This window comes from Motacilla alba, chromosome 1, assembly GCF_015832195.1.
Source record: "Motacilla alba alba isolate MOTALB_02 chromosome 1, Motacilla_alba_V1.0_pri, whole genome shotgun sequence".
NCBI lineage: Eukaryota > Metazoa > Chordata > Aves > Passeriformes > Motacillidae > Motacilla > Motacilla alba.
Window position 1 is genome coordinate 31,914,180 of NC_052016.1, and position 144,179 is coordinate 32,058,358.

The window sequence follows — 144,179 nt, forward strand, 5'->3', positions numbered from 1 at the left end:
CAAGGTCTGTGGCTTCCTATAGTAGATTAGGGTCAATTTCTGTATTGTCATTAGTGGCCATGTGCTTTGGTTTAGGTATTTTTGTGGTAGCTGAAGGCTGGTTGGCAGAAAACCACTGCTTCACACTTCCAATGGGATTATAACTTAAAAAAGGGACAAAACACTGCAGGGCATGGGAGTTTCCCATGAGTACTTCAGTGCTGCTTACAATACACCTGCTCTATCTATAGCTGTCATAGCCAGGGCTACCACACTTCCATCCTCAAACCCTCTGAGACACTCCTAAAATGGTGATCCTGTGTCCATCCTGTTCTTTGCCTACATCCCTCCACTCCAGTTGCCTGTGATCCCAGTTGGTCTTGGGTCAGCAGTCTTTTTATTTGGAGCTGTGTGACCTTGTGCTGATACAGGCAGTCAGACAACGTTCTCAAAGCAATGTATGGTTAATCAAAGCAGTATCATAGGTCATTAAAGGAAAATCTTTCTTTTAGTTCCCTCTGGTAGTAGGACAGCTGCTTTTGCTTTTCCTTCAGTGGATCAGGTTTTTTTGTGAGTTTGGGCTCCACATAAGTATTTCCTTTCTCCTGTCTCCGAGGAAATTTTCTTAAAGCCATATTGATGCTTTGGTCCAAATTCTTAGGCAAAATTCCCTTCATGATGAAAGAATAACATTTTTCCAGGAATTATAGTAAGTTGCTCTTTGTTAGGGACCCTAGTTGTGTTTAGTTAAGGCGCTTATTTAGAGGTAAGACAATACTCTGAAGCTGGTTTTCTGGTACTTTTTTTTAATAACTCTTTCCTCTGCAGTTTTTCTTTAAAGCCTCCTCAATGGAGGTAATAAAAACTCTTTCAGTCCAACAAGACCCTGTGAAAAAATTCTTGTTTACCTGCTCTATAATATCACTGATCAACCCCAGATCCTTCATTACATTTTCATTTTAATATTTCGTTCTGTTATGAGGTAATCTGGACAAATCAAATGAGGGTATGAAATTTAATTTTGCAGAGGTCCCCCCAAAATTGCCAGCCAATTACTCTGGGTCTGAATCAATAGCATGCAAGAGAAATGCACTGTGTTACATCCTCACATTCTCACTGTTGGCAATCTCCATTGTGTAGAGAAGCTCGCAGAGGCAGACGTTCATTTTAATATTCCCATTAGAACAATCCTGCTAATACAAGTGATTTAAGAACAGACTTTTGTTGTAGAAATAATAGCTTAAGTGGAGGTGGAACCTCCTCTATACATCTTTCTTTTTTTTCTTTTGAAATCTCAGGGCCTACAGCATATTATATGTCACAGGAAATATCGGTGTAACTGCATATTGTAATTTGCTTGCAGCGCGTATTGTGGAATGTATCAATGAAGTGTTTGACGATAGCAATACAGGAAAAATCTTTTTTATGATCTAGCAGATTTTTTTATCAAGCTGTTTAAGTCTCTTACTATTTGTTGGTGGTGTAATATAACAAGAAGCACTATGCAACTAATGCTGCATCCAAACTGAAAACATTGCTTATAATGTCTCCTGGCTTGTAAAATAAAATCTTGCCAGAAAAGGCCTCTTTACCTAAGAGACAGGCGTTTACGTGATCAAGGACTTCCTTCCACGTCCTCCCATCTCTGCAATCAATTGTGTAGTTGTGAATGATGGAGTCTACAAATGGAAATGTCAGGCAGAAAGTGTTTATGCAACAATTTTGAAAATAGTGTAGATACTGTAGTTGAATCTCAGAAGATAAGATTACACTGTATGTGTCTGTTTTCGTGTCTATGTGTATGAAAGAGCAAGAGGGAGATTACATTGTGTTAGAAAAAAGGAATGACAGTGTGTATAAGAGAGAGATAAAATTGTGTTTCAGGGCCTCTGTGTCAGAAAGATTTCATTGTGCAGGTGTGTGTGTAGCTGTCCTTATGCTAAAGAGAAGGTCTGTGTGTGTTTAGAGGGAGAGATGATGGTGTATTTGCATTGTAGGCATGCAGTATGTTAGAGAATGTATGCATGTGTATGCATGCATGTGAGTAAGAGAGCCTGTACTCTGCATTAAACATTTCGGAAAGTCATACCACGTAACTCTGTTGCAATTTTGTTTACAAAGGAAACCACTGTCAGAGTTTGAGAAACATTTTTCCAAAATTCTGAATTTCCTAGGGCGTCTTATACTTTTTCACTCAAAGCAAATTTAGTAGATCCTAATAAAGTATTTGTTGAAGAGGCAAAACTGTATCTAGGGAAATATGAATTATAAAATTATGCCTGAAAAAAGGTCAGTTGGAATAAATGTTCATTTCATTGATGAACAGCACTTGGAGTAAACAGAAAAAGCCAAAATTATCAGAACTTGCATTTTGCCCAAAGCAAATTTTAATGTCACTTGTTGGGTATTTCATGATAAATTCATTTAAAACAGTAAGTTCTCAAAAAAAACCAAAACACAACTTTCCTTCCAGGAAACATGAACATGTAGTGGTGATTCAGAAGCTGGGAGTTGTGATATAGAAATGCATTTTTAAACAGAATGCATTATGTCCTTTTTCTCAAGTAATTTGTGACTCTAAACTCCCTGAAAAAGCATTCTTCCTTTTTTTTTTAAATACAAAAAGTAGTCATGAGAATGGTGTATTTATCTTGGTTGAGAAGAATTAACATTTTGGATATGCTAAAAAAAAAAAGTATGGCTGAGACATATGATGGAGAAATTAAGATGTGCTGAAAAGAGGAAGTGGACTTTTATTGTCTTCTCCTTCACTTGGAATTACCCTGCATCTTGACAACAATGCCTCTGGTTCCCTATATCTGAGTTATGGCCAGCTCTCAGCACCAGACACCCTCTGTCTGTACAGCTCTGCTGGGGGCATGTGGCCCCTTTGGATGTGGCCACACTGTGTTCTGCTTCCATGGACATGGGCTGAATCTGTGAGGCACTGTGGCATTGGAATACACAAAGCTGAGCCCACTTTCTGTGTCCTGCAGTTTAGGCACTTTAGCTATTTTCACCTTACTCAGGAATAAAGTGCAAGTGGACCACTGATAAATGCTTAAAATGTTTTAATCTGACCGTGGTTTCATCATTAGGTGACACAGACTCTTGTGTTCCTGTGGTTTTATACTGAGTGCATACATGTAAGAGGAGGTCTCCGCGTCCTCTCCTGCTTACAATCCCCAAGGGGACTGGATACTCCAAAGTACCTCACACAGTAAGTAGGGGAGAGCTGAGTGGTCAGGACTTGCTTCTGCTCATCTGAATGCAGCATCTGCACGTAGGCTGGTGTTCTCCACAGTTGTGATTCATGTGCCCATCACTTCCATGTCATGGCAACCTTAGAAAAAGCTGTTGGACTGCCAGGACAGTCACCACACAGGTTTTTAGAGAAGCACTTGGGATCCTTTGCATCTTCTTCTAAGAAGGGGAAGAAAATCTGCTTTGAAGTGTGTAGAGACCTTTCAGTCCAGCAAAGATCTCTACAAGAGGCAGGAAGGAGGTGGTAGGGGGCACAAAGGGATATTTGTGTTCGGTCAGCAATGGTTCTTATCTCCCTGGGATGGAGTCCAAACCTTACTGCTAGCAGCCTTTTACTATCAACAGCCATAAATCCATAAACTCTGTTATTATATGACATCCCTCCGTGTCACTCTGTAGGACCCTTGTTGTAATTCAGTAATGGTTGACTTCTGTCTACAGGTTTTCCTTCTGGCTGCAAGTTTGATGAAAGGCTCAAGGAATGAAGAAGGGTGAGACTGGATATTGAAGAGAAGTACGTAAAGACAGAGCTCTTTCATCTGTTTCAGCACTGACCCAAATTGAAGCCTTCCTGCAGCCATGCAGAGTAGCCATTAAACATCTGCACCACTTTGTGCTATCCCAGGATGAAACTTTCCCTATCTCTCACGCTCAAGTAAGATGATATGCAGATGCTATCTACTCAAACAGTTAACCCTCTCTGTGCTCATTCTCCAAGAGAACTAGGCTGTCTAACTTGAGACCTTGCAGCTTTCAGTGGTCGAGGAGTGTGGCTCTGCTATGCTTAGAGAACACCTGCATGTCTTGTCTTGGTGGCTGTGTGTCTCTGCACAGTAACACCCAACACATCCTCCTGTTCGTACTGTCATACACTTTGCTGGTTCTCTTGTGTGTGCTTATGTTTATGTGCACTGCCAGGTTTGTCACCTGTCAGCACCTTCTTGTGATTCTTCTTACATTTTCTCCTTTTCTGCAAAGCCACAGCTCCTAGAGTCGGGTGGTTGCATGAAAATTCTGGCTGTCATTTAAAAAGAGGTGTAGCTTTTTTGTTGTGGAAAAAGCTTGTAAATGTAGTGCTAAAATGGATTAAAAGAAACAAAATGAAAAGACACACTCTTTCTTGTTTAGTTGCTTGATTTCTATGTCAACTTGATTTTTGGGAGGTGCACAGCTCAGAGTTTTATTTATGCAATGTAGATTTTGGTACATCTTTGTATGCACATGCACCTTCTCAGCTGTATGTATAAAAATACACATGCATTTGGTGTAGATATACATGTGTAGACCCACACCTGCCAACTGCACATATTCCCTTCTTACAAAAACCTTCTCTCCTATTCTGCCTTTCTTCCACACATTTCCCTTTCTGCAGCTTCTGTCCACCACCTTCCTCTGAGTTATGGAATCTCCACTCCTGCTTGTACTGAGTAACCTTCTCCCCTGCTCTCCCTCCCTCCTCTCCTTCACTCCAGGAAAGCTCTTTCTGATTCTCTTTACACTGGTGTCTGGCATTCGTACCTCTGTAGACAGAGAATGGCAAGAAGACAGTGACGTGAGCAGACAGAATAACCAGGGAATAAAAAGGAGTTGGTTGAGAATCTGTAATTAGAAGCCCAATTTCCATTTCCTTCTCAGGCACTTTAGAATCCCTTTCAGGGGTTTCTTGACTGTCTCAAAATTGAATGTCATTGAGATTTTTTTTTCTTTTCTTTTTTTTTTTTCTTTTTAAATTTTGCATCCTCTTGTTTCCTTGGCAACAAGTTGGTGATGCAGGAGCTAGAAATGTGCTATGTCTCCGTGGAGATGTTGGCGTGGGTGTGCCATAGTGACATCCACGATGGACGCACAGCTCTGCCAATCCTACTCCACCCCTTGTAATAAGCACCATGGGCCCAACCTCAGAGGTGACGTTTTTATTTTTAGCTTCATAGGTGTTAATCTGCTCTCTTTTCATGACGATGGGTCCAGACGTCTCATTAGTTACATCAGCACAAATTGACTGACTTGAAGAGGGCTGTTAAGGCCAAGGCTTTAGGTTTCTATTCAGGGACTTAGAAGAAATTACACTCTTGTCATGGATTGTACCTGTTGCAATGATTTGAATCCTTCTCATTCTCTTGGGGAAGAAAGTTACCAGTTAGTAATGAATAGGACTGTGAATCAGAGCTCCCACTTTTTATTTTATACTAAATTTTGTTGTTTCACTCTTCTATACCTCAAGGGCTGCTCATTTGGAATGCAAGAAAGCTGCTGTCACTCTTGGCCTGGGACACAGGAGATTAAATTTCACTGAGGTGTTTAGGAAGGTTCCAAGGTAACTTACTGGTATACTTCCATAAGACAAAACTGTCTCATCCAAAGAGTCCGTTGTTCAGATGGCTTAGCCCTTGTCTGGGTCTGCCCAAATGGCTCACTATAATGTTCTTTCCCCCTCTGGTCCAGCACACTCAACATCTTTACAGATGTTTTTTATAGGTGCTTATAGCCTGTTCAACCTTCTTATTCTGTGTTTTGTCTTCATCAATGTTCTGGCTGAAAGCCATGACCCAAACTCTCCTTTGACATAACTCTTGATACCTACAATAGCAGAGTAAGGGCTAGTAGCCTCAACCTCATCAAATATCCAGAGGTTCTACTTCTTTTTTTGTCTTGTTTCATTTTCGAAGAGGCTTTATGACATCACACAGAGACTGTGATGTCAACAAGAAATCCTTTGGGTAGGCTTTTGAGAGGTTGCTGTGGATCTTCTTACTGCCAAATGACTGTAACTTTATCCCAATGGGATTTGCAATAGGGTTTATCCAAGCAGCAATAAAGCCAAGTATTGGATTCTTCTTGCCAGAAAGACCAATTAAAGGATTAAGTGGGAAAAGCTAAAACCCATAACAACCATAGTGACAGGGTTTTCTTTTCCTTTTTAGACTATAATCATCTTTGCAGCATATTGTTCTGGGGTCAGCATCCTCAGGGATACATTGGTGCAGCAAATGATGGAAAGAAGCTGGAGAGGAAAACCAAAGTGAATCCAGCCAAGGCAAGATAAGCTTCTCTTCCAGCCATGCTGGCAGATTTCTTTTGCCTTCTTTCCTACACTTCTTAAATGTTTCGAGCACAGACTTAATTTATTCAGCTTCCAAGACAAGTGTTCTTGTTCAAAAGGTGTTTTATTGTGTGGAGCCAGAGGAAACATGAGGAACAACCAGGCACCAACAGCACATTAAGAAGATGTGTAATTGACACAGCATGTCAATGAGAAGCAAATCCAGATTCTGTTTTTAAGGACATTATGTTCCAAGAGAGGTACATAAATCTGACTAAAATGCCTTGCTCATTGGATCTGAATCTAGCATTTAGTCCCAACTGCCACTAAAATCCAGGTCAGATTTGTCTTTTTATTTGCAGTTGTGTTAACAGATGACAGGAGCTGACACATCTGTCTCACACCAGCATTGTATCTAGTGCTGTCTAAAGGAGGTCTCCTGCCTCAAGGAACCAGCAGCCCTTAGGTGTGATCTGATAAGATGCAGAACACTGTAATGGAGACATTTCCACTAAGTTTGATGGGGAAAAAGGCTGCATGTTTAGCTGCATGTTTGCAAGGAATGGAAATGATACAGCAGTGCTCACAGCCTAAAATCTATTATCTGATGAATTACCTGGAATAAAAGTAAAGGTAGTGGAAGCTGTTAGAACACTTGGTAGAGGGACTGTGTCTAAATAATGTGACTAAAACTGAATAGAGTGAAAGATAAGCTCAAAAATCTCAGCAGAACTGTCCTATGGGACTTTCTTTTTTATTTAGTCTCTTTTTTTCCTAAATGCACTAGCAGAAAATGTCTGCAGAAAATTTTAAATAAAACAGTGCACTATTTATATTTCCAGCCCAATAACTGTTACTAATTTTGCAAGAAGAATGAGGTTTTTCCACAAAGTAAAAACCCTGTTCTTCCTCCCCATCTCCCATCTCTGGATCTATGGAAATGAACTCTACACTTACCAGTAACAACACTGCAAGGAAGATCCTGCCAGCTCAGATTTTTCTCCATTTTGAGTAGTTACAGGGAAATCTCAGAGCAGTTTTACCCATACCAAAACGCAAGAGATTCCCCATGTCTTTTGAAAAGAGGGTATAACATGAAATAAACTACAATCCAGATTCTTCTAGCACCTTTTCCTGCTGTGTCCTTCTTGCACTTGTTACTACCCCTTAGTACTAGAGACTGTGTGCACAGAATACATGAGAGACCTCACCCTATCTCTTGTCCCACAGAGATTAGACAAGTATGCACCAAGTATGAGATTGCTTTTGATTTCTATTCTCTTCCCCTTCTTCCCCTGACTTGAGATTCAGCAGCTTCTGCAATGTGACAAGTTCCTGTCAGCTGTCAGGGCACTAAAATAAAGCTTTATCTTGCTTCCACAGCCCTGAATGACAGGACTGGCAATAGGTGCACTTCAGCCAGGCAGCCACTTCTGCCATATGCTCTTCTAACCTCACTGCATGCTCACACAGCAATCTGTAGCCTGGCAGATCTGCTGTTTTTCCTTGCAAGACCTACAAAAGGAAGCAACCCCGGTTCCTATCTCTTCCTATTGCAGTATCTTATGCTGGATTGCAATCCTATTTTTTTACCTTCTTCCTCCACCATTGGGTGAGAGTCTGACTACCAGTCTAACACTGGAGAATGAAAATCCTGCTAATTCTTTTAACCTAGAATTGACTGAAAAAATGGCCTTGGGGCCAAACATCATAAATTGAGTTGAAGCCATGCACCATGAAGTTGGAGGGCAGAAATACCCACAACCTATCTTCCTTTAGGGAAAGAGGACATTAGGTATTCACACCTCAAGCATGCCAGCAAATCCTCCTTATAGCACAAGGCTAATTTCAAAATAACATTTATATGGTGTGGTTTGCTGCTGGAGAGGGCACTGATGAATCAGTAAGCTGCCCTTTATAATAAGCACAACTGCTTCCTAGACTGCTCTTTTCTACTGCCTTGTCTGCCAGTCATCTCTGTGCCACATGCTCCTTATTCAAAGGGCACTTGTTGAATAACCATGAAGCAAAGTGACAGAGCAGGGGCAATAAAAAAAGGTGAAGCACAAATGCACAGTGCAGTTTTAACCACTATATTTCTATAGTTTTGCTGTAGGGACATGGGGATTCTGCTGAATGACTGTGCTGATGCTTGAATGAGGAATGATTAGCCTGTAATTTACTTGCATGGCTCTGTGACTGCTTCCTGCTGAGTGGGAAAGCCTAGATGGGTGTTTTGAGCCCTAACAGTGCTACAGCTCAGAGCAGTTCTTTGCTACCACAGGCATCACACACATCCTTGTCTTAATGCGCCCTGCACCACAGGTTTAGGTTAAATATTGCTGCCCAGTAACAGCTGGGAAGTCCAGAAATTGCAGAAGGAATATGTTTGCAGACAGCTGCTGTGGGAGTAGCTTCTGATGGGTCTGAAATGCTATTCATTGATTTGGAAACCCATCCATGGAGTAACTTATATTAAAAGTGCACTACCTTAGCAAAAAAACCTACCCAACATACTGGTGATTTTGCTGACTCAGAATGTCCGTCTGTCCCTGTCATGAGGAACTCACTATCTCATCCCACCTATGTCTGACAACAAGACAGCAGTCACAAAGATAGCTCACCCTCCAAGAGTTTCATAAATATCATCTCTGGGTAGATGGCAGAGAAAGATTCAAATTAGTAAAGGAGAGGCAGGGAAAATCAAGTATTACTTGCTCTCTTTAGCAGCTTGAGGATTACCATCTTTGAGTAGACCAAAGGTCTGTCTAGTTCACTTTATTCAGGAGCCAAAACTAGAGACGGAGAGAAGCAATGAAAGAAACAGCAAAGATGCTTCTCCCAGACACTCTTCCAGCCTGTAAGTGTTTTCAGCTCTGATACTTTCTGAAGTAAAGAATGTTTGAAAGAGCCATAACAAGTTCTGTTTCTTCCCTTATGGATAGGCCAAAAGAAGTTACTCAGGGTCATGGAAGTCAAATGAGGGAGCCATACAGGTTTAAGGAGATGGCTGTGTGAGGGAGAGTTTATGAAAAGTACAGTAGAGGAGAAATATTAAGAATATGGGGTAGATTGGGGGATGCTGTGTACCATAGGGTCAGAGAATAAGAGTTTTTCCACATGTGACTTCAAAAGAATCAGATTTGAGATATTGCAAAAAGTGTCTTCATCACATGCCGTAATGTTAATTACCTTACCCATGGATGTGTTTGGCAGACTAATAACAAAGATGAGCTATGATGTATTTCAAAGGGACTTAAAGATCAGTGAGGATTTTGTTTTTTTCCTTTAGGAATGTGGTAATTGAGAAACTGAAGTAAATTTATCAAGGTCCCAAAGCATGTTAGGAGAAGTAAATACATCGCTGCTCTGAAAAGCAGATATGGAACTATTTGAAATTGTAAAAGAAAGGAGTGAGTGCTTTCTAAACACTGAGGTGAAAGTATATAGATTTTAAATAATATGAACTCTGGGCTAAGCCTTAGAAAAATAGATAGTGATGTTGCCAGGGCATAAATGTGAATCAATTGAGAAAACATTGTTGTTGCTCAGCTTTATGCATGTTCCTGTTAAAGAATTGTTCCCTGAAGTCTGTGAAAATGTCTATTTTTTTTCAGAAGATAATGCTGATTTACTCTAAGCTTTACTTAAGAGCAATTGAACACCAGGACCAGGAGAAAGCAGCAGAGTCTATTACGTCTTTGACTGGGGGTGACTGAAGAGAGAACAAAGTGTGACTGAAGTCAGCAATAGTGTAACTGAATTGGGTTCATTCAGATGTTGCAAAGAAATTTGAAAAACTGAAAGCAAGTGGTTCTGCATCCAAATTTTAAATCCACTTATAAACTAATATTTATCAAGGCATATTTTGGACAGTCTGAGGACTTCTACCTTTGATACTTCGATGGATTTACCTCCTAGGAAGAAGAAAGAAGGATCTTAGAAAGACAGAATCCACAGCAGATCCAAAAATTTCCAATGAATCAAAACAAGCAAACAAAAAGACCCAAACCTAAGCAAGCAAAAAAAAAACCTACAATAAAAGAAAGCAAACAAAACCCCCATGGGTTTGTGATTGGAATGCTTGAATAGATTTTACAGAAATGCATGATTGCATTGGATATAATGAAAGAATTTTAAATCTTCAGTATCATTAATGAATTTTGCTTTTGAGGGTTGAAAAGCAGAGTGTGACTACCAAGTAGAATTTCTGTCCACCTAATAGCATTTCAGGAGAGGGTAAACAGATTTATCATCTCTTATGCCTTTTAATAATGTCTGTAGAAACTGTGGTGAAATTTTCAGTATATAGGTGAAATTACATGTCCAGCACAAACAACTTTGATATGTAGATTATCTCACTGCTACAAGAAAGACAGAAAGTATTGTACAATAGAATGTTGGAGGAGTGACAATAAATAGGATTTAAGATTTAAGTCAATGAAGATAAAAGAAATGCTTTCTAAATTTTTTGTATGTAGAGGAGTAGGGCTTTAATGCTGAGCATGACATAATTTTTCAAAGTACAATATCATCCTTTAGTTTTCCTGGGCTGTGACACCTGTGTACTTACACAGACAGGATCTGTTGATGTCCTGGGAAATAATGAGACAAATTTTGGGCCAGTGAGGTTGCACTGCGTGTGAAGAAGGTCTAATAGGAGCCTGCGGGAGTTTGACAAAATGGTAAAATGGAGATCCAGGAAAGTCCTGTTTTCATTGGACACAGTATGATCAAAATTAAGTCAGACAGAGTAGCTCAGCATCCTTTGGGAGGCCATTTTGACTTCTTGGATGACTATACATACAAAGGATGCAGGTTTTGCCAAAGATCTAAGAATTAATAACCTTCACTGGCTTCCAAGCAACAATACTAAATGAGCTCTGTGTTCCAGCAGCTTTCCTCTCTCTGTTGGGCTGTTTTAGCCTATTAGTTCCCAAGGGTTACAGGAAATGCTGGAAGACCTTGAGAGCATCACCATGCCTCAAGCCATGGCTTGGTAACTACTGAGCTTAATGCAAGAATGAAAATGGCCATGCTGCCATTTTAACATTTTAACATTCCTTGTTAATGGCTGACAGCTAAGCAGGGAAGGGCCTGGCCTGTGTCATGTGCAACATGGCGATTATCTGACACTGTCAGGTTGTTACATTTTTGTGCATCATGTTGCCTGAGGACTGAGTGTTTTGTTTTCTCTGATTTATTTTGCTTTTAAGCTTTTAGCCTTAAGAAGGAAATTAATGACATTTAAAGTTTTAGGCAGAACTCAGTGCTGTTCTTGAACAGAATCATAGAATGGTTTGGATTGGAAGGGATCATAAAGGTCATCTAGTTCCAAATCCCAGATACAGGCAGAGACACCTTCTACTAGACCAGGTTGCTCCAAGCCCCATCCAACCTGGCGCTTCCAGGGATGGGGCATCCACCAGTTCTTTGGCCAATGTCTTCCAGTGCCTCATGACCCACACAATAAAGAATTTCTTCCTAGTACCTAATGTAAACCTACTCTCAGTTTGAAGCTGTTCCCACTTGTCCTGTCATTACATGCCTTTGTTAAAACTCCCTCTCCATCTTTGTTGCAGGCTCCCTCCTGGTACTGGAAGGCCACAGTTATGTCACCATGAAGCCTCTTCTCCTGGCCGAACAATCCAAACTCTCTCAGCCTGCCTTTTAGGAGAGGTGTTCCATCCCTCCAACCATCTTGGTGACCCTCTCTGGGCTCATTCCAACAGGTCAATGTCCCTCCTGTGCTGAGGATCTCAGAGCTGGGTGCAGTACTGCAAGTGGGATTTCACAGAGCAGAGTAGAGGGGCAGAATCCCCTTCCTTGCCCTCCTGGCCACGCTGCTTTTGATGTAGCCAAGGCAATGGCAGTGTTATTTTTGAACTGTGACTAATTTTAAGAAAGTTGGACATATATAATTTGCTTTTCTAACTTTATAAAGACCTAACACAGATCCTTGACTTGAAAAAAATTCTAAAATGAGAAAGCTCAGAATTACACTTCCCAAAGCAGATAAAATTGTATTCTCTTGTAGGTATTCTTAACAATAGAACCTTTCAATATATGATGATATGATACAGATAAGATTGTCAAACTCTCCATCATTTACTATGGAACATTGTTCATATTTGAGCTTAGCTTTCATAACAAACAGAGAATGAACTTCTTTTTCCTCCTCTCTAGCTGAATAAATTAGGGCAACATGGAAGTATTACCCTTCAGATTTTATAGCATATGTTATTAAAATAAGTTTAAACTTGACCCCACTGAAACAAATACGCATGAGAAGACCATCTCGGTCAGCATGCTTGTCCTCTCTGATGTAGGTGGTAAACTAATGCTTTTTTCCTCCTTTCTCCCTCAAGCTGAAGGAGACCTTTCCCCCTCCACAGAGCCCTGCATCTGCTGTGTCATTACCAGAGCAGGCATAAAGGTCTCTGTGTGCTTGACTGTGGGTCCTCATCACCTCCCTTGCTGCTTCCTGCTGCTTTCTCCAGGCTCAGAAACCTTCTCTGGCCTCTACTTGTGTCAGGTTGTGCCTCAGCTACTGGACAGAGGGGACGGACAGCTCTGGGTGGCAGCTACACCAGGGAAAACCTGAGTGAATTGTGCATGCAGGTTGTAGGGCAAAGAAAGGAGTGCAGCAGGTGGGAACCAAGAATGGCAGCATGTCACATGCTTCTCTAGCATGCAGTGCCAGGCATGCAGCGGATACGGCACTTTGTTGTATAGAACAGTTATGTCAGATAGTGAGTAGGACTGCTTTGAGAAATTAGGCTGCCCCTCTCCAGGAAGTTTCGTTTTCTCCTTGCCACCAGAATTGCTTGGGGAGGGAGCTAATCCCTTAGACCTACACAGAAAATTCACCATTGTGCTTGGAGCAATTCCTAAACCTCCAGAAGATCCCAGTCCAGAAACATAGCTCAGTATCCTGTTGAGCTGAGCTAAAATAGGGCCCTTTGCTGTAATGCAGTTTCCATGCACGGGACAGCAGATTTGGATTCCTGCCTGCACAGACCTGGACTCTTAATAAAATTCCATCTGTGTTTCCTGCCCTCTGGGGTGAATTCCTTTGGCTAACAGTGAGGTCTTGGAAAAGAAATAAAAATTGCTGTACCAGGGCACTCTTAAGAAGGTTGGGTATGGTGTGGATCTGATAATGTATAACTCTTTTAATTGTAACAAAATTTTAGCTGTGGTGAGAATGAACTATGACCCATTCTCTGTCCAAGCCCTGTGCTCTGTGTTTTGGACTGGGGAGCTCTTCCACTTCAATCAGATGCAGTGAGTTTTGTGTTGAGGATCCTACTGCAAGGGAACAATCCTCTGCATATACCATGTCTGCCGGCAGACTGAGGGATCTGGACTTTCCTCTTTTCTCTCAGTGGGTATCTTGTGGCTAAAGTAAATGAAGTCAATTTAAGTAGACAGCCTTTTTAGGTCCTTAAAGGCAAGTGAATGTTTACAGTTTTCCTGGTCTTTTAATTCTTGGTAGATCTTTGCTGTTATAACTCCCCCATGTACAGCTGTGGGTAAGTGAAAAGGTCCTGTCAGCTCACTCCACTACTTCTCCAATACAAATACTTCCTACATCCATTAACAGTCTGTGTTTTGGAGTTTGCTTCTATTTTATCATCGATCCTGATCAATGGCCTGGTCACCATGGTTAGAAATTTTTAATCCCTTTCCTGAAAGGCAGATTTGGCCTGTTGGGTGTCCTTCATCTCTGGAAACTTCACTCCACAGCTGCCATTGAAGTACCAGTTAAGGCCATAGGAAGGTCTTCAGTTCCTTTCCCTCTCATTCATTTCCTGTCTGTGTTCAGGGTACCCCATGTACCTTCCCTCTTGCAGGCTGCTTCAGCTCAAGTCATCTCTTAGGCTGGAGAGAAGAAGGAGTCTGGTCAGCTGAGGAGACAGCACAGAAGGAGGATGTACCTGTCTCTGCCCATTCTTCCTCCCAGTGCTGAAGCATCCAGGTCATCGTCCTCACCCTGGCATCAATGAGGGGCCTTGTGAGCATGAGCAGAGCAGGACCAGGTGGTCCAAAGCAGGCTCAGGAAATTGTGCCTCAAACCTGTCATGTCATCGTACTGTTATCACTGGGCAGCTCCCCTATTCAGCACTGCAGTGCCAGGGGAATGGCAATATATCACCAGAGGAAGCCAGGAGGGGAGTAAAACAGACCTGAGGGTGGACTTTCCTTCTCCAATCATGTGTGCAGTGTGTGGGACTCACACCTCAGCGTTTGTCTCCACCTCAGCCCCACCATGCCCCGCAGCACAGAACAGCACAGCCATTCCCACTGGCACGGTGAGGTGTGAGCCTGGATACTGACAGCAACTTGTCATGGCACTGCAGGGCTTAGAGTGAAGGGTGGGGCCAGCCTGAGAAGCAGGGTAAATTGGCCCATGCTGAGCTCCTGGTTGACACTGATTCTCATTCAAAGCTTGCTTTGCTGAGCCTGTGCTACAGAAGGAGGGACTGTGTACAACAGCACATATTGAAGGGTACCAGGAGAAGAAGAAAGGGACTTCCTGGATCATCCTGTCTCACATTTGGTTTGGCTTGTAAAGTATCACATTCCTCCATGGCAAGCTACAACTACACTGAAAATAATAGATGATAGGTTGACTGCTTTCTGTGATGATATTTTTCTTTCTGACAGACAAGCAGATGAGATTTCATTTTATTGAGGAGTTACAGTTTTAACGCTAAGCTGTGCTGGGATTTAACTGTTATGTTTGAATTTTTGATGATTCTGAAGCTCAATAATAATTGACATTGACCCAGGGCTTGTTCAGATCATTCTTTATGCATGTTGAAATTATTCTCCCCTTGCTTTTACCCAGGTATTTGAGTTTGTATACACCACACAATTTACAGAAAACATTTTTTTTCTAAAATGCTGAAAACAGGGAAATTATTGAGGCCATTTCTTATTATGTGTGGTATTGTAAAGTCAGGCGTCTTCAGTGCTGTGAGCCCAGCTGTGCAGGCATGGGAAAAAAAATGGAAATCACAGGGAATAAAGGCAGGACACCTGTGCACATCCCTGTGACTAGCTTGATGGCAACAGGTGCTAGTGTCACGTGAGTTCAGTATCATCCAGGATAAGTAACCCAGCAGTCATTAAAGAAACAAAATGAATTAGAGCATTCCTGGACTGGCATTTTCTGAAGCCTTCTCTGCAAGAGTAAGTGGCATTGTGGCTTTGAAAGTCATGCCTTTAAAGCCTCTTATTTCGGTCTTAGGTCAAAATAAACTAGGCTCTCCTTTTCTAATAATAATAATAATTCAGGATTAAGTAAAATCCAAGGTAAATGGACATAAGTGATACTTATACTGAAAAATGGGTAGTCCTCCAAGGAGATTCATGACTATGTCTAAATCATTTAGAAAAGGAGTTTGGTTGTAGTGTTGCACTGCACTGTTTTTTGTCACTAAGACATAGATGACTGAAAGTGAGGCCAAATGAGACCAGAGCTGCAAAGCTACTGAGGAGACTGAAAAAGTGGTCCCACAGTGGGATTTTCAGGAATGCCTATTCAAATGAGGATACCAAAAAAATCTTTATAAAATTGGCTTTTTTCCTGCCAGCATGAAAGTTGGCTAACAAAAGGCAAGGCTACCACTGTATGTGGAACATATGAATACAGAGAAAACCCAGTCTATGTCCCAATGAAAGCAAGTCGCTCACTTCATAGCTGTTTTTACTGAAGCTTTAAATATCCCTAGTAACAGGACTTTCACAGTACTTCTCTCAAAGAGACGCCTCTTCAGTTTAGTATGGCTACCACTGGGACAGCTCTTACAGGCAAACTGTTTTCTTCTTGGTTTCATTTAGTCTTGTTTGGTCAGGGGATTAACCTGATTACAGTCCCAGGAGCAGGTCAGAACTATGTGCTTCTTAAAAATGAAACTGAATCTGATGTCTTGCTATTGAACTGAAATTAGCAGCTGGACTGAAGATACTTTTTCTCTCAATCTATAGGGACCTGAAGCTGCTGGGGTAACCTTGCAGAAGAACTGAACAGGCTTTAAGAGCACAGTTTTGTGTCTCTTACTCCACCCACCTTATTTTGTAATAACCACTAATATGAACCACACCCCCCCCTTCATGGTAAAGCAACATGCAGCATACACCAAACAGTGGACTATATATCACTCCAAATTACTCCCTTCTAGAGGCTTGTAGCTTTTGAAAATATCACACTTCTCCACCTCCTTAGCTGTCATTCAGTCAAGTCTCACAGATTGATCTTTTAAAATCTATGGTCATTGTTCACCCCCTTCTTCTAGCTGACTTCCCTGGTCCCCCCATTCATGTTATTCTTTGGAACTGCTCTTCCTTTTAGTTGTCTAGATTCAAAAGCCAAGGTCAAAGGGGCCTTTCAGGGCACATCTACACCGTGTGATGCAGTGTTATCCTGCGACTCCGAAGGAGTGCTGAATGAGCCAGAGCTGGCCGTGCCCTGAAGAAACAAAGGTGTCATTTTGATGAAAGCATCCCATCTTCAATTGGGCACTTAAAGAGATGGAGATTCACCTGTTCTTCTTCCCTTAATTTTTACTTCTGATTTTCATTAACTGCTGGGCTGAAGTCTGTACTTTTATTTCCCTCTCATTCTCTTTGGCCTTTTCATTGCTGTGGACTTGTCCTCTCTTCCTGCTGTGTTATGAGATAATTTACTTTACAGTTTGAAGTGAAAACAGCCAAAATGGATACGATTGGGATACGATGGGATACGATTTTCAGAACCATATAATTTGCTGAAGAATTTCAGGTCCAACTGTTAAATCTACTCAAAGGGTCCTGATCTGAAAGACACTGGTGTTAGGAACGGACATGCCCCGAAAATTCGGGTTTCAATGTATGGCTCTTCTCTGTAATGAGATTAATTCAGAGGAAACATGGATGTGAGCCTACAGAGGACTGGCTACTCACCACTAAGTCTGTATGTCTGGGGAACACAATTGTCTGTGTGCCAAAAGTTACTTGTGATAAACCAGACCGTTCAGTGCTCGTGGGGCTGGGCATGAAGAGAGCTGGTTCCGCCTTTGGCTGTGACTTATAGGGGTGAGCAATCACCCTGGGTGAGCACAGAAAAATGGCCTTACCCTCCCTGACTACACTAGCACAGTTCTGCCGCCAGCCTGCTCCCCCTCGAGTTGGGTGTCTGAGAAAGGTGGGGGCTGGGAAGGCTTTCCTTGTCAGGGCTTCCTAGCACAGGGAGGTTCCCTAAAAAGACCTTGTCAGTGGGAAGAAAATGAAGCTTCTAAAACACTTCTGAAGAGTGATTTGTCTGACCTAGTTTAAGCTCCTGCTTTAGGATAGTCTGAGTCACACCCTCAAAGTTCCCGTTTCTCTTCATTGTCACCAAAGGGAGACCCGGTTGAAGCTCTCAGACGTGTTTAACCAGGGGATTCCCATCTCCCAAGGGCATGGGGAACAGCCATGTGGGTTGACAAGTGCCCACAAGCACATGCCACCCTCTCTTTGTCATGGAGATGCGTCCCCAGCAACTCTCGAGGCCAAGGCAGAGGCTCCTAAGTCCCACAGGTGTAATTCAAAATGCCATTGCACTGCTCCTCAGTGCTTTGGCATGGTGTCGTCAGCAGCGATGTACAGAGATCACAGAGGTCTCTTCTTCAAATGTGATGTCCACTGCTTTATACTACTCCACTTCTTACCACTCTTCTTTTATGATTGCACAGTTTGCCTTCTTTTTCTCTGAATGCATTTTCTGAAGCTGAGTCTGATTTTTGTTACTTAATCCTTTGGTCTACTTCTGTGTCAGCTGGTACTTGCAACTCTTCCCAGTTTAGTATCTTCTCTGAATGTCATTACCATATCATTATTTTATTTTTCTAGTCTGGAACCCAGGACTAATGCTGATACCTTCTTGACCCCAAAATACACTTTCTTAAATTGCATACAGATGTAGATAGCTAGCTAGATTTTCTTTGAAATGCTGTTTGCTTTTCTTAAAATAAATGGTGTACTGGGAGCTGCAATGATATCATAGCAACAGGATATGATTATGTAGGAGTCTGTACTGAGGGGTATTCCAGAAACTATATCTATATATGTATGCATTTATTTGTATAAGTGTGCACACATGCATGAATATTTGTATTAATAATGTATTTAGATGTAATTAGAAAGCAAAGACCTTAGTAATAACCTAAGACAATTTTCTTCTCTTTTGTGGGCAGTTTTATATCAAAAATAAATTAGAAGTAACTCCATGGTGTGGCAGAGGAGCTGATGTAGTGACATTAGTGCTAAATAGAGAACAGCATCTGACTGTGCCTCCCAGACTAAGTAAGTGAAATAAGCAAAATTTGAATTTTGGTCGATGAAATCCTAAAAATCCAGCAATTAAAAAAATGTATTTTAACATGCCCAACATTGTCACACTTTGGTTTAACTGTTGTCTGGGATATTTTTTCCCAATGACAGATACAGCTATCCAGCTCATGTACATTCTGAGAAAACACGGCACTATAACTTTCCAGACGTGTGCTTGGGAGCGAGTGCACGTGCGCATTAATGTTTGCTGGGGCTCCTGCATCGCCATGATCTCCTGTGCATGCAGACCCATGCACTCCTGCTGCCACACGTGCATGGGGGGTGCCTCCGTATGTGAACACGCACATCTGCCTTGCAATAGTTCGCGCAATTTGCAGGCAGAGATCAATAGGTGTAGAAATTACTTCGGCATGGAAATTAATTGAGATCTATATGGAAGGAAAAGGGATGATTTCTGTGGGTTTGGAAGCTATTTTGTTTGGGGGGGAAAAAAAATGTATTGCAGGCGTATCGTTTTCTGTGCCTGTGGAAGGTCTGTGGGATGGAGTGAGGGAACAAGGGAGAAAGTTGTCCCGTTCAGTGGTGCAGGACATCACTATTCAGGGTTTCTGCCTGCACGTACAGAGAAGGCAGCGCGTGCATATATGTTTGCGAGTGTGCTGGGAGAGGGATTTTTAACAGCCATTTTAACATATTTACCAGTTCCCGTTTAGCTCGCAGCTCCCACCTACGGTACATCACCTGTGCACGGCATATACTGCTTGCCGTGGCAGTACCTCCATTCCCTCTTCTCCCCTCCATGACCACCCCACCCCACCCAAGCAAAGATTTATGGTTTCTTCACTCATAAATCCTTGCCGTGGCCATGGGGCTTTGGCTGCTGCGGTGGGAGTAGGGCTGGGGGCTCCCCGGCCGCCCGGTACCCTGCTCGCCCGGTGCCTCCCAGACACACCCCAGCCCACCCCACCCCTGCACAGCCCGCAGTGTCCCCTCTCCCCTGTCGCCTCTGTACAGTGGGAAAGTCGTTGGGTAATTGGGTCCAGATTGAAGATTTTAATTATTCATGAGGCTGGCGAGGGACTTGGGGGGGTGGGGGTGGCTGCCGGGGTGGGGGTGGGGTGGGGAGGTGACGAGTCAGGGAGAGCTGGCGAACAATTCTGGGAAGGGTAGGGAGGGAGGCAGGGAGAGGCAGCGTGTGCATGTGTGATGAGCAATAGCTGAGGACCTTCCAGTTGCTGCTAACTGCCCTGGTGTGTGTGTGCGCGCGTGTGCTCGTGTGTGTATGTGTGTGTGAGCGAGAGAGAGAGGAGAGAGAGAGGGAGGGAGGGAGGGAGTGGAGAGGGTGGGGGGGAGAGATAAGAGAGAGAAGAGGAAAAGGAGAGAGGAGAAGGAAGGAAGAAGAAGGAAGGAAGGGGACAATACGATCATGCTGTGCTGTATGAGAAGAACAAAACAGGTAGAGCTTAAGATTTTTATATTTCTTTCTGTTGAGAAACCTTCCAGGCTACTGGATGTCCGTGGGGTGCGTGTGTGCCTGAGTGTGTGAGGGGCTGGGGTAGGGGTTGGGGTAAGGGGGGAGGAAATTTCAGCTGCTTTCAGCAGACATCTATTTTGCAATTCTTTAGCATCTTGCGACTGAAGGTTCTTTTCACACCCTGCAACGTGACTGTTTTGCCTTTCTGGGGCTGGTGATGTGGGGAAGGGGGGTGGCCTACATCCACATTTGGGGGAGCTACAAGAATCCCCCCTCTATTCTTTTTTTTTTTTTTTTTCTTTAATAGGGGCAGTTATATTGCCTAGGGTTTTCTGTCTGTGGTTCTGAGGGTGTGGATGGGGCGGGGGGTGGGGGGGGAAGTGGAGGGGAGTGTTGCGGCTGGCAGGAAACGTGATGAGATCTGGCTCTACCTTGGAGATAAAGGAAGCAATTCTTCATCTTATGCCAAAAAGGAACGGATGCCCAGTGAGCCTTGATCCCTGGTCAGAACACTCTCAATTGCTCCTGTTTCTGATGAATGGGAGATGCTTTATGTGCCTGTGCTGTGAGGTGGCACGGAGGACAGGTGTAATAATTTTTTTTTTTTTTTTTTTGTGTTGCAACAATTTGAGCAAGAATTAACCTGAAGGAATTTTTTTTAACCTATGCTATAGTGAAAAATCCAATTAAATAATAACAAAAGCATTAGCCTAAGGAGAGGGAGAGTCACCCTCTTTGCAATACCCTTCATAGTACAACCAGTTAGACAACTGTGCACCAGCTGGGAAAGAGACAGAGGACCACGCCTCTGTTAGCTACGAACTCAGGTGGGATAAGAGAAGCTCATGGTATGAACCTGTTGGAAACCCACTCATTTTCTGTCTTAGTACTGTCTGGCTTTTGCTATAAGGGAATTGAGAAGATGAGAAGGTTTGGGTGGGGGCTTGTTTCAGTGTCAAAATTGTTGCGTTAATATAATAATGTTGTGTTAATAATAATGAAATTAGGGAAAAAAAGCTGCTTAGATAATTTCCCCCTTACTCTTCCCCCTTTTATTTTGTGTGAAAGCCCAAACCTGCTCCTGATTAAGAAAGCCTTTTTGGCTGAACCTCTTGGACTTTCTTGGGAGGATGCTGGATTTATGCAGTTGGAACTTTGAGGCAGGAACTGACCCTAGATATCTTTGCAAGGCATTTTAGAAACTTCCAAGAATTATGGATTTGTAGGTAGCAACAAGGAGCTTTGGTCCTTGTTCTGAGCACAAAACTCATCTCAGGCACAGCACCATACTGCTTACTTTCTTTATGTATGCATAAATGTCAGTGTCTTTTTACAGCATATCACTGCAGTATTCTGTTCACACGCTGATGTGAGTAACTATAGTTCCTGTGAACAGCAGTGTTGAAAGAAGATTCAGGTTAAAGTGTGTTTCTGAATGGAGATGTGTGTTAGCAAACGAAGGAGAAATTTGTAGAATAACGGGGAGGGGCAAGTGATTGGGATAGAAAGAGACCCTGCGTCATCCTGTGTTTTTTCCTCATGCAGGTTTTTCAATGCTCTGAAATTATATGCTCACTAAAATCTGGGAGGAGGGGGTGAAGGCTGAGGAGGAGGGGAACACGTTGCAGTCAGCCAGCAGAGCACGTTCTGATGGCAAATATGGGATGAAAAGAGTAGAGGAGAAGAAGGAAGGCAGACAGGGAGGCAAAGTGACAGAGCAGTGGGTGGAGGTGCACGGCGGATTTTAAAGTAGGAGCTCTGGGGTTCTTTGGAGTCAAAAAAGAGCTACGGGGGAATAGGGATCATTCTGCCCGTACCATCGCAGGTTGGGCATTAAAGCTCCCGAATGATATTCTGATGTATCTGTTCTTTACACCTCTCTGGGCTTATTCGTGTCTTTTTGTGTTCCGTGGCACTTAGGAATGCGTGGCATGCAGGTGCCTCGCTCGCCCACAGCCCTCTCCCGCACGATTCCCCCGCACGGCACACACCCCTCTCTCTGCGCGTGCCCGGGCAGCGCACGGCCCCGCGCTGCGAGCGCTCCCCCGCTACTACGGGGATACGCGCGGGCACACCGCGCGCTCCTTCCGCATGCTTCCCGAGCCGCCCGCAGCCACGCCAGCCCACCGCGCCTGCCTGAGCGTATTCGTGGCTAGTGGTGGGCTCGGAGCCCAGCTGCTGCTCCTCTACCTGAATACGCACTTCAATTGCCAAACTGGCGATACAGCAGCTCGCTCGGGAAAGCTGATGATACACAAGAGAAAGCTCTGATTGGGAGAAGAAAAAGACCTCGGTTTTCAGCATGTGCTCTTCCTCTGTCCCCACCCAGACCTTTCACTGAGAGAAAAAGATGGAATGGGTTCTTCAGCACTGGCAGGAGTTCCCTTCCCAAAATAAAGGCATCTCTCCTCAAAATGTTTTTCAGGGGAAGTCCCTGGTGTCCCGCCTTTTTGGCAGCTAAGGAGGCAAATGTTGAAATTACAGGCTTGGGTGTGGAAGAAATCTCTTCACATTTGTGTCTAGGTGTGCCTGTGTGTGTCTGTCCTCCCACCCCTCAGAGACAAATATATTCACATGCTCATACCTTGCAGATTATTCTTTCTTATGGGTGCGATGCCAGTGTGAAGAGTGAAGTATTTGACTGACTGACTGACTGTGCCCGCCCATGAGAGATGTAGATATCTAAGTGTTGTCATTTCTGCCTACGGTTGACTGCACCTCTGAATCTGAGACCACAAAATAATCAGCTGAGAGGTAGCATAACTGAAAAGCTGGGTTGAGCTATGTCTGAAAACCTGAACTCAGCCTTTCCTGCCAGCGAGAGATGCAGTCAGTAACACACAGGGCTGGGCAGTGAGATAGGTGGCTAGAAATGCAAGTGTTGCATGCACTGCATACTAGAACAGATGGACATTATGGGGGTATGTGCTCACTATTGCATTGCATGAGTGATTAAACAATAACCGCAAGCAGGTTTCCCACTTGTGGGTGAGATGAGTCCCATTCATCACCAGCCATAGACGATGGCTTCCCTCTTGTTCCATCCTCTCCTCCTCACCCCCGTGCCGGAGAGCCGGTGGCTTCGAAGGTTTAAACCTGCCACACCCATCAAATCAAAGGAGGGAGAGGGGAGAAGAGGCAGTCTGCATTTCTCCCCCCTTCCACATGAGCAGCATGAATAAGCAGGGCTGTATCTCTAAAGATGCAGTTTAATGCAATTGGAGAAGGGAAAAGCATTAGGGAACAGTTCCAGCAATTACAGCCAGCCGGTGAGGTGGCTTGTCGTTCCAGGAACTGCAGAGGTGTACAAGAAGGAGGAAATTGAGAAAAAGAGAGAGAGGAAGATGCCTGCAGAGTGAAGGTTTTCTTGCTTCAGGGTATTGAAATGTCTCAGGTTTCATTTAGGGTAACTTAATTATACTGCACGATCCAGATGCTTCAATACTTGCAAGGTGTGGTCTTACCTTTAAACACCACTGTGGACAGTGGAAAAGGCATATTTTAAAGGAAAGGTGTCTATCCACAGCCCTCCTCCCACCACTTGTGTGTAAATCACCACAGGATTCTGACTTCAGGACAGAGGCACTTCATCTGCACCTAGGGAGAGTCTAGCCACTGCCTCTGCCTTTCTGAGAGACACTGAGCAGCTTCTGTGCTTCTTCCAGTAAACAATTGTTCCATGGAAGTTTAATTACTGTCCTCACTATTTCTTTTCCTGGGCCAATACCCCTGGGATTTCTACTGAGAAGGGTGTCTCCAGAGAAACAGCCCTCCCATCACCCTCTCCTACACTGCCTTTGCTGACTATTAGAGACATTGATTTCTCCTAGATCATATAATGTAACTGTTCTTAATGGCACAGACAAGCCCACTCCTAGGGTACTAATTGCAGGCAGAGATTCCAGTGGGAGAAGGACAGCGATAGTGCTTGGTGGGAAAGAAATCAGTCTGTGGATCCAAATTCTCTTTGGCCACTTGCTCCTGAATCAAAGGCCCAGCTGTACTGGACCCTGAGATTAGTTCAGTTGGTTAGAGCACTGGTGCTATTAAAACCAAGGTTGTGGGATCAGTCCCTGAGTGGGACATTCACTTAAGTGCTGGGCTTGATCCTTGTGGATCCCTTTGAACTCAGAATATTATCTAATTTGGATTTTGTGATGCCATCACAAGATCGTCGTGCATAGACATTATATTTCCCTCTCTCCATTTCCCAGAGAGCAGGAATTTTTCACTGCTGGGAGCTGCCAAGTTTCAATGTCTTTTGTGCTAGTGGGAAGGAGAAAAAGGCCCATTGGCCCTTGAAAGATGAAGGCAGGCTGATAGTCTTGCATGATGCAGATGAAAGATGTGTATTCCTGCTTGGATTTGCTGTGCTTGTGCTGTGAGGTATGTGCTCCTCATAGTCACTCGTGTGCTCCATGTGCTGTCCATGGCAGAGGACATGAGGCAGAGGTGGGTTCTGCATAATCTCTACCAAGCAGACAGGTATCTGCTGAGGGATTGGTGTATTACCAGGTAAAACAGCAGCTATAGCCTGAAGGTTGCTTCTACTTTTAGCTGAGATAATTTGAAGCAAAAGCACCAGAATCACAGAATATTCTGAGTTGGAAGGGACCCACAAAGATCACTGAGTTCAGCTTTTAAGTGAATGGTCCCTATGGGATGAAGCGCACAGCCTTGGTGTTATTAGCACTATGCTCTATAAGCTGAGGCCTCTGCATGGTTGTGGAAGGCTAGTGGTGCATTGCTGACTGCCATTTGCTCAGTGCATGCACTGCTGGTCCATGCATCCTTCCTTCTGTACAATCCTCCCGTTGTCCTCTTCCTGAATGTAAACAACTTGTGATTCCTTTGTTGCTTTGAGCTTCCTCCTTACACTGGGAGGGTTCTTTTTGGATTTGAGAATGAACAAAAGCTCTGATGACAGTGCTCTAAAGACACCTGAAGATGAGAAACCTTTTGATGGCAGCTCTCTGTTTTGATGCCTTCTGGAAGTCACTGTGTTATTCCCCGGTTTGCTGTGAGTCTGACAGGTCCCAGGGGTAGATTTGGAAGCAGTCCTTACCTGTCTGCATCTAAGTCCAGTGTTCAGTGTTGCAAAGAAACAACCATAGCCAAGTAGCCCTACACAGAGGAATGTTGGGCTGATAAGAGGAGGCTGGTCATACAGAAAGGCATGGTAGAGGGTACAAATGTTTGCTGGTAGAGTATCTTACTGTGGAAGTACCAGAGCAGGTACCCCAATGAAACACTTTTCAACATCTGAAGTCCAAAATCAAAGTCAGGAATCCATCCACACTCATTTAATCTATAATTCCAAGGTCCTCCTGAGCACACCAGGAGGTGACATGTAACCTCAGAGCTCTGATGGCCTCAAGTGGAGAAGGTGTTTATATTTCCTTTGGGCTCTTTCTATCACCTGCTGAGTGCATGTGTAAACTCTATGGCTTTTCATGGTTGTGAGCGCCACAGGGCAGTATAAAGGAATTGGTTTAAGGAGAGCTGGTTTCTCTTTCTGGCAGTGCTATTAACCTGCTTTCTGACTGATCTAAGCACACATTCTCTGACTGTTATGGCCATCTCTGCAAGATGCTTCTTTAATTTGGAAACTAAACAATTAGAATGGGGAAAAAAAAAAAAAAAAAAAGAAAGGGGATTCAGAAGCCCTGAAGTGGGAGATGCTTTAGACATGCAAAGCTCTGCTTTATCCATCCTCAGTCACTCCTGCAGTGCTAGGATGTTTATTAGACCCTTGAGTTCCTTTAACACAAACCATTGATTTTTCTTCTCAGACCAAGGCTTTATTACAATGGACCAGAGCCTGAGAGCAGGGCTACAACTTAGTTTTCTCCCTGCAATTCACCAGAGTGGTAGTTCCTCCCGAACCACCACAGTGATCCAACCTACAATATGTGTATGAGGTGAAGGAATAGTGTAATGAAAATAGTGATTTGTTTTAATACAGCAAAAGGAATTTGCACTTTTGGAGATACACTGCTCCTGCTGTCTCCACCTGTTACTCATTCTGTCTCCTCTCCCCATCTGTTCTGCTCCTTGCCTTCCCCCTGCTCCCTTGACCATGCAGTACTCCTGCTGGCAGCATCACCCACTACCACCAGAGTCTGGCTCCCTTCACCTTTCCTGGCACTGGTATTTGAAGGAGAACTGGGTTCCTTCAGAGACTTGCAGAGTTGCAGCTGACACAAATGAGCATCCCTAGACAGAGATAGCAAGTGGTGCATCTTTGCTTCTCACCTTCCTGTTGGATTAGGTAAAAGGTTGCCCAGCCACAGCAGCAGCTGGGAAGGGTATGGCTGCAACAGGAGCAATGCATGCAGTACAAACTAGTGTCAGCATTCCTGCTTTCCTGATGGCTCATGCTCCTTCCAGGCTTGTCCCTTGGTTTCTAATGCTGCTGTTGGGTGGCAGGCTGTGCTACAGCTGTCTTACTGGCCCAAGGCAGGATGTCCTGAACTTGCCAACCAGGGATGGCTGGCATTTATGTCTCAAAAGGGAAGCCAGGATTACTTACCGTCTCTTAAATTATGACCAATAAATGTCAGTCCCGTTCATTACTCATCTTGCAGCTGAAGTTTCTTGAATTAATTGCAGCCATAATAACAGTATATCGCTATTTATAGAAGCTGGGACATCTCAGAATATTTAGGCATTCTCTCTGGATCATACACCTTTCTGTAAGAGCTGGTAATTAGTAAAGCTAAAGGGCTCCAAAAGAATTTCACTTACTTGGTTTGAATGCCCCTAAAAGTCAGGGGTGCAGGGGAGTGTGTTTTGATCTGAACCCCACTCTGAAGCTAGTTTTATCCCACCCTTCCCATAATTGCCTAGAAGCGCTACTGTGCTTTCAGGAATTTCAGGGTTTTTTTTAATTAATTGGGATGATTGCTAATAATTGGTAATATACAGAATAATTTACAGTTCCAATTATTCTTATAACTGTTATCAGTTAGCATTCAGTTCATCAGACTATTGAGTGGAGTCTAATCCATTTATTTTATTAACAGCATCCAATGACCTTATAAATCTGCAATGTTAAGTACTCAGGGTGTGCAGGTTGGGCACCATGGTACTATGCTATGCTCTTTTGCAGAAGAGGCCAGTCATTTATATTAATTCAGATTGAAACCAGCAGGATGTAAACCACAATGGTTTTGAGCTGACCATTGTTAGCCTTGTGTCATTTCACCTTCTGTCTGCCCACAGCTTTAAGAGTAAGGCATTCAGTGGTGGATTTATAAATAATTTAACAAAAAGTCATCTAGGTTTGGAAGGGTAGACATAAAGAAACATGTGTCGGTTGCTGATTTGCTGACAGTAAAATTGCAGCCTTTTGGTTTCATGTAAGAGTGAAATCTACTGCAGGAAATCACCTACTGAGCAAATGCAAGGAGAGTATCACCTGCTCAGCTGTGCCTGAGAGGAGTGGTGAAGCTGGGAGGCAGTACTGGCATGATGGGGAACTGAGACAGAGGGGCTTTTAGAAGCTGGACCAAAAGTTTACCCCCTGCAGGGACACTTCACTGTGTTCCTTAGAACTGTGAACTTTCACTTCACCAAGTGTTAACATTTTAATTCTTACCTTGTTATGTTGGAGAAGTCAGACTGGCAGTTTGCAACAACCTGGATTGCACAGGCTGAGATGATTCTGTCAGAATGGAGATTTTGCCTGATGAAAGATGAAATGCTGTGGTGGAGATTTTGCCTGATGAAAGATGAAATGCTGTGGTTTTAACCTTCCTATTTACATTTCCTGTGGAAAACCCAAGAAAATTTCAAGTCCTCCATAGAGTTCTGAGGACTGACAACTGCAACAGAAATGACTGTTAAAATTGATAGGTATGCAACCAGTCCTGCCTAAAGCACAGCACTGGCAAATGGCCTTTCCCTTGTATCCTAAATTCCACTCAGAATACCAGCTAGAAGAGATGAAACCCTAAGGAAAGGACAAATGGAGCAATGAAAGAAAATATTTCCCTCCAAAATAACAGAAGAACTGAAGCCAGCTGAAATCTCCATGAAGTAAACAGAAGTTGGATAAGTTCCAGAGAAAAGTTAGCAAAGTTAGATGTGAAACAATACTTGAAGCTCACTATTATATGTTAAAACTGGATATGCTGCAAAAAGAACCTTCCATTATGATGCCAGTGTACAAGATTTTGTGGAAGATCAAGCAAAAAAAAAACCAAAAAAGACAAATTAGTGAAAAATTATACAAATGGCTCATAGGAACTCTTACAGCTAATTCTTACTTATATTCATTGTCTTCTTGCTTTGAGTGGTATGATCCCACAAACCCGGAAGAGATACCATGAGACCATGCCTTATCTTGTAGAATTTAATTACTTTTTAATCAGGGTGTGACTGTCAAGAGGAGTCTGAAATGCCTCACAGTATTTTACCATTGTTCTGAACTGAGAAATACGGGATTGTTCTAAACTGAACTATGTTTTTAGATTCACAGGCTCTAGAACATTAGAACTTCCTTCCTTTCTAAGTGTGGAGGTGTCTAAAGCCCTCACGCAATTATACATAAAATGATAAAGTCCCCATAACATTCATAGGCTGTTTACTGGCATACCTAGATGATCTTTTTATAACTCATAATCAACTCAATACACAGACAAAATTATAAATGAGCCAGAGCAAGAGAGTGAAATAATATCGTTTTGACACTCTGTTTATGGTGCTCATGGAGAGGAGGGAGAGCTGTGATTGAAGCTTTACATCCAGCATTGTCAATAAGGCCAAAGCATTTTATGCTCATTTTGCATATCTTCAGTAATGTGATCAGCTGCAAGTTGATGGCCAAAAGAGGTAACAGGAGCCACAAAGGAGGAAGATCAGGATCTAGAGAAAGGGCAGAACAAATCAGGATGTACTGATGTAAGATGGTTCTTTCAAGTCATCCTAGCTTATTTACAAAGGTGAGGGAAGCAATCTCTGAACCATAAGCTTTGAATGCTTTGAAGACTTATGAGGCCTGGATGAGGTGTCAGAAGGCTGAAAACAAGCAGAAGATAAGAAATTGCAGACTACCCAGTTTAACTTCATTCCTGGAGAAAAAAAATGGTGGAAATAATCAAATAAAGGAGATTATTAGGAGCCAGCACAGATCTGTCAAGAACAGATCATGTCAAACTAATTTAGCTTTCTTCTGTAACAAGCCTTGTGGATACAGAGGAAGTAGTTGTCATACCTTGTCATTTGTAAGGATTTTGACATTATCTCACAGTCTTTTATCATAAATGAAGCAAAGAAACATGATCCAAAGGAAGGCATTACAGCAGGGATGCAGAACTGGTGTAGATAATTTTACTCAATGAGCAATTCCCACTGATTTCCTGTTGAAACAGAAGACTATTGAGCAGGTTGCCACAAGCTTGTGCTGTGGCCTGCTAGTGCTTCATATTTTCATTAATGAACATTGTACTTCATATTATAATTTTAACCTGGATAACTGCCTAGAGGAAGTGTTTTATAAAATCTGCAGATGGCATAAACCAGCTGTGGTGAGCAGGGGAAACTGCTGTAATTCAAGAAACGAATCAGACCAGGGACCTGGTTTGAACAGCATCAGAGTGAATATGAAGTGCTCTCCATGGAAATTATTGATAAATTGCAGCCAGTTCTACATGGGAGACTACAGGATGTCCTACAGGAAAGGGAGACAGGGTCTCTATAGGACCACAAGTTCAGTGTTAGGCTAGAACATCGTCCTGTTGCCAGGAAGGGGAACACCATCTTACCAGGCTGTGTAAGTGGGAGTACAGGCCATCAGACACATCTCATAAGCCTTCAGCTCTGATGTGCACATGTAGGACTCAGCTGAAATGTCTTGCCTTAGATTTGTACTGCACTCTGAGGAAGTGTGGTCCAGTGAGAAGATGTAGACTGGGATAGTGAGAATTGCTTGAGGTAAAAGGAGAAAAGACTGAAATAATTAGGGTTGTTTAACCGAAAAGGAATAAGGCCAAGAGTGGTCCAGATGCTAGTCTGGCAATTGTAAGAAAACAGGAGTAATCTGTTCCCACTGCCTGTGATGTATAAAAATAGGAGTAATGGTCTTTAATGGGGTGTCCAAAAAGATTGTGATGCACTGTGATATATTGAGTAAACTATGGCAGCTTCAATCACTGAAGGGCTGCAGAAGTACCTGTGGACCATAGGATGGACTAAATGGTCTCTTGTGCTCCTTCAACACTATTTCATATGATTATTATCAAATATTCACAGAAGCAGAACCTGGACCCAGTCTGTCCTCTTGCAGGACTGTGTTTAGCCAGTAGAATATAAAGTGATATTTACTTTTGTATGCTCTGTGTCTCTGGCCTGATTATTTAATTCTTCCATGGAAAAAGTCAAGGAGCTTACGCAGGAAAAGCTAGGAGCAACTTGCTCTAAGCAGTCTTTTGTAGAGGGAGGTAAGACTTGAGATCTTTTCAGGTACAGTAGAGATTGCATCAACATCTTCCATAATTTAGGGGAGCTAGTGTGTCCACTGAGATACTGGATTAACAGTTATTTACTACATGCTGTCAGAGAGGAACTAGAGTTGTTCTTTTCAATACAGTGGTTCAGAGCTTGGATCCAAACCAAAAGATACCTCCCCAATAACCAGAGCAAGATGCCTAAACCCAGACTGTTTAGATGTCACTCTGTCTTCAGCATTTGTTATAGCCAGGTTCTAAAGGCATTCATTTGGTGTATTATGGTACTGAGGTGCCCAGTTCTACCCATATTTTCTAGTGGACTTAAGGCTGTGGTTTCAGCAAGACAACTCAACTTCTTCCTAGACTTAGCTCCAACATCTGTCTTGTGAACACAAACATCTGCTGGAACTCCACACCGAGGTGCCCTGTTCATCATCTTCATGGGAGAATTATTACAAAGGATTTATCAATTGGTGGCTTCTTCTGCCTGCCTGACATGAATTGTCTCAAAGCATTTGCATGGGAGTCACTCAGAAATTCCCAACCAGAGTGCTGTACTCCTGCTAGAAGGTCACCTTCAGTGCTTAATCCCCTCTGCTGCCATTAGAGCTCTTGTTGCATGGAAATATAGAAGAGGTAAAGCTGATCTGTGGTATCTTCCAGTACCTCATGCTAAATCTGTATAACCCTTAGGCAGATATCCTTTGTTTATTCCTGAGTGTTTTCACAACACAAGAGGGGGAACAAGATACCCTGCCTATAGTCCGGATTACCCAGCTTTTGGGAGATAAGATAAATTGCAATAGTCAAAGACAATCTTTTCATCTACATCAAACTTTGCTGGGCTTTTTCTGTTTGGACAAGAATTTTCTTGGTAGGGGTCTTCTTCAAATAGACACTGTGGCTTTTAAATTTATTTTTCTGATGAGATTAGAGGAATAAAGCTTTGAAAGTGCAAAGAATTTTGCAACCATTTAATAGGTAACAGTTGCACTTTTATAATACAAAGAAGGAGAATGTTATGATTTCAAATTATGAAATTTCCTATTTTCTCCCTTTTTAGTTTACATTTAAAAGAAACTATTAAACACCTTTATTACGCATTTATTTAGTTTTCAAAGTCAAACACTTAGTATACAGAAAATTAATTAAAAGGGTTGCCTATCCATCTTTAATTTGTCTTCTCGCATGAATAGACATAAAAATGTGGTTCTTAATTATAAGATCAAACACTGGTACCTTTTTTTTTCAATAAGATCCCTGTCTCATTCAGTGCACAGAATGGAATACACTTAGGGACTGAATGAGTTTTGCCATAAGCAAAGCTGTTTTCTATAGCTCTCCTGTTTAATTTACTGCCAGTGATGAAGGTTATGTATTGAATTGGGCAGGGGGCTGTTCAAAAACAGAAGAATGATCTTGTATTTTGGCAATTGAATACTACCCTGCAGAATTAGGCTTTTTCCTGCCTCTTGTCACAAGTTCCTATGTGATATGAAAAGGCCACATAAATGAGGTTTTCCATGGGTGGCCACTAATTGATGTGTTCTTGTTTTCTGGATTCTCAGTTTGAGACACCTGGGGTCTGACTTGCAGAAGTGCAGAGCTGGTATTGTATGGAGGTTTGCTGTCAACACACACAGAGCTGGGGAAATACTAACCTGAGGCGATCATGAATTGGGGACCCAAAATTTGTCATTGCTCTGTGCTCTGGCCATTTTAACCTCAGCCTCTTTTTGTTTGATTTTAGCATCTGTAAAATAGGGATAACAATCGCACCTATCTCCCAGGCAGAATGTCCATTAAGGCTCGTGAAGCAATGAGATATTATGGCAAAATAGCAACACAGAAAAAAGACCATGAAGAAATCAGTATTCTGAATTCAGTGATGGGTTTGGATGGTGTGTGGCAAATAAGGCACTTTGCTGTCCTTGAAATTAGGATAACAGGAAAATACTGAATTGCTACCCACTCTGTGAGCTCTTTCCTTTGTAGTAGCTGAGGTGGGGGACACTTTCAAGGAAAAAAAAAAGATACAATAAAGAGTATTAAAAGGCATCTGCAGGAGGAAGTCAAAGTGAGGTTTCAGAGGTAGTCTCCATTTTACATTTTCTGCTTCCACCTTTAACATGTGCCCAGAAAGATGCTTGTAAGACAGGCTTTTTATGTAATATATGAGTCCCATTACTTTTGACTTGTGCTTGTGAATGATAGGTTGCAAAATAATTGGGAAAAAGTGGGCCAAAGCTGTTATCACTGAAACTAGTACTACACTTTTCATTGATATTTGAGGTAAAATCCTCAAAAAATCAGTCCTGGAACATTCTTGTTGTTACTCCATTTGCATGTGAGGAAACCGAGGCACAGAAGAAAGTGGAATAATCTGCTGCATTACTTCTGCCTGTTTTCTCTTTATATAACCATTAGCTTTTAAACTAGCATTCACATCCCTTCTGAATGAATTAATCTAGAAGGGACAGAAAAAGGATAGGTTTGTTCTTCTCTTCTACCCCTCCCTTCTTCTCACCTGGAAAATATTGAGTAATAAAAATAATTTGTTTGCTTTATTTGCCCGTTTTTTTTTTTGACTTTTTTTTTTGGTGTCTGTCAGGTGGAACATATATCTGCCTATGGGACTCTCTGGGAGAACTGACCCTGAAGTAGTGGAAGCAGGCAGGTCCATGCTATCATAGGTCCTGTATTCTGAGCTTGTGCTGTGCTTATGAAGTTCTGGGTTGTTGCTCTGGAGGATCTCCAGGTGGGGAGGTTGTGCTTACAACAGGGTCTGGATCATAAGCTCCATACCAGGATGCACCTAAGAAAGAGATCAGAGCCTTCAAACTGCGCTTAACAGGGAGTCTGAGAAGAGGCAAGAACCTTGGTGGTACACTGTCAAACACTTTTATTGATGAGAGCCTTCTCCAAACCTGAATATGGTGTTGCTGTTGTGGAGACCATGAATATTTGTATTGCCTTTCTCAGATCTCTGGTTTGTAAGATGGGACACAATTTTCTGGTCAGGCATAGGCGGGGATTTTTTCCTACCATGCCTACATATGCTAGCTGCTTCTGAGCTGTTGTGTTGCTTCCTAAGCCTCTGTATCCATGAATTATCTCCAGAAGAAAGTTACTTCTTCAAGGGGTGCACAAAGCACTGGTGTAGAGCTGGCAGTCAAGACAGAGTGATCAGAAGAGATATTTCATGGAGGCAGTGTAGGTGGCCAAAACAGCAGGTCTTGTTTTCAGGTCTCGAGGAAGGACACTGTCCCACTGCCACTTAAGAATGGAAGTGGAGAGGCTGTCAATGTAGGGAAGAAATAGACCATGTTGCCAAGTGAAAATGTAGTTATCTTTCTGGGCCAAACCTGATGCATATTTGCCGGGAAGGCAGTGGAAATGTAGACCTTGTGTTAGCTTTTGTGAGATGGTGGGGGTTTTATAGTCCCTACTATTCCCAAAGCAGATGGGATTTTAGGCTAACCTTGCTGTAACACTTGTGGAAATGTGCACTGCTACAGAACACAAATGGAGGGGGTGGCAGAAAAGGTATCAGACTAGATCAGGAGATAGAATTATTGGAAGATCTGTGATCATGGGACTTCTCTGGCTTCTTATCCCTTTAGAAGGAGAAGCACTGACCACAGCAGATAAAACTGTAACTTGTAAGCACCTGCCCTGGAACTGAAGGGGTCTTACCAAGCTAAGGTCAGCCTTCCCATCTCACAAAGTACAGTAAGTGATCCCACTGGCAGGGCTTGCTTGCTTCTCTTCCATGGTTCTGAACTGTCCCTGCAGAGGGCAAAATGTGCTTCTTGTTTCTCTGCCTCGTTATAACAACCCAGTTCTATCTTTCACATATGATTCATTTTCTCTTAGATTCATGCAGTATGGTATCATTGATGCTGATATACCCAACCTGTAATTTTTCAACTTCTCTTAGATACTTGCCTCCAAACTCTTGCTGTCAGGTGCAGCAGACAGCAGAGGATGCTGAGTACCTCTGAGGGGTACCATACCAAGCAGTTCTGCTGTTTGGAAATCCATTTGTGAAAGCTGAGCAGCACAGAAATGCCTGGAGACGTTAATCGGAATTGGAGATAGGCAGTTTTTTTAAAAACCACAAGCTTCAAGTACTGTGGTGTAAACAGGAGGTCATTTTACTGCCAGTGGCAGTGAAATAGTGCTCAGTTATACAGAGCATGGAAAGTGCTAAACAGGATTTCTACCTTTCTTTTGCTCCACTTCTATTAACACTCTGTGCTTCTGCCCTGCAGCAGCCCTGCTATTCAAGCTCTGATGTTCCAGGGTAGCTACAGAGCCAACAAAAACTAGGCAAGGGTATAGCTGATCCTTTGAACAAAGTAATTCTCTGTTCAGTAGCTTTTTTGTACATATTAAATGATTAAATCTTTAGGGGGCTTTTCCCTGATGCAGTAATTGTGCATTCATTAAAGTGCCAGATAAGATATACTCTCTATTAATTCATTTTTTTGCTAAGAAAAAACCTTCATTTTCCACTGATAATCCTGCTTCACCTAAGTCAAGTATGGACAACTTGTGGCTTTGAACCCAGAGGCAGATACTGAGTGATTGACATATAGCTCCCACAATGGAATCACAGAATCATTTAGGTTGAAAAAGACCTTTAAGGTTGTGGAGTCCAACCTTTGTCTGATCAGCACCTTGTCAATTAAACCATGGCACTGAGTGCCACATCCACTCACTTCTTGATCACTTCCAGGGATGGTGACTCCACCACCTCTCTGGACAGCCCATTCCAATGCATGGCATCCCTTTCTGTGAAGAAATTCCTCCTCCTGTCAAACCTGAACCTCCCCTGGTACAGCTTGGGGTTATGGAGATGCGTTGTATTACTGCCAGCACACTGCTGATATTACAAGTGCTTTTTTTATCCATATGTCCATGTGAGAGGAAGCCCACAGCACCTTTTGAGGCCACCAGCTTCCTACAAATTCTGGGACTCAGCTGGGCACCCGGCCTCATCCCATCCCACACTGAATGCTGATACCCTGGAAGGCCATTGCTCGTTTCTGCCTGGGTGCTGCTTGTTAAAAAATCCCACACCTTGCATAAGGGTTCTAGTTAGCCACCTGACACCTCTTGGACATTTAAAGTTGTTCCGAGTTTTTTTGGGGTTTATTGTAAGATGCTGATGAAGTCAAGAGGTTTGAGCTCCCATTATGTAGTTAATTGCATTTTAGAAAGTGAAATATGGGTAAAAGTTGAATCACACCACATTAATGGGAGTGGAAATAGATTTTGACTTCAGCTGCAGTATGAGCTAATATGTGTGTGATAAAGACCAGGGAGAAACTATGTTAGAAGAAAGTTATTAAAGATGCTAAGGCAAATAGAAAAAACCCAAGCCAGCACTGGGAATGTAGTTGTCTGTGCAACCTCAGTATGGTCTTATCTTGTGAATGCATTTCAGTACACTTCTAATTACAGGAACACATTTTTCTTTTCAGGGATTCTGACCACATTCAGGTCACAGAATGGACAGTGCTCACTTAATGAGCAGTTATTGAATATTTAAATTCTCAAATAAGTCAGTGTGTGACCCCCACAACTTTGCTTCATTCATATTTGAATACATAATAGTATTCAAACCTTGCTCTGAAATCAGAAATACTAATTTTCTCCTGAGCTGTCTTGTGATTCTGAGCACATCCCTGATACCACTTAGTAAATATTTGCAACACCTATGTGAGATAACTGAGTATTTTTACTCAATTTTTGCAGGTGGACAGCTAAGGCATGAAGAGTTTGGTCAGCAGGATGCCCTAGTTTTATGTTGTGAATGTCAGAAACAGAGGGTGTAACCTTTATTCGTAGTTTTTGTTTTCAGTTGCACATATCTGAAAACATCTCCCATTACCTTCAGCTGCAGCTCTGAGTGCTCAGCATTGCTCCAAATCAGACTCAAGGTGTCTGAAGTCAGCTACTCAGAGATGCAGAACTTGTCACTTGGAATGACCCCATGAAAAGCACGGCCAGGATAACAGAGGAATCAGGAGCAAAAGGTGGGGCAGAGGTGTAGGACAGCCATCTGTTACCTGCCCTAACCCTGGGATCCTCTGTTCTCCTTTGCCAAATTTCTCCTTCCTGCATTTTAACTTTTAACTTCCAGCTGCAAAAACTAGGACCAAGATTTTAGTGTAATCCCTTTATACCCCTGAGTTTCCTAAGCTCCAAATATCCAGATTTCCTACTAATGCTTAAAGTCTTCTTTAAGCTACTTTGTTTTACTTTGCAATCTCACAGATTGCAAAGTAGCAGATATTTACAAGCCTTTTTCCAAACAGTGGCAGGGTGGTATTAGGTAATTTACAGAACTGCCCTAACAAATAAGATTTATATAGGCAGGAGCCTAGCAGGATTTTCAGAGAGCCTTGATGCCTAATTCACACTGGTTTCAAAAGGATTAAGGCAATGAGGCATTTGTTAAGATCTCACAATTCATTCCTTAAAACCTGGCTCTTTAATTCTTCTTTGAATCAAATTTATAGGGAACCACTACAGCAAAAGCATAGGAATGTGTACTAAAATGTTAATAATTTGTGGTAAAGTTCTGTGAGAGTGCATTCTGTAAAGCAGGCATCCTGGGGGAATGTGTTATATTTTCTTCAGGCTTCAAAATAATTGCTTCTTCCACCAAAGGAATTTACATGTAGAAACTTTTTTTCTCTGCTTTGCACTGAAATCAAAATGTTAGTCCCCTGAAAGCCCCAGCAGGTGCAATTCTACATGAGTATCCTCAGATTTTCTAAGGATCAGGCAGATTCCGATAACTTAATGGCTGGTTTGAGAGAGTACAGCAAGTGTTTGTGCATTCATAACTCATTCTTTCTGGGAAGGATCAAATGAGTCTTGTTGAATTTAATCTGTTTGAAAGTATTCTCTATTTAGGATTAATTTCTGATTTAATTTCAGTAAGATTTAATGAATTCATTAATTCATTATGCAGACTGACTTCAGGCAGTGTATTCATTGCAATTTGCTCACTTCACTGTTTATACATATGTGTATGTTTGTGACATGCAGTTGGTGATAGTTGTACCATATAATTTCTTCCCCCTGACTGGGAAGGAGGAAAAAGAAAGAGTTACCAAAAAAGAAAAAAAATAAATGGGAAAAAAACCCCAACCAAAACAAAACAAAAAAAAAAAAAACAAAACCAAAAACAAACAACCAAAAACCAAAGAAACCACTACACTCCTGGGCTAAAATTTTTGATAGATAATCATTCACTATGATGGAATTTGCATGATTTTTGCATTGTTTCTATTTTCCTGACAGAGAGACTGATTAATATGAAAAGTATAGTAGAAGAAGTGACATGACCTGGCCATGAAATGCAGACATTTGCATGCCATAAGCTGGGTTGTTTGAGCAGACCTATGAGTTGCTTGACTCCAAAGATGGGTCTTATAAACAATTTGATATTTTTGTTGTTAAAGGGTCAATAAATTGATCTGGCAAGAAACACCCTTATTCTGTGACTTCCTGAAGAAGCAGAATCATGACTTTCTACCAAAAATAACACTATATTTACGTGGTGCTAGGGGAAAATAAGCTGGCTGTGGTAGTATCTGAATTGTTTTTCCTCTGTAAACCAGTGTGCTCCCTATGCCCTTTCAACACACTCCCATTGTCTTGTCTCCCATTGCTTGTTTCATTCCTTCCTTTCCAACACAGCAAGGGATATCCATCCCAAGGATGTGGAAATAATAATGGTTGTCAGTGTTATAAATCTTTATACATTTGATTTTTCTTAGAGTGGGCACTTCTTCCTTCATTTGCAAGGAAGGATGATAGGAGCCCTGATGGAAACTCTTAGACAACTGCTTATGAGGGTTTGACATTCTTCCATTCCCTCTTATTACCATGGGTCTTCTGGGCAGTTAGGACTTGGTGAAGGGAAGGAAAGATCTTGACTCCATTTGAGAAGGCTAGTTTATTATATTATGATATATATTACATTAAAAAAGACCACACTATAAATATACTACAAAGAATAGAGAGAAAGATTCATCAGAAGGCGGGACAGGAATAGAAAGGAAATGAATAACAAAGTTCTGTGACTCCCAGAGAGTCCGAGAGCTGCTGCCTCCTCGACTGGCCACTAAGTAGAAACATCCCACATTGACCAATCGAGAAAGCACCTGCTGCATTCCACAGTAGCAGATAACAAATTGTTTACACTTGAAGCTGAGGCCCTTCAGCTTCTCAGGAGAAGAAAATCCTAGCAAAGGGATTTTCACAAAATATCACAACCACACCCTCTTACTTTTCTTTGCTGCTCCAGCTGCTTCACATCCTTAGAAAACTCCTAAATGCACTGAATAGTATTTGAGGGGAACTGACAGGAAATGAAGCAGTCAGACTCAGGACAGTGTTAGCAATCCAACCTGTGTGGATTGCTAATTATCTATAGGACACAGCCATTCATAAGTTCTTTTAAGCTTTTTTTCCGTTTCTTTACCCCCAAGTGCTTAGCTATTTTCAGCTCCACCTATTTTAATGGCTGCAGCTTTTCCTTCTGCCTTTGGGAGTCTGATACACATATTGATTTATTTTGAGCTATATTGCTAATTACTATTTTTGTAAGTATAGTGTTTCATTATTCATTAAAGCTGGGGAGACATTTTAGTAATTTCTAAGTAGAACAAATGTAAATTCAGTAATCAAGTAAGATCTGTGGTTAGGGTTTAAGAGGGCTAGGAGGAGTGATCTGACAAAGGAGCTGGTATGAAAACTGAGAGCTATTGATATATGAAGGAGTGTTACTAAGAAAGCAGAAACAAACTAATGTTGGCATGTACAAGATGCAGGGGCCAGCTGAAACGCTGGGAGGAATTCTTTAGTTCACCGAAGGAATAAACTGTCACAGGAACCCAGAGAGTCATTTTTTGGGGCAAATATCCAAAGACTGGTAAAAACCACTCCTGCAGGGTGGATGAACAAAATCACCCATGCCGCACTGTACAGAGAGGGCCTAGAGGACCCTGGAGATTTTCAGTTGTTTCCTCTTTAGTGTGTGACTAAGCCGCTCAATGTGAACTGGCCCTTACTAAGAGAAGAGGAAACACTGTCCATTTTCTGGTGTTAAATCAACTGTGCAAGCTTCCCAGTGCTTTCTGTCTGGCTTTGCATGGGTTCCTGAGGAAAGAAGGTTCCTATTCCGGAAACCCATAAGCCCTTCTCAGGATGAAAACCCTCTTTCCATATCCCATGCATCAGAGTAGAAAGACATGGAAGTAGCTCTGTGCAATTTGCCTGCCCAGCCATCCTAGGAGTCCTTACCAGGGTCCCCTTTCCCTCAGCTTCTCTGCCAGGGGTCCTCTGAGTAAAGCCCCCCACAGGCCAGGCTCCAGGGATTTCTGGATGAAGAGTACAGTTCTGCTACAGATGCACCAGTTGCAGAGTTATCTGAACTGTGTGCCTGGGGAAAAGACATTATGATATGCAGTTCTTGGAGGCTACTGACATGCTTCCTGACTGAAGGATGAAAAAAAAAACACTAGGATACCTTACAACCAGATACTAAATACTCATTGAAGCCCTTTATCAATAACAACTTAAAAATGGGAAAAAATTGAAGGCAGTGAAAAAATTGAAATAAATAACAGTTGTCTTGCAGCAGGAAGACTAGAAGATCTGGATAACTATTTAAATGTGCCTGTGATATACTAGCCCTTATAAGTGGCGGATCCAAAGACTTTTTCCAAGGGCTTTTTCCCTAGCACATCTATTCAACATGTTCCCTTTGGCCAGGGGTCTTTATAGCACTAGAATAGGAGGGTCCACAAAGGGTTTTCTGCAGCAGGCACTGCAGGCTTTCCTCCCCCTCCCTCCTTTTCAATAGGGTTGATTTCAGTAAACGAGCAAAGGATGAAACAAAATGGCTCAAAGCCACATGAGCATTTCCCATAGCTCAGTGCCAGGGTCTAGAAGAAGTGACTAAGCCCTGGGGTTGCTGAGTCTTGTGTTCAGGATCCTCCCAGTACCATGCCTGTACTCTGATGACAACCCACCTGAAGAGGGGAGAGGGGAGAGGGGAGAGAGGGGAGGGGTGTGGCACAACATTATGCCCTCAGGAGTGTGCCACTCATCAGTGACAGCTGCAATCACAAGCCTGATTGATCAGTTTTACAGATCTTGGGAGGCACTGGAGTTACACAAACTGGGCATGGTCTCAGGCAGTCAAGCCCAGATTCTTGTGTGAAAGAAGCTGTGTCATAAACGTCCCCTCTGGAGACCTTTTCAGGTTCTGGCAGACCTGAAAAGCCCCCCTTAAGGATGTTCTCATCCTGCACTGACAGGAAGAAGTAGATAAGAGTGTGGCTTAAATATTGCACAATGCTTTACTGAGCTACACACCATGCATTTGAGGTTCTTGCAGCACTAAAAATACTAATTTAATTATGTTCAGAGTCCTTCTGGAACTTAAAAATGTCTCCATTTGTAAGTTTTTTGGAGCAGCAGACCACAGAGATCTTGTAAAAATTATCCCTAGCAAAATGTCTCTGGAATCAATGAAATGAAACTCCACTTTTATCATCTGACATTGCTTTTGGCACTGGACTTCAAATAAGATGACTGTACAACTGTTAATCAGTTAATAAGTTGGAATAGAAGAATAGAAAAAGATGGTCTGGGTCTTCTCACACTTTTCTGTGAGTCAGAAGTATATAGGAGCTCATAGTGGGACCAATGACCTGTTTCCTTTATTTGGCACCTTAAAAGTAGGTCTAACTCTTCCTTTTCTCACTTGTAGTAGTGCCTAAGCAGGGAGGAGATATGGATATCTCTCCTTCTCTGCTTCTACTTTAAACACATATGAGAAATGAACAGTAAATGTAGGCCAAGAATAATTTCACATAAGGTTTTCTGTAAGGTCCCTGGCATCCAAGACCTAGAGTTGCTGTGAAGAATTCAGATTCATAAGACAGGTCCATGTCTTACCCACTGCTTGTGGTGAATTCATACACAGGCTGTCACAACAGTCCTATCAGAAATCTTGTAGAAGATGTGTGGGACAAATATCAACACCAGTGTCACTGAAGTAAAGGTGGGTGAAGACAAAGGCCAGGGCAAGCCAGGGGATGTATAAGGGCAGTCTCTGGGTCAGTCAAGTCCCAATGGCATGAAGATCCACAACACAAATCAATAAACTGAGCTTCCATGAAGAACAGATCCAGACTCAACACCCTCATTATTTGCCTTTCAGTACTTAGGCTGATATCCTATTCTAGTGAAATGGAGTCTGCTGTTAACAGGAAATCCCATGGAGAAGGAAGCAGAGCCAGTAGGACTATTCCTGGCTAGTTAAGGAGAGGCCATGCCAGTGAGACTGGTTGAATCCATCAGAACCAGAAGCTGACAAAAAGCCAGCTTCCCCAGGGAGAAGACAGAGTGTATACCGATAGGTAGAAGCCTTTGTAATGGATTGCTGCACTTTGGGGATACAATATCATGATACACATAGAGTTCAGCTGCAGTGGGGTTGTGGAATTGGTCTATTTGGAACTAAAGCTGAAGAGGCTATGGGAGAGGATATCTTAGGCAGAGCTGTTTTAAAGCCAATTTATCAAATTGCATAGACCTACAACTCTGTTTTTTTGGATTTTGCTAAGTGCAGCTCTGATGATTTGAAGGATTGTATGGTGCTCCCCAGAGAATGGTGAAGCTGTTGGCTAAAGGTGATGCTTGGAGCTAGGCTCTCTTTCAAGACTGGAAAAGCAAAATACAAAGGTCTGACCAATAGGTTAATGGAACAGTAAGAAAGCAGTACTTACTTTACTGGCCTTGCTAGATCCCAATAAAAAATCCTGTTTCTGCTTTTTTCAGCTCACCCTGTAATTTCACCTGGGATACACGCCTTTGTCCCTCCTGAAGTTTAATTGCTGTGTGTGACTGAAGGCACATGTGGCAGCCAAAGGGTTTCCCTCCAGCTATAGCTGCAGTTCAGGAGAAGAAACACCTTTTCTTCTTCATGGAGGTGCTCAGTATAAAGCAGTGGTGGTGTCACAAAGGGCAAGTCCTACCTGACTAACCTAGTGGTTTTCTGTGATGGAGTGACTACTCCAGTGAGCAGGGGAAGGGCTACGGATATCACCATTTGGACTTCTGCAAGGTCTTTAGCATAGTCCCAGATGACATCCTTCTCTCTATACTGGAGAGATTGATTTGATGGGAGGACTCTTCGGTGGATGAGGAATTGGTTGGACAGTTACCTCCAGAGGGTAGCGGTCAACAACTTGAAGCCCCTGTAGACACTGATGACAAGTGGTGACCTTTAGGGGGTCTATATTGGGACCAGTGCTATTTAATGTCTTCCTCAGTGACAGAGACAGTGGGATCAAGTGCACCATCAGCATATTTGCAGACAACACCAAACTGAGTGCTGTCGACAGGCCTGAAGGATGGGATGCCTTGTGTTGCCATGGAGGGAATGGGGTAGGAGCAGGACATAAGCTTCTGCTTCCTGTGGAGGTCATTCTGGAGACCTCGCATAAGCCTGGACTGTGGGGAATCTCAGCAGCTGTCTGCCCAAGATCTCGGGGGAGCAAGTCTGAGCAGGAAATTAGCCTCTGTGCCCTGGGTGCAGCTAGATCAGAAGCAAATGTGTCCAGCTCTCATAGGGGCAGGCACTCGGAGCCACCAGAGGCTATATAACAATTCCCTAAAATTTTTTTTGGAATCCAAAACTAAAAAAAAGGGGCAAAAAAAGAGACTAGGAGACAAAAGGTAGGGAGGGAGAGACATTGATAATTCTGGGTTTCATTACCTGCTCATGGTCAGCAGACTATGGATTGAGAGCCTGAAGGTATTACTTCAAAAAAGTCCACATAACAACAACCATCCTTACCCAAACTTCCCCAAAACCAACCAAGCAAACAACATAGTTTGAGCTTAAAAAGGTAAAATTTCTCTTTAGTCCAGTGACATGCAAGCTTGCATTTCTATCTAAGCACATCTGCATCAAAAATAATCTGTTCTTTGAATGGACTTTTCTAATCAAATTCAAGGGAAATTTACCACCTGGTCCTTTTGCTGAATTTCTTCAATCTACTATTTTGGTAGTAGATTTACAGTGTCAGCTTGGATACCTTCCTGCTTCTTTTCTAGGCTTTGATCCCTTGATTTGAATGCCTGCTGACTGGTTCCTTCTGGAGTGACACAAGTATTTCCCTCCAAAAATGAGACTAGACACAACTAACAGTACAGGATGCACCAGGATCCAACCTCAAGCAAGAGCACAGATGTTGGTTGTGCCAAATACTCAAGACCTTTGACACAGTCCCCACAGACCTTGTGCCCTGGAGTGCCCTCATATACTTAGACCACAGCCCAGGATATACACACACCCTTGGCATGAAAGCACCACCTTCTCAAGTTCCAGCCCAGTCCTATCTCTGAGATTCTGGGTGCTTTAAATTGAAAGATGAGTGAGTGCAGCCTGTGCCCCACAACCACCAAAGTGCTCCACAGAGCCCAGACCAGACGCAAGCCAAGTGTTTTCCCCTGTGAGCTTCTCTGCTCCAGAAACATGAACATCATCCCAAACATCATCCACTATGTGTCCCCTTCAGGGGCAAGGCTCTACTTTCTTTCACCTGGCCTGCAAAGGCAACATAAACAGTAGTGAGTACCTTCTTCCATTTAACTGCTGGAGCTGTTGGAGCTTCAGGGTGGTAAAGGACACTGTGGTTGACCACCAGCTTAAGAGAAACAGGGTGACAAACAGAAGGGAGAGTCATAAACAGGTGAGGAGGGTATGGATTTATTGAGAAGGCTCACTAGAAATATCTAAATAGGTCTAGCTTAGATTGTCTTCTACCTCTCTTTGCAGCCACTGTACATGAGTGACTAAAATCCATCCATCTGCCCGCTTGTCATCTTATTTTAATCTAGGCACCATAAAATAGAGGGCAATTTTACTACATATGGGAGGATCTTGTAGAGGAAAGGGTGGAAACCCTATTGTTAGAGGATTTGAAACTGGAGAGCTGAAACCCTGCTAGTTATACCCTGGGGAATAATCCTGCATAGGCCTTCGGAGGGATGAATTAACCTTTTCTTTCTCAAGGGTGTTTTACCCACCATCACCATTGTCATCCTGGGAGAAAAAAGGAACTCTGTTTGTTTCCTCGCATTGAAGACAGGTTGTGCTGACAGGTGCCATCCTCTAGCCAGGTGTCTTCACACCATTTAAGTGGGTTTAAAAAAGCTGTTCTGTGTGCTAAATTGCTTCCTCACTTCCCAAAGCGTGAAAGTCTTTTCTCTCTTTCACGTGTCCACGTTTTGCTCCTTCTGGGGAGACAGCTGGTCTTTTTTTTAGTACATTCTGCTCCTTAAATGCTGTCTCTGAGACAAATCAGGTCACGAGGAGCCAGGCCCATGAAAAACACTAAGGTGACTCAGTCCTGGGAAATCACTGGGAGTTGGATGCCTAAATTTCTTTGTGAGTCTAGGCCCAAGTGGCCTTGAGTAACATCAGTAAGAACATACATTGTATTCTAGTCAAGAACAGAGCATGGGCTGAGATGCATCTTAACCCCAAAAATAGCTCAGGTGCTTGGGTGATTCAGCACTAGTTCACCTGAATAACTGAAAGAAAGGTTTCCACACGTACTTTAGCACAGGTGTTATGAGAAAAGAATGACTTTGGGCCCTTACTCCTTTGCGAGGAGAACACAGTTGTTTGTTTTGTTTTGCCTTGTTTTGTTTTCCCAGTAATAATCAGGTATCATATTTCCCTTGGGTGAAATAAGTGAACTGTGTTAAGTGTCAATGGTCCTATGGATGTCCAGGCTCTGGCCAGTGTTGATGCCTTGTCTGGTGAAAGGTGTGTAAGTCCTAAATCTGGGCTTCCAGCACATCATTTTCAAAATACTGGGAGATGGCCACGTGTATCAAAGGGCTCTGGGATTTGGTGTCATGTTGAAGAGGAGCTCCTAACTAAGGAAAGAAAGGAGCAGTATACCAGGGTGATGATTGAGCATATAGCATAGCTATAGCATATAGCAGCCTGATGGTAGGATCAATGTTAAGGAGGTTGATGCTATATGTTGGAGGGCAGTGAAACACCAGGAAAAGGAGAGCTAGAGAGGGAAGCAGAGGAAGCTGTGTAATATTCAAACACCTTTCAGTGAAACAGTAAGTTCTTTCTTGGGCTCTTTACCCCAGCATCCAGAACACAAAACAACGTGATTATTTTTTCCAAGGAGGGGCAATGAGGTACACCATGAGAGACAAGTGGACTAACAGCAAGCAAGGACCAAAGCACTCAAAGCACTCAGTCCTCTCCTTTCTTTGTGTATATATATATAGACAATATATATGTGGCTGCAAACATGTGGAACATCTAGAAAAGACCTAGGTTCTCCATTTCTCCTTTCCTGAAATACCAGCACAGGAGACATTTAAAAGGGTCTGGAGGTTATAGTAATACTTCCTTAATTCTTTGCCATAATTTGACACCCTCCCCCAATAAGCTGTGAGTTTGGCGATGGAAGGTGTAAAAGCAGCCAGAGATTAGAAATCTTCTTGTCATGGCTCCAGGAAATTTCTACATTCCTGGTACCTAAGAACTAACCTCTGCCCTCTCTGTGACTTAACATTAATTTCTTATTTCCTACTCTCTCACATACGTGATAGCAAGGAAATTCTCACTTACAGGAACAGTCTGCATGGGAAGGGATGTCCTAGAAACCTGGAGGTGTGGCAGACAAGCAGATGGGGATGGTGAGAGGATCATCCCTCTAGGACTGGAAAGATGCTGTAGGCTGTGTAGATAAATGTGTGTTTCATAAAGGCAGAGCTTTGCACACTGGTTTCATTGGGTATGTAAGGATGGTCTAAATGAAGAAATGGACTGTGTTTGACTGTGTCCTTTCATAGATCCGTTTAGCTCTTCATCCACCTGCCTCAGTGATACCATATTGTCATTACAGGATCTATGATTTATTTAAAACTAAATGAAACAGAGGACAGTTGTTCTGTGTAAAATGGCAATACACTGCATGTATAGGAATATGTCAGTATTAAGTATTGGTATGAGTTTACTTTACAAATAGATGTGTAAATGAAGGGGAGGGAGGTGATGGAATACTAATATCTGAAACCTATCCCTACCAGACCTGATTCCTGGCTGAGAACTCTAGATTCCATGCAAACACCAGTAATAAGAGTCACTTTATTCTAGCCATAATACTACAGCCAAGATGTCATGAATGCTTGGGAGATAGATAAGACAGACAGATTTCTTGTTTTCCACTGAGATGGTTTTGAATGCATCCTGGCAAGGCTGACTCACCCTTTTAGCTTTCCAAGGAAGACAAATTGCTTTCCAGGAGCTTCTGCTGTATACAGGTTATTTTTGAGCTCTTCCTTAATTAAGGTTTATCTGCTGTGCACATAATCCACAGATGAAAAGCCCTTGGGGGCTTTTTTTTTTTTTTTTTTTTGTGCGAACAGAAGTTTCCCCCTGAACAGCCTGTTTCTCACCCAACCCATTGTTACACAACATGACACACATACTTTATGGATACCGTGTCCTACCCCAGAAGTAGCTGCAGGCTAGTAGCCTGAAAAAAAGTAATTTCAAATGCCTGGGATACTTTACTGAGGAAGAACTGAATAGAAACAGGATTCCTGAGGGCCACAGTTGGCAAAGACAAACTATTAGTACATTTCTTTTATCCAGGGTCTTGAACGCCGCCTCTTCCCCAGTCTCATGTTTCTTATCTTTTGTATCTGAAATTATGCTGAAAGCACCCTACTGGAAATACATTTTGCAGTTGCACGACTTGGGATCTGGCAAGGACTCAATTGGATGTCATCCCAACTGGGAGAAGAGGACAATGATGTCACTGGAATAGCAAAGGAGCCTTTTAGTTCTGCTATGATGTAGGTGCAGGTGGGAGGTTTTGGTCTGCCATCCCTAGAGAGAAGTGCTCTCCCATCCCCTACCAGGTCAGGGGCTGACAGGGATACAGGGCCACCCCTGTGCCTCACTGTGCCCTGGACTCTGGCTAACAGGGGAAGGAGATAAACCTTTACAGGGCTGCATAGCCTAGGTAACAGGGCAGCTCCTCTGGAGTCAGAAAGCTAGGCATGCAGTAGTCCACAGCCTGTAATAGCTGTCTTGGTTGGTGTAGGAAGTATGTGGAATGTGAGAGGAACAAGGCCAGTGGCAAGAGAGATCTCCCTTCAGTCAATGTTTTTGTTGTTTGTCCAAGGATTAACAATTCTGTCACATTCACTAACAGTTTCACAGGGATCAGGTGTGGGGACTGGACCCTCAAGGCCTCGTAGTCTAAATTGTCTTTCCAGTCTCCCAGTCTTGCTGCTGTTTGAGACTAGCCTCAGTCCTTGGGTAGAAGGAGACAAAGCTACAGCGTTTAAGTGTCCTACAGTTCTCTGAAGGAGCACCAGTCTATTTTCATGTTGCTGTGGCTACAGTGTAATGCTGGCATATCCAAGATCTCTTTAAACCAGCTAGTTCAGGTATTAGCAGTTAGGTTGCCATGGCAATGCAGGACTTACTGCAAGCTGCAAAACTTGTCTAAGGAACAGGATGGATTAACCTGTGTGGAGCTCTGCACTATCTGGCTAGTTTAAACATACTTCCAATTTGGTTCTACCTCCTTGTGCTGAAGTAGGCTGAAAAGCTTACCCAGATGCTGAGCAACAGTGTTGAGCTAGCTATGCAAGACACACGAATGGTTGCAGCCTGCTGGTGCCTGTATTGTCTTTGCATGTAACCATCACCTGCTCTCTGACAAGCTGAGACAAACATGAAAAGCCCACTTTCCATACTGTGTCATTTAATGCACTTGAGGAAGTGTAGACATAATGCTCACCCTGTGATTGGTGCAACAACCATTTTGTCCCTGGACATGGTCAGGAGCAGAAAAACCCCTTGAGCAGAATTCTGTGAATTAATCCCATTTACATATTCATTCACAGCCTTTTTCACTCCCTACATAAGCATCCTGTGCCCCTCCCATCTCACTTCCTCCTGTGTACAGACCCATCCACATCCCTGCACAGCTGTGTAGGGTGACGATTTTCCTTGATGATCTGGGGCTACTCACTCCTTGGCCACCATACCCACTTAAGAAATGATGGGCACCAATGCTAGGGTGAGGGATCTGTGCTTACCGAGGACCCAGGGGGACATAGCGGGTACCACCTCTGGCATGGCAGTGGACACCAGATTGGTTCTCTGGCTGAGCATCACTCCCATGTGTGCTTGGCTCTGTCTTGTGCTGGAAATGATCACTTCCAGTCTGTTTCCCAGGAATTGCTGCTGCTGTGGCCACTCTTCTTTCCCCCTCTCTACAGTCATGATGTTTCCAGTGGCACACTTGCACATGGCAATGGCTTATTCTCCCTTCTTACTGCCACTCTTTTACTGAACACGTTTGTAGGTTGTCTCCTCTCTCTTCTGGTCTGGAGCCTTTCCCCAGATGGCACATCCCAGTCACAGTGGCCAAAGGAGTAATTCCCACTTCCTGTGCAGGAGTAAATGCTTCTGTCTTTCCTAGTCAGATTGTTTTCTTTGTTTTGTGACCTGAGCCAATGATGGAAACCAGGTGCAGACAGCAAAGAGGCCAGCGGCTCTGCTTCCAAGTAGGTCTTTTGAATGCTTCCCGATGGGACTATTAATAGAACAGTGTCCTTTCATCAATATGTAGCTGAGCTGTTACTTGCCAAGGCCTGCTAAATTATTGGGGTGAAGCATGGTCTATCCTGTAGATTCAGTGAAGGTTTATTATCTCTCTGCAGCAGACCAGCATGAGGCACAGGCCCTGTTTTGGTCCCATTTAAGACTTTAATGCATGATTTAGGTCTAAAAAACACAGGGAATGCCTATTCTTTGTTATAATGCTGAATTCCCCCCAGTAGTCAGAGAAATAATAATAGTCAGCTGAAATTGGAAAGAGTGATAATAATCTGCCTATTAATCCTTCAGTGAAACCATGAGTGGAGAGCAAAGGCAAAGCACTTGGAGCGCTTGCAGGCAGGGTGTTTGTGAGGAGTACATCCTATGAATATCCGTGTGTGTCTGACAGCACAGAACTGTGGCGAGGCGAGCAGCAATCCCATTCTCTGCTGGCAATCCCCAGCCAAAAAGCTATAAAAGACAAAGCACTTGGTGTCATTAGAGTCACACACCTGCGAAACAAGGTGTCATTAAAAAGAAACACTGACTTGAAAGCAGAGGTGGATTTAGAAGGACTATGAAAATCTCCCTCAGGAGAGTCTTTTGAAAATGAGTAGGGGAAAAAAATTGGTATATTTCAAAATGAATGGGAAAATAAATCATGGGAATAGAGACAAGCCAGCTGGTGAAAGCCTTTCCACACAGCCAAGATGGTCTCAGGATTGCTGACAGAGATGATGAGGTGCTTTAAATTTCTATTACAAACCTCTGACTGGAGGTTCGGCTGGAGACCTATGTCTGTCCAGCCTTAGGATGAAATTGGCACCACCTGGCTCCAAACCCATACCAAATGGAAAGGCTGTTTTGAAACTTTGCAGTGTTTAGCAGGAAGAAAGTGGGATATTCTCAATAAAATTAGAGCATCTGCTACACCTGAAGAAATCTTAACTTATCTCCCTCTTTTCTCCTTTGCCCTCCTCCCTTGTTCTTCTTCAAAGGTTGAAAAAAATGAGGATGGAGACCAAAAGATTGAGCAAGATGGCATCAAACCAGAAGATAAAGCTCATAAGGCAGCCACCAAAATCCAGGCCAGCTTCCGCGGACACATAACAAGGAAAAAGCTCAAGGGGGAGAAGAAGGGAGATGCCCCAGCATCTGAGACTGATGCCGCTGACAAGAAGGAGGAAGGCCCTGCTGGCGGAGTGGCCGAGAACAAAGAAAGCGAGGCTCCTGCTGCCACAGAAGCAGCCGCCGCTGACAGTGCCCAGCAGGAGGAGGGCAGCAAAGACAGCAGCGCGCCAGCAGAGGAGAAAAAAGGAGATGGAGCCGCTGACACGGGCTCAGAGCAGCCAGCCCCACAGGCTGCCACTCCTGCTGCCTCCTCAGACGAAAAGACCGCTGCTGCCGCTGCCCCCGAAAGGGAAAGTGCCACTAAAGCTTCCACTGATAACTCGCTGTCCTTGAAGGCTGACGAAGCCCAAGACAAAGAGGAGCCTAAACAAGCCGATGTGCCTGCTGCTGACACCACTGCCACCACCACCCCTGCCGCAGAGGATGCTACTGCCAAGGCAACAGCGCAACCCCAAATGGAGACAGTGGAGAGCAGCCAAACCGAAGAGAAGACAGGTGAGTGGGTGCCTCACTAGGGAACGGGCCTCTCCAGAAATGGATACCTCCCTCAGTCTCCTGGGAGCAAGAGCTGGTGTGGGGACTAGATTAAGAGTTAACAAGGGAATCCCCTTGCTATTTTTGGGGGGTGAGTGAGATGAATTTCTTCCTTAACACCCTCTTTTTTGCTTCCAATCAGCTTTTGGAAATACTGCAGCTCCTGCTGAGGTTTCCGTTCCTCTAGATGGAGGTTCCGTCAGCTCTTTTTTCCATGGTGGTAGGAGAATGTCTGCCAGCTGTATGGCTTGGAGGGAGAGCTCCCCAAGCTCTGCATATGCTAAAGATAGTGATGAACCTTTTCAGTCGCACTAGCACAGACAGCTCCAGTGGGGCAACTTGGCCAGGTCATTGGAGGCTTCCAAATTTAGCTGAAAATCTCGCAAGACAAAAGGTCTCTCATACTGAAGGAGACTTTGCTGGTGGGATGGTCATGGAGTCAAAAGGATCTTTCTTCTGTATGCTTGTGTATGGATGAGATTCTTAGTACAGCCACATCCTAGTCAGGAACATCTTATTATCAGCAGTGCTTATCGTTTCATCCACACCCATACTTGTAAGGTTTCTACTTCATTCTACTTGCAGTACCCCATGCCAGGCAAATTTGCATGAAGCTTTTAGACATGTCAGCTAATTCAGACAGGGGTAGCAAGATAATCAGATAGGGAAATTAAAGATTAAGGGCCCTGACAGCTCAGTGAGTGAGGACAGAAGAGAGAAAGAAGTCCTCTAGGAGGTGAAGAAGTAATCTAGAGAGGAGAAGTCACTGTAGGAGGTATTTTCAATTCCCACTGTTGACCAAGTTCAAGTCTGCTTACCAGTTCCCCTGGGAAGGGGTGAAGAGTTTTGAGAGGCAAAAGTGGACATTTTTTTGACTCTTACAAGCCATAAAGAAGAATTTACTATAAATTGTGATACTGAGCTGAGTAGAAAACGCATCAAAGATCTGAGGATATTTTTCTCTCTTGTTCTTGACCTTTCTTATTTTATCAAAGAAACAGAACATAAGCAAAAAAAGAAAAGGTAACATTGAAGGTAGGCTCTGTGTGAAACTCAATTAAGAGGCAATACCAAGCATAACTGGCCCCCACGCTCATGAACTACTCTGTTGTACAGGGCAGCCTGCATTCATTAGCTTGTTGGGGGAAAATGTTGCATATCACCTTGATAAACAGCCTGATGTAAATTCTAGAGAGCCTCAGCACCCAGACTTGTACTTACAGATGTTTCTCCATAATTTAATTTGGCCTACTATTCTTCCACAAATTACACCTCCCATTCTCCCATTAGGCTTCCAAGCTTCATAGCTAACCCGGGGCTTCAGGCAACTCTGTTCCTGCTCAACAAAAGTGGACAGATGGGAAGAACAGATATCCAAAAGGACAGATTAAATGCTGGGAAAGGAACTAATGTGGGACATTTGTGATTTAAGGGATGGGCAAGGGGAGCAGCCTTCAAGAGCGTGAGTCTGAACTGATTGTACATAACTACAAAGGGTTGTTGGTTTTACTTTTGTCTATTTAGAAGCTTCTAGAAATAAGCCTTGAAATTGAATTGTCTAGGTTTGCTTTTTGTTTCCAAGTCTCCAGCCATTTGTTCTTACTTTATATGATGAGTTATATGATCACAACATAAATGTGATTAGTGATTAGTGAAATGTGAGTTGCTGTGTTGCATGCTTTACTTGTGTTGGTTTTGTATTTGGGCAAAGATATAAACATCAATGGCGAGAATAGGGCAGTGTGAATCAGTGTTTTGGGGTCCTCTGTGCACAGGATAATGAATGCTAATTCCCTGTTATTTAATACCTGGGATGTCTTATTTCTAAGCAATAATGATTCTGCTTTGAATTGACAATCCATTTTCATTTAGATTAATCTGCTCTAATGGACAGAGGTAGGACATTTATAGTAGCAAGTTATTTGATTTTAATTTTCGTTCATTTTACCTGTTTTGAGTTGTCACTCATGGAAAAATGGTTTATTTCTACACAATATTCTGAATAATTTTCAGATATCCTCCCCATGCTCCTGTTGGTTTTAACATCATTTAAAGTGGCCAACCATTCATAGACACATCATTTGAAGTGGCCATTTAAAATGCACAATTTAATATGCATTTGCACATGATACTATCACTTATGTAAACATCTAGCCAACAGAGGAAGCTGGAAAATCTACAATCAAATATATATTTAAAAATGAATTTTCAGTGATCGAGTGCTCAAGACCAGTATGTGCATCCATTTATACTTATTCAGTATGCATGCAGTGACACTCAAGCTTAGCAATGTTTGCAGAAAGCAAACATGGAAGGTGTGTGGCCAGAGTCAAGCTGATAGCCTCTTTAAAATGTTAATGAATATAGATTTTTTTGAATTGCTATTCCAGTATGATATAAGCCTTCCAGTCACAAACCTGAACAGCTGGTTAAGTGACCCCAGAGTCATTCAAGAAAGAAATGCAAAAAAGATTAAATAGGTCTCCTTGTACATCTCTCTGAGGATTCCAGCCTGTGCTCTGCAATACAGAATATTCCTCTGAAGAGCATCATCACAAGACAAAAGTACCCACAGACAGGAAATATTTCCTGACAGAAAGCCTGTGTTTTCTTTTTACCATCTTCCTCCTATTAGTCTCTCATATCTTTAAAGCTCTCTGTCTCTCTTGTTACTTACTCTTTCCATAGATTAAACACATTTGCCAGGTCTCAATCTTTCTCCCAGTCTTTACCCAGCAAACACAGCACTGGTGGTTGCTGGTGTGACTGTGATGGTCATTCATGAAAGAGGGGACATCTGCCACTTCAGTGCTCCTCCAGCCCAGGGACAGATCCTCTTTCAGCTTCATCTGTCCCCTTGGCCTTCAAAGGTCATCTCTTATCGTTTCTGCGATCAAAGACTGGCACAGAAGTGTGTAGTGTCAGGCTGCCAAAAATAAATCGAATTGGCTCCTGGCCAGTGTCATCGGCTGGCTGGTTGCCATGGCATGCTTGGCTGCTACTACCCTGAGGCGTGCCGACCGAGCTGCTTTGGGGTAGTGATGCTCATCTGCCTTGAATTTTACTACAATGGCTGTATCATGCTATCTGTTGATACCTTCCCTGGTGCAAGCATAAGCAAAAGGCAAGGACATTTAATTCATATCCAGGTGGGATTTTTGCCTTTACCTAAGGGCAGGACAGAAAAAGACAGGGTATGGGGAAAGCAATAACTAACCTGATGAAAAGAAGTGCACAGTTTTTAATGCTTAATATTTCTGGAGTGGGGAGTGGTTTTTTGTACCAGTCAGATGTTCCTCTGACAGCCCTCACCTCTCTCCTTGTTACTTCATTCTACATGCTCTCTCTGTCTTTTGGTAATGGCCTAGAAAACGGCTTCAAACCACTGTCCTGTATCCAATGGTAGTTGGTTTGGGACCCCAAGCATTCTCAGTCGTACAGTAGGGCAGTTCCTAAGCTATCCTCAGTGTATGTAAAAGTAAAAAAAGAGATGGATTTCATCGTGGGTAAGGCAAGAAATGAGTCAGTGGGCTATGTTCAGTGGCAATGAAGGATTGATGTAAGAAAGACGATCTCTCAAACCTCTTTGTGTCTTTTGATGGATGGCAGGAATGCCAACAAGTTTCTTCTTATGATCCAGCTTTTGGCTCTTTGGTGTTGGTATTATGTTTAGATAGGCTCCCTTAGATGCCAACCTACTCAACAGGACAAAATCCAAAAGTGATGGGGAAAATTTATACATTACATATGGATGAGGAAGTGAGACTCATTCTAGTCATGGTAGCATTGGCTTAAATCCAGACAGTCTCCATGAAGGTTACTGGAAAGAATCTGGTAGTGCAGCTGTGAAATGAGATCAGCATCCAGCACGGCAGACTGTGGAAGAAGAGGAGCTATGATGTCCTCCCAGGGAGGAGAGGAGGTGAATGTCACACAGTGTTAGATTCGATTTGTACTTTTCACAAGTTTTCAAGTCTCACCTCCAAATTGGGTTGGCTCTCACATCAAAGCACTCTCAGATTGTCAGGTAAGAATACAAAGCCCAGAAATGTGAAAGAGTAAATTGTGCCTAAGGAAACAAATGGATCTTCTTTTGTTGGGAAATGAAGAATGCTTTTCCTGCTTCATGAAATAGCTTTACAATGGAGCAGCTTCACAGCTGAAATGAAAAATCAGCCAGGTGACAAGGGCTTTGCATGTAAGTGGGCTAGCAGTTCCCCCAGGGCCCTGTATCCTGCAAGCAAGGAGCACTGGGAGGCACCATCTTTCCTTCACTTCCTCAGAGGGAGCAAGTCCCTGTGGATCCTTTTTCATGGTTCACTGGTTGAATCAGTTCTTTGTTTTCAGTTCAGTCCCCATATTGATGGAAGGACAATACTTGCTGCACTTTGGGAGCACTGGCTGTATAAAGATTTGGAAAGGGAGACTGTCTATTGTCTTGTACCAGCCAGAATGTGCAACCTGCACTATGCAAGAGGATTGCAGCTGTGTGGCTTGGAATTTCAGCCTTGGCTCACAATTAGCTGGCATGAGGCAGAACAACCTTGCAACCATGCCTGTTTCAAGGGAGCTTATCTCTGCTGCTACACCTGGTAGCCAAGGAAAGCAATGCAAATACAATAGTTTTCCCCTGACTGCCCCAGATGGAACAACTCTACGCAAGCATGGCAGCATTTTTTTGGTGTGTAGTGCTACTGCAGCAATAAAGTAAAGACTATATAAATGCAGTTCAGGTTGCCTGACACATGCTGAAGTATGAAGTCTGTGTCTAGTCCCCATTTGCTCTGAAATTTTAGTTTTTGCATTGTGTCTACATAAGTATAAGCATTGCCTATTTCATGGCTGGGTTTGCATTGGTGCAAACATCCATGTGAGGGGCAGGTTGGAATGTCACAATTTTCTTACACACAACCTGACGCAAGTGCAGAATTTTTTCCGCTATTGCAGTGCAATAGTGTCTCTTGTCCCATGTATGCCTCAGGTCTGCTGTTTCCTAATGAGGTACAGTTTGCCCTGTAGAGGTGGGAACTGCACTAGTGGGCCAGTGGTAAAGCAGTACTTGACCTTTTTTAATGAAATCATAGGTGACATTAAGCATATTTACTGATGAAAAGGTGTGAGCCAACTCTGGAAAAGGGCCCTTGAGGAGAGCAAGGTAACCACTCCTTTGTACCTAAGAGATACCAGTTCTTCTGGAATCTCGGTAAGGACTGCATGGACACTCAAGGCTGGTTGCTGGAATCACTGGCTTATTTTGTGAATGCTGCAAATGATAGGAAAGGTGACAGCAATCTTTCACCCCTTGTGGTGGGCAACTACAGCTATTGCTTTTCCAAACCACCTGTACAGGTGACATGTTTAGGGCAGTGCCTGCCAGTGTCACAGTGTGTGCCATATTGTACAGTAGTCACTCACGCTAACACACGGCTCTCTACAGCCAAGACCAGTGGTCAAACTCCACCTAGATTTTGGTCTAAATCACTCTCATTACAATGTTTTCCACAGTGGCCCACTTCATCTGCATTCAGATCATCTTCAGAAAATGCTCCATGGGAAGAAGGCTTTCTGTCATAAATTATAAACACAATTTCTGCTGAGAAGGGCTCAAATAGCAGACCTGTGGACAGTCTGGACAGATAGGCAATGAAATTTAAGTGATGGCTGTTTGCTGTAGATGCCAGAAGTGCTTTGCACCACTGCCAGTGTCATCTCTTTACACTAGGATCAAGCAGGCTGGACTTCTCAGATACATATGAGCTTCCAGAGTATCAGCTGGGATTTACAGCTCCAGGGAGCTGAAACTCAAAAGTAGAAATACTGATTCTGTGGTACAGATGACTGCCATATGCAGAGGAAAAGGATTTGTAAAGTTCACCAGGTCAGCACAGTCAGATTAGTTAGACATTCCTCAAGAGCTATTTAATAGGTGCATTAATACTGGATTATCAATGTCAGTGGAGTGATCACTTCCAATCTCTATGGAAATTTCATGAACCCTGGCAAGGTGAAGTTGCACTCACAAGGATCCATGCAAATAACTGGTAGAGGAAAACAGAAATTGCCAATCTAGGTCAGAGCTAACATCCATTTATTGTACTGCTCTCTGTGGCTAGCACAAAGCACTACTATGGACAGATCCAGGGTAAAATGCTTCTCTGTTGCTGGGACTCATCCCTGTCTTCTACTTAAGATCTGGTTTAACAGGTAAAGCATGATGTATTCTCTCTTTTGATGCTAATATAACTGTGGTGTTATATGGCATATATGTGTGTGTGTGTGTGTGTGTGTGTGTGAACACAAAATATCTGATTAAGTATCAACAGCTTTCCCAACTCCAACCAACTGTACAATGGCCATAATGTTCAGTGACAAATTGGCCACCATTGCCTTAAATATCTTTCTGTACTTGTGCTATGTCACAGAAACAGCAAAAGCTTGTGATAGCCCTACTTCATGCCTTTGATTATGGTATATAGCATCATCCAGTATGCATTTATACACAGAGGGCATAGTCTCATAGCCCTTGCTGTTCATCTCCTTCCTGAAGAAAACACAAGCAGTGCTTTCAACTGCTTTTTATATGAAATTTTCCCCATGTTTTTTAGGAACTCTGTTGCTTTTCTCTGCACTCCCTTAAAATCTGCAAATCTATTTTTTGAGATGGCATGACAGATAGTCTTCACATTAGTCCAAAAAAAGCTGTAACTTTTTACATGTTTCCAGAAAGGCATTATTTCTTCTGTTTTGTTCGTCATCCCAGTCCTTGCACACACTTGTCTCTTTCCTTTTTGCAGACAGCTACTGTATGAGCACAGATGACTGCAATGACTCTTTTTGTAAAGACGCTACTGAAATATTTTATTTAGCCATATGATGATCTGTGAGACTGGGCAGTGGCCAAGAGAACCAAGGAAAATGTAAGCAGTGACAGAAGGCTTACAAGTCAAGTCACTGGCATCAGCTCTGTGGGATAGTTTCCACCTCCAGTTCTGGACCTCCAATAGACCTGTGAAAGACCATATTACACAAGCTCAATTTGAACAGGTTTCTAGACACAATATTCCTCAAGACTACATTCATGCTGCAAGCCTGATTTAAAGAAGGGCTTCCTCATTTCCTAGCTTTCTTCTCTGGATATCTTCCAGGCAGAAAATAGACAAGATATTAAAAATAATGTGTGTGGGAAACCCAAATGCTAGAGAGTGCTTTGCTGTTCTTTGAAGAAGAGTCTAGTCTGGTTTTGCAGGTTACTAGAACTGTGACTTCTTTCTTACTTCTGTGTTCCCTGCCAAAAGCTCCCTTCACATATCCTTTAGCTCTAATGGCCTGTACCATTTAAGAGCCTTGGTTATATAATCACCAAATGTGAATTGGTGAAATATTTCTTTTTTCTTTCTGTATCCTTAGCTACATCAGTGTCAGCATGGGACATTGGAACAGAGTGGAAAATCTCAGCTGAAGTCCTGGCAGTCAGGAATCTACCTTGGACATCTGCCCTTTGCTAGGCTGTATTGTAGTCAGGAAAAGAGCTATGGAAAGCTGGACTGGGTCCAGGGATGTAAAGGAAAATGCTGTTCCCCTAATGACCAGAAAAGTGAGACTCAGTGCTTCATGAAAATAAGTCTTAGATAAAGGTCATAAGGTCCCAATTAGCCAGTGTTCAAAGAATGACAGACTTTTCAGCTGTACCTTGAGGCAATAGCAAATGAGTCCTCCTTTCATTATGAAAGAAAGCAGAAGGTGGAAGACACTATTCAGCCTCTCCATCTTCCTTCAGCAAAACACAGTAATTGGTAATGCTAGTAATGATAACTGGACATTCCTTGTAACCTCCAGGGCTTAATGAAGAAGAAAATCTCTCTGACATTTGGAAGAGCATCCAAATCCCAATGCTGAAGTGGGTGCAGTGGTACAGAACCATATCTGATAATGCGTTGCAGGTACAGGGAAAGGGATGGGAGAGCAGGAACAAGAGCTGTGACCATTATGCAGGAGCATTCCTCAGTGTGACTGACTTTGTGAAAACTGTCTTCAAAACTGTCTTTGCAGCTGTGAAAAATGTTTCAGAGACTTTACTTGATAACCACTTGAAGAAATGGAAGATGGAATAAAATAAAATTAAATTAGAGTTGGGGTGGTGGCAAGTACTTGTAAAAACATCTTTGATGTTCTTAAAAGCTTGGGACACACATTGATTTGGAAATGACACAAGCCTCTGACAGGGAGGTGAGAATGCAAGATTGTGTGGACTAAATCCATAACAGTCTAACTGTCAAATTAATATGGGACTCCATTCCCTCACTGGGTGTGGGCTTAGAAAAAAAAATAGTATTCCAGTTTAGACATCCTGTGTTACCTTTTCTGCTTATGCAAGGCTAGGATTTCACCCGTGATTTCAGCCTCAGTGTCGCAAGCAGTTCAGAATAACTTTTAGTCATTGGTGCTGAAACAAGGGATATGTCACAGGACACCAAACTCTGGGATTGGTTTTGCCCCCCTTCAGAAATATTTGTGAGTTGAAGGAGTATGTCTTAATCTTAGATCTGCTCAGAAATGGTCTCTATGTTTGTCCCCCTGGAAGGCACTCAGTGCAATCTTGCAACATTGGTCCTCTGCTTTTCCTTGCTGTCAGAAGAGATGGAAATCCCCCACATTCATGGGATCTGATCAGAGGGCTGCTGTGAGTTTATCTTTGGTAGGGCTGCTACAGTTCATAGGAGCAGCAATTCTATCTGGCCCTTTGTCTGCATTCACAGTCCATCATTGAACAGGTACACCACGGATCCAGGTGGTGAAAGAAAGTAACTTCTTTATTGCCAAACAGTGAGGAGGCATGAGGCTCTTGCAACTCTGTTTAAACACTGCAAACAGGCTTGGGACCTGCCTTTAAGCCTATCTTTGGGGTTGAAGATATGTTTCCACAAAGCCATCCCAGCACTGTTGCCAAGCCTTTGTTGGGAGATTTAGCAGTGTGGCCAAGCATGGTGCCTGTTTGGACTAAGCTTGACCTCTTGTCCATGGCACATCCTCTCCCAAACACAGCTGAGGCCCACCAGGAAGGCACAGGGAGGAAATGCACCGCACTGCTGCTGAGCAGCAGACTGGTCTCCCGAGACACTAACCCAGCACTGTTCACTGCACTCAATAAAGAGACAGAAAATGAGAAAGAAAATGTTTTTTTGTGCCTCAAGATAGAAATCTTTGACATTGCTGAAGCCAAATGACTATGAGAAAGATGGATGGGGTCACTGATTTTTACATCAGGGAAGAAGAAGAAAATTCCAGATGCTCCTAACTGATGTAGCATGCAACTACTTCTTGGCCTCATTTCTAGCAAAACACATGGACATGATTCTGCCAAACAGAAGATATAAGAGTTCAAACCACAACTGTGCAGGGCTTCTGAGTCCCGATAGACTGGACCTTTTCTGTCCAAAAAAAAAAAAGATTATTTCATTTAAAGGACCCTTTAATTATTTAAACCCAAACATATTATATACCATATTACTATCAGGAATTATGGGATTTTTAGATTGAAGTAGTAAGAAAATCTTTGCCTGCTCTTAGAGTAACAAGCATGTTAGGGTCCTCCCTAAATGGGACAGAAGCCTTATGCTAGGAATCTGAAATCCAGTGAGCTTTGCAAGCAAGCCATTGGGCTGCTGGACACACATTCCCCTGATCCCTCCTGCTGGAGCTATTCCACTTTGTATAAATTATTTATTGTTTGCTGGAGCCAGGATGTGGCATTTGGTCTCCCCTATTCCAGATGAGTGCCCTCACCACTGGTCTACAGAGTCAATGTTTTCCTCTGGCCCAATAAATATTTAATGGTTTATGGAAGTGGAACAGCTCCAGCAGGAAAGGAAGAGTACGAGAGACGTGTTCATTCACATGGATACTTCACAACATTGCCCTGTGACCATCAGGGAAGACCCAAGCCAAGGACCTTTATAGCAAATAAAATCAGCAGGAGGAGACAATAAGAGCACAAAATGGTGGGGTGCCACTTCCTATGCCTCAGTGCAATTTCAGAGCAATGTCAGAACAGCTCAGGCATGATGAGTTCATGTTTCATATCAGGCCCTCTCCTTGTGACCACCGTTGTCAAAATTACGATCCTCAAGCCAAAATTATGGGCCACTCCACCTTGGCCAAAGACGTGCAAACTCTGCACATGGAAGCTGTGGTAACTGGCAGCTTCCATGGACCTGTGCAGAGCTGGGCTTCATGGCAGACTTTGGCGGCACACGGGATGGTGGAGGAGCAGCTACTACTTGGTCCCACAGCTGAGTCAGGGCCAAGGAAAATGTCCTTTGATGAGGAAAAGAAGCCTTTTCACTTCAGACTAGCTCAGCAAAGGGCTGTCTTAGCTCCCTGTAAGAGTACTTTTTTCCACCATAGTGGACAGTACTGAGGAGCTATTGACAACCCAGACATTCTTGCTGCTCCAGAGAGGTGGTGCATCTTGGCTATGGCACAGTTGGCTGTGCACAGGGCATGGGGCTGCCTGGCTGGGCCCTAGGGGGTCTCCCCAGCATTTGCAGCTGTCCCACCGAGTGCCCTCATGTCACGGCCGAATTCATTATCTGCCTGATGGAACTGTTATTGTGAAAAGCCAATTAAACTGAGATGGCTACTGTGGGACAGCTGCATCGGTTCACTTGGCACAGCACTCAGAGAGTTCAGAGACTCAATAGTCCCTCTCCAACTGGGAGAAATGGTTCTCAAAACTGATCAAAAAATAAAATAAAACAGAGCTTGCCAAATTTGAATTAAAATCAGAATTATGGATGCAAACTGCTGCCACCTTCACAGAGAAGACTGGTGCTGGCAATAAGAGAACTCATGAGAGGTTTTCCAGACAGCTCCTTCCTTCCTTCCTGCTATAGAGCTTGGCTCTTTGAAAGTGGCCGGTGCCAGGCTCAGGGCTGCCCTACACCTCTTCCATGGAGCTGACCACTTACTGGGCAAGCATCACACACCTCTGGTCACAGAGATTTATTGGGGAAGAAGGTAGAAGACTACACAGCCCACCCCCATGCCTTAAGTCAAAGCAGGAGGATCTGGCCTTTCTATAATCTAGGGAAAGTGCCAGCTGCCTACCCAGTTTTGCAGGACAGGCGCTGTGACTCCTGATCTTTCCATCCTCAAGAAAGCAGTTGTTAAGAAGTCCCAGACAAGGGATTTCAAGAAGAGGGGAGAATTGCTCTGCACCACAAATGCCACTGTGATATGTCAAAATTGGTTTTTTTCCACAAGTGTATGCAGTTCAAAATGCCTCTTTCTATGTCTGGGCTTTCAAGCCTCCTCCTGATGAAATGAAAAGCAAAGGCTCCAAGGAGTTTCCCTGGGTACAACATGAAGCTTAAACTGCCTCCTGGAGAGGAGTGCCTGTGTATTATCCTGCCCAAAACACATTGGGATTCTATGGGTGTGCACCAGCCTTGCGTTTGAGAAATACTAATAATTTCTTTGATGCAAAGAGCTAGTGGTGTTGATGTTGCAGCTGCTGGGGACAGTTATCAAGAAGATGGCTGTGGAAAGCCTGACAACAGGCATTTAATAATTTTAGCATCCAATTTTGCAGAGCCTTGGTGTATGAGGATGGACAGAAACAAACTAATGATCTCTAAATGAAATTTCTCCTTCATTTAAACTCGAAATGGGAGGATGGCAAAGGGAAGAAAAAGAGACATTTTATATCCTCCCCTTGATTGTAATTCCCTGCCTTCAGCTAGATCAATATCATTTCTGCTGGAGATGGAGGCTGCCTCTGGTTTCCATGGCAATGTGGTTGTTGGAGGCTTACAGGCTCCATGAATCCCCAATTTATCAGTCTTCTAGGCTTTAATAATGGAGACCAGCAGTCAGGCAGCTTATGAATGGCACATGTCTTTTGGGCTGGGGGAAGGGAGGCGGGAGCATGGTTTGTAGTAAGGGCTGCAGCAATTTGTTTTCCTGCCATCAACAGCTGAAGGGGGAGGAATACGAGAGGAGGAGTGGCACATTAATTTTGGATGCACTGAAGGAATTTCTAGACCTTTTTGCTGCAATTACAGAAGATTTCCTCCTTTAGTTTCTTTTCCCTAGCCAGCTTTGCTGGGGAAGGGGAGGAGAAGAGCTTCACAGTCAGTCCTGTGTGAGGAGGTGGGAGGTGTAGATGGAGAACCCAGAGGCTCTAATGCTCCGCACGTTTCCTTCCTCTTTTAACCCTCTTTATTTCAGGATCAGCAGTGCATGAATGCCAGCAGTCTGCCACAGTTTCAGGTTCATTTTTATCCCCTTACTGATCCTACCACTATTGCCAGGCTTCTCAGCAGAGCTGTGAGATGGGCAGACCTCTGAGGACCTGATCTGTCTGTCAAACTTCTGTAACTTGCTGTGGTATTTTCTGGGCATCTGCTTGGCCTCTCCAAATTCAAACCTCCATCCCCAAAGGGCTGTAAGCTTCATTCCCTGAATTAATTACTTTGCTAGAAATGTCCTGGCTGTAGAACAATCTATCTGTTACTTCGATAAAGTTAAATTGGCCTATATCTATTCAGGGTATTTCCATTTCTTCTTATCTTTCTTCTGATTTCTCCCCTATAATCTCATAGGGCAGTTGCCCTAGAGAAGCTAAAGAATAAATGGATGTGTCTTAGAAAGACCTTGTTCCTCTGTCCTCTCACATGCCCTCTCTTTCTAAACCATCCTCCAGAACTTAAACCAGCAAGGGAGAAAAGATGGGCAACACAAAAGAATGCTGTTGCATGAGACAGGGACATCCTGTTTTCCAATATATGTGCCAAAAGCAGCTGTCAACTGTTACATTCCACAGCTGGAAGGAAGTTACAACCTCTATACTCAAGCTCTTTGAATCATAAGGTATTTAAAGTATTAAAGAGTACCCTTTCTGGTCTTCAGGATCTACGTGAAATCAACAGGGGCGGGGGAGAAGAGGAGTAAAGAACAACATTTGGGTAATTTTTTCTAAGGTTTTCCTCAGGTGAAGTACTGAATGCAGGAGATAGAGGGGCTGGTAGCTTGGAACCACTCCTGGAGGAGCCCTTCTGGTGCATCAGGGCACCTGAGCACCTGATTGTTCATCAGATCAACTCCGATCCCAGCTGATGGCTGGGGCCACCCTGCACAAGTCACTTCCCATTTCTCCCCTTCAAGCTCCCTGGCTGTGAAGACCATGTAACCTTGGTAGAGGTCTGTTGAGGTCACAACACCTTTGATGCTGTTTGGTAGGAGGCCACTTAATGCTTGTATAAAATATCTGCCTCTAAAGCACTCTCATCCTGAAAAAGCTCTTTTACCTTGCCTTTGGTCACTGTACTACGCAGCCTCCCACCTGCCCACCACTTTCTGGTGTGACAGAGCATCCCCACAGAAGCACCGTGGCAGATGACACTGCTGCCAGGTGGGAGCACTCTGTCCTCTCTGCAGCTGCCTTTGCTTGTAGTGTGACAGTGGCCAAGGCACTGGCCTTGCTAAAGGAGATCTTGCTGTCTGAAAACCTTACTGCTCCAGTAGACCTTCTTCCAGTTGTAGCTGGATTGAAATTGCCTAGTTTTGGGTACAGTAGGAAGGGAGTTGGGGACAAAAGTGCTGGTGATAGGCAGTGATAAATGAACAGTCAGCAGTAGGCATATCGTTTTTCCAGCTTCCATGTCTGGCTGCATCCATGGATGTGGGAAAGAAACAGCAGTGGAAGAAAGAAAGAGAGCTGCTTTCTTGTCCAGGATGGAAGAATATTTGCAAATGTAGCTCTAACAGGTTTAACACCTCACATTCACAAGGAACATCCTGCCTTTTCTCTCCCCATCCTCTTCCTCCATCACTCCCATTTCTCTGGAGACCTCGATGCTCCCTTCCCTCAGCCGAAGTTGGGGAGTTTCCTCGGCAACCTGGCAGCTGGTGTCTAGACACTGTGAAAGATGCTTTGCAATGGAGCTGTGAGCCTGACTCCCCTTGACACCCCCTCTCCCACCATTCCCTCCCTTTCCATCTACTGCACACATGGATGCCAGTGCAGGCTTGGATTTCCATGGTGGTGCTGGAGGAAGAAAGGCATGGGGTGGGATAAGAAGGAGCAGAAATCCCTAAGCCACTGGCTCTTCACCCTGTGAGAGCGCAAAGGCAGCTGGGGAGATAGAACTGTATCTGGCTGTCCTCTGAGGATTTAGCAGGATCAGAAAAAGAGGCAGATGTCCAAGCTTGGACCAAAGTTACCAGCTATAAGACTTGCGGAAGTTATAGTTATTTGGTTTTTTCCTCACTGCTGGGGCAACTGAACAATTCTTATATGGTTCTGGAAAAAAATGAGGTGGTACAGGAATAGGAGGCCCAAGCTACCATGTATTGGGGCCATATTAGCATTTTTGTTTCAACATTAACAGGCTGACTTGCTTGCTGCTTTCCAGTAATTACTGGGTGACTTCCCTGGACCTCTTGCCTGCTACTTGCACTGGGGACATTCCTCCCCACCACCTTGTTGCAGGGTGTGCCAAGGGTTTGCAGATCTCCCAGGTGCCTTGTGCTCACCAGGACCCCCAGGGCTCACAGGAATCAGTACCATGGGTCTGTCTCTACTGTGTGAGGGATTCACCAGGGATTTGGGAGAAATCATACAAGTCAGTACCCTGGACCAGACACAGCCACTTCTGTGAAATGCCCAATTCCTTCATTTCTCAGTGTTTAGCTAGGGCAGCATAAGCCTACCAGTTTTCAGAAGCAGCAAGTCAGGAGAGTAAAGGGTTTTAGCTCTGCATATGATGCATAATAGGGCTGACTGCAATGGGCTAACATGGATCAGAAAGAGAACTGTGTAAGCAACAGCTCTGAACCTGAAGTGTGTCTTGTTTCAGCAGTCTCAGACCTACCATCGTCTGCCTGGAATAGACTTCTGGCTGGCTAGAAGGACAGATGGATTGGGACAGATGAATCAAGCTGTGAAGCCTGGATCCAGATCTGGATCCAAATGTCATTAAAACTAGGAGATGCTCAGGGCAGGGATTTTAAATTAGACTTTCCAATGCTCCTGATCCTGAAAAAAAAAAAAAAAAAAAAAAAAGTAGAGTCATCTCTGGGTCATGGGAGATCTGCTTATAACAGGACAGGAAAGCCCAGACTGATATTTGGGAGCAGAGTGATGACCGGATGAGGAACAGGTTTTGAGTTCCATCTCTGCCCAAGCTGTAGCTGGCAAAGGACAGAGAAAGGAGGAAGCACGACAAATGCTAGAGAGAGCAGCGTCTGAGTAGAAGATTTGGGCAGTTCTTCTGTGTGAATGCACAGGAGAGTTCTAGCTGCACAATCAATATCAGCAATAATTATGCAAACATTGAGAAAGCAGCAAAAGCAAAATCTCTGCATCTGTATTAGAATCCCAGAGTGTTGTGCAATTTCTCGTCTCTTGGCATTGGCTGTGATAATTTAAAGATCTGCAGTGGAATAGAGACAAAAAGGAAAACAAAACCCGAGCCACCAGTCACAAAAGAAATGATCATCAGAGAGGTTGCTGCTGCTGTGGTCATAAGCTGATGTCTGCTCTGATTTAATTAATCTTGGCAAGTCAGACGGGAGCTGGGCAGGTCCCAAGAGACAGTGTTTTTCCCGGAAATCCACTCAACCTAATTTCACTAATGTAGGACAGTGGAGAGACTTGGAGGGGAGCCTGCATGCTCAGCTATTAGAGCACAGCGTCGGCAAAGGCAGCTGGAAGCACCACCATCCAGCAGGACTGCTGCTTGCGTGCCTGCCTCAGCTTCACAGCAACCAGAGCTGCATATGTTCCAGGCGTTTGCTCCCCCAGCAGGGCTCGCAGGCATGACTCATACCCTTTCCAGGAAATAAGTGGAGTGCTGAGGAGCAGGAGCTCTTTAAGACTCTATTGCAGTGGGGCTCTGTATCTCACTTCCATGATGCTCCCCAGCAGTGGGGCTCTGTATCTCACTTCCATGATGCTCCCCAGCAGTGGGGCTCTGTATCTCACTTCCATGATGCTCCCCAGCAGGTGCCAGTTGGAGCTCTAGGTGTAAAGCCTCTTTGACACAGACCCTTCAGCTGGGAAACAGACATCAGACTCTCCCACTGTGCAGCTCTACCCTTAAACAATTCTGCAGTAACGGTTTAAGGTTTGTCCAAGGCTGCCCAAAAGGTTTCTCAACTTGACTGCACTGACCAGAGTGCTAAATGGAAATGAGAACAGTGGCAGCTCAGCTCACAGATGCCTGTCTCTTTGGCAAAATTATCCTATGCTATAAGATGATCTGGACTGTGGCAAAGATTGAAACAAAAAAGGAAACTAAAATCTTAGCGCTAGAAGGGTGGGACCACAGGACTGAAGTAACCACAAACAGTGCAAGTGATGACTGGTGTGCATGAAAAGAACTGTAAAGGTGGTCATTGCAAGCACAAACTAGGTTGGTTTTGTTGTTAGTTTGAGACAATTTTTTTTTAGCTTTCTGATCTAGCCATTCTTGCTTTTCGCTTCAGGACTGAATTTGGTTTTGCTCCCTCCCTCAAAGTTTGAAGGTTTTTGTTTTATATTACAGCTCCTCCTTGCCTCCTCCTCCACTCTCTCATTTTCTGAGTTTGGATCTTTCTTTTTGCTTTGTAGCTGGAGTGCTCTAGAACAAATGTGAATGTCTCCACCTTGGCTTGCTGCAGGTGTAGATATTCCCAGGCTGCAACTTGTCCTAAAGAGGCATCCAAATAAGACAGGTTAAAAGAGTCTTAGAAATGTCGTATTTATTTCCACTAACTCGGAAGGAAGGAGAGGATGAGAAGATCAGCTGCAGATATCTCTCTGTAGATATCTGGAGTTAGGTGAGATGTCCATCCACTCTGACTTCAGCTTTCTCATTTCATGATATCACCACCTGCACATTGATGCTGCCCCATCCAGGCCCACCTGAAGAAAGAGCTCATTGCTTCCTGCTTGTTCTGTCCCTTGCAAGTGGATACAGGGAGCTCTGATTGTGTGGGCAGGAGGAGATCTCACAGTGCTGGCATGTTCAGAAGGGAGGCAGCTTTAGACAGGTGGAAGTTTGGCTATGCAGGATGAAATGCTTTTGTTCCCAAAGCAGGGGATGGCCTGAATTCACAACCACTTTTTTGTCACCTTTGCAACAAAGTACAAAGTGAATGAAAAGTGCCCAAACGATGCAGTTCTGGCTGTATAATGGTATCTGTCCTTTGCAAACCCAAAGGTATGATATCCCAGAGTTCAAAAAAACGGAAAATCAAGACTAGTATTGGGTAAAAAGCAGTGTAAGAGATATCCTCTCTGATGTATGGAATCTCTAGGACACTTATCTGCTAATCTCCCTGGGAATACTGTGCACTCTTTTGCTGGGACACTGAAAACAAGGCTGGAGAAAGCCCAGAAAGCATACTGCAGAAATAGCCTGCATTAAAAAAAAATTGGTGAGTCAGATAAAATGTCTCACCTTTCCTCATGAATCAGTTTTTTGGTGCTGAATTCTTTTTTCTTTCATGATATTGCTTCTTGCTAAAGTTCATTACTACATAATAACACCAGGTTGCTTCTTTTCCCTCATCCCAAAGATCGAAGAAATGCTAGTAAAGCTGCTAGGAAATAAGACATAGCTTAGCAGGGTGTAGCACTACACAGAGTCTTTTCCCTTAAAGCTTCAAAATCATCAAAGAGAAGAGAGGGAGAGTGATTCACTGAATTTTGTGTGATAATTCTTATTCAAAAAGCTAGAGTTCTTGTTTATACTTGGAATATGCACAGTCCAGCATTTGAGTTGTATGATCCCTCTCTGTTGACTTGAATATGTGATGAGTGACCTTAAATTGTTCCTGCTGCTCCATGATCCTTATTAGCCCAGTCTCTTTCATCCATGGCAGAAATCAGTGCAGTCTCTGGCCTTCTTCAGCAGAGATTCATCGGCCTGCCACTATCTGCTCCCCAGAGAACATTAATGGGGACAGTGAGGCACCTCTGTGCAATTCCTCTGCCAGCCAGGGATCTCTAGGCGCCATGGGTACTCCCTGGAAATTAGATTTGCCAGTGTGGTGAGCTAACACGGAATAGACCATGGCAGAAAATTGTGTTTCAACTTGCCTGCTTATCCTAAGAGCATGGACAGCATAGGAACAGTGGGAGCTAACCAACATCACTGCCAGCTCCTCCACCTTGAGTGTGAGCAGATTTCCTGCCCATCCTTCCCGGAGTGCTGTCAAGAGCCCACCACTGTAGGAGCTGGACTCCACTTTCAGCTGCTGATTAACAGGGCATCTGTGTGACTTGGTAGCACAGCAGATGTGCAGGAGTCTCAGTGTCTGTCTCTCCATCCCTGTGCTTTTTGTGTTATGTGCCTGTCTGTTGTGCTGTCCTGAGGGGGCTGTGGGACTGCTGGCTAAAACCTGTGCATATTTTTTGGTAGGAAGACACAAAAAGTTTTAAACACAGTGAAAAGCAGTGCCAGACATGGGCTCCTGAAGCCACATTATGTCTCTGTTTCTCTTTCATTCATCTTCCATTCATATGAGAAAACCCCAGAAATTCTGCCTTACTAGAATCTATCAGAGCCATGTAAGAAATCAGACTTTGCTGCTGGCTAACAATAGTCTTTTCACTCAAATTTAGGGGTAGATAGTTGCACACTGGGATTCTACTCTTAGCTTCGTAATTCAGTGTGTCTCCTGCTATGAATGCCTTGAAGAGCAGCATTAAAGGGACTCTCCTCTCTCCCAGTGATCAAGTCATTCAGGAAAATTAAAAAAGTAGGCCAAGTATTGCCTCCCAATGATACTTATTATGATCCTATTTTAATCAGTAGCCTATTTTGTCTCTGGTCTGTGGTGGTAGCTGTACCAGATATAGATGGAGTCCTTGAATAGCGTCATGCTTAGCTGTTCTGTATCAAGGGAAGGAAAGTCCACAGATGTTTTTGCTGGCGGGGTTTGCAGAAGCAGAGGCTCAGGCCATGAGGATGTTCCCACAGAAATTTTTCCTTCTAGAAAATCAGCACTCAGAATTTACTAAGATAAAAAGTATTTGAAGGTCCAGAAGCAGAGCCTTTAATGAAGATGATTCAGAATGGAAAGTTGCACACAACTTAAAGGTGATCCATAAGGAAGTGGTGCTTAGAAGCATGTTTAAAACCTAGGCTAAAAGAGCTGAGGGGAAGAGGGAAGTAGGAATGTAGCACCTACTGCCAGTATTGGAAGCAAATACAAGTCTGCCATCTGATGGCATCAAATGGACCAGGCTAAAATGCGTGAATGGCGTTGTCAGTAAGGAAAGTTTCACATCCCAGTTAGCATTCTCCTGAAACATGGGTATGACGATGCCAATCCTCACAAACTGGCAACTGAACATCCTCACTGTTATGCTGACAGCACAGGCCCTGGTGTGATTTTTGTGTACACCAAGTAGCTTTGCATCAGACAGGTCTCAGACACAGCTACCCTGTTCTGGAGAAGAGAGTTTAGCCATATGGACATAAGCTGTATGGGGCCAGTTCGCCTCGGGGCCAGGGCGCAGTCCCTGACTCATTTTATTTACTGGTACAATGTAGTTTGATAGCCCATCAGAGATGCGAGGAACTATAGGAACTATGCAGGGAACCCACAGTGCTCTCTGAATGAGATGGGTACAGTATGTGTCACACCAATGGCATGTGGTCTGTCCCACATCACCCCATCCTCCTTCAGTGCTTTTTTCTTTTCCCTGTTCTTTATCCCAAGTCTGGATTGCTGCTTGTTTGACCTCTCCATGGGCTGTGTATGTGTGAGACTGGGAGCCAGTGAGGAAAAGGGAGAGATGGCAATGGAGCAGACCAGTCACTACAGTGCACTAAGACTTTCGTGCATTATTCTATTTTACAGCTCTGCAGCTCTAGGTCCACCACCACCTTCCCCTGTAAAAAGCAATCCACACAGTACATGCACTGTTTCTGAAAGAGGCTCGGAACATGTTAGTGTACCCTGGTGAGAGCTGGGCAGTAGAAGCTCTGAGACAATTAAATCTGTCCTGTTGCAATGAAGGAGGCATAGGCTAGATGAATCCAGGAGTGAGCTCACTCCAGCTTGAGAGGCATTCCTTTCATTAGCCTTGTTCCTACTGGCTGCCTCTGCCTTCTCCTGGGTTCTGATCCTCTGTCTAGTTCATTGGGGGACAGCACCTAGCAGTAGTTTTAACTTCTCATGTGAATGGTTCCAGAACAAGGTGTCTGACTGACAGGCAGAGCCAGCTCCCAGTTATACTCAGTGCTTCCCCCCAGGGAAGCTTTGCTTTTGAAAGGAGAGACTAGAACACTGGAGATATGTGGCAACCTCTTGATGAAGGCTCCCATTCTTGAAGGCTACAGACATTTCTCTAGATCTCCATTCAGTGTGAAAGAAAGGTCTAAGTTACAGGGTATAAAATTTTTCCCTCTGGGTCTTGCAGGCTTCAAGTGTGTATAGAGTTTGTTCTTGGTAACTCTCTTTAAGTCTCGTCTGGGAGAATCCATATTGTAATTAGGGGACAGTGAGACAGTGATTCAACAGTGGTTGGTACAGTCAGTGGGTTCTGTAAAAGAGTGTGTGATCTATCTGATAAGCCAGGAGTCTAATCAATGCACCTAATGAAATGAACAGTACTTGTCTGGCGCATCAGCAGTGAGCAAGGCAGCTCCTTCAAGTGGCACATGCTTTCTGGCTGAAGGTGTTTTGTGAGAGCTTCATATTTGCCTGCTGGGCTGAACCTTGGCATGTTCTTTTCATCCTGCAGAAATTCCAGGGACTTTGAGACCTGGGTGACTTTGGAGAGAGAGAAGGCTGAAGCCATGCAGTCCATCAGGCTGTGTGCACATGCAGGATGCTCTAGATCATGGCTGACTAACACTGGACTATCTCTTTCCCCACTAGATGCTGTAGAAGAAACCAAACCTACTGAAAGTGCCCAGCAGGAAGAGGTGAAAGAAGAAGAGAGCAAGGCGGACCAAGAAAATGCCTGAACATTAAGAAATGACTCCCCATTGCCCCTCCCTCCCTCCCCCTATCCTCTATCCTTCCTTTCCACCCCAATCTCGATTTCCCCCCTTCCTGCTCACATCTGTGAGCCTGTGTCTGTCCCTCTCCCATTACCACTTAAACCCTTTTTCTCTCTGTGTGGCAAACATTTAAAGAAAAAAAAAAAAGCAGGAAAAATCCCAGTCAAACAGTGTGGCTTAAACATTTCTTTGTTTCTTGGTGTTGTTATGGCAAGTTTTTGGTAATGATGATCCAATCATTTTGGGAAAATTCTTGCACTGTATCAGAGTTCTTTGACCTGGCGCGTGCGTGTGTCTGTCTGCCCACTGCGAGCGCTCTCTCTCTCTCTCTCTCCTCTCTCTCTTCTCCAAGTGTGTGTGTGTGTGCAATGTTACGTTCATCTGAGGAGTCCAGACTTACCGAGTGAGTTAAAACAAAAGAGGGGGGAAAAAAGATTCTTTTCTTCCTTTTTCAATGTGATGGAATGAACGAAAGAAAAAACAAACAAAAGACCAAACACAAAAAACAAATGAACAAAAAAGAACACTAAACCCCAGTTTGTTTTCAGAACTAAAATAACAACTAGAAAATGTGCCAATTAGCATAATGCTTGGCTCCAGGCTCCTTTTTCAAACTGAACAATAATTATAATAAATGAGAATAATTATCATTAATACCACCGTGTCGCATTTCTATGCTGCCGTACATCCTCCTGGCCTGTGGTCATTGGTGGGCCACTTCTTGCGTGGTCCAGCTGTGCTCCTTGGCCACAAGTCAGTGACTGACTGCTCTCCTTGGCACTGCTGAGGGGATTTTAAGGTGAGCAGGCTTGGATTTTGAGCGAGATGTTAGCACTGACTAACATAAATAATGAAAGTAGCAAGATCGGTTTTAGGAAAGATCATTGAAAGCGTCCCTCTAGGAGACCTCTAGGCCCTGATTTGGGGAACTGTGGTGACCTTGGAGGTATGAGCCTGTAGAGGGACCAGCTTTGATCTATGCCCAAGGGGTAACCCCTGCCAAGGGGTGTGCCAAGGGCTGTGCCAAGGGCTGTGAGGCTGTGAGGGGACAGGGCCCTAGGACCTGAGCTTCTTGCCACAGTAGGATGATGCTCAGCCCATTGGGCTGGAGATGAAGTCCCTGAGTAGCATAGTGTGACCCCCCAAAAATGTTCTGTTTGGCAAAATAAAGTGAGCCAATTATTATTCAATATTTACTGAATAAATAGGCACATGGGCAGGACAAAGTCTAGTGGCCTAGGAGCCAGTTGGTGGCACTTTGAGAAATACCTCATTCCTGCTCCTGCTGAATCCAGGGTGTTTCACCCAGCTTTAATGAGGGCCAAGGCTTTCAGCTGTCATTTATGGCTGTGGGCTGAGCCCCACCTCCTAAATCTCCACCACTGCTTCCCACAGGTTGCGGGGCTGTTCCTGGTGCCACCCGGCCTGTCCCAGTGGAAAACTGACAGACACCAAATCCCGAGCTTGTGCAGCCATCTGGGTCTGCTGCTGTCTTTATGAACTGTGACAGAAAACAGTTAAAATACATTTAGTAATATCTGGGCTTTCATAAAAGCTAATTACTGCTCTTTCACCGCCCTGATTTTTCTAATGTGCTTTCCCAGCAGCTCCTGCATGGTTTCCTGGCTTCATTGGCAATGACAGCCAGAGTACCCTGCAGCATAGCTGTGTGATGCTGCAGGGACCAGGATTAAATTGTCCTCACAGCAGGAAGACCAAAAGATGGGAATGCTGACAGCTCTGATGTCCTTTGGTGGCCAGTGCTTCTTGGAGTGGGAGCCCCATGGCCTTCGAAGGGCTGGCTGGCACTCCTTGTCCTACTCCTTTGTTCTCCTCCATCTCTTTGTTGGAAATAGGGAGAAAAGATGAACAGTGTCTCCTCAGAAATGATCACTTTGAACGTAGACTGCTCACTGGAAGTGCCATCAAAACATGTCAGGATTCATTTCCATGTGCTTCCTGGCATTCTGTAGAAATAAAAGAGAGAGAGAGAGACAGGGAGGTTTTTTTCTAAAGAGAGGGAAAGAGAGAGTGGGAGATAGATTGGACAAAGATTTTTAAAAACAGGGATTAGAGAGATGAGGGGGGAAAAGATTTTCGAGTGGATAGATGGATGATAGGGAGAGAGAGGGGAGTATAGCTAGAGAAAGAAAGATTAGAGTGCAAAAGATGAGAGAGAGACAGGAAGAAATTAGATAATATGGAGCAATAGATGATTGATAGAGATAGTGAAACGTAGATAGCTAAAGTAGATTAGACAGACTAAATAGGTAGAAAGATGGGCTGACTGACAGATAGGTATTGTGTCATACTTCATAAATGATATATATGCTAATATTCCCATGTCATGATGGGTGGTAAACCCTGAGACACCTTCCAGCCTGACCTCAACTCAGCAAATGTAGCGCAGACATCAGGCATTGCTTGGACCGTATGTCAGGTCTCACCACCCTATCCATGTCTGCCATGGCAGCAGCAGGGTGTGGATGGTGTTTGGGAGGGAGAGCTCTGAGGGATACGGGGCTGAGACATAGGGAGGAGAGGTGTACAGTATGTTTGCTGTTCGTAGCACACAAGGGGCCCAGCCCAGCACAGACACTGCAGACACCCTGTGTCTCTAGCACCAGCTTGAGAGAACTGAGGTTCAGCTCTCAGGATTTGTGGGAGAGGTGTTTGGGAGGAGCCAGGAAGGAGGGGCCATGATTTTTGTTTGGCCTTATATCCTGTCATGACCATTTTAAAAGGTTTTCTGTCTTGCCTGTTTCTGCAAAGACCATGTGGCTTCCCCGCTCTTCTGATTTCAGACCCCAAAGTTTTCATCTTGCCTCCACTTTGCTATTACTATTTTTAACTTTATAAGGAAAAGAAAACCACTTCTCATGTCTTCCTGGACATAGGCCTTCCTCCCTCCTTCAAAAATGAAACAACTTTCTCTCCCCAGGGATGTTTTACCTTTGTACTTCGCATGTTGCCTCCCCTTTGGCTGATGGTTGGGGCATCGCGCGTGTTTTGTCACCGTTTGTAAGAACACACTTTGCCATGTTGCTTAGAGAACAAAGGGTTGGGTTTTGTGTTTTGGTTTTTTTCCCCCCACAAAGAGAATGGGATATGTGGTTACCAACTGCAAACCTAAATAATTTAAATACTAATTCCTCTCCCTTGGTTCCAGTTTAAAATTACTGGCTGTAACCAAACACTCCCTATCTTTATTATTGTACTGTGTCCTGATCCTGCCAGAGAGTCAGGGCAAAGACAGGGTGAGAGAGAGCACAGAGGCAAACCCTGCCTTGAGCAGGCAGTGGTTTAATGTGTAATACACAAGATTTGTATAGGAAGCTGGGCTGTCTTCAGGGTACAGGAAGAGAGCAGACAAAAGCATTTGGATTTCCTTGAGTTGCCCCTTCAGCTAGATTTTCAAGGGCTAAAAGGAAACACTATAAAGGATGCATCATGGGATGGAAACTGGAAATAGAACAAGGGTATTTGAGGAATGATTTTTCTAGCAAGACATCAAGAGAGCTGAAAGCAGAAGAGGCAGGAGGTCCCATAAGTAAAGAGTGGGGCAAAGATTCGTCAGCAGAGTAGTTGAAACTTTTCTACTGCTCCTGCTGTAACAACCTACAGGAATTCCCCAGGGAGTATGTATCTAATTCTCTCTCCCTGAAGAGGATATAGGTTTGCCTGGAGGTGCCTGTGGTTGTTATTTTGTGTAAGAAAAGGGCAGGGCATGTCAGAGTGACTCACACTGGGAATATGGTGCCTGACTTCCCCATGCAGTGCTGTGGAAATTCAGACTCCTAGAGGGGCTGTTTCCATGTCCCTGTCGTAAGATACGCTAGTGACCCACAGCTATCCTGAATGCTCGTACTGGCTGTAGGCCAGCTCTTGACATTTCACTACTACATTTCACTAGACTAAGCTTTGAAAAAGTGAAAAAAATTCCAACATAAACTCCCCATCAATGCAGTAGATGGCAAGCATGAATTTGGTCTGCTTTGCAATGCTTGTGCCATTCTAACTGTCTGCACTGATAGCAGATGAAACCCCACAACCCTTGCAATAGTTGCATCAGCTAAGGAGCTTTTCCATGAGCCACATTCCAAAGGGAGGGGAAGGGCATCCTGCTGAGATCTTTTCAGACCCAGTGTTTTCCAATCCTAAACCCTAATGCAGCCCCATGAGAGGCTTTAGCCAGAAGGAACTCACCCGTGGTGAGTACATAAACAGCATTGCTTGGGAAACATGTTACTCTAGATGAAATAAATAGTCATGAATGATGGAGAGGAGTTTAGAAAAAAAGGAAAGAATAAAAAAAGGAAGAGGGAATTCATACCAAACTTCCCACAGGAGTTATTTCTTTATTCCTGTGGTGTCCAAACAGCAAACTAGAACTTGTGAGTTTTCATACTGAAGGTCTGCTGCTTGTCATAGGTGTCTTAGGAAGGAAATTGAGTGGCTGTGTTTTGCAGAGGTGGAGGGAAGGGTTTGAATGAATGTTTTTGTGGTTCCTCTTGGCTAAGAAGTCCGCTAGGTGGTCACCTGCAGCTCAGCGGCACCACAGGTGACGTTGGGGGTCCTCTTCCAGGCCTGTGCTCAGATTCCCTGCTTTTCTGCATTGCCACATTAGCACTTTCACTGGATATTTAGAGCACCTCAGGACTGGTTCTCCTCTCGCTCACACTGGGGTAACTCAGGAGTCGCTCCACTGGAACCAGTGGTGTTAATCTGGTGTGAAAATAATGCGAGAGGAGGATTCAACTCCTCGGGGGGGGGATTTTCCAGGTCCCCGAGGGGGAAAAAAATCAATGGGAGTTACATGTTTAACTGCCACTTGTGCCTGTGAAAGTCTGCCCCTTATCTACCTATATGTATATAGGGTACAGTTTTCAGAATAACCTAAGTGACATGGGCACTTGAGAGCACACATTTCACTGGCTTTCAAAGAGACGCAAGTTCCTAAGGCCCAGATGCTGAAGGATGTCCAAACTCCTCTCTGCAGCACATTTGGGGGGTCTCAGGCTTGAAATTCTCGAGTCATTTCCCAAAATGGAGTTGAAGATCATGAGTCATTTAGGTGGTCCTGAAAGCGCTACCCTCTATCCATTTTTCAGGGTGTTGATCTCAGGTCATGTATGAGCCTGCATTCTTACCTACAATGCTTTATTACTACATTCTTCTGTTGAGCAATACTTGGAAGAAGAGGTGAAGGTCGAGATTTGCAGAACAGGCTAGTGACCCCAGTGGCTCACATCTGGAGTGCCCAACTTGAGAGACGCCTCACTGGGGTCCAAGCCATAGGTCCCCTGTATGCTCTGAACATCAAGATTCATGTATTACACACCCAGAACCACTGGTCACTTCTAAAAAAACAGAAATCACAGCCTGAGACCTAGACTACTCTCACAAAAGAAAATCCCAGGTGAACTGTTCACCTGATAGTTTGGTTTTTCTGCTCATGCCTGTTCCCAATGAATAAAACAAATCCCTGTGCATCACCTAAGCCCTATTTTGAGGAGTTCCACTGGCATACAGCTGAAGTAACAGTAATAAATCGGGGCCTGAAGAAGGTGGCTACAGCCTAGAGAGTATCAAGAACTGTGATGTGTCTGGAAGCTAAAAAGAGCAGAATTTGACAATTAGAGCGGCCCATTTCCGATGCTCTTGTGTGAGGATCTGGAAAGAGTCTCTCACTCATTGTACTTGTGCATTATGAATGTGTCCATCTGCAGAGATCTAATGTACACATATGTCCTGAATATTGTCCTAAGGTTGCAAGCTTCAAAAATGAGCAGAAAACATTCCCGAGAAGTGAGAATAATACAGATGTCTGTATTTGAAAAATTGGTTCAAATAAAGTCTCTCACTTATAGATACGTGTAGTTGTGTGCAATTATTTGCTCCTGGAACAGAAATTGTTCCCTTGTGTAGGACTTTGATTCTTTTACCAAAAAAAATCTCATTTCATTCTCCCTTGACCTTCTCAGTCAAGTCCTACTACTTGGAAAAAATGCTTTCTACTTATTCTGTCTGGGTAAAAACCTATGTTACATTGAAATGGTGAAGTAAAAGGCCATACAGGCCAGTATGCTTTTATTGTGCTTAATATCCCTTGAGGTAGAATATCTAACTGGCTTGATGGATGATGTGGTTGCCTGTGCAAAAGTCCTGGGTTTTTATGTAGCATGACACAGACATCCCCACAGACGCTCTGACCCAAGAAAGGCCTGTGGCTGTCTGGGCCCTGCCTGGAAACTGCCTGGAAAAGGCTGAACTGACAAACCCTGTGCTTGGGCACCACCAAGCAGTAAAATGTCCATGGCCATATCTGGGCCTAGGATGTTCTGAGTCAGGGAATCTGCTTGGATGTAGAAATGGGAATGGGCGTTACTAACCAGTAGTGGTTGGACCTCTGGGGATCATCCAGGCCAACCCCTCTACGAAGCCAGGGTCACTTAGAGCAGGTGGCACAGAAGCCAGAATGTCTCCAGAGAGCGAGAGTCCACGATCTCCCTGGGCAGCTGTTCCAGTGCTTTGCCACCCTCAATGGAAAGAAGTTACGCAACCTTGTGAAAGTTTATCCAAAGATATCAAATTCCTCACTGGATTTAAATCTTCAGTAGCTCATTGGGAAACTCCAGAAGTTTTTGAGAGAGAAATATATATTTCAGCAGCTAAGAAGCCCCACCAATTATTTCTTTCAGTATCAAGTTTGTGCCAAATGCAATGGTATAAGAACAGAGCAGGAATTGCTGCCTGGGCTGTGCTAGGCTTCTGACTTAATCCTGAGCTGTATCTGACAGCAGCTCAAGAGCAGAGCTGAAATCAAGCATTTTTGTAACATCTATTCATCTCAGGAAGCTTTACAACCACTGTTTAGAAATCAGTGCAGCTCATCTATGAAATACAGCAGCTGGCTTAGCAAGGGCCCAGAAAATTCCTGATGAGGCTCCAAGGAGCTGCCTGGGAAACAGAGCAGACCTCAGCACCTCACATGGGTTCCGGACAAAGTGCCAATTTACAAATGACACAATTAGATGTCTGTATTCTTGTATGTAATCATCAGTTGCCTTGTGGCTTCTCCAAAAAAGGCGTGGACTACATCTTGTGTGCAAACAAATATTAAGCATTCAAAATCAAGTGGTTTCAATTAGCCACATTGCTGGATTGCAGGGATCAGCCCTGGCAGGTTATCTTTGCTTCTATGGGGCAAAACACCTCTAAAAGGACCTCTCTCCAAGTAAATGGTTGCCTTGAGGTAGCAAGGCTGCCTTGCACTTTTTTATCTGTGGCACAGCAGAGGGGGAGGGTAGGAACTGAACAGTTGGCCCTGGGCATGTGTGTCAGCTGAATGTAAAATTCAGCCTAATGTAAATTTCCTCTGAGACTTTCTAACAAGGCACACAAACTTTGCCCTGAATGATTTCCAGAGTCATACTCATGCCACTGCAAGAAGAAATAAACTTTCAGCCTGATTTGTAGAAAATGGACCCATGACTCACCTTGGGTGTTCAACCTCTTCCAGTTGCCCAGGTGAACTCCCTTTGGATATCTTGCCACATCCATGGACTACAACAGCAAACTTCCCCAGCTTCTGAGTGAGCAAAGTGTTTCCCATTCCTTTGGTGTTCCCCTGGCTTAGCCCACTCCGGGCTGGGGAAGACCTCCTTTCCTCGGGGGAACTGCAAGAGGAACTTCAGGTTTTCCTGGTTTTTGACAATGCCAACAGCTTCACAGCACACTTGCCACCTTTATTTCTCTAGTGAGGTCGCAGGCAAAAGACCATTGTTTCTCATAGAATCACTCAGATTTCTAAGTCTGCTTTCCTTTACCCAGCAGGGTATATGAAGCCCTCTGTAATGGACATTTACAGTCTCCCAATCTGCAACACTTTGCCCTTTTTAATCAGTATACAGAACTGTCATCAAGTCTGAACAGGGCTACTCCCTTGTTGAAGATGAGCAGAAAAAGTGAAAGGAAATGATGCACTTCTATTCCTAAGATCACTTTTGTTTATTAAAAATGAAATTACTTTTCTCCGTGTAAGGCCACTTTTATATATTAAAGAGGAAATACTTTTCCTCTAGCTTGGCATGAAACTGTGAACATTAATAATAAGAGAAGCAAGGAAGTGAAAGCCCATTTGTCTCAGAGGAACACCACTGTGGCTGAGAGGCAGGGTTTGCAGAAAGGTGGTAGCTTGTACAAGACAGACTGGGGTACTTGGGTCTCTGCAAATGCATCAGCCTACAGCACAAACTACAAGCTGTATATAGCTGGAAAGGCACTGCTTAATTTAATTATGGTAGTTGGTTAAGCAAGTTATTAGTAATATGTAATTAGCATTTCAGGAGCAATGGGTGGATGCTAAACCAAGAGAGAGAGAAGCTTCATTATCTGTGGTGAGAGAGAGGAAGGGTGGTACAGGTCATTGGTGGCTGCATAACAAGGAAGAGTTAATTGGGGTGAACTGAAAACTGCTGGTGAGGCCTCTCTCTGCTGAGCCCATAATTATGCTTTTCTTACCTTGAGACAGTCATCTTCTGAAGGGTTTTGTGGCCATCCTTAGGACCTTGAGACAGAGAGGGAAAAACAGTTTCTCTCACTGGAGGTGAGGTCTAATGGAGGGAGTTTCATTTTCCCCCTCTACACTGGGTGTCCCCATCCTTAGCCATTTATATGTGTACAGTCTGTGGCTTAAATTCCAATGAAGCCTCATTCAACACCTGTCTGTGCAGCAGTTCATTGTTTAAGTGTGGAGATGATTTCACTGTGGGTGCTGTGGTGCAGAGGCTCCTTCCTTGTGTTTGCCCAGGTCCTGAATCTCTCCTTGGGACTCTTTTCTTCTGAGGCAGACCTGAGTGATTTAGGAAAACCAGAGTGAAAGCTAAGAAACTGCCACACTTCCTGGTGGCCTAAGGGGGTGCTAGTGTCTAACAGCAGAGACATCTTGAGCTTTTGGATGTGGAAGACCAATGTTCCTGGAGAAAATATCTCTGACGGGCAGCTCTGTGAGTGATGACATCACCTTCTTTAGGAGCCCCTTAAAGACCAGAAGACAATTCCTGTTTGAATGCCAGCACCCAGCAGAAGGGTGAGCAGTTCCTGCATGCTATCACTTTGTCTTCCTTGACCCCACTGCTTCACAGTAGCAAAGAGAGAGAAGACCTACAGCTGTGGGTTGTCTCCCCCAGGCTCTTCTCCATGCATGACAGTCAAGCCTAGTGCTAAACACTCCACAGGGCACATTTGGCAGTCAGGGCTGGGAGAACAGGGTGCAATGCAGAGTCCATGGTCTGGGAAGACTTCACATCCTGACTGGTCTCTAGGAAAAAGCCAAAGGCCAAAGGCCAATCACCAACCCAGGGAAGGGTATGGCTCGCCCCAGGGTATGGGCTGTAGCAGGGTGCTGGTGGCTGGGTAGGGCTGGCTCTGCCTGGCCATGGCCTCTGGGCTGCTGGCACGCTCTGCTTGCGGCCCCTTGCTGGCGCACAGGCCATTAATAAGACTTTCCAGCCTGTCACTTCCATGCTGAATCCTTTGAAAGCCTCCCTCCTCTGGGCCCATTAGAGGGAGGAACTGTCTCTGTTGAAACATATGGGGCTGTCAGGCTCTGTCTGTTACTCTGAAAGCTGCCGCCGCTCGCTGTTTGCTGCTGGGGGGGGGGGCAGCAGCTGTCTGGAGGAGGCTGTGATGAGGATGGGGACTTGGAAGGGGCTGGGGGAAGACAGCAGGTGAGCTGGGAAGGATGCTGGAAATTCTGGGAAGGTAAACAGTGTGCTGATGGCTTGTGGGCTGCTGTAGGACATTGGGATGCTGGGCAGCTCAGGGGGATCCCTCAAGCTATGAGTGTGAGGGGGAAGAGATACATCTGAGGACAACTGGGTGGTAAATATCGGGGGAGTATGTCGGGGCAGGCTGAGGCTGCAGGAGACACAGCTGACAGCAGAGATGTTTGACTTGTCTGGGAAAGGACAGGATGGCAGCAGTGTTGGGTGACTCTATGGGGACGCTGCAGAAGGGAGGCTTTGGGAAGCATCATGCGGTCATACGGTGCTGGAGTTTCTCATTAAGCAGCACACCCGCCCCCCAGCTCCATTTGCAGAAACTGAACAGGATTTAATGGAGTCCCTTGACTTTTTCCTCTGAAATATTCATAGGTTTTAGCAGTCCATTTCATGCTCACCTCCTTCTCCATTAACGAGCATCGAAGAAGGCCTGGGTGGAAAGTAGGCTGCTCTGGAGCCAGTGAGACAGAAAAAGGGACCTGTGCCTCTGCCCAGGGACTGCTGAGATGCAATCCATTACTGGGCTGCTCCATGGCCCTCTCACTAGGCCTGCAAAATGACTGGAAATGAGCCCTGGGCAGCATGCACAGGGAGGTGATTAATACAGTGGGAAAGGAAGGAAACCAATTAAGCAGAGCGCTGTCTGGAGCTGCTGCCCCCACCTCTGTCACACAGATACACCCACGTCTGTCTCCCTGGCTGTCTTCATAATGTGCAAGGCCAAGAGCTCTGTAAGAATGGCACAGGCTGACAAAAATGCCTGGAGGCAATTAGTTCCCTTCTCACCACAGCACTAATGCTGTGCTAGGATACAGGGAAAGTCCAGAGCTTCCATAAGACAGCACAGAAGCACAGAAGCTGGATTATGGATGCCCCATGCAGTCTGCAGTACTTGGCACAGCAAGGATCCTGCTGGGAAGTTTGGAGAAAGGGTGTAATAAATGGTGCAATTGCGCTCTTTATGATGTATGAAATGTCACTAAAAGATCGGGGCAGGTGGGATCTCAGAGAATTTTCCAGACCTGTTAGGTACTAAACTAGGGCTCTAATAGTCTAACTGATATACCCCCACCAAAGTCTACAGCCAAGTATCTCTAGGATTCTAGAGAAAGATGTCCCTGCTCATGGCAGGGGGGGTTGGTACTAGATGATCTTTAAGGCGCCTTCCACCCCAAAACATTCTATGATTCTATGATTTTGGGGGTGGGGACAGGTGCAACTCTCACAACTTTGCTCCAGAGTCAAACGTTTTTTGCAGCAGTCACAGTCCTAAACCATGCAGTTTAAAGTCTTAAGAAAATTTTTATCAAGGACTCTATGGACAACATGGAGTAGAACGTGGATAGTGCTCTAGGAAAACAGAGTGGTCCTCCACCAGGGCTATCCCTGCAAAAAGTACAAGAGACGCTCAACAATGGGCTTCCAAGTCCACTTGGCTTCTCACTGCATTATTGCTTTGATGAACAAAAAGAGCAAAATCTGCATCCTAATGAGTTGTTCACTCTGGCTGACAGAGACAGAAGGCAAGATTATAAATGTACCATTTCCTGTGGTTCCTCCCCACTGGATTAAAAACCAAAACAATCTCACAGATGCAACAGCACCTATTTATTCTTGCTCTCAAAGCACTCACTAGTCAGGCTGCTTCCCCTTCCCTCCCATACACACATACAGACGCCTGCTTGCGTGTGTCCTGGGAATCAGATGTTTATGCAAGTATTTGCAGGATGTTCCACATCTCCCTGAAATTATAATCAGCATGCCCAGAATCAGCTTAATTACGAAGCATTCAGCAAACACCCACAGGCTCTTCCAGAGCAGCTCCACGCAGCATATCCATGAATGAGGCTGCATGTTTTTCCTCCACTGCCACACACGGCTCCTGATCAAGAGTTTGGACCCTCACATCTGAGTTGCTGGGTTCTCTGATTATTTATTTGTTTCCAAGAGAGAAGAGAGACATTCGTAAATCAGCAGCAGGCCATGAGCAGACACTGAGAGTGTCTCAGGGTGAGACTTGGCTACCTCTGATTTTTTTGCAGCAGTCTCTCCACGCAGGACAGAGATGTGAACGATCCCAGTTTTAACCAGGCCAGATCAGAAATCTAAACATGCCAGGTCCATAGACTGGCTATTAACTGTCTCTGTGGAAAAGACAAAAATCAAGAATCAAGTACCAAAAACTGTGAAACTATGAAGTTTTGCCATCCATGGGTTGCATCCTGGCACATCTGGGTACTCAGCAGATAGGCACTTTCTAAAGAAATGAAGGATTGCTTGGTCTAGTTGAAGCAGTCAGAAAACACACTGCTGAGGTAAGAAAAGAAAGCACTTTCTGAGGCAGCAAAGTGTACTTCCTGTAAGGAAGGGCACCATTCATGGCTCTTCTAAACTTTTCTGAAGAATCTCCTGGACTGAGGCTATGGTCATCTACAAAGATCATGGTCACATCTTCACTTTTAGTCAGTGCACTTTCTATAAGCCCCAATCAATCAGCAAACAATCCCTCATGTAACCCCCCAGGTGATTTTCACAGAGGCGCTAAGCACAGACAGAAGAAAGATTCAGGCTTCCCCTCATCAGTCTGTAGTTACCATCTGTGAGTCTGACAAGGTTTGGACTCTTCAGACAACTGTAGTTGACTTCATTTCCTTCCCTGTGGCACTGTACTAGCAAAACCCACATGATGATCCTATCACACTGTCATACACACTGGAAGCATTTAGGACTATTAAGGTCACACTTCAATGTGACTTTAATAATTTACTGCCTTTTTGTGGAGGTTGGGGACCACAGAGCCCAGAACCAGGGAACCCTCTTCTGTCTCTACTGTGCTTGTCATCACATGGCAAGAAATTTTAATATAAAATACAAATCCTGGTGTCAGAGAGGCATCATCAAACCAACATTTTGATCTGAAGCAAGGGGGGAGTTCACAAACACAGGTTCAATTCTCCACTGAGGCATGTTTACTCAAGGAGATGGGGCTTTTCTTCTCTGTTCATAATGGAAAATTTTAACAGTTTTGCCCAATCTTCCACATTGCAATTCATCAGCTATTCAAGACCCTGTGTATGTTAGGCCTTTGCTCACACAGGCACTTGGCTCTTGGTTGCCCTCACAAGTAAATAAGATGCTTCAGCAGCATTTGGGTGCCCACTGGCAAGCTCTAGCTGTTCAGGATTGGTGTTAGTATTACCAGGACCTAAGGATTGTCTCCTGTTGTTGGTGATGTCCCCAGACCTCAGAAGTCCGCCAGCCTTGGCATCACAGCATTCCTATCACCCTGCACTTGGGAGCTGTCAGTACTCTTATCAGTGTTATCTGCACAACCCCTGGAGCACCGTAGGAAGGATAATTATGACAACAAAGGGCTGTGTGAAGGCTTAGACCCTCCAGACATTTCGTGGCACCTTCCTCCTGGTTGGGCAGCAGGGCTCTGCCGCTTGCCCAGGGGCGTGGGAAGAGGCTGTGACAGAACACACAACTGAACTAATCTCTCAGGATTTCGGGCAGATCAGATCAGATCAGTAACTGCTCTGCCCCGAAGTATTTATTCTGCAGGGAAGGGGATGGGAATAACACATACCTTTAAGACTTGTTAAAAATACATGCCATGAAGACAGCTCTCCTCTCAGGCTAAAACTGTCTCCAGGGACGATCTCAGGGGAATGCCCGTGTAAGCAAAACACCCACCAGGGAAGAGGTTTCTCAGGGGGCGTGTCTGTAGGTGAGCGCTCCGCTAAGTGGAATGCCTGGGGAGAGCACGTTCCCGCATGGCGTGCTGCCTGCCTCTGCCTTTCCCTAAATAGCGCATCCTGTCCTTGCGGCTCGGAATACACTTGTCACAGAAAATTCTGCAAATGTAGGGTAGGACTTTCTTTACATTCATCCCCAGCCAGATTGTAAGATCAAATTTTAAACTAGAAACACCTTTTGAGCTCAGTCAGCTGCTCTGTGCCAGCTGAGCTGTGCCCAGAGCCCTGGCACACATGGGCACAGCCAGTCACCCCTTACACTTCTGTTAATATCCAGGTTTAAATGCCACTGCCATTCAACTGGCAATACAGTGACAAAGCCACCTGGACTGGGCAGCCTTTGCCACGTGGTGACACACTAGCTGGTCTAATAGGAAAGGAAAATGAGGATTTTAGGAGGCCTTGACAGAGGGAAGGCAAAGCACTGCTGAATCAGTGACTGGGGGTGCACGTCTTGCTCCCTGCTGGGGAATAGGGGAGTCAGGGGCAGCAGCAGGTTTTGGGGATGGGGCAGCCAGAGAGCTCTGCAGGCTGCATGGCAGCCACAGCAAAGCATCCCTGCACTGCTCAGATCAGCTCAGCCCTGCTTTCTGCTGCCACCGAGACTGCTGGAGGGGAAAATTTGATTTGCCTTCTGTTCAGCCAGCCTCACAGAAAGCCTTGCTCAGAGGTTGGGTGAAAAGCAGAACCCGCTCATGTTGCCTGCATTTGGGTATTGGCTCAGTTGAGAGGGCCCCCAAGAGCTGAGCTTCCTCCTCTCACAGCTGGCTCTGAGAGCTCACTGTGTCCCTGCCACAGACATCAGCCTCCCTCAACAGCTATGCCTGCTGCTCTGCTTGTGGTGGAGAGAGCCGTAAAGGATGGCGGGGATCCTTGGGACCTGTGCTTTGCTAAATGAGGATCAGGATCCATGGTGCACGTGTGTACTCACTTGGCTGACTGCAGATGCCTTCCAGATATGCCCTGCCCTTGTCCCATTTTCATCCCACTAGAGAATATCCTGGCACATCCTGACAACAGGCAGATAAAGAAGGGAACAGAGTGCCCTCCTCCTTTCCTCACATTACCTATACTCTATTCTGGCTGGTCACCTCAAACTAAGCTCCCGTAACATGTTCTGTCTGAAAGGCACTGATGCTGGAGCAGCATTTAAATTTATGTTCCCATAAAATATTTTTTCCATACAACACTTTTTTCATAAGCATGGGACAGATTGGAATCTGACATATTCAGCTGTTGCTGGATGAAGGGAAGAGCAGAAGTGACAGGAAATTTTTAGGAGAACTATATTAAACTCTGTGGAGGATTTTGATTTAGTAGTAAAAGTAAAATGAAATTTTAGCTGATATTCCATTATCCTGTTTGCAGTGCACTCTAATAGCATCTCCATTCATAAAACAGTTCAGCTCCTGTCCTTTGGTGTTGATCTATTTGTTTTGCTCTAGAGCGCTTTCCTACACACAATGAATCTGCCTTCCTGCATACTTATGCATACAGGAAAGCGACAACACCTTTCCAGGCTGCCAGCCTTGTATTTGTATGTTGGATCCTGAGACTGGATCTTCCCAACAGCACATTTCATATGGGTGATCCTCTGCAAATGTCTTTGTGAACATTTGGCCAGATGTATTTCTTCCCCACCTTCCGGACTAGTTGAGTGCACTGTGAGTAGATAGGCAATGAAAACAGAGAAAACACAAAAAGATGGGCTAGGAAAGGGTGGGGGCTGAGGCGGCAAACACATTTTCTGTTTCCACCTGACCACATCCTAGTGACCCATTACAAGTGCCTGACTTGCCTGGTTTGCAGAAATCACAGTATGCAGTCTCACCAGAGGGTTGCAACACCTCTCCCACTAAGCCTGGCTTGAACTGGAAATCTTTTGTTCTTTTTGGCTCTGCCCTCACTCACAGAATTCAGACTGTGCAGCTGACACCCAGGCAACAGTGAGGCATCTGTGGATACAAAAGCAGAGGTGCCATGTTCTCTTCACACTCATTCCTGAAAATTTCATCCCTTGTTTTTGGAATTTATAATAATGGGCCTCATTTTTTACTGATATTTTCTTAGGAACTCTGCAAGGTGAACACAAAGGACTATCAAATCCCAAAGGTCTCATTTTACCTCTACTTTCTGGTGGCATTATAGATAAATCACTCTTCAGAGTGGGTTCAGCCCTATTTGTCTCCCTTATCCATGCCCTTCCTATCAGATACTGAAACACCTCAGCCTCCTTCCCTGTCTCCCAGCTCCTGCAAGATGTGCAGCTGCTTGCAGGCAGCCTATCTCTACACTAGCGTTGAGTTACTAAGCAGTCGAGATAAAAGGTTCCCACCTTCATGAATAATCAATGTGGGCCAAATGGCTTGTGCTTGCTTGACAAACTCATGCATGAGAAACAGAAAGAGAAGAGACAAACACTAACCCAGCAAGGAAAATAACCACACCTTGTGCCAATAAAGGTGGGAAGGAGATTTAGAAAACAGAGAAGCAAGAGGACAAGAGTAGAGAAGAAGGGAGCTGAGCACCTGTCAAACACTTCTTTAGTCTTTATTTGCAAAGTATCTGGAGGCTGGCTTTGATTTGGTAATTTACTCATTAAAAGGAAGTTACTAAAGCAGCCTGGTACCTGCCAGTCACTGGGTGAGACTCATCCATTGCCCACGCCTCTGATGGGTTTGCCCATGGTCATTTGCTGGCATTGGAGGGATGTAGATGTACAACCAGCATCAGAGGGACCAGTGAGCCCAGCACCCACTGCAAACGCGGGGTGTGCACAGATCAATGACAGCCCAGACAGCCTTTCTCAAGGGCTGCCATGCAAAGGGCAGCTCAGCTATTTAGGGCTGCAAATTAAGTTTCTGAGGTAAGATTGTCATTTTAGAACAGAGGGACTTCAAGTTTCCAGCATAGATCTCACACCTCTCCTTTGCCTCTGTGACATGTGTCAAGCACAGAGGCCCATCATTATGTGACACAGGTGAATCCCTTCTGTTTGATGGGTTCTATGTCTAATAACTCTTCCATGGGAGAGGAGCTCACTGGCCAGCCCAGCAGACTCACTGGTGTTGGTACGTCAGTGCTGGTTTTCACCACATGGGTGCCTGGTCCTTAAAAAAGGTGTCTGTGCTGAGAATCAAAATTGCACAGTAATGACAGAGACCTTTTCACACGACAGAGATGATGGTGAGCACAAATAGTGTCCCTGTGCTCTTCCTCTTAGAGTGATCCACACACATTGGTAATGAGCATATAAGGCAAAAGACCCCAAACATTCGTGCCTGATTCACCATTGAGTAACCTCTCACTCCAAGCTGGTGCCAAACTTTCAAAGTGAGACTTAATCCAGGGCAGTGAGTCAAGTCTGGCACAGTTAGCTCAGAAGGTGTCAATAAGGACTTTAGGCAGGTACGAGTCTACCTTTGGTATGAATCCCTACCATTTGTAAGGACTGGACAGAAACTGCTGCCACAGTGAGAGTCCCAGGCTGTAGACTTTCCACTCCCTAAATTACTGCGTTGCCTCAACTGAACACAAGACCCTGGCCTGGCTATCAAGCCTTGTTCCTTGTTCACAGATGACCCTGGAGTCAGTACCAGATGCGGAAGGAGGCACAGGGCAGTGCATGGGCTCCCTCCTCATGACATGCACCTCTTCACACCCTTGACAAGCTTTTGTCTCTTAAGGAAAGAGCATAGAAGACTACCAAACAACCACATCTCACGGACTCAAAGCAAAAGAATGCAATGGCATTGCCAGTGCTTTGGAGATGAACAGAGTTCAGCAATTCATTTATTTAAATAGCTCAAGTGACTGAGGAAGGGGCCTGTTCCTTCTGGTATACAAGGAAAACCACCTCACACAGCCATTCTCCTTGTGTCCCAAGCCAAACCTCCCTGACCTTAGCTGTGATCAGACCATCCTAGTTTCTCAGGCTGCTGTGCGAAGCTGAACACAACAGATTTTGGCTACCAGAGTAGTGATCAGCTCCTGCTCCTGTTCACCTTCAATGCAGTAAAAAACTGCTGCAGACACAAATGTAAAAAGGTGGGAGGGAGGATAGCATCAAAGCAAATTCACACTCCTGCTCTGAATAACTGTTTTCGCAGCTTTAGTATTTATATAAGAGCAAGGGGGAATCACTAAAAGGGCATGAAGGGAGAGCTCCCAGAGTACAGACAGTGAGCAAGGGAGTGAATGAGAACACTGGACTCCATGGGAGACAAAGTTTCATTGCTATGGAATCAATCTTCTGAGCTTCTCTTTGCAATTTTGTCTCATTTGGTGCCTCTTGAAATGAGTTTCCATTTGTCTGTCTGGTGCTAATTTTCCCTCATTTGCCACATCAAAGCCATCATTAGAGGCACAAAGTGCCTCCAGTGCTTCCCCCGCCCCTCCTTTCTTCAGTCATTCTCGTTAATAGCTCTTGGTTTGTTAACTCAGCTATCACTCAGTGGCAATCAGATGCTGTTAGTCTGGTCGATCTGCCTCTGGATGCCCCATCCCTACTGTTCCCAAAGACACATTGCTGCCTGGGGTAGTGTCCTGGGACAGGGGCCAGAGAGGTGCTTTAGAGCACTTGCAAACTTTTATCTGCAAGTGTTTCAGCCCCTTGCAAGAGATGTTTGATATCTTCCTATATTTCCATTTCAATTAGTAATGGGGGTAACAAGTAGAAGAGGAAGGGTTTGGACAGCATTGAAAATGTCCACTGAGATTCTTGAGGTCTTTGCCCTCAAGCAGATTGAGGTTTGCTTGGAGTCAAGAGCTGGTTTCCAGCTGCCAGCTCACAGAGAGTGCTCACCTCAGCCCACAGGGAGTGGATCTGTCTCTGCAGCCAGCAGCACAAATCCTCACGACTTTTACACAGCCCTCTGGTCCTCGATGACTCCAAGACGTGCATCTCCCTAGGGAGATGCCCCACTATATCATCCTCAAGCAGACAGCAGCCCCAGACTGTGCTTGCACAGCCCGCTTGCTGCCGGGTCACTTGGCAGTGAAAGCCTGGGCTCTGGTGCCTGATCTGCCCCCCTAAGAGAGCACACACTGCACCTTGTGCTGGGTACAAGGGCTGTATCAGCTGCAGCCCCATCCTGCAGCATGGGAGGCTTGCTCTGATGCCTGTCAGCAGCTCTGCTGTGCCAACAGCTGCCCCAGAAAAGCCTCGAAGAAGAGCTCTGTGCCACCAGCAGCAAGAGCAGATTGTTCAAGAGCATGGCCCTGTGCTCATTCCCGCTGCGTGCTGCGGGTGGGAATGGCAGCAGCACTCCTGCTCTGCCACGAAATGAGAGGGACCAGCATGTAGCAGGGGCTGTCATCAGCAGCTGCCTCCAGCAATGAACCTCTGCACATCTTCACTGCTGTGCCGTGGGGAAGAGCTTTGATCAGAGGCAGGAGGCTGTGTGGAAGGTGCGCGAGGCTCTGTGGTGGGAGGAATTTCAGGCTGAATAAAGAACTGTCCACAGAAAGATGTGGAGAGCCCATCCCTCCCTTCACTAGACAGATGACCAACACACAGGCACAGGTGCTGGGAAAGGGCTTGTCTTGGCTCCGTTATGCAAACTGGTAAAGTCAGCAGCCAGTGAGACTTTTGGGAGAGGTTTTACATGGCTGGAAGTTCTTAGGCCACTCTACAATGGATGATGGACCCACAGGCAGGCAAGGCAGCCTTTATTTGAGCAGGCTTCCCAAACTACATTTCAAACAGGATGCATAGTCTTAGCTCAAGCTTGCCAGTGGCTCACGTGTGCTCTGGATGACTGCTCAGTGCCTGTTTCCCACAACTTGTGCCATCTGAAGCCACATCCAGACAACAATATATTCCCTACAGGAATACAGTGCCAGGACTGGGAGCCAAGTGCTCTGTGAGGGACTGAAGCTCTGCTGTATTCCTACACTTGTGTCTAATGCCTTGTGCATACTCACTGACCCTCTGTCTGTGTGGCATTCTCAAGGGGCTCAGATACAGGAGCGATTTCTCCATCTGGGAGGACTGGGTTGCAAAATGGGTTGCAAGCTAAGGAAACAGCCTGGGAGGCTGGGCTTCAAGAGATGGAAAACTCAAATTCACGTGCTGAGCTGGCAGAAGAAGGTGGGATCATCCACTTCTACCAGTGACTCCTACTGCTAGTACTGCATCCTGTCAACTCAGATCTAAGGGGACTGCAACCCTAGAATCCTGGACACAGACCTGAATAAAAGCATCAAGATCCAAAATGGGGCAGCAGCAGATCAATACTGAGGTGTGATTGCCAAACCAAGCCTTGCTGCCCTCCAGCCCTGTAAAAAATTTTGGAGTAGCTTTCTACTAGCAGAGTAACATTATTCCTGGTTAGCAGTTTGTAATAATTTGTAATATTATTATTTGTAATATTTTAAAAGATCTAAAATCAGATTTATTGTCAAGTTTATTGGAATGTGTGACAATTCTATTATGCATTTCATTAGCCTTCCTCTTTGTGATAATGGTTCAAACATTCATTCCTCTAGTTTCCTGGTCAATGCATCATTTTTAAGCTGAACTGGGAAGGTGACACTTTTGAAGAGGAAGCAGTAAATGTTCTACAAAACATATACTCTGAAAGTATTAAATATCAGAAAGCAATGTGTAAAGCTCATAGTCTCCAATGTGTTCTCAAGTTTTTACAGATACCACACCTGCCATCTGTGGAGAGGGTTCATAACACAGACAACAGACCAATAAAAAGGTGTTAGGTACAGATACTTCCTGGAAATCAATGCAGTTTCCAGCTCTCGGATGAAAGCTCAACTTGCTCTCAGTCAGTTTGCAGATGACACTAAGTAGGGCAGTGTTGGTCTGCTGGAGAGGAGGAAGCTCTGCAGAGAAATTCTGGTCAGGCTGGATTGATGGGCTGAGACCAACAGCATGAGATTCAGTGAGGCAAAGTTCTGAGTCGTGCCTTTGAGTCACAACAAATGCAGTGAAACTGGACTGGGGGAAGAGTGGCTGGAAAGCTGTCCCACAGAGAAGGACCTGGGGGTGCTGGTTGACAGTGGCTGAACATGAGCCAGCTTGTTTCTCTATGGCCACGAAGGCCAAGGGCATCCTGGCCTTTGTCAGCAATAGTGTGGCCATCAGGACCAGGGCAGTGATTGTCCCCCTGTACTTGGCACTGGTGAGGCTGCACCTTAAGTTCTGGAGTTTTATCCATAGCAGTTTATCTCTATAAATCTGGCTCTTTGCCCATTTTGACAATGCCTGCTTTGGATAGAAAATGCCAGTCTTGGCTGAATTGCAAGATATTTTTATGTACGCACATTTTCCCATAGCCTTTGAGTACCATAACCCTTAACAAATTTCCAAGTGCAATTTAGCAGTGCTTGAACATAGTTCAAGTTCCTCCATGAGGAAAGATGAAGAGCACAGTCCTCAGAACATCTCATCACTTCTCTTACTCTTCTGGAAATTTTGAGTTATGGTAAATGCTAAGAATTCAGATCCTCATTTACCGGTAGGTCTGCATCACTGCTGATAATTTCCTGTGTACATTTTGCAGGGAGAATGGGGTACATCTAATAATTGCTCTTACAGATACAAAAAGCTCTTCATGGTGGTAAAAGCAGGAATTAATGTTAATGAGTCTGCTGTTAGCAAGGAATACTATTGGTGTTTCGCCTCACCAAATGCAAAGCTTGTTTGTTAAGCAGATGCCAGTGTTAACAGCCAAATTCTCTTCCCATGGATAACTTAGTGTTAGTTAAATGTACCATTAAAAATAACCATTTAAAATGTTAATGAAAAGAGGAGTTGTTCTTGCCAGGGTTTATCTTGTCTTTTTAGCCTCAGCTTTAAGGTGCTGGAGGTTAAAAGGCAAAGGCAGCTTTTTCAGGTGTGTTCAGGGCACACACACGGAGGTGAAGACCTGGTAGTGCTGTTGTCATTCGTTTATAGCACCACAAACCTAGCCTGTTTCCACCTCAGTGACCAGCCAGTAAAGCTCAGTACCGACCTTAATATACACAGAGCACAGAGGTACTCCCTGCCCTGGCACTCTCCCCACCAGCTCTGCTGTGATCCTCCATGCTGCACTTCCTGGCTCTCCCAGCACCATGTAAGGGAACAATGGTGATGGCAGAAGGTTCATAACCCATCGCTTCTCTTCAGTCTCAAATAGTAAAGGTGTGGTAAGTGCTACGCATGTTCACCATCCTGCTTGCACCTCGTGCTCAGTGAGGTATCTCTGCTCAGCCCACTGTTTGTGCTGAGCTTTTGACAGCTCTGGTTTTATTTAAATTCATACAATTTAAGAAAAGTCTGTACTCTACTGGAAACCAGGCTTATGCTGTTCTATGTGTTATGTTCCAGAAACAAAATTAGCTATAACTTTTCACAGAAAATACCCCTGCTTTGTATGCAAGTCTCAAGTCTCTGCCCCAATGGACTGTAAATAGGCAACAGGAGAGACAGTGGAAGGTGACACAGAGGCAGTGAAGGCATAGGTGTGCGCAGAGCAGACCCAGAAATAAGAAGCCTTGGTTTTTCATGCTCCAGCAGTGAGTGAGGATGAGACCAACTCTCTTTCAGAGCTGCAGCCAGGCTCTCCTGCAGCCCAGGCTGAGCCTGGCCATGTGTAGCCTTGTGCTGCTGCCCTGGTGTTGGGTGCAGGCACATGCTGCCCTGTGCAGTAGCACAGTTTGGTGTGTCCTTGGGGGCTACCAGGAAATAGACATTCTTCCACTGGGAAAAGGACAGTGATGCCAGGCTGTGACAGTTGGGTGGCATTTACATGACACATCCCTATTATAGTAATTTGTCTGTAGATGTCCTGGGTTGTCCAACCCTCACATTAAAATTGCCCTGGTGCTGCTTTCTCCTTTGACCAGATTTTTTCTGCTTCTTGGTTTCTCCACCCCTTTGGCTGTGTTTGCTTGTGAACTTGCCCAGGCTACTCTGCTGCCCTCTTCCTCTGGCTCTCTTCTTACCTTTTCCTTTCATGCCTGCTTGTGACCATGGCACAAGACTCCTGCCCCTCTTCCCCTTGTCGTGGCAGCTCTCATTCCAAGCCCCGTGCCCTCTCCATTCCCCTGCTTCCCCACTCCCTCCTTGTCATAAAACTTGGCCTCTCCAGTGCTACATCTTGCTGTTTTCTGGCCAGCAGTTCCTGCTTCCTTCCCCACCACTCCCCTTCTTTCTCTCCACCATTTCCACCATCATGCTCTGTCTTTTGGTGCTCCTGTCCTGTGCTCACCTAAGCAGCTCAGCCTCAGCTCATTTCTTCCATCAGCTTCCTTGTTCTTCCCCTCCTGGGACTGCAGCCTCAATCCCAACCTCTATCTGTGCACACATAAAATCATGCAATTTAACTAACTAAAAAAAACCCCAAACCAAACAAGAAGCTGAAGGCAAGTGCACTGCAGTTTTGTCTATGACATCTCCTCCTGGCAGCCCCATGTCACATCTATATCCAGCCAGCCTGCTCTCTTCATTGTCAGGCACTTCACTGAAGGGGTCAGACTGCTTGTGGTGAAACAACACCCTCAGTCCCAAGCCACTGGCCCCTGCCCCACTTGCATCCCTGGACCTCCTTGCCCTTCCAAGGAAGGTAAGGAAAGGGGTATCTTGGCCCACATTCCCCCTGTGGGCTGGAAAGTCATCACTAGACATGATCAGAGAGGAGACAAGCCAGAGTATGCAAGGAAGGGAGGGGAAATGAAGAAACATTACTTCCTTTTCATGTTTATTTAATTTTTGTATTTTTTTGTATTTTTTTTAAGATCACAGAAGAGCAGAGCATTCATACATGTAAAGAAACAGAAACGAGATAACAGAAGTTAAATACATTGAGAAAAGAAAAAATAAAAAGCTTTTTTTTTTTTATTCCATCACTGGGTTTTGTTCATTTATTTGTTGGGTTGTTTAATTTTTTGATTGGTTCTTTTACACACACACTTGCGTTTTTAAAATTTTCTTTCACAGAGCTAGTTTCAAAACCAAAACAATGGCAAAAAATAAAATGGCCATTTTCTCGTTTCATTAAAGAGAAGTTCAGCTCATGTCTACAGTGCTGGGGAAAAATATATATAAAGATATAGATATATATATATATTTATATGTATATAACACTGTTAATGAGGAGAGTTCTAACCACCCCACTGTGTAGCAAGAAGAAGGGACTGGACTTCATTCTCAAGGCCTAGAGGATAAATCTTGGCTCCAGCTGGGAAGGTTGAATGATTTTGGGAGGTGGCACTGTGGAGGCAAGTTTCTGCTCTGTGCCCCCTCCTCCCTTTCATGGCACACACGTGTGCTCCTGCAGGCACAGGCACAGGCATGCCCATGCCTTCTCCTTGCTCTTCAGGAGGTCATAATGTAGGTGTGTGTAACAGACAGAGCCACGGTCAGCAGCAGGTGCCTGAGCGCCTGCCTGGGTGTGCGTGATGGAGGGTGTGGGGAAGGAGAGCACCCCAGGAGCACTCCTGTAGCATGTGTGCCGTGGAGCTGGCGGGCGTGTGCGTATGAGCCTGTGTGTGGCCGAATGGGGAGCAAATGTCACAATTCTGGAGAAGGACAGCCCCACCTGGGACGTGCTCTCCCCACTGGCTGGCTCCTAGGTAGGCCTTGCTCCTCGTCTCCACCCATGACCCCTCTGTTACGTACAGAAACATCCACACGCCTTTCCTCAGGACACGGCTGGAGCCACCGTGGTGCCACACTGCTTTACTCACTGAGGCCCATTTTGGTGCATGGTGAGCATGCCCCGGGAGGCCAGGAGGGAGCTCCTTATGCACCATGAGGACAGGCAGGGAAAGAAGGGCCCACCTGGGCTGCAATTTCTGCCCCTTCCCCAGTTGCGCTGCCCAAGAAGCCCTGCTGCTCATGCAGCCCCCACCACCTGTGCTGCAGTCATGTCCCCCTGTCACTGCCCCCTCCTTCTCTACTTCTACAAGGCTTGCAGGGCCATCTGAGTTGCTGTGGCACCAGCTAACCCAAGCCTGCAGTAAATGCCTGCCTGGGCTAATTAGGAGAGCTGCTCCTCTTGCCCGAGTCCTGCCTTGGAGATCTCCTTGCCTCACTCTATCACCTTGACCCACAGAGGTACAGAGGACCATACCGACGTGCTCTCACCAAGATGAGTTCTGCTCCCTGTTACAGCAAGTGAACCAACCAGCAAGCACCATATGTTGCCCTAATGGAGGCCAACCATTAGGCAAAATTCTGAGGGCTGTGGGAGCTGCCCGATCACTGTTCTAGCAAGTTACAAGAAGGAAAAGTGAAAGATTTTAGTGGTGCGACACAACTCTTAGTCAGCAGTCATGCAATTAAAAAAAATCATCTTCTGGGCATCCCACTGGAAATGAAGCCACTCTAAGATTAGCATTGAGAGGCCATGGTCTCCTCGCTGGTGAACCTGAGAGTTCTGCGCATGGATGATGGACAGCACTCATCCCTACCCTTTTCCACCGGCATCACAGCTTGGAAATTACCATCCAGCTTCTCCATCACTTCCCTGCCTCAAGTTTTGCTCTTCCCATAAGATAGTTTGCTCCCAGCATCCCTAACTCAAGAAGTTTTGTGTCCTTGAGTCAGAGAAGCAGTAAGATTGTGCACCATTAGTGGGGGGAGAGAGAGAGGGAGAGAGAGAGAGAGAGAGAGAGAGAGAGAGAGAGAGAGAGATAGAGAGAGAGAGAGAGAGATAGAGAGAGAACTGCTCACCCCCCTGGCACCTCCTCTGTCATACTGTCTTGGTCAGCCCCCCATGTTAGTTGCTACATCACATCAAGCACCATGATGATTTGGGCTGCAGGTCAGTCTGCTTGGAGGAGAGGAAGCAGAGGTGTGAGGGGTTGGGAGGAGAAGAGGTGTTTCCCTGTGCCCGTAGATTCCCTCACCAGGGAAGGGCAAAGTGATGAAACACTACACAAAAACTGAGCTGAAATATCATCTGCTGGTGGGTCTGTGAAGGATTCTAGCATAACTCCTCCGACTTTCCAAATTGTCTTGTTTCATCAGGGCTTTCTGCTGCTCCCCCACATTCCTTCCAGATGTGTAGCTTCTACTCAGCCTGGAGACCACATGGCTTTTGATGGTGGTTTTGTCCATGCTGTGTACTTGGACTTTCAGAATGGTGTTGCTCAGACAGGTGGCCTGGGGGCATGGTCTGGATGCACCTGGAACTAAGAAGAGCTGGTGGGGCTTGGATGTTCTTTGACCAAAAGTGGGTCAAGCAGCAGTGCACGAGCGATCTGTCCAAGTGGTGAACAGTCAGTGGTGTGAGAAAGATGTGCAGACAAAGACTAACTCTTGACACAATGCATGTCACCAATGAGATCTCCATGAATGGCACATTCACATGCACTCGGGGTTAGCATGGGGCGACACAACTTCACTGGTGAAGAAAGCGGATATGGGGGGGGAGGAGAGGGTGCATCACTGAGCAACGAGCTCTCGAGTGTGGGGCTGCAAACAAACAGAAATGAACACAACTGCCAAGATACAGGTGTCGGCCGGCTGGAGCATCCCACATTGCCCTTCCCAGCCGTTCAGAGACAGGTGTTTGCTTCGTTTTCCATCTGACCAGGCACACACTCCAAGCAACATGCTACAATCATGCATGGAGTTCATGTGGCTTGGGGTGGCTGCATTTCCCCTGCCCAGTTCCTTTCAGAAAGACTTGCCTTCACCCCTCCTCTCGGTCATCCGAAAAGGGTTAGAAATCTGCTAGCAATTATGGGGCCATATATGAAATCTAAGTTTTTGTTCCTCTGCTTTGACATTACCAGACATCTCTTGTAACTCTTGTAATATTTACAAACCAGTAGAAGAAATACTTTTTTTTTTCCTATTTTGTTCATATCTTTTTATAACACTAAATGTTAAATCTCCATCAATCAAACACAATTACACTGACAAGCTCAAGGAACTGGTGTCCCATTCCAAACATCCACCTTCCCTGGTCCCCAACCAGCTGAGAGGCAGCAGGAAGCAAGAACACAGCTTTTTGGGAGGTGATGGGAAAGATAGCAATGCAAATGGCGAAGAGATGATTAGGAGAAGGACTTTCAGAGAGAAGGGCCTGAGACACAAGAAAAGCCTTTGCAACATCTCCATCAGAGGATGGAGGGGAGAAAGAATGGGAAAATCATTAGACCTTGCCTGTGTTTCCTATATTTATCTGGGCTCACCTCTCAACAGGTGCTTTGAGCAGTCCCTCAAAGTTCAGGAGAGCTTGAGTTCAGCTTGAATTCAGGAGAAACAGGGGGATTTTTACAGCACCCTGTGAGGCATACTGCAGCTCAAAGGATTAGACTCTTGGAGAAAATCAAGCTCCAACCTACCCACAATTTCCCTAGGAACAGACATTGCCAGGAGAAGGGTTCCCAGCACTTCTACAGACAACAGGCATACTTGGTGTTGGTGGCTTTTCTCAGAAAGGTCTGCAATTCACTGGCTTTCACCCTGTTCCACAGTCATGCAACAGAGGCAAAGATCTGTCCAGGACCTGCAGGAAAGACCAGATCCTAGCACTGGGGCTGGGACCATTTCCCCCACTAATGGGCAGATGGCTTCAAAAAACTGATGCCCTGCTTTTAGTGAGATATCTCTCTTTTAACCATTTGCCTCGACATCTATAAAAACATCCTTTCAAAACTCCTTTGAACCACAACAGACGTGAGATAATGAGGTGTTGGGACTCGATGACCGCCACTACACCGTACGAGTCTGATGTGCGTGACCCCACTGCCTAGGAGTGACCCCATGGTGACAAAAACACATGCAGAGAACACATGGGACAGGTGCTACCATAGCAATCGGGTTGACATCAAAGAACCTAAAGTGGGCTTGATTCAGCCCTTAGGAGCAGCCTGTCACAGCAAGATATTGCAGGCTGCCCACCTTTTCAACAAATAAATCCTGGCATAGGTACAGCCCTGAGAAAGAGCACTGTGGTGTTTTCCTTCGTGCCGGTGTGCAGGAAAGGGTGCAGCTCCCAGACCTGGCTTCTAGGACCAGGATCAGCTCATGGCTGTACCAGGGGAAAGAGGAGGCCTGCTGCAGTAGAAAATCTGGACTTGTTACTAAGACTCTGAATTAGATGGCCCTCCTGAAGGTTAGGCACGAGGACTGGGATGTCTGAATGCTGAAGGATGCAGGGCATTTTTTTTTGTCGGCTGACACACACCAGTGTCCAAAGGAAATGCCCAAGTCCCATCAATGACTGCCCTATTTTGGAGGAAGGGAGCCATCCCTGGATGCCTTGGGTGGATTTCAAGCACTGGTTGCCCACTTGCAACTTGCATCCTCTCCCAGGTATGGCTTTGGGGTCTGGAGGAGCATAAATTACCACCATCCAATCCCACAGCAGCTCCTGCAGTGCTCAAACTTCAGCTTCTCATGTGTCTCTTCAATAAATTTCCTTGCACTTCTGGCTGCCTGGGAGGAGCCCTTGACTGCCTGCTTAATTGCATGCCTGCTGCTTCTTGGAACAGCTGAGCTCAGCAGCGCTGGCAGTGCTGCAATGCAAGGCAGAAGCCTCACCAGACTGTGCCCCACCTACACAAAGGTGGGGATGGGCTCACAGGCAGCAATTCCCACTTTCTTTCCTGTCAGGGGACACCTGGCGGGTATCCCCTCCTGCACACTGCAAGGCCAAGCTGTTTCCCCCTTGCCTGCATGTGAGCACAGCTGGTACTGCCACTGCCCTGGTGCCCAGGGCAAACACAGAGGAGCAAACTGGCTGCTGCTTGAAAGCTGAGTGGCTGAGCACCTGTAAAACACTGTACTGTCGTGGGATGGTCACTTGACTTCACTGGGCTAAATCAAGCTCTCCCCTGCCCATCCCTCTCTCCAAAAAAGGCCTACCTGATAAGACCTGTGTTTTATCAACTTTGCTGCTGGTGGGTACTATGACTTGTGATGTGCCAGGGGACACAGGAGTCTTCTTCTCCCCACTGCCCCCACCCACACACAGGCACTACAGCCCCTGCTCACTCCGGCTTTTGCAGCAGACCTTGTGCTGGTCTGCACCACCTAGCATTTTCTCAGTCCTGTTTCTCACAGCTTTTTCTTGCCTCCTCATTTGGGAACCACTAAAGCCTCTCTTGTTGGCACCTCTGTATGTGATTCTGCCACATGGGAAGTGTGGGGCACTCTCCAAACAAACCAGCACCCTTGAGATAAGAGAAGAGCAGGGGAAATTGTACTGCCCACTCCTTCACTGCATCATTTTAAGCTCCTTCTTTGTAAGCCCAGGATTTTGGACCTGACATTTGTTTTATTTCTTACATTCACAGATCCTGGACATTTTCTGACCCAATTTCTTTCAAATGTGGAATTTGCAGTGCATTTTGTAATAGCAGTGATATACAGCACACACACACACGCACGCACACACTCACCCTTACACAGCCTACATTTCCTTTTATACTGGGGAGGACAGTAAGAACAAAACCAACAAAGCAACAGAAAAGGGTATTGGCTCTATTTTTGCATGTCTACCAAAATCATTTGGAATGACCAGATTGTGGTTTTCATGTTGAGGTATCATTCCTATGCACACTGTATCTAAAAGGAATGGCTGCTTGGTGACGTCCAAGGTCTCTTCACTCACATCCCACCGGCCCAGCCTCCCATCCCCAGGAGGAATTGTGACTGCACTCTTCAGTCCATAGTGTTGTAGGCCAGTCCTGGTTTCTTCTGCTTGCTTGGATAATTGCACATGATTGCACACCCCCATGCACGTGTGCAAGCACTCATGCATAGCAAGAGCTGCTACGCTGGTACTTGGGGGCTAAGAGCCAAACAGGCTGGAAGTAGGAGAGGAGAAAAAGCCCAGACAACAGTGCAGACTGACTCTTGCAAGCAAGGTGGCCAGAAGACAAAAAGCTGGTGAGGACACAGGAGAGGGGACACAATGTGAACCTGTTTTGCAGCTGCCCCTCTCTCCTCATCCCTCTTCTCTGCCTAAGTGATCTCTCTGCATCTTGTCTCACACTAGGACATTATCTACAACAGGATGAGCATATGTACACATGGACTGGTCATTTTGCATGCTTAGAGAGAGCAAGAGAAAGAGAGAAAGAGGGAAGACGGAGCAAGAGCCACACATGCATGCACACACGCACACAGGCATACACAGGAGAAAGAGAAAGACACCTGGTTGAAGTGGGGGGAGGGGAGGAAGAGGATTTTAAAAGGAAAAAAAAAATAGGCTTTCAGTAGAGTTGACACAGCTTTAAATTAGGCCTGTGGGGGTGATGTTGCATGAAGGAGGGGACAGGAAAAAGGTGTTTAGCAAGGGCTAGGTGCACATGAGCGCAGGGTGAAGTGAAGAGAGGAAGGGGTTCTTCACCGGACACCAGTGTGCAGAGAGCTTCAGGTGACGTGCTCTGGTTTGTGGCTGCTATTTTTTTTCTTTTATCTCTTTTTTTTTTTTTTTTTTTAAATTTGTTTTTAAAAGTATGAACTGGCTGAGCATTAGCTCACAAAATGACCCAGGGCATCCAAAAAGTTTAATGGCTATAGACACCGAAGCAAAGACCTCTTTCTGCAAAAGAAAGAAAGAGGAGGAAGGAAGGAAAGTGAGGGAGTATGGAAAAGAGGAAGGAGGAGAGAAAAGAAAAGGGATCTTCTTTTTGATTGGCTTTGCAGGTTTTGTTGGATTGTTTACATTGCAGCATCCTCTGGCAACACAATCCTTGCTGGTGCCCCGTTCTCTTTCTTGCTTCGTGTTGCCTCCTAGGCAGTCGATGACTTGAGAGCCGGCTTTTCAGGTTTTGGATTAAATGTTGCTGAGTCTTCTTTGCTGTAATTTTTCCTCTCCCCCCTCTTCGCTCCTGAACACACAAAAGTTGTGAAAGAAACAGTCGTCTCTCTCTCTCCCCCCCTCTTTTTTCTCTCTCCCCTCTCTTCGCTCTGTCTCCTGTATAACGCATTTTGTTTTGTGTGTTGTTGCTGTTGTTGTGTTGTTTTTTTAATTATTATTAATATTATTATTTTAATTCTGATTTGTATTAACATTTGCTGAGTAGGCAGAGAAGGGATGCTGCCAGAAGCCACAGTGGGACGGCCAAACTCATGGAGCCGTTGTCTACTCTCCCTGTGCCGGGTCCTGCAGGGTGTGAGAAGGGAGAGAAAAGAAGACAAGATTATACGAGGCTGAGTGAGATGGAGGTGACACAGGAACACAGCGCTTCAGTCCCAGGCTGCACCTGCAGTGGTGGGTTTGGGCTGCAGGGCACAGCCGCCTTCCCACCTTGGTGAACCTCCGTCCAGCCCAGCAACAGGCTGCTGCCTGCCAGCTCATCAGCATTCTCCTTCCCTCAGCCCAACACTCCAATGGCATGTGGCTCTCCCTAAACAACACCCACACTGGAGGAACAGGACCTGAAGCAAGTGGGAAGGCTAAACCCTGGCTGCTGGCCACCTCCCAGCCCTTGCTGTGCCTCCAGCTGGAAGCTGCTGGCCTTTCAGTGCAGGGATATGGTTCACCCCTTTGCAGATGCAGCCCCTGGTCACCACCTCCACACCTGTCCACTCCGCCGCCTTCGCAGTGGTGGCCCTGAGATGCCGGGACTCGTAATTCTGCACCTGTGGCCAGTACCTGTCTGCAGGCAGACAGCAGCTCCACAGGAGCTGATTCATCGCTGTGATCCGATCAATAAAACATGGGCCCAACCAGCAGACACCTCCCCTCCCTCCCAGGGCTGCACCATTATGATTTGTTTCTGAATCGGGGTGGAGGAAGGCTTTGCTGTGGCACTTACAGCCCTGCAGCACGACCTATGGGGTGAGGGTGCAGTGTATACCAGGGAGGTTGATTTTTCATGAGAGTGGGAAATGAAGTTGCATGTGTGCACATCCGCAGGCTCCGTCAGAGGGGGCAGGGAGGAGCGTGCTGCTGCAGCAACAAATAATGCAGCCTCGCTCTGGGAATATTAAGCACTAACACCCCTGACATCTTCTCATTCATCCTCTCATTTATGGGTTCCCTTTTCTGCATGGCTTTAACAGCAGTGATGCTGTTTTAAAATCACCCTGCAATCCTAAGCCTTGGCAGCCTTTTCTTTATAACTGGTCAGGGAGGTGCGCGTGGCTGTGGGTCTGTAAATGCAGGCTCACCATGTGTATGTGCACACAAAGTGCTCTTGTATGTATGCATGCACACACACGTACGTGTACATTTATACGTATATGTGCCTGTAAGGTGCTGGAGTGTGGAGATGGAGATGAGGTTTTATGTTGGAACTGATCCTGCTGTGGAAGAAAGAAGTCGTGCTTGCTACCAAGAAAAGCTGTTTCTGATGGCAGAGGGGAGCAAAAAAGAAAATATTTAAAAAGGCCCTGTTCAGGAGAGTTCCATGAGACTGAAGTACAACTGCTCCCTCACAACCTGCAGAGGTGAAGAGCCCTGCTCTCCTGGGTGGAGCAAAGGGGCCACAGGCTTGCTCAGAAGCACAGTCAGTATTAAACTCAAGCTGATGACTAAAAGGGAGCAGATCCAAGAGGGATGTCTCTAGAATCCCTCAAATTCTGTTGCACTTTCATTTGTCTGATTTCTTCCTAAGGTATCTGACTAGAGTAGCTGTTTGTGCCCCAGTTCTATTCTTTCATTATTAAGTCAGTATGTGCTGATTTGTGTGGAAAATTTATGTACCATCTATGTTTTTTTTTTTTTTCAGCTAGTCCCTGTGCAACTATTGTGGCTTGTCACACAAATCCTACAACACTGGGTTTTTTACTCCTTTTATTTCCTCCCCTAAACTCAGGAACAAGTTTCAGTTCAGCTGCTACCGCTACCTCACCTACGTTTCAGAAAAAGCATCTCTCGCAGTCAAGTAATGGTGTGGAAGCTGTTTGGGACCTTTTGCATCCCCTTTTGGCACAAAACATGACTCCTCTGGCCCAGCAAATAAACAAGAGCACACCAGGCAGGGTGTGTTGCCCACAAAAAAATTTCAGCCACCACATTTTTACTATCTGGCTTAAATACTATTTGTTTTAACACATACAAGGACATGTACGTAACATACTCGTGACAACCATTCCTTCTCTGTGCCACTTTTCTAGGGTGTCCTTGCAACCAGAGCAAGGACATTTGCACCCATGGTGGCAAGCACTGTACACCCAGCACAGCAGAGGCAAGGGGACAGTTGGCCTTGGCTGGGTACTGCTGCCTTAATGCATCTAAATGCATGGATCAGAGTTCGTGAGCTTGGTTTGGACTGGGGGCAGAGGCATGGCATGGTAGTAGTGTGGTGAAGAGATGAGCCTCTGCAATGTCTAGGTGTAAGAGAGGACACACAAAGACATGTGGTGTGATGGAGGACTTGGGAGAGGGTCACACCAGCTTCTGTTCTGCTCGAGCTTGTGTGTCTAAGTTTGAGGGCATCTGAAAAGCCAAAACTCCCATCTCCAGAGATGAAAAATAATACATGTTCTCGTGGCTCCCTGAGTGTCCCAGTCAGATGGCGGAGCTGGCTGCAGAAATTTCTCCAGGCACAGTCCTGCTCATCTTCTGTGCCACACCGCAGGCTAACACCAGCAGCTGTTCTCACCAGCAGGTGTTGGGCACTGTGTTAGGCTGACTGAGAGCACTGGGATCCAGTGTGGCCTCCACACATAACCCTGGGGGCCACATGGAATCTCTGGGTTTTACAGCACAGCTAGCTAAAGTACATGCTGTGGGTGCTACATTTACTGTCACAAGTACGGTAAAAATATGGGAAGGTTATAATTCTCTCACGAAATAATGTTTTGGGGGACAACAGCTGCTCAAGTGTAATAAGAAAGAAAGCAAAAAGTACTGGAAGAAAGTAAAATGCTTGTCTTTGAGATTTTCTGCAGGAAATAGCATCTGTTTTCAATTCATTCTATCACTGTCACCCTCCCTTTCCAGGCACACCTCAGGCTGTGCCAGCCCATGTTTGCATTATGACTTCTCCATATGCGTGCACCAGCAGCTGCTGCTGTGTGCTGTGCACGCCACTGCCGTGGGCACTGAGGCACCCACACGGCCACGGGTGAGCGCCCACGCTGGAGGGACAGTGGCAGCCCCCACAGCGGCTATGGTGTGCTGCAGAACCCGCACACCTGAATGCACACCCCCCACCTGCACTCCCCTAGCGCGCCCACCTTGCTGCACGGCGGGACGTACACATGTGGACAGGCACGCGTGGGCACAGCTCCCCCAGGTGTGCAGCCTCCGAGCGCACAGACCCCCCCACAAGCCCCCATCCCTGCAGCCCCCAGCGCACAGGCCCCTCGCAAACTCCTCGCCCTGTAGCCCCCTCGCCATCCCCACACATCCCCTCGCCATCCCGCTCCCGCAGCCGCCGTGTCACATCCCCTCGCCATCCCGCTCCCGTAGCCGCCGTGTCACATCCCCTCGCCATCCCGCTCCCGCAGCCGCCGTGTCACATCCCCTCGCCATCCCGCTCCCGTAGCCGCCGTGTCACATCCCCTCGCCATCCCGCTCCCGTAGCCGCCGTGTCACATCCCCTCGCCATCCCGCTCCCGCAGCCGCCGTGTCACATCCCCTCGCCATCCCGCTCCCGTAGCCGCCGTGTCACATCCCCTCGCCATCCCGCTCCCGCAGCCGCCGTGTCACATCCCCTCGCCATCCCGCTCCCGCAGCCGCCGTGTCACATCCCCTCGCCATCCCGCTCCCGCAGCAGCAGCAGCGGGCCAGCCCGCGGTCTCTGGCGCCCTCTGGCGGCGGCCGCGCGGAGCCGCCCCCGCGGGTGGAGCCGGGCAGAAAGCGCCCCCTGAAAGACCCCCGGCTGCCCAGCCCTGCTCCCTCCCCGCTGGCACCGAGAGCTTCGGGGCTGTCCCTGCGGTCTCCCGCTTCAGTGACCTTGAGCCTGTGCTCTGGGAATTTGCTACAATTTCCCGGGCTATTCATCCCCCCCGCGTCACCCCGGCAATTGGGCAGCGCTGTCAAGTCCGTGACCACGCAACAGCTTTGAAAGGGAGGAAATTGGATTTCTGATGCTGATGAGCTAATATGAATATCTGGCAGAATTTCACAGCCAAACCCCTAAGGCGCCCCAGACCCTAAATGCTGACCGAGTCCCATCCCATTAAGCAAATCAAGAAGGGGCAGACTGAAAGCTGTCAAGGGCAGAACAACTGCACTGCTCTTCCTTTCTCCAAATGTGAGACATTTGCACACCTGATGCAGAGGCAGCTGGAGCCCTGCCATGGTGCCTGATTGTGCTGCAACGCAAGCGCATGGGACACTGTATCCTGTGTTTCCAAGGCTTTATTGGTGCCACATGTTCAGCCTGGGTGATCTGCATTGGTGCCATGCCACAAGGTAGCCTTGGCCAACATGTAGAGAGATGTAGTTCTCACATGGCTGAAGGGGACCATGTGCAGCCCCCATCCCACCCCTGTCCCCAAGACAGTGTAAGCCTAGCTGCATCCTTAAATTTAGCGATGGAGAAAAACAGCCATGCCGCAGTGATGCCTCACTGCCTCACTGCCTCACTGCTCCTGCCACCTGCCTGTGTGCAACAGCCCAGAACAACAACCTGACAGAGACAGGCTCCAGGAGTCCCCCCTAACACTTCTGGGAGAACTTCCACATATTTCTGAGTGAAGATGCAGAAGGGGTGGCAAAACCCTTCAATGTGGGACATCAGTAATTTCACCTAGTCCCTAACACTCCTGCAGGCAAACCATTCCATGCAGCATGGGGCAGAAGAGTTGCTGCGTGCCCTCACGTGCAGAGGGCTGCAAGCCAGCCTAGCCAAGGTTTCACTAGAGAGGACACAGGGTGTGTGCTACTGTACCAGGCTTGGCGTGGGATAGCTGTAATGCTTGTGTGTGTGATGGTTCAAGAACTGCTCCTACTCCCATGAAAAGTGTAGGAAAAGACACAGCAAGAAGGATGGGGGAACTTGGATTAGATGGCAGAGGAAGATGAGAAAAGCAGAGTGCTGCTTGTATTCAGAGCAATCCACAGCCAGATTGCAAAGCCAAGAGCTGCTCTCATCCTCAAAAACAGCCTGTGGAACACACCACAAGGAAAGACCTTTACTGAGTCAGTCCAAGGGTCTTGTCTAACCTTCAGTCCTGTCCTCCGCGGGGGCCAGCCAGGAGCATGTGGCCAGCATGGCATCATACTGGCCTACCTCAGCTGCTTCAGAGTCATTATGAGCCAGCAGAAGCTGCACCCCTTTGGGATTAATTTTGTCTTCTGTGAACTTGTCTGGTCATTTCTGGACTGCCTGTAGCTTTTCATATCCACAGCCTCCCTCAGCTCTTTAAGAAGCACAGCAGCAGTCAGCTGCCAGCAATGACACTGTGGCCCCACATTAAATTTGGGTGCTATGTTCTCCTGTGCATTAACAGGTGGTCTGGCACGCTGCCTGCTGTTAGTTGCTACCTGAACTGGCTAGATTAAAACTGTCTCAGTCACTCCTTGCTCTGCAGCCTCCTCTGCGGACTATGGGAGAGCCAGGCTAAAGAAACTGCTTAGAGTGGGAAGAATTAGCTGCAGAGTGTTCAGATCTTCCCAGGAAAGGAAGAGATGAGTTTTTTTTTGTTTTTTTTTTTTTTTTTGTCATGAAAGCTTGCAACACACCCAGCTTCGGCAGCAGTGTCCCAGGTTGGAAGGCCAGCCCTGCACAAGCCCTGCCTCATGGCTTGTGTTGGCCTCTTAAAGCTACAGTGCCCACTGGGGCTTGGGGGCTGCATGAGGAGGTGAAAAATATGTAAGGGCATCTGGGCAGAGGCACGGGAAAAGGCTGCTATGATGAGAGATATAGGAAGGGGGTAATGTAGACTGAGGTGACAGGAGGAACCTTGCACTTGTACCAATGCTGGGCTACAGCACAGGAAATTACACCAGGGAAGATCTTCAGCTGAAAAGACAATATTGGAATGCTCAGCTCACAACATAGAAGAGGGCAAGGGGAGGAGAGGTCAGCCAGGGTGAAGATGGGGAAATGTATGACATGACATAAGCATGAAGGTTAGGTAAGTAATGAGAACAGGTCCTGGGAAAAGGGGAGATAAAGAGAAGAAATTAGGTCCTGAATGGGCACAGGAAAGCAAGGATGAGGGAGACAGGGAGAGGGGAGTGATGGTGCTTATGGGAAGAGGGCATCAGTATCAGGACTGCAAAGGCAGGCAGCCAGTACCAGCCCGGGCTCAGAAGTACAGGGGGAAAATGGGGCTTTCAACAGAGCTGTTCGGGTATGGACGTGGTGCCCTGAGAAGCTCAGACGCCAACAAGCAGGTCCGAAAAAGGGGAACGAGCAGCAGCAAGCGACGGCGCGCTGCCAGGGCTGTGGCCTCATGCCGCGGAACAGCGCTCGTACTCGTCAAGTCTGTCGGCCGGCCTTGGCCGGCCGCTCGCTGCGGGTCCCCCTATCCCTCTGTCCCCGCCCGGGCGCCGCCGCCGAAGAGCCGCTCCTTCCCCGCGAGGTGGCAGCCGAAGGACACCAAACCCGCCTCGCGATCCAGGCAGCCTCCGGGCCGGGAACGGCACGGGAAACGCTGGGAATAACACGCGGTGGTAGGCGGCTCTGCACACCCGCCCGGGAAAACCTCGGGTCCCCACGGCACAGGGAAGTGTGCCAGCTCTGCGCGCTCCGAGCCACCGCCGCTGAGCCAGCCACGGACGGCCACATGGATGTGGCACGGAATCTGGTCCCCATCGGCCTGCATCTTTCCACAACCACTACATCTGCACCCTCGGCAAAACCTCTTTGGAAGACACTTAAAACCAGGATATCTATCCAGTATGGCAGCAGAAACCGAGGGTGCAGGGGGTGGTGGTGAAGTTTGCAACCCACTCTACATATTCCACTTATTCTTATGATGGGACCCCAGCATGAAAATGGACCTGTTGCTGTGAGTCCAGAGAAAGGCCATGAGGATTGTCAGAGGGCTGGAGCACCTCTCCTATGAAAACAGGCTGAGAGTGTCAGAGTTGTTCAGCCTTGAGAAGAGAAGGCTCCATGAGACCTTGCCGTGGTATTCCAGTACCTAAAAGGGGCTGACAAGAGCTGGAGAAGGGCTTTTTGTAAGAGTGTGTAGTGATAGGACAAGGAACAATGGTCTTACATTGAAAGAGGGTAGATTTAGATTGTATACAAGGAAGAAATTCTTCACTATAAGAGTAGCGAGGCATTTAGAGAAACTGTGGATATCCCATCCCTGGAAATGTTCAGTGCCAGATTGGATGGGATTTGAGCAACCTGATCTAGTGGAAGGTGCCCTGCCCATAGCAGGGGATTTGAAACCAGATGGTCTTTAGGGTCCCTTCCAACCCAAGCCATCCTATTATTCTACTTTCCCACACAGATACTCCCCCTTCTGTCTCCACTCCCTCCAGCTCCTTTATGTAACACCAGCAGCACCCTTGAAGGGGCCCATTAGAAAAGGGGAATGGAGACTGTGCCATGACACATAAGCCTTGCTCAAGAAGCAAATGAGGGCAGATGTGTAAGTAAACACATAAGTTTACCAGAGGCATGCCTCCAAATGTGTGCACCATGATAATCACCAGCCAAAACTGAACCTATTACTTTTGAGATTCCCAGCACAGACCTTCAAAAAGGACCATTTGAGATGCAAGCAGACAGCAGATACATTCCTAAAGGAAAAAAAAAAATCATCCTCCCATCTATATGTTTCACATACACATTTGCCAATCTCATAATCTGAGTAAACCAAAATGAAGGCAGAAGAAGAGACAGTGGGTGCCAGTTTTCCTCTTATTTACATTAACAAGACTCCAGAGCTTGACATATCTGCAGTTTGCTGATGGAAGAGAGCCAACAGAGAAGGTTCAAAGGGCATCAGAGAGCTGCTGGCTCTTAATTTGCTTTGGGGAATCTGCCCTTGGGATCCTGCTGGGGAGTGCAAGGTAAAATCTGGCGTTAGAGGGTAATTGGTCCCTATGAGTTTCTGAATGGAAGAGAAGCCAGAAAGCAGCATGGGATGGGCTTGGAAAACTTGTCTGTGCTGGGAAGAAAGGAGTGATGATAAACCAAGTACAGCCAGCCTGCTGTTTTTCCAGGCACTGTCCACTTTGAGAAGCTCTGGCCTCAATGTTGTTGATAAGCTGACTCACAGTGAAGGCTGGAGTTCTGCTTCTTGAGCAAAAAATAGGATCAAAAATGAGGGGGGGAAGAACAAACCCCACCTCCAAAGCAGAAGGCACAAGGGAAAGAGGATGTGCATCATGCAGGTGCCTCTATCATCTCACTCCCTGGGGCCTGTGGGGGTCTTAGGGTTTGTGCTTGCCAGCTGCTCTGCAGGAAGCAATTTTTCCTAGTCTGTTGACTCTCTTGCCAGGGCTTCAGAAGATGAAATCTTTATTATCATGAAGGCTTAAAAGGGAGGAATACTGTTAATTCCATTTTCAAGGTCATACTTTGAAAGTTATTAATTTCTTTCTTCCCGGGCTTTGCACTCTACTCTGAGGCTTTAGGGATTACCAGCTTCTACTTACCAGGGTTCATTTGGGGCTTTTCTTCTTATTTCTTTCCTGTTCCTCCCTCCTCCTCTTAGAAGGGGACACTTTTTTTTCTTCCCTGTTCTCAGTGTTGAAACTATTTTGCTCATTGTCTGCTCATTCCCCATTGTCACTACCAGTTCTACTCCTGTAATTAAAACTTGACTGTGACTGCAGTGGCACTAGGCTGGCTTTCCTAGAGGTGCAAGTACCACTGTGTAAGCTGGGGAGGATGCCCTCCAGCAACTCTCCAACAAGATTAAGGAAATGTCTCTGGTGTCTATCAATCTTTGCACTTCTTAATGTATTTCAGAATTTGCTCATGCTGTTTTAGCACTGAACAGTTCTTCCCCATGTTTTGGAGCTCATTCATGGTGTATGAAGTACTCATCTATTATACCTCATGTCTTAGAGGAATGAAGATTCATTCTGTAATGCAGCTCACCCATCCTTCCCTCAGGTCTGAAGAATATCCCTGAAATTGTATTTCTCAGTGTTTTTCTGAGAAGGTTGTGGTGCTCAAGAGCTGTCTGCTTACACCATTTATCCTGGAGCTGGTTTACAGTAATCCTAGTCTAAAATTGAAGGGTTATCCTGACCAGTGAGGTTGGTGGTAGATAGAACACCACTTTTGTTTCAAGGTTACACAGATCTTTCATCATCAGATCTGTCTTGTGTATATAAAAAGTTTCAATGTTTTCTCATAGCTGAAGAAAATTTCTCCTGCCCTTTTCATTTCCCTAGCAACTGAAGGTTTATTTTAAAAAAATCAACCACTCCCCAAACCTCACCTTCCCCAGCGACTGATACAAAATCAGATACTTAAAACTGTATTGTCTTCAAATCACACATTAAAGACTCTCATTCTACAAGCAAAGAATAAAACAAACAAACAAACAAACAAACCACATAGCAAATACTTTTTCAGGAGTCATTACGGGGAAGATCTGAGCCTTTTCTGCTTTTTGCTTTCCAAGGATAAAGCAATCCCTCTCCTGCCCATCTCTCAAGCACATGTGCAGGGCACAGCACACCAAAGGTGATGCCAAGCACATTACCCAGTGTCTCAATAGAGGACAAACAGTATATAGCTCCCCTCACCCAGAGCACGCACAGCCCTAGGAAGCAGGTTTGCTAATTGGAGGCTCTGGAACCTCTTGAAAAATTAATATTTTCATCAGTTTCATGTCTGTCTGTTTACTCACTTCATCCCTGCTATGGTTTTCTACAAGCTTTACTGGATATATGGCATAGGAGAGATTTGAGTGGCTGTGGACAGAAATGAAGAGGCAGGGGACATGCATAGGGGTGACTGGAGTAGAAAAACAACTTAATTGGGGTGGAGACTGGCTAGCATGCTTGAGGTTACTCTGGTACTGAAATCCAGTCCTACTGCAGCCTCTGTTCTCCCTATCTTTCTCTAATACTGCCGAGAAGTGTCCTCCCAGCCTGTCTGGGAGATCTTCTTAGGGATGTCACTCTCAGTATTTCAGTGAATTAGAGATGTCATGACACTCAAACTGGGCTCAGGCACTGGTATATGTCTCTAAAATGTGGGGTCTAAGTAAATATTACCTTGTGTTCCTTGTAGTTCTCATCAAAATACGGAAGTGTCTTTGTGTGTGCAATCCCAGAGTGAAACTCCTGGTCACCTTAACACCCTAACAGTGCAAGCATAGCTTTAATACCTGGCCCAGGCCTGGGAAAAAGCCAGAGCAGGAGGCCATTGTGGCTTCCCACAGCCCATTCCCAGACCAGTATTAAAAAGGGAAAGTTAATACAGCTTACACAGGCTGCTGAGCAGGCCTTCAGCTGGATGAGTAGGAGCAATGGGAAAGATGCAGGAAGCTATTCCTGTTCCTCATTAGATGTTCTTGGGTGCTTAGAGATTGCTCAGTGCATGTGGGCTGTGCCTCTGAGCACAGGGTGAGTACGGTGACGTGGCTGGGCAGTGTCACCAAGATCCAGTGTGCCTGTGTGGCTGCAACACCTACCGGAAGGGGCTGCCTGACCAGACCCTGATGAAGCCATGCTGGTCAGAGCACATCCTTCTCCAGGGCCTCATCCCATGCTCCCATGCATGCATCCACTCCCCAGGCTGCAGAGGGATATGCAGGCGATGCTGGGGAAGGACCATGCACATTGCTCCTTGCTCACCTTGCCATGAGGCCTCTCCCTTTTGCAGGGGAGCTCTGCTGACAGACCGGCTCACCCAGGGGAGGGAAGGCCTTCAAGAGCGCTCTGCTTTTCTTTCCCTGAAAGCCTGATTTCTTTGGATTGGTTGGGTTTTATCCCCATGCACACCCTCCCTCCCTCCCAAATGCCACACCTCCCTTCTCCTTTCTGGTTGTTTTTGTTTTTAGAGAGAGCGCTTAGACAGCTGTATTAATCATGCAGGCCCAGCCATGTGTAATGTGCTTTATCAACAGCAGAGCAGACACTGAATGGCAGCCGGTTCACAAGCGGGCCCAGTGCACTGCCTGAGCTGGGAAGATAAACCTTCTGCTTCCCAAACCAACTTACCGTCATGGGTTAGTGAATGGAGAGAGTGTTCACTTGGACAATAACCAGAGGGGAGGCCAGCTTGTTAAGGCAAGGTTTACACTGGAAATGGAAGGGCTAAGAGGACGAGGAGGAAGATGGAAATTACTCTTTGGTCATTTTCTCACGGGAGTTGGAGGAGTTTTTGTGTGTGTGTAAGGATTAAATCAAGACAACAGTGGCAGTTCTTCATCCTCCCCCTTGCTGCCCTCCACAGTTCCAGTCAGCCAGTCAACACAAGAAATAAGGAGAACAGGAGGGAGAGAGCAAAGATTTAAGTATACCTGCTGTGCAGTGGGGATAGGTTGTCTTCAGAGTCTCTGAAGGGGGAAGGTTCAGTTGGCGACTTCAGAAGCTCACCTGACATGCAGATGGTATCAGGCTATGAGTGTCCTCCAGGCTGGGGATATTTGCCTCAGGAGGGTTAGAGCCTGCCCCAGCTCTGCTCTGCAGGGTACTCTGTCCATTTTTCAACGCTAACGCTATCACTGTGCCTATCAGACAACTGATTTTCCACGGCAGTCACTCTTCCATGGGTTTCTGCAGTGCAGTTATGTGTCTTGTCCCCCACTGGATCCATCCAAGCTCCACTCTCCCACCTGACTGCTGTGCCCTGACCTCTGCTCTGCAGGGCTGTTCTGCATGCATGCAAAGCCACACCAGAGACTGCACAGACCTTGAAACATCTTCCTTATCCACTGCAAGGGCTCAGCTTGGAGGAATATCTTTCTGGGACTTCCAGTCTCAGTTCCCACCCTCCGCTGCTGATCTTCACTCACTGGATCCTCCACAGCACTGTACTATGCAAATATATACAACCCAAGGCTCATTTTGGAATAAATCAATCTAAATTAAAATAATGAACAAAAACTACAGAAACAGATCAGGCAGTAAAGCCATTTCTCTTTCTTTTCCCCTGTGTCTCTCTTTTTTCTATTCAAAAGCTTGCTTATTTTCTCTACACTTTTTTGGGGGGGGAGAGGGGTGGGAAGAAGCAGATTGGCTTTTAATTTTTTTAAGCAATCTCAACAAACAGAAGCTGTCTGTTGCTATTCAGTAAAACCCACCGAGCAATGTTGGTAGCTTGGCATCAATTCTTGGCATGTCTCTTCTCCCTAAGTTGCTGTTTTTGTCTACATTCATACTACCTCCTTTTGGAAGACAGTATCATCACCTCTGACTTTGGTATTACTCGCTTTAAACCACACAGCCAAAATAAGATACAGTGCCATCCCTTGCCTTGTACTTATGAAATAGCACAAAACAATTACTGTGATGTTGGCTGCCTGCCCTCACCCTGCCTTGTCCTCCCTGTTCCCTTGGCCTGAAGGCCCCACAGGCTTGGCAACCAGTTCAGTGCCAGCTCTCAGTGCCTGCAGTGCTGGCAGGGACTGACTCTGACCCTGAGCAGCAAGACAACCTTGGTCTGTCTGAGCATCCATCCTGCAGGGGCAATCCCTTTTGCACTCACCAAATGGACACTGAGCTCTTTGGAAAATCTGGATGGATACCACCCGTGAGAAGCAAGGAGAGCCGTGAGTTGTGCTTCCCACCCAGGGCCATGGGCATGATCAGTTGCCAGTGCCCGGGGCTCAGGCAGCTTTCAGGGAAGTGAGGCGCGCCCTGATTAGTCAGCCACACATCACTGTGGAGTTATCAGTACAGCTGAACTATGTCCCTCAAATGCCTTAGGATTTATGGGAATACCAGACTTGACATGGTTCCAAATACAGCCTCATGTGCTTGGTCCCTATGGCCATTATTTTTCTATGGTCACTATTGTTTGTTTCTCTGTTGGGATCACAAAAATACAAGATTGCCTATTTTGGCCTGTCTATGCTGTGGCTTCCCAATTCTGCCAAACAGTTTGCTTCACAGGCCTGGATTTTCACTGACCCTTTTCTGGATCCCAAATGAGAAAGCATCCTCAGGCCTCAGTGAAGAGGGCTCCAGAGGTAGATGGGTCTTTCAGCTGGTCACATCATACTGGCAGGGCTGACTGCCTAGTCAGCAAACCTCCATAAAAAGGAGGTTTTTTTCTCAGCCTGTAGTCTCTGCTGTAACCCCCTTGCTTCTCTTCCTTAGCTTTGGTGGACTCATATGTCTACCCTTTTGCCAAAGCAGACCCTGCTGACTCAAGAGCAGCCGGCTCAGCAGAACTGGCAGGGCCATGCACTACAGAAAGCGAAAGGGGAGCAGAGATGCGTGGGAGGTGACCACTGCAACAGAAGAGCACTCTTCTGCACAGCTAGGACACCCAGAGAGAGGAAAGAGGACTGAGAGGGTATTAGAAAGAAAGCTGCTCTCTGTTTCCCACTCTGGCCATCAGACCAAAATGAACATCTCCCCCAGCTCCCACCCACCCACCTGATGAAGGCATTAGTGACAGTACAGGCTACACAGGCTACAGCTAAATGGAGACTATCTATGATCTACAGTCACACAGGGTCATTCTCCGATCAGTGCATGTTTTGGCAGAAAGGCAGGACTTCTCATTCTCCTTTTCTCTCCCACTCTGCTAATTGCTAATACACTACTCCTATAAATCTTTTGTCAACATATTCATGACTGTGACTTCATCTGATCAGGCCCCAAAGACTGACACACTTGTTGCCCTGTGGGCATGTCTGGATGTGCTGCTTTCTGAAACACCACATCCCCTTTGGGTAGCTCCCACGGCATCAAGCTAACCACCCTGAGAAAGCCCCTACTTAGCCTCTGGCAAGCCCTCATCGCAAAACTCCTATGAGGAAGACTCACAGGTTTTGAAGCCCATCAGTCTGGCCAAGCCATTCTGACATGGACATAGGTGCTAATCAAAGGGAAGGAGCTCATGTTCAAAGGGCTGAGGACGAGGGACAATGAAGGACAAAGATGGAGGTAGTGCCATATTTGTAACAGGTCCCTTTGAGGTTCAACAGTGGCTACTCTTGCCCTTCCATTGGCAGGTGTGGTGTGAAAAACAAATTCTTTTTTTCCAGAAGAAAAATCCTTTTGAAAAAGCACCTGACGATCCAGTAAGTCCCCGGCTTTGTTACAGCCAGGTCTTGTGTCAGCCCATTACAACATGATGTTACAATGCAGACAGAAAGATGTGATGATGTGGCATCATCCCAGAAGACATTTCAAGGCATTTTGAGTGCTGGGCTGCAAAATCAGGAGAGCTGGAAAATTTATCAAGGACAACTCTGTTGAGAGCTGAATCAGCTGGGCTCCAACAGCATTTTAGGAAAGTGTCTCATCAAATTCAAGTCCCATTTGTTTAGTTGAATGGGCTGCTTCTGAGTCTCCAGCCTGCCTGAAAGCAAGATATTTCCACAGCAGCTAGCTAATGATAGCAATGCTTAGCAGGACTACAGCACTCTTCGTCTCAAATCACCTTCCTTTTAAATTAATGCTCAAAACCCCACAGGGCAGGGAAGTGTTACTGAGGATTAACAGAAATGAAAATTGAGGGAGAAAGAGGAAGAAGGCTGTGATTCTGGTCATTGAGGAACAGCTTAATTGAGGGCTGAGGACTACATTTCAGAACATCAGCTCATAGGAAGAAAAAGGTCTAACAAAATTGTATGCCCAATGTTTCTTTGAAGGTGAGCAGCAAATTAAAATCAAATGTGAAAAGCACCAGCATCTGTGCTGAAGGCCCACAACAGAGAAGCTGGTAAGGGCTTTCAGAAAACAAGTGAGGCCCAGAGTATTTAAACTCTGCTTTCCCACTCTGCAAAATCCTCTTGGAGGTTCCTGGGTCACTGGAGATACACCAGCATTTGGCACCACAAATTCCTGGAGACTCCTCACAGGAGGACATCCTTCAAGACGATCTCAGGAGACCAGAGAGCAGTAAAAATATAACAGCTTCAGAGACAGAGGGGAAAGTGTTTTAAAGGATCAACTAAAGCTGTGCAGGATGGCCTTGGCAAGTTGATTAGGAGGTGTATTTGTAATGGGAATCCTGGCCTTGCTCACTAGCAGATTTTGCTTTATCATTTAGCTTAATGGGCTCCTAATTCAAAACCAGCTGTAAACGGGGCTGGCTATGAAAAAAAATTAACACTGCCTTCCTGCAGAATTTAAGGATATATAATAAAAATAATCATAAAACCAAAGAGCCCTGGGTTTTTCATCAGACAAAAATATTTGTCATTGAAAATTCTGCTGAAAAAGAACACCTAAAATTGGAAAACTCCTCAAAACCCTACATCCAAAACAGCTTCAGCAACTTTAATTTCATATCCAAGCACAAGTTTCATTTGCAATATATAAGATAATGGTGTTTAATTGGATTTATTTTTCCACAGTAGGTTCCCAATGGCCTACTTTACTCCTTTTCTCAGCTCCTTGAATGTTATTTACAAATCACTCTCTGGGATTTAATTTTAATGGTAGCTTGATTTCTACCTCCTTTTTTTTTTTTTTTTTTCTTTTTTTAGGTACTTCTCTTTAATTGTATTTGTGCATTTGCCTTTTAAATAGGCAATTGTGACTACATCCTGAGCCTGAATAAGTTGCCAAGAGCAGAGCTTGATTTGAAAACAGCAGAGTAGTTAAACGGAGCATGTGTAACACCCAGCATTTATTGTTCTTTTCATGGGAGTACCTGCAGGTGCTTTGTTCAAGCAGGTGCTCTTTTGCAAAACAACATGGGTTCCTAATAACACTCTATCCCAAAGCTCTGTGCAGACATTAACAATTTAGGTCTCTGGGCAACTCATAAGTTGAGTGCATCCTCCTTATATGGCAGTAAAACAAAGATACTGAGGAGCTGTAGGCCAAGATTTTTTCAGTGAACACAGGGACTTGCTGCCTTATTATTGATTTAGTTTCAAACACCACTATCAAATGCTGTACCCTGCTTTCTGGACATGCCTGGTGTCTGTGCTTTTTCAGAATGAAACGATCACAACCAAGCATCAAATCTCATATGGATGTTGGGACCACGCTGTCTGCAACCAAGGCAAGAGTGGGCAACACAGAGACAGAAAAAAACCCACACAGACCCTGTTTTGCCTTCATACCTTCTTCTGTTTTGGAATAAAGCAGACAGAAATACCTCACCATGTGCCTCTTTTCATGGTCTCTGCCTCAGATGCAGGATTATGTGACTGGAAGGCTTGGAGAGGTGGGACAAAAGCATGAGAAAACAAAGTGTTTCACTGTGAATGATAAGATGCTCAACTAGAGCGAAAAAAATCTGGCAGTGTTTTAATTTTTAGTTGTCCACTTTTCCTTTCCACCATCTCTGGAAAATTTTAGGTTTGCTTATGCTTTTGATCCTAATCTGAACAAGTGGGCAAAGAGAGCTTAGGATGGGAATGTGTTTTAGAAGTAGTTTTGCAGGGAGACTGAACCTCACTAAAGACTGTCCACACCTGGGTGAGTCCACACCTGGGTGATAACTCAGTGTTGTTGCTCAAAGCTTGATTAAAGGCTGTTGCTATTCAGTTGATTGGTTTTTTGGAGAGGGAGGGGGGGAAAGAAGGACGAGGAAGGTGAGCAGAAACGACAAAATGACACATAAATGAGAAGGGAAAGCCCTTACTTTCCTGCATTTCTGAGCTGTTTTGCCCATGCCTAGCTCTGAGCATTTGTCAGGATGACGGAGAATGACCCAGCTAAAGAACTACTTCAACATAAAACATATACTGACCTGGAAAAGGATTGGGGAGTGTGGGTAAAACTCGTTCTAAGGGGGGAAAAAAAACAATAAGCAACATGCAGGAGAAAAGCCACTTTTCACACCAAGCAAGCAGCAGATACAAACCTGATGGAGTTGTCCATCCCCAAATTAAATGAACTAGAGTAGGTTTCATATACAGAGCATTTTGCTAGCAACACGCCTAATACACATCAACATCCCCTGGGACTGGGAGTCAGAGAGAAGTGATTTGAAAAACTAAACAAATAATAGCCAAACAGCAAGAGGGATTAAGCACCTGCAGTGAAGGTAATTGGAGTTGATGGTCCATATCTTCCCTCTGACTTTCAAGACCACTCATGTCATCACTCTACAGCTCCTCTTAGCTACATCTCTGCCTGGAAGCTAGTCTTGACAGAGAGGTGAGCTGTGGAAGTCCTCCATGGGTAGTTGTTGCCTCCCCGGAACCTTTTCCACAATGGATTTCTTGCCAATGACAGCTCCCTTGAGGATCTGTGCATGGGAGCAGTTACCCTGGCAAATCCTCAAGGGTATTCTCCTTCCTTAGTTTTTGTCTTCTGAGAGGGACAGAGTTTTAGCAGACTCATCATCTTCCAGTTTTAGGCAGAGCCTGCTGTCTTGTTTATAGGGTTTTTATAATGTGTCCTCGTTATGCGTCACAGCAGGACTTTGATATACGTCACTGCTGGCTTCACGGTTTGCTTCTTCCACAAAGGATCCCAAAAAAACTGCACAGATACTGAGGGAAACCACTATCAGAGACCTCAGTCTGTGGCTAACAGTAGTGTTAATTCTTCTGCACAGATGGTGTAGGTGATGCACAGAGCAAGGAAGCAATTTGCCCAAGGTCAAATGCTGAACTGTTGGCAGAGCCAGACACAAACCCAGGAATACAAGGTTCCCAGGCTTGACTGTCATCACTTTCTTTGCCTTCAGAGCTTGCTGGATGCCTTGTACTGACTGAGACAAACTCCTACCCATGGACTGATCCATAGGTAGACATTTAGCTGCAACAGCTCATAGGCCTGGGGCAATGAGTTATCTCCTGGTTTACCTGCTAAGATCACTGGTGATGGACACAGTGCTTGACAGGATAAATCAGTAGCCCAGTATTAGTCTCTGATCACTAGGCTCAGCTATTTGGAGGCCAGTGCTCTTTCTTCAGTATCCTTGGTGCAAAGAGTGAGTGTGTGTCTCGCTGGAGCTCATGAGGATTGAGCAGTTTGGGCCCATCCCTATGACACTGGCAGAACTCCTGCCCTCATGGTGGTAATGGAGTTGTTTGAATACACAGCAGGCACAGCGGAGATCAAATACAAGTCTAGCCTGGATCTCTCTGTTTATGTAGCAACAGGGGACTATTGTTCTGCGAAAGCAGGCTGTTTGTGCTGACAAGACTTCCTTGTTATTTAGTTTGGTTAAATAACTCAACTCCCCTTTACCTTCTTCCTGCACAGCAGGCTGCAGGCTGCACAGCGTAAGCAGTTAAAGCAAAGCACTACTGCCTCATTATCATGCTGCTTTCTATTCAAGGACTCTGTCTCTGTTCCCCTCTCCTACTGTGTGCTGCTTTTATTGCTCCACCCTGGCTCATTAGCAGTGTCTCAGCCTTACCCCCTCTGACTGTCAGCCCAAACCACTTTCCTCTCTCCTGAGTCTTCCCATTATTGACAGCCTTGAGGAAAACAGGGGGTGTGCACTAAGAGCCACTAAGAGGGATTTCGGCCACAGTTAAGGTTCCAAACCCCAGCAGCCACTACTGAACCAAATGCTCAGGGTACAACAAAGCGTGGGCAGAGTGGAAGGAGGGGTGTGCACACTTGTGGCAGGATGCTAACAATGACAAGCTAGAGGCTAATGGCAGCTTTTAGGAATGTGCCTTGCTGCAACCAAAACTGGGCTCCACCTGAAGCTGCTTGAGTTGGCACTGTCCTGCCAACTTCTGCTTCACCTCCATGCTTGTGATTCCCCAAGGGTGCAGAGGATGCAGCAGGGGACCTGCTGATGTGGCAGTCTCCTATTCCTATAATTGAGCCAATTGAGCCAGCAGGACTGCATCAGGATGTGCAGCACTGTGCTGCTGTCTCCTGTTTTAGCCTATGGGATGGGCTAGCTCAGCAGGATGAAGAAGACAACTAATTTGGAAAAGCTTTTCTTTCTTTTCTCTGCTTTGCTAGAATGCACCAGGTGCTGCACCTGCTTGTGTGTGCCTGTGGAGGGGTGTGTGGGTTTGCTTCTACATCACAGAGGTGCATGCCTATGTATACATATTCACCTACACATAAACCTATATATCTGTGTTCCTCCAGCAAATGTGTATCTGCTATGTGTTTATATATACATATATATATATATACACACACACACGTACTTCTGTGTACCATGTGTTAAGATACAAATTGTGACTTTCACTGATAATGCTTTTCATAGTACTGCTAGGTGAGTAAAACAAAAAGAAAACATGTTCCCTACCTTCCATACCTTCCTTGGAGGAAGAACCCTTTTGCTTCAGTTGTGTCACTGCTTTTCACCTCTGTTGCTCTATGATGGCAGCCCTGGCTTTGTCTCTCTGTCAGGTAATTTTCACAGAGATGTGTATTACTGTCCTTTTTTTTTTGTCCTTAGGGGTTACAAACCTTGCTCCCAGTCTCTGCAGAGCTGAATCAACCTACTGGCTCACCAGTGCTGCCAAACATGGTCCTGCCTCCCAACTTTGCATACCCACAGATGTGTGATAGAGCTTCCTCTCCTGCATGGGCTTTGGCGCTTGTTTAGCCCAGCCATGAACTTGTTCAGCTCAGTACAACGAAAGAAAACATTTGGGGCATTTTGGGGAGATGAGCAGTAAAGCTCATTTACCTATTCACTGGTTTAGCAGGTTGGACAGCCACAGTGGATGTCCACTAAGTGGCAGAGTAAGGGAAACAACAAAATCACGTGGCAGAGAGGAGGATGAGCAAAAGGACTGGGGAGCAAGGCATGTCAGGAAGCTATTAAATCAGTTGTATCATCAAACTGTACTCAAACCTGAGTACCCTCTCTACAAACATACTCTGTATTTGCTGTTGGAGACAGTTTCCTGGGTAAGTTAAACCTTATGTTGTTGTAAACTCAGTCTCCAGGAGTGAGGGGTATAAATCTCTCCACCTATAGCAGGCAATCCTGCTGCTACATCCTTTAAGGAAGATCACTAGCTATCTATTCATACAGCTCAAGGAGGCTGCTTTTGTATTTTAATGCATCTTCTATCTATGACATTGACATCTAAGGTGCTCAGTCTCTCTGAGAGTTTTTCAGTGCTGACTGAGATTTCATGAAATGGTAGCCACCAATTTTTTTCTATTGCTAAACTGTTCTTTCACATCATTTCTCTCGCTCCCTGTCTGCCCTCCACCTCAGGCAAAGCTGCCAGTAGCTCATTATTAACTCTCTGGTTGTTTCTTCACTCCTTGCTGCCATTCTTTTTTGTGCTGCAATGGGACACTGAGGAGCCATCGCTGTACTTACCTCCCCAATGGGATGTTGCTCTACAGTGAGCTTGTTCTCTCTTTAAAAAGAAAATAAGGTCTCTGATTCCAGGGATGAAAAACACTCCCAAGTATTTGAGTATCTGCTGTACACCTTGCAAAAACTTGGCACTGCTTTATTTTTCTGTCTGGGTGTGTGGCTGGGAATGTGCATTACCCGTTATTTCAGCTACTGTGTGATCACTACAGCATTTCTTTCATCTGGGCTTTTAGGTTTTTTCAGCACCTTTCTTTATCTTTATGAAGCTGGATTCCCTTCATTCATTCCCCCCTGATTTCTTAACCTTCAAAATAGCAGCTGTAGTCTGCCTGAATTTATTTCTTTCTCTGTCTTTCCTTCTTCCACACTAACTAGAAGAACAGAGATTTCCTGAAACAACATGAAACAATTGCACAGTGAAAAAAGTAGGGATTAACCAAGCAACAGAAACAAGTTAGAAAGACTTCACTAAAAATCATCAAATCTCTCTCAGCTCCTGCACCTCCTGCACCTCCATTCTCCTGGCTCTTGTGAAGTTCTCTAGTGTCCTCCAGTATAAACAGGCTTTGAATTTCTAAAAAATGATAAACAAAATCAAACAACTTGAAAGAAAGTGTTCTTCATACACATCAAAAGGGGGCTAAAATAGTATCCTCACTGTTGCAAATCATCTTTAAGAGTTGCCACATTTCCTCATGGAACACTTAACAGCAACTTTGCAAGGTTTCCCTGGGTCTCTCACTGGTTCTGCCACTCATTTTATGACCATGAGTAAACCACTTCTTCACTCTGTACCTTCCTACTGCACAATGGTGCTAGCAACACTCACCCATTTCTAAATGACTTGTGATAATTAAATATTCATTGCTAGCGAATCCTTTGAGATCCTTTGAGGTGAAGTTCTGAAGTCATGCAAAATGCTTCTCCAGCAAAATTAAGCCCCCAACTAAAATCATATGTGCATTATTGAATTTCATCTTATATTTTGTTTCAGTGATGCATTTCAGTTCATCTGTGTAACAGGAACCAACAGAGAGGGCCAAATTTAGAATTCAGTCACAAATAATGGATTCTAAACTTAGAATTATATTAATATCAGCAAGAACAAATCTGGAGTATTTGAAAATTGTGTTCCAGATTGCTGCCTGAGGATTTTTTTTGAATCTCATGACAGTCACAAGACCAGGGTGAAAAGACTTTCAAAGTACAAATTTGCTTTGTGTGCTGCAATGCTACAGGAAATCAAATATATGTTCTTTTATGATAATATCTGTTTTTTAAAAAATAGCTGCCACAAAATATACCCAAACTTGCAAAAATTCAAGCTACCATGAAATAAATCCAAAGGTGGTAAACAAAGAATGCCCATGGATTTATCCTTTTGCACTACATCTGTTTAAAATAACCGAACCATAACTTTGGCTTTTTTTTGGTGAGAGCAGAAACTAGACCAAACTGCATCCTATACTGACTGCTTTACACAGCTTTTTTTTTTTTTTTTTTTTTTTCTGTTAAAAAGGACGTGCAGGTCATGACATGAGAGTTTTAATTCAATTTGGGACCATCACAGGAACACTGCCATCAGTCACTTTTGTGTCTACGTGTTCATTTGTGTGAGTGGGTCATTTTGCTGCAGTGTATCTCTGATGCCAATAACATGTGGGCCAAGTCTAGCCCAAGTTTTAGACCTGGAATTGGGAACTGCATTTTAAATACAACACAGTTTGTATGTGCGTGTGGATCGTAGGTGAGGGGCAGGGGCTCTGTTTAGGGTTAGGTTTGAATCAGCTGCAAAATTCAGAATCAGCAGGTAATACTGCTCTAGTGCTTGGTCTAGTCTCAGCTTCTGTCTGTTTATACTTGCTAAGACAAACTCAGTTATTGAAAGGTGGCTGAATGAGATCCAAGGAACCTTACTCCATATTTCATCTGTTGATTACCTTTTCCCCCATGGTCCCTATGGTATATCCCTTTAAAATCATTCTGTCTTTTCTCATTTCTGTCCCTTCCACTTTCAAACCAATTTCTCTTTTTCTTGACTCTGTCACTGTTCTCCTCAGGCTTGGTGGCTAGTTCTCTCCATCTCTCTGAATTACTTGTCATTTCTCAGCTGTCATGGATCCTCCGAGCCCTGGCCTTCTGTCTACTTATTAAAGGGGCTGTCATTCTAAAGGGCTTTTTGTTTCCAGCTTTAAAACAAACACATTTTTATTATTTTAACAAAATCTATCTTCAGCAAAGCCAGTCAATCAAAGGGCTTGACTGTAAACCTTTCGATTTGGCTGTTTGTGTTTCAAGGCAAGCACGAACACGTAGGTATCTGAAGCAGAGTGCTGGAAGCCAGGTCATGGCTGGAGGTCTGAGGGGACTGGGTTGTCAAGCAGATGCCTTCCTGAGTTTTGGTCACCATGTGCTTCCTGCACAGCTGTGTCTTTGTGAGAGCCTCCCTTCACCCTGTCCCGTACTTACTGTAAAGGTATAGACTGGCATTTGTGACTCCCAGCTTGTTGGCAGCCACACAGGTGTAGTTCCCGTAGTGCTCCTCAGTGACATTGGCCACCATCAGCAGAGACTGGCTCCCCGTGCTCTTTATCTCCAGACCATTGGCACTGTTTATCCTGGGAAGACGGAAGAAGAGGTGCATAGTGCAATGGCAGCTGTGTATTGGGAAGGAAATCCCTCCCCAGCACACAGCAAAGCAAAGTCATTCAGCACAGCTGGCAGGTGAGGATAGAGGGAAGTAGAGAGATATGAGAGGAAAGAGACCAAAGAGAGAAGATCAAAGAAAGAGACCAAGATGGAAAACAGGAAGAGGGAATGAAAGGAGCATAGCAGTTCAGTGGGATTAAGCTACTGGTAAAGCAGTGAAGAACCAAGCAAAGACAAGGGAAAGGGAGGAAGCATTTACCCAGCACTGAGTCACTATGGAAATGAACACACCATGGCCAACTGAAGCTAGTCTGTACTTGAGCAACATATTCTTAGTGAAACACACTGATTCACAATATGAGCCTATAGCAATGCTGAGTCACCCCTGAACCTGGGCACCCTGTTCATGGCTGGCTACCCTAAAATGTAGGGTAATAACACAACCTTCTTAATGTCAGGTAAATGTTCAGGTAGAAAGGATAGATCCTTTTTCTCTTCTCATTTATTCTCATATGCAAGTCTGAGAGGCTCAGGTTGCACAGGTGGGGGAATCTCATACCTCAGCAGCTCCTTTCCCTAGAAGAATCCACCTGGAGAAGCATTACCTAATTGAAGACTTATAACACCTTTTTTTTGGTCTGTATCATGGGCTACTTAACACATGAACAGTGTATTTATTGGGTATTGGCCCATAATTGACTTCAAGGCAGGAGCTCCATCCTCTGCACTTCCTTCAGCATCTCCAGTGCAGAGAGGAATTGCCTCCTCCAGCCCATGACCATGCTGGCTCTGCTGAGACTGATGGGACACTGCGACTCAAACAGACTGTAAGGAGCAATTTGTTTGAGAGGATTGGGGAGGATGACAGGAACCCCTATTCAATGGACTGAAGAAGAGAGGAGGGAAGAGGTGAGCTAAAGGCCTTACCTGGTATCATCTCTGTACCACTCAAAATCAGGCGTGGGCACTGCTGATGCCTCGCACCGCAGTAAGGCTTGTCGTCCCGTGGCCGCTTCATTGCTCTTGGACTCTGTGATGGTGGGAGGGTCTGCAGGGAGGAAACATGTGGTCAATCCACACACTTCCAAGTGGAACAAAACAGTAAAACTATGTCAGGGCTGCCTGCCTCATGCAAACTGTTTGGGCTACTGGAGGCCCACGGCAGCTGTTTGCTGTGGCCTGTGCTCCCCCCCTGCTCCTCTGCAGAACGCTGCTCTTTGAACATTCCCTGATATACAACATTAGCAGCACTCCTTACACGTGCTTCTCTTCAGCACTTCTGAATGAAGTTCTGTCATAAATGCATAGGCATACACAGGCAAAGTTAAGGTTAATGATGGACTTCTGTAATTTATTAATATTTACCCATGGATCTGTAGTTCACATGGGCTTATCAGAGAGAAGAACATGAGAGAAAGACTTCATCAAGGGTAAAGGAAGACAGCAAAAGTAAAGGAATAAAGTAGGATTTTAACACTAGCATAAAAATTGTATTCCATACAAACTCTCTGCCTAATGCCAAAACTATAATAAGAAAGGACTGAGGCAACATGTATGAAACAGAAATACATTAATGGCTTAGAAGAGAAGAACTTTAGCAGAAGCTGTGGGTGCAACTCTGAAAGCCAATGTTGAGACACTTCCCTTAGCTGTCCAAGGCTACAAATCCTGATCACCTGGACATGGTGCTTTGTGAAAAGCTCCAGAAGGGCTTCCTTGTGAGTGCTCTGCCTGAAGTTTGCCCTCAGCCCAGCACAGTGCTCCCTCCTCTGCTTACTTTGAAGTCTGAGTGTTGTGCCATGGGCAAACCAAACTTGGAAAATATATTGGTGTGCTCTGCTGGAGCTTGGTCTCAGTACTTGCTGGATAGCAGGTAAGGTAGGCACCAGCATCTTCAATCCCAGCTCCATGTTCAAAATATTAAGAGATAAGCTTTACATGTTAAAAGGCCGAATTATTTCCACCTGGCTGCTGAGAGGGATCAAGGAATAAGTGCCTTGTCTCTTGTCACTAATACTTGCATACCCTGAGATTACAGGGCTGTGACTCAGACGGATACTTTGCTGAGACTCAAGTTACCATGAAACACACTCTGCCATCTGTATCTGTCCCAGAACTGAAAGGGCAAAAAAAAAAAAAAAGAAAAAAAAAAAAGAAGCAAAACGGATTGTGTCATTCAAAGAAAAAAAATAATTCTGTCTGGGGAATGTAGGGAAGGAAATTTGTTTATATTTGGCACATTAGCCATCTCAATAGGATCTCTTCCCTGACCTTAATCGGGATTTTATGCAGGGCTTTAGGGATATTGCAATGCACCCTCTAACATAATAAATATTAATAAGTTTACATAAATAGGATTCTACATTCAAAGTCTGTGGGTTCATGTAAGTGTTTTAATTTGAAAAGGAGGAGGGATAAGAAAAGGATAGCAAAGGTGATTTTTTTAACCATTCTTATTTGATTTTTTGTTTTGAGCAGTCTATCTTCTTACTGTCTACAGCAAGACTAACCTTTCCATTTCATGAATCTGGTACAAGAGGTGAGTCACAGAATATATAGGCATCTTTCCATGGTTGTAAGAAATGATTCCAGCAAGTGTCTGCTTCCAGCCTGCTGCCAGGGAGCCCAGCCCCTCGCTCTGAGTAGTCCCCATATTCACCACTCTAGGAAGTTGGTGCAGTGCTCTCCCAGGAGAAGGGGCAGGTGGTAGTCCCAAAAAAAACCCAGCCTACTGCACTTAGGAAACAGCTACTCTGTGTGTAGCCTTTTGCTGCCTAGGAAGCCAGGGGTGGGTTCCCTTTAGCTGTTCTCCTCCCACTCTCCCCAGGCCTCAGTTTCCCTGTCTGTGATGTGCAAGGGCAATTACGTGGGAAGCCTGAAGGTGGTAGTGTAAGACCAAAGCGAGATGCTTTCTCCTGCACTTCGAGCTGACAGTGCTCCACAGCAGATGATGAGATGGTAAGGAAGCTCCTGAGGTTGGACAAGCCCTATTTTTCAAACTCTGTGGTTCTCCCACTTGATGCTGCTTGTGGTGTTTAACAAAGCAGGATGAGGAAAGATGCAAATATCTAGTTTCCATTCCTCTAAAAGGACTTGGTTTTTTCCTGCTTGGTCCTCATAGTCTCTTAGATTTATTTCCCTTTCTTTCAAAAGAAAAATATCTGTCCTTAAGGAATTTTAAGTTGCTTACATTACAAATTACACCACATATTAACATCACTTTTTCAAATTTTTCAACTGTTTAATTGTTTAAGATCTTACCGTGGCATAGTTATTATGTGTTGAAACTAAATCAAAATCAAACACTCTGACTTTATACAAACAATCTGTTTCAAACACATTAAAGTGCCATTGAAATTATGTTCCACAGACATGTTTGAAACTATTAATTGGTTCTCATGGAAAGTTTCCAGTTTAAAAACTCAGCTGTTTTTGACACTTCTATACTTTCAGTGCAGAAAATCTGCTACTACAGTTCATATTAATGCCAAATTTGGCCCATGAGGCAGCTGATATTAAACCACTGCCACCCAATTTCTAAGGGAACTATAAAAAACTGTAGATTCGGAAGACGCTGCAGGGAGCCTATAACCTCAACTTCTAAGTGAGATAGAAAAGTTGATCTGATGTGATGGCCCACATGGGACCAATGGAAAAACTGAAGAGCAAGAATGGTATTAAAAGGTGCTATAATCACCTACAGTCAAATAAAGACTTGTATTGCCTGAAACCCTTGATGCCATCAGCTCTCTGCCCTAACCTGCTCCCTAGTAGTTCTACTTGTGAATCAAGGCATGAATATGCACACAGAAATATATCTGTAGACATCTCCAATTTCAATTTAGGTTAATATTCTGGTTTAAGTCTCAATTTAAACTGAAGAAGGTTAGGAGAGGACATACCTCCCATTCATCCATCCTTGCTGCAAAGTTATTATATATTTCCTTGCCTCCAAGCGAGGAAACGAAGCAGGTACATGGGGGTAGCTCACTTTACATCACTCAAGTGCCAAATACAAGCCATACAACTATGGAGGTGGACATATACATGTGCAGGATTATAGAGTTACATCAGTTTGAAATATCTTGTGTTCCTGTGAGAGCAGCTTGCCAGCAGAGTGAAGTGGACATCTGTCTAAGCACATATGGGATGGGATCCATGCCCCAATCCACATGTGTGGAAGTAACTTGGTGCTTTTAGCAGATTGTGGTATCCTTTGGCCAAAACCCCCTTCTGTATTGCACTGGTGCATGAAGGGTCTTTTAGACAGAGCTTTAAACTAATGACCTGAAACCAGCATAAAAGTGAAGTTTTTGCACCCTGTTATTAGCACGTGCCTCTGCCCCGTGTCCCCTGGCTGTGATAGCCATGTAGGCACTGCAGAGATGGCTGGGTGCAGGCAGGCATATGTTTGCTCTGAGCCAGCTGAGTCCTCCCTTATCTCTCCCTGCTGCCTTGGTGAAGCTTCTCTTCACGCTACTGTTCACCCGAATATCAATGAGTGGAAACAAGGCATTGCTAGCATTTCGGAGAGGAGAGACGGGGGCAACTCACAGCTCTTTCTTTTTCTCCCTCTCTGTCTGTCTCTCTGTACCACACCTCCCCCAGCCTTTTTTATATATTACCAGGTTTAAAGCACAAACTGTACCCTGTGGCAAGTGTCTGATTGCAGATAGTTTTCTCAGCACTCTCTCTTCAGATTGTATAATCCAAGCCCAGAAAGGCTTCTCTGTTTATCCTGAAGTAACCCTTGCCTGTGGGCAAAGCTCTCCCCATTGCCCTGCCCCAGCTGCGATGTACTCACAGTTCACAGTGACCCGGACTTGCTTGACATCTGCTGAGGCAACTTCGTTGGCGGCTTTGCACTCGTACTTGCCCGACTGCTCTCGTGTGATCCCCAGGATCTCCAGGTACTCCTCCTCACCTTCAAACTCTCTGCCTGGTAGGACAGAAAAATACAGAGAGTGGTTCTGTTAGGCTTTCAGATTTAGGAAATTGCTATGGAGGAACAATCACAACATGGAGGCTGCAAACAAGCAACAGTCATGAGCTGTTTAAAAGTTATTTCAGAAGCCGCAGAAAACTGAAAATCTGGAAGGCACCACATAGGTGGAACAATACATAGCATCTCACGGGCTGGCCCAGCTGAGAAGCCAAATGTCCACTATGTAAGATCAGACTAAGTTCACTAGTGTGGTGGCTGAGTACCACCAGAGGTTAGTCATGCTGTGGGTGGACCCATGCATGTGCTGGACTCAGGGTTAGCTGGGTCCTCAGATGTGTTGTCAGCACCCTTTTCTCCACTGCAAAAACTGTGAAAAATACCTTTCTGTCTCCCAGAGCAACCACCACCCTGAAGTGCCATCGATCAGATCAAGCTACCATTAAACACAGCCAAACTGAGAGAAACAAACTGTAATTTGATCTGCAGAGACCAATAATCATCACGAATCCCTGAGCTACTGTACATATGAAACGACACATTTAAACCATGCTGCCTCATTTGCACACTTTAGAAAACAGTGACTTGAGTGTCAGTCAGGGTTATGGATGGGGGCAGGAAGTGGGGGAGGTCTGTGGCCTTGCTTTTAACTCACTGTGTGACCTTGAGTGAGTCACTCCTTTGCTCTCCCTCTGTAAACTGCAGCAAATAGCCCCCCACTCCCATCACCTCCTGGTTAGAGCACGGCAGTGAGGTTAACCCATGTACAACACATTAGATTCATTGCATGAAAGTTGCCAGGGGGGGGGGGGGGGGGGGGGGGGGAAGCATGAAATATTAGGATTGGTACATCTACTCTATTCCTTCAGAAAGCAAAATAAGGCACCTCTTGGAATAAATCTGAACCACATTTCCTCTTCTCAGAGGGCTGTAAGCACTGCTCTGCAGCATTGGAAATGGCAAGCCCCAGTTGTGTGCCTGTGTATGTTTAGAGAAACAGCCCCCAACCCTAAAAGGGTAAAAGACAGATTTGAAAAAAAAAAAAAAAGAAAGGTCAGATCACAAGAGCTCCCATTCAGGTTCCTCAGAGAGTGGTCATATTTTCCAAAAAACTCTCTGCCCAGAAGGTATTTTCTGCTCAACAGGTGCTGAGCACTTCTGAAACCCTGCCCACTTCACAAAAGTGCAGTTTTTGAGAGAGTTCAAATAGTGCCTACTGTTCGCCTTGGTTTATGGCACCGCATGAAAGCAGTGGGTAAGTCTGGTCTCTGGAGCTCAACTTCCCATGGAGCCACCTGCAACAAATCCCACCCCAGAGGCACAGACTTGCTGCAATGTCTTGGCCAGGTCAGCCTGGCCACACACACTGGTGATGCCAGCTGTATGCAATTTCCTTCAGCATCAGAGAGGAACTTCTGAAGCTTCAAAATCTGCTCAGAACTCTGTCCCTTACATAATTATTTTTGTCTTTTCTTATTTTTCTTTTTCACACACAATTTTCAGAATCATTCTAGGAGAAAACCACCCCCCGTCATGGAGACTCAGCATGAAAACAGGAGTGTACCTATTAAAGTCATGTAAAGACAAGGGCTCCCCCTCTCTTTCAGCAGGGCTAATCAGAGGTCCCTTCTTCCAGCTCCTACCAGATGTTCAGGTAGCAAAAATCTCATTGCTATGTCTAAAATTTACAACTGCTTTGTTTTTTGCATCCCCCAACAGTCTGCTGCAGGACCTTCCTGCATGGCAGCAGCCTTTTGCACAAGGGAAGGAGGCAAAGTTGGCTCCTGCTGCCAGGAAATGGCTCTCAGTCCTCTGCTCCTGCGCTGGCACTGATGCCACTGCGAAGAGTGAGTGGAGAAGGAAGCAGGGATTTCCACAGGTGTTTTTATTGCTGGAACTCATGAACATGTTAGGGAGTCGTAACCCCAGTAGGGACAGAATTAGGTGAGTCTCAGAAACAGGGAAGGGACTTCAGTCATCATCTAATCTGTTCCCCAGTCTCAAGGCAGGACATGAGTCATGTCATGGACACAGCCGTCCTCTGCCCTCCAGTAGCAGAGATTCTGCAGCTACTCCTGACAATCTCTTCCTGTGCTTTGCTGCCCTTACCACTGGAGCAGTTTCCTGAAGTTTGACCTGAGTCTTCCTTGCTGCAATTTAAAGCTATTACTTTTGTCTTAGCCACTACAGACAAAAAGAACAAATCATTCCCTCCTTCCCTGCAATAGCCTTTTATCAACTTTTAAATCACTTAGTTCCTCCCTCAGTTGTCATCTTTTTTTTTTCTTTTGGCTGAACATTGCCAGGGTCTTTCAACCTTCCTCTGTAGGTGAGGTTTTCTTTGGCTCTTGATCATTCTTGTTCTTTGCTTTTAGACATCTCTGACAAGTTTACATTTTTCTGGACGTGTGATACCCCAAACTGAACACCGCATTTCACATGAGGTGTTACCTGTGGCTGAACACAGATGAAGGATTGCATTACAACTACTGCACCATGCTGCTGTCTATAGAGGCAGCACATTGTTTCTGGTTTTGCAACAGCAGGGATAATTTCTGTTGGGGAACTCTCTTAATTCCCAGATTTTCTTATGGTATATTGGTCATATTGCTACCTGCTAATAAAGCACTTTAAAAATCCCACCCCCAAACTGAGCTGACAACCAACATTCCTCTCGTTTCACAGCAGCATTCCCAGCTGGTAGGTCAGTAAGTTGACTGGAAAGTTAATCAAACATCAGGGAAAGACACACAAAGAAAAGGTTAAAACATAATTTGCCTCTGTTTTGCAACTCATTTGCTCTGCAATTCTGCCTTGTTTATACACAGGGTTCATTCCAAGTGGGACTTGCTTCTCCTGCAATTTGCCCTTGTCACAAGACTGTCACTGTAATGAAGACAGGGTTGAGGGTGACTTAACCAGCTCTAATGGAGTGGCACACTCATTACGGGTGCTGTTAAGAGAACTACATTAGTGGAACTCCAAAGTAACCTACAAGGGTAGATACCTTCCCAAGGGAAGATGTTTTTGAGCTTCTCCCCTGCATACATACATGCACTTGAAGTGTACTGTGTACCGTGTCTGGCAGGAGAGCTTTCACAGCTACACAGAACCCCTCCCAAGACATGATGAGCTGCTGGATTGCCCAGTGGAGTGCTCTGGAAGTAACTGAAAGGCAGGACTTCTGTTCTAAAGGGCATGTCAAAGACATCAATAACCCTATTCAGCTCCTCATTTCCCTGCTCTAGGACACACATATAAGCGTAATACTTCAGGGAAACTTTCTGTGACAGTCTTTTGCTGTATAAGTGGTAGCACTGTTCTTGTCTCTGTACTGGTGACCCTGAGCATCAACATTTTGCTACAAGAACTGAGCTGCTCTCACTTTCAAGACAGACCCTTTTCCTTGCTGCCTTGTCCCCTCTAAGAGCACATTAACCATTTCTAACAAAAAGCATTTATATAAAATTGAGGTGTTGTAGTACAGAGCAGGGAGAGGAAAGATGTATCACAGTGTGTTAGAGAAATGTCAGGTTGTGATATCTTGCAGAGAGCTGTAGAGATGTTTTCACTAATTCACTTTGGCAGCCAGATTAGGTGAGTCATATTAACTCTAACCTCTAAGGCAAACGGGGGGTGGGGGGAGCAGGAATGGAGCTTTATACATTGGGTGAATTTACAAATGTTTCTGCACAGGAGCCAGCTTTGGTAGGGAACTGATGGTTTTCGCTGTGCAGTTTATCAGAGCAGGGAGGGAGAAGGCTTGGACAATGCTCTTTGCTACTGATAACAATGAACATATTCTATTAGGTGAAAGAGGGACTGCCAACTCCTGGCAAGACAGCCACTCCATTCCCATTAAGAGAAGACATTTGTCTTAAGCAGCTTATCAAGGGATGAAATTCTGACCATACTGCCAAAGTTTCCTTGCTGACAAGGGCTGTTACCTGGCTGTTCTGCCTGGTTCAGTACAGCCCTTTCCCAGTGAGGGTCCTTTCAGGTTTTCCTAGGTGGATGACTTCTCACTCAGGGCAGCTCTTCGCATCCTAAACCATCCCCTTGCATGACTGCAGGCAACCTGCTTCCCTGCAGGTTTTTTTGTCTTTCACACATTCATAGTTTGCTTGGCTTTTTGCTCCAGCCCCATTAAACACCATCTTGCCAAGCTATAGCTCCTTAACTCTGTCCCAGTAAATCAGAAAAAGGAGCTTTCTGCTCTGGAGGCTGGAGATAGAGAGAGCACGGGCCCAGGAGGCTTGACAATCAAACCTAGAGGGAATGACCCTGAGCGGCGCGAGCCAGGTGGCTGCTGCCGCTTGGAGCTGGCAGAGCCTTTTTTGTAGAGGGAACTGCGGCAGCAGCTTTGATGTGTGCAGGAGGAAGGCTTTGAAGGCCTGCTTGCCTCAGCCACATTTCCTATCCCCTGGCTTCCTAATTGGACCCAGTAAATAATGAAGCTGAACAGCAAATCTGCTTGGCAATGCTAGCCTGCTGGCAAGCAGCCTTCCTTTCCCCTTACCCTCTGGAAATAGCCTTGTACAACCCTATTGGCTCTGCATATTATCCTTGTTGCTGTGCACACCTGCCTGTGCTCTCATATAGATATATCTCTCTATATATGTATATACTATATTCTGCATTTTATATACTGCTTATTTTATTTGGTTTTACATCTATAAATCTGCCTGCGTTTGCAGAAACACAGACTGACATGTTCCCAAGGCATTTATGGGCTCTTGTCACTTCTACTCAAATGGCCCCTTGCACTGCCACACACCATCACTCTTTCCTCAAAGGCTAAATGCTTCTTTTCTACAAATGATTCACACCCAGTCAAAATCCCACTTGTACTGTGTGCAGACAGCTCTTTCAGGTAGTCAGGGCCAGCAATGCATTCAGTCACATTCTCTACCAGAGAGGCCTTTCCCTTCATGCCCTAGTTTCTTACATCTCCAAAGGGGAAGCTGATCTCCAGAGGTGGCAGACACATTTTGTTTCATCTCCTCTCCTGTCCGTGCATCCAACACTGGGCTTCTTCTTGTGCAGAGATTGCTTTAGTTGTCTTATTTATTTTTTTAAACACTGCTGTGGTCTTAAATGAAACTGAAATTTACATCTGCTGAAAGTATCTGTTTGTATTTGGCATGTGGAGAAAGAGATCAGCCACCCTGCTCCTATGTTTGTTTTCCCTCCAAGCATCTTTGTAGTTGTGAAAAGAGGGGAGCAGAATGGGCTATGCATCTTTGTTGGGCCTAAAACAAGATGCAAGGAGATAAAAGAGATTGGAAATCAATGGATGCCATTTGAAGTTTTTTTTGTGTGTAGCAACTTCTATTGCTGAACTGCAGGTTTTGTTGTCTCTGCACTCTTCATTCAGTGTTTGAGATTTTGCTCACCTAACTTTCATCCTTCCCTCTGCACCTTCTATTCCCTAGGAACAGGCTTCTGAAAGACAAAAATAGCTAAGGGAACCTTTGACATGATTTTTTTGTTTTACCTCCAGTTGAGGGTTTTCTTTTTTTTTTTTTTTTTTCCAATTCAAAACTTTGAAGTTTTCATTTATCAGTCCCTGTCTCCTCAGTCATTACAGATTCCAATGAGCTTGTCATTTTTTCCCATCCCTTAGTTGAAGAGGCTTGTTTTTAGCAAAGAGATCAGTAGAGAGAAGCAGATGGTGGATAAGCAAAGGGACAACTAGTGCTACAATGCTACAGTGAGGAAGGCAGGCAGAAAACCTAGAGTAGTATGGGAAGTGTGAAAATGGGGAAAGCTTGAGAGAAGACAAAAATAGATGGAGAAAAACAGAGGGAGAATAAAGAGAGGGAGAGTGGCTGGGAGAGAGAAACACAAAAAAAAAGTGAGATTCTTCAGTGACTGAGAAAAACGGAAAATGGTATTCAGCTACTGACAAAGAGAAACACACTGAGACAGAGCAAGTGAGAAAGATGGGAGGTGAGACAGCGGCAGACAGAGAGATGTACAGCTGGGAGAGTAGCACAGCCATCCCTTGTGTAAAGGGAGCCATGAAATAACAACTGCCAGAGGGACAGGAACAGAGGGGTCACATGTAGTAAGGCAGTAATTACTCTGTTTAAGCAGCAAGGCACAGCAGGGTATTTATTGTTTAAGCTGGCCTCATGCCTCCCATGCCCTCAGGTCTGTAGCTATTACACATAAACCAAAAAACTAGAGCAGTGCCAGAGAGGGCTCTAGCCTGGCTCTGGCTTCATGAATGAGAATGAATCAGTCTGGGAGGAAATACTCTGGCATGGTTTCCCCTGGTGTTCACCAGGACTTTGCTCATCAGCACCTGATGTGAAAAACTGCCTGCCCTGCCTCCTGAGCCAAGGACAGTGCCCAAGGAGCTCCCTGGCTGAGGGAACACGAGCACCCTCTATCACGACCAGGGTTAAGAGAGTCCGTGATTTTCATGGGCTCCTTATTCTCAAACTCCACACATCCAGCATGCAAACAAAACCCTCCAGGCTGAGAGCAGTTTCCCCAGACTGAACAATGTCTCTGTGCTCTCTCTTGGGACAGCACTGACCAAACCACTTGAGACGACACGCCCATCACTGACGGCTCTACCCAGGAACTGGAAGCCAAAATCTGACAGCTCAGATGCAGTTTGCATCTCGGCTGTGGGTGCATGTCAATGGGGGTCACCTGCCTGAGGCAGCCTCAGCAGATCAGCTGTATCTCTGAATTTCCACCCCCTCTTTTCTATAAATGACCACTAAGGGTCATCACACTCGTCACACACAGTCCTGAATCTGGGCATGGAGCAGGTGTGCAATATACTACTTCATTTCAGCAGCTGATTCGATTCAAAATCCACATATGAATACCAGAAAGAAAGTGAACCATCTCCCCAAAAAATCCAGACCCACTTTAGGTCAAAGACCTCTGTTTGACCAGCGGTTTTCTTCTTCTCTTTGCTGAACCAGAAGAAGGAATAATGTTCTGCCTCAATTTGAGACATAATTTAAATCAGATGATTTCCTGTTGAAGAAGATCACTTTTTTTTTATCCTCAAAATTACTTACTGAATTTAGCCCAAATTTGTTAACACTTTTTTTAATGAACACAAACAGCATTTTTTGGATAGATTAATTACTCTTGAACAGAACTTGGCTGTGAAGCCAATGTATAAAGTAAATTATGAACCATGAGGTAAATTAAGTCATGTAATGTCACAACTACAATATTATACTCCCTAAATGTTGCATACTGCAATGCAAATTGTCATGACTATGCTACCAAACACCAAGCCTTAATTTTACTGCCAAGAAAATGACATATAAACATGAACAAACCAATAGTTGCACCATTTCTGCATTACAAAATTTTTGCCTGATGCCTTTTGAAGGGTATTTTAAAACAACATGAGGTAGAAGTCACCATCAGCTAGATGAATCAATGAGGTTTCACCACATCTTTGAGAGCCTTAGGAAGGCAGGGGCTAGTAACTCATCAGGGCTGCAAGGACAGTGTTGGAGCAGCTAATGAAATGGAGGTTGAAAACAGAAGGTCAGACAAAGAATCACAGCTGAGACGCAGGAATTCTTTGATGTGCACATGTGGATGGCAACACACCAATCTCGCTCCCAGCAGTGTGGTCAGCATTGCAGGGTCCTGTGCCCTCTTCCTCCACCACCTACAAGAAGAGGATGGGCCAGCATGTTGCCCCTGGCAAGAGGAACATCAGGGTGTGTTTGCAGGGGTGTGGGTGTGTAATCAGTAGGTCTTTGTTTCCCACTGTGCTAAGCACAAGATGGTAATGCAAGCCAAGAGCTGGTGCAGGGGACTGAGTTTTCTTGCATGTCATGGACACGTATGAAAGGCATAAAATATAACAGCAAGCAGTCAACTATTACAGTGTCTAGTGACTCTGTCAGATAGTTTCCTTTCATTTGGCCTCATGAACACCTTTTCCTACAAGATTTCTTATTTTGGACAATGAGCTTGTGCTATCATTGTTGCACAGTTTGAAGACAAGCTCCTCTTCACAAACACAAGACCAAAGAAAAGACTGACAGCAACAAGCCCCTGCTGGGGCAGGAAGCCTGACTGAACTGTATAATTTCTGTCCAGCCATTGAAGAGCAATGATGGACTGCAATGCAGTCCCTAGTTTAATTCCACAAATCATTATGTCAGCCCCAGACTTTAGGGAAACCTCGTGCGATGGCACTCACTGGTACCAACTGTGCCAGTCGCTCAATCTAGGAACTGTAGGCGTTGGTCTGTGTTTGGTGGCATCTTTAAAAGTCCTTGTCATGTTCTTTACAAAGTCTCTTGTGTCTTATGGAGCACAAGACATGCTCAATATACTATTGTGCAAGAATCAACTGGCTCGCTTTTATAGGCATCCACCAGAATGTTTCCCTGTTTTTAAATATAAGGTGTTTGTTCCCTTCTGTCCTATGCCCACTTCTACTTCTTGGGATGAGAGGGTAATGATGAACTCAGAACTTCAGTCTAACTTAAAATTTTTTAAAAAATCTGACAATCCCCTCCTCCTCAGTGATTCAACTTAGCCCACAGAATTATGTTCTTATATGTTTGAAACTTGAAAGAAGTCTTGAGAAAATACAAATTGGCACAAATTTACTTGAAATGGGAAAGAGCATTAACTCAGAGGCTGAGGCATTGCTGTGACTCTTTCTTCATAAGCTGATGCCAAACGCTTCATGACCAGATTACACGGCCCCTGAATCTCCTGTCCTTTTGCAAGATGGCAATTCCTGTAGTTCATCCCTGTTTTCATTGAGGCTACTCTGAACACCACAAACAAAACCGAAAGACTGGGATTTCTGTATCAGCCTGGATCTAGCCACTCTGCTTTAAACTGCTGTAGTTTTCAACTGAGGAAATGAGGTCAAAGAGTTAAGCCACCCCTTAGCAAGATTTACCCTTTCAAAAACACGCCAGAGTGTTGTGATGCCTGGCTCCAATATTTGTATAGGTGGATTAGCTTCTTGAAAAATCGTTTTGTTTGCTTTTCTGTTGACCCCTCTCCTTGCTGCTATGTTTCTCAATTAGATCCAGCATAGTAATTTCCTGACACCATCCCCCATATCTGGTCCTGGTGGAAGAAGAAAAGGGAATACTTTGTGGGGAGCACAACAAGGGATCAGGAGATGAGACTAACTAGCTGAATTCAGGATTCAGCAGGCATCAAATATTGCCAGTTATCAAGGTGAGAATCACAGAGGTTTAAGGCAGGGTGGGGTGTGCCAGGAAGAGATTGTTTGGGCTCACATGCTGCAGAGACTTTTGATCAATTGGGCTGGCTCCTGTGATATTATCATCTGAGATGTCTGCTGTTGATTCATAGTGATAATAGTTCAGATAAATGATTGCTTCAGTCCAGGATATTTAATTCTTATGCATTTAGCCACTCCCTTGCTTTCCAAAGACTAAAGAGTCTCTCTCTCAAACTTGCAAGGCAGTAGCTGTGAAGGAGAAGGAAGGCATTTGCTCCATGCCTAATATTGCATCTTGCGTAGTCCTACGGGGGAGGCAAGCAGAGAGGAAATACAGACACTGATTTTGAGGTCTTGTAGCTCCCTGATGCAGTTACTCCCATTGCTAGTGCAGCTGTTGGCCATCAGCAAACTAGAAAATCCTAGGTGTGAAGCAGGGTTTCTCTCTCAGATATATGGGGAAAAAAAAGAAAGGAGTCATCAGAATGGGAGAAAGCAGAAAACTGTTAGTAGAAGAAACAGTATCAAAACAACTCCTTTCTGACTTCTGACTTCTTACAGCTTACCCCATAAGTTTAGGAAAGGGTCTGAATACAAACCTAAAAGATATTTCATTGCTTTCATACCAACTCCTTAATACTTGTTTTGATGATTACATAAAATTTCCAACAACTGTAACAGTGCTGGCATGAGCAGACCATGGCCAATCATGTCAATCAAAATGTGTCTCACTGGGCTTCACCTTTCGGAATCCTCCCATTACCATCATGGACAGGAATCCATTTATTTCTCTTCTCTCGACTCCCCAAAAACTTTTGATTCCTGTGGGAAGAGAAATGTCTTGCTCCAACAGGAGCCCAGTCAGCCAAAAAACACAAGAAAGCATGAAAAACTATCCGTGTTATGTTGAGGACTCTTTGGCTCCTTTCTGCCAAGCTCCCGGAGAGACAGGGGTCTCATTAGAGTGCCTTTGCAACTGCACACCTGTGAGAATTTCACTGGAACTGAAACAGCAGTTGCTCTAATTAAACAGCACAGAGCAGGCCACCTTAATCACTGCCATGATTTCATCTTCCTTAAAGAGAGAGAGGAAGAGGCATCAAAACTGATAAGAGAGAGGGAAGAAGGTGAAATGTACTGAATCCCTGGTTCCTCAATTTAAAACACTAAGGGATGTCTCTCATCTCTGTAAAGATTAATGTGAGCTTCTGATGGCATGTTTTATTAAATGGTTCTATAATAATTGATATTTGAAAGCAGAGTTTCCAAAAGCCACTAAATGCTTTAACAGGGCAGGACAATTTGGCTTTCAATGGCATTTGTGCCTGTAAGTCACTCAGGTCCATTGGAAAACTTCACCTCTACCCTTTTATTCAAATCAGTGCCTCATTTACTCCATCAGTGTGACCTTGCCAGGCTGTGTAGCAGAAACCAGGGGCAGGGGCGAAAACCATAAGCCCTCTAAGGAGAGGGTCCATGTTTCCTCAACCTTGGGTGGAAGTAGGAGATGCCAGCAGCACACAGCCTGAGCGAGAAATCCATCAGCTGAGGAGCAAGTATCCAGACACCAAGGATACCTAGGAAATAACAGCATGATAATTCCTGTCTTGACTCTCCCAAAGCCTCTGACAGGGAGGCACATCTGTCCCTGAGACAAGGCACACAGGCAGACCAGGTAGAAATGCTGCTGGCAAACTAGAGGGCCAGTGGGCCAAAGCTTAATAGGAAAACAGCAGTGATTTGTCTCCACCACTATTTATGTTTCAAGCACATGACAGGTTGTCAGTGGAAGTGAGTGCTGCTAAATTTACTGCTTCTCAAATCCTCGTCACAGTTGCATACTTGACAATTCACTTCATTTGAAGGGCTAGGTGTTGGGCTGGAGTTTCCTCCCCTGTGCTCTTCTTCAATGAAAACCACAAACAGCTTTCTTTACACCACAGAATGATCCCCCTGGGGGATATGATATCAGGGTGTGAGTTTAGAGAAGAGGGACGTTCCCAGCATATTCATTTTTAACCCTGATACATGCTGGTCTTGTTCTGGGCCACTTGACTGCAGATGTGTGTCTGACAGGACACACACACACTGAACTGAATAAGTAACAGCTTGGTTACAGCACAGGGCATTCAGAGACAGAGAACATGAGAGTCTGGTGAGCATGAGTGAGTACCAGCTGGTGTGTGGGCAAGAGCTGCCGAGCATCGTAAGGAAGGCAGTGCCAAAGACTGTGGGGATGCAAGAGAAAATGCATGTGGGTGAAAGGGTGCCTGGGGATTAGACTGCACATATGTGTGCATGTCTACAGGTGGTGGAAAAACCACTTGTAATGTGTGTGGGATTGGAAATAGGACAGAGCATTTAGGTGAGGATGTGCAGGGAGGAAGGTTGGCAGGCAGGAGAGAGGGTGAGAGGATGAGCACAGGGAGTGTCTGTGGACCTGCCTGTGGAGGACTGAAGTATGGAGTATCATTTGCCTCCCAAGTGTTGCATGGCGCCTGCATCCACGCAGCCTCATGCACATCTGCGACAGAACACATTTGGCAGGTGGGAAAAGACCCCTCATTAATGGCCGAAAATCTGTATCACCTGGCTTCAAACTCTGCAGGAAATCAGGAGGGGAGTAAGGCTGCCATTTGATGATGGGGGCCATAAAAAGCCCAAACCTCCCCTTTTTTCTACCTAACTTGTCCTCACAGCACTATAGAATCCTTGCTGAAGGGCTCTGATCTAAGTTGCATGGAAGCTGCTCCCTGCTGGGAGCACCACATCTTCTCAAATATTCTGACTCCTTCTGGCTGCAGATATCAAGGTAAAGGCATCAGAAAGAAACACAGACAAATGTGACAGGGCACATCCTCCTACCTCAACCACTCCCTTCATTTCTTCTACATGCACTGGAGCTCCCTGCTTTCTCCTGCACATATCATGCTATCATGCACAGGGTCCTTTCATTTGGTTCCCTCATGTGTGCTCAGTAAATTACACATGTGCATGGGCACACATCCTGCAGAGAGTGTCATGCAGAAGCCGGACACGTCCTCCTTTTGCCTGTTACAGGGGTGCAGGACCATTGCATTTCTCCATCAGCCCTTTAGGAATTTACTCCACTTCCTTTCCAGTGGTGTAGGCCAGAGGCCCTTGTTCTGCAATTGTGCCTCACAGTTTATATGATTAAATGTAGCATCTGCAGCTATATTAGCTGGGCTATTAGTGACAAGTGCTATCAATCCTCATACTTCAGTGAATAAACTGATCACCAGCTGGGGACAGAAATCTCCCCTTGTCTCTCATCACCATAACATACAAACTGCTTTATGTGGGTTTCAGAGGGAGGGAAACAAAGAGAAGTGGAGTATAAAGATGACAAATAGTTTGGACTATCTTCTATTCTTTCTTTGGTTCTCTGCTTTCCAAAGAACACAACAGACATTTTTTTTATGGGTGGCTCCTCCAAGGCTGCTCAAAGTTTTACTGTGGGTGGGGGAAAAACACAACAATTCTGCCTTCCCACCTGGCCTCCAAGGACTAAGAATTCATCCACAGTAATCATCTATGGCTCTTGGATTGAGAACCTATGGCACTTTTACTGGATAATAGTATTTCTTAACCAGCATTTCAATCAAATTCCTTTCTATCACCTTTCCAGCACCAGTACTCTGTCTGAGTACTCTGTATAGGCTAGGATTCAGTAGGGAAAAAATCCTGCAACTTTGACCATAAGCTATTGAAATAATATTAAAAAACAGGTTTTCAAATGCCCTCTCTTTAAACACTTATTTCTCAACTGCTCTCAAAACTGCTGTCCTTGTATTTCTAAGTCCAGCATTCCAAAAGGGATGCTGGGTTTGATTATACCAACTTCCTGGCTTGTAGGTTATGTCAATATCCTGGTGGAATTTTATGCCACTAATCTCAGCAGTCTGCAGTCTGCAGTTACAGAACAGTTAAGGATGGGAGGAATGTTAACTGTACTAAAATGGCAAATTCACCTGCATTTTCTCACTACTTCAGGAATAGAAGGTCTTGACATAATTTTCAGGCAGTATGAGCTTGCATATACTGGGGGAGAGGGAAGAAGAGGAAAAGAAAGGAGAATTGAGAATAGAGGAAGAACTGTCAAGACAACAAATAATTTAAAAAGTAGCATGGAGAAGATAGCTTGTGAGACCCAAGTCTCTAGGAGAAGGACCAAAAAGGAAATAAATAAAGAGACACAGAGCATGAGATAGAGATGAAAGTTTGATTAAAAAGAAGTGAGGGGATGCAGAGGGTTAGGGCGAACAAGCAGAGCCCTGAGCAAGGTGAATTGCCATGGGAAAGCAGTGAGGAATGCAGTTAATGTTGGCTGGGAATACAACATCCAAGGGGTAACTGAGGCTAGAGTCTTCCTGATGTATTACTGTTATATTGATCTGTGGTAAACAATTTCACTGCTCACAGGCAATTCATGGCTGTTGGCAGTACCACTGAGGGCCTTGGACACTTATGTGCTGTGTATACATGCAGAGGCATACAAGGAGAAGAAAGGTAAATTCCCATGACCTTTGGTAGTGAGGGCTTGGGATGGAATGGGAATGTTTGGTGCCAGCTCTCCCTCCTTACTTTCTGCCTGCTTCATCTCATTAAAAGCAGATAAAATACACCCACATGAACAGCCATCCCATTTCTAGACAAACAAGTGCTCTTATTGATACCTTCTCAAATACAGAGTGCTCCTCTGAAAAGTCTGCAATTCATGGAACAAAAGGCAAAGAAGAAACCATAGTTTTCCCCCCTCATTCCAGCACTGCAGGAGACCTAGAAGATA

At 45.0% G+C, this 144,179-nt stretch overlaps 2 protein-coding genes across 7 annotated transcripts in view; one reads left to right on the forward strand and one right to left on the reverse strand.

Moving 5' to 3' along the window:
• Positions 1–19,769: 19,769 nt before the first annotated feature.
• GAP43 (growth associated protein 43) lies at positions 19,770–77,762 on the forward strand. Its single transcript, XM_038148529.1, has 3 exons — positions 19,770–20,057; positions 50,225–50,852; positions 71,769–77,762. The coding sequence occupies exons 1-3, from the start codon at positions 20,028–20,030 to the stop codon at positions 71,855–71,857; spliced, it is 747 nt and encodes a 248-aa protein (XP_038004457.1). The 5' UTR covers positions 19,770–20,027; the 3' UTR covers positions 71,858–77,762.
• Positions 77,763–95,121: 17,359 nt separating this feature from the next.
• LOC119707283 (limbic system associated membrane protein) overlaps positions 95,122–144,179 on the reverse strand; it is a 998,862-nt gene continuing 949,804 nt past the window's right edge. For 3 of the 6 annotated variants that reach the window (XM_038152399.1, XM_038152024.1, XM_038152306.1), the window contains 5 exons: positions 130,024–130,158; positions 126,147–126,267; positions 125,040–125,188; positions 119,055–119,090; positions 95,122–102,505 (listed from right to left, as the gene is read on the reverse strand). In XM_038152399.1, the coding sequence (XP_038008327.1) occupies positions 102,408–102,505; positions 119,055–119,090; positions 125,040–125,188; positions 126,147–126,267; positions 130,024–130,158 (539 nt within the window). In that variant the 3' untranslated portion in view covers positions 95,122–102,407. Of the gene's footprint in view, positions 102,506–113,204; positions 113,768–119,054; positions 119,091–125,039; positions 125,189–126,146; positions 126,268–130,023; positions 130,159–144,179 lie in introns of those variants that run through there. The other 3 variants (XM_038152213.1, XM_038152489.1, XM_038152114.1) reach the window with 2 other exon arrangements.

Coding starts and splice junctions, on each gene's coding strand:
- GAP43 (XM_038148529.1), top strand. CDS start 20,028: ATGCTGTGCTGTATGAGAAGAACAAAACAG. Junction 20,058..50,224: donor GTATGAGAAGAACAAAACAG/GTAGAGCTTAAG, acceptor TCTTCTTCAAAG/GTTGAAAAAAATGAGGATGG. Junction 50,853..71,768: donor CCAAACCGAAGAGAAGACAG/GTGAGTGGGTGC, acceptor TTTCCCCACTAG/ATGCTGTAGAAGAAACCAAA.